This window comes from Porites lutea, chromosome 8 (assembly GCF_958299795.1).
Source record: "Porites lutea chromosome 8, jaPorLute2.1, whole genome shotgun sequence".
NCBI lineage: Eukaryota > Metazoa > Cnidaria > Anthozoa > Scleractinia > Poritidae > Porites > Porites lutea.
Window position 1 is genome coordinate 15599270 of NC_133208.1, and position 144179 is coordinate 15743448.

Here is a 144179-nt window from a genome sequence, read left to right on the forward strand (position 1 = left end):
TGACTTAATGCATGTTATCATTTGTTAAAATGCCGATGAAATTGTTTCAGTGTTACACAATAATGGATGTTTTGTTGATGCACCTAGTATTTGAGCATTAAATCTTTTTGTCAAAATGCTGATTAAATTGTTTTAGTATTATACAATATAGGACTTTGTGTAAAACTGAATCAAAATCAGGTCCTTTAATACTCAAGCATCATGCTGCTCAGTAGGGATGCTACTTAAGAGAAACTTGAAGACCCCCCAAGGTCATCTTTTGGCATTTTAAGGCTCCTTATATTCCATCCAAAAAAAATTGAAGGCCCCCCAATTTCTCCTCCACCCCCCCCCCCCCCCCCTCCAACTTAAATTATGACTGGTCCCTTATATCGGTGAGGGGGAGGCGGAGGGTAGCTAGATATATACTCTTGAAACCTAGATGGCCGCGATCTGAAATTGGGCTACAAAAGTGGGACGAAGAATCACCACGTCATATATATGGTTTCGTCATATCAGAGTTTCACTGATGACTTGCTGACGAGCCGGTTTGTCCCGTTCCTCTTTCGAAATGCCCGGGGGGGGGTACTCCCTTATATAAGCCATATAGGTGTGTGCCGCCCCATCGGGTAGGGTTTTTGCGCCGATTTTGGACTGAAAACGAGTACACACTTTGCCCATTTTGGTCTGGAATCGGGTATGGTTTTTAAGGAACTTTGGGAGTGTATGAACGTATTCGTCGTTTCAATTCCAAATGAGTTAAAGAAGGAAAGAGAAATATGCGAATTCAAAATGGATTAGATTAATTTTTTTTGTTTGCGCTCTAATCTAAGTAATGATAACATAATTTCTGCGTAAAGGCAAGGTCTGAAGACGGGTATGGATTTTAGAGGTTTGGTCTGAAACGGGTGTGGAAAATTACATTTCTTGGTCTGAAATAAGGTCAGGATTTGGGGAGTCAGGCAGCACTCCCCCACCAAGAATTCCCAGGAGTACCCCCCCCCCCCCCAGGGGTTTATAGTGATGGCAAGGTAATGGCAATCGGCATCGGGGGATTTTTTCAAAACCTAGTGAAATCAGTATTTCACTCTAGTCGAGAAGATCCAAATCATTAAGATCCTTGAGCAAACTATGGGAAATGCTTTCGTGCAGCCGTTTGTTCGTCTGCGCCATTTTTCCGCCAAAAAGAAAATTTCGTGTGTAGTGCCGAGTCTCCAACTCGGTTAGGTACGCCTGGAAGATAATTTTTTTTAAATTGGCGCCAACGAAGATCGAGTTTGTGGAATCTACGATGCTTTCCTGACTTGTATCTTCCCATACCTGGTCTCCTTTCGTTCTTAGAAGACTTCAAGATTCGGGGAAAATGGAGTTTGATAAACAAACATGGATTCTGTGGCATGTACGGGAAATCTTGAAGAAAAACAGGGGATGTTCATGTAGCGTCACCTAATTTGCAGGTAATTAGCAGTGCTTAGTTTTTAGCATTAGCTAGGGGGAAACTTCTTCTTGTTCTGTCTCTCTGACTCTTAAAAGGAGTCGACGTTTAGGCGTTTTTGAAATCTCGAAAAAGCCAAACGATTACGGAAATATTGAACACAAGTTAATATGAAGAATTTGAAGAACTTTACAATGTGTTAAGTGTTCTGTAATGGAACGGCACCTTTAATAGAGCGTTTAATATTTTAAGTGTCACGTGTGAATTTGGCGTTGCAGGTCCAAAAAATTATTGATGACTCTGTCAACTTGCGACCAGCACTAGCTGAGTGTCCGTCTTTTATTCAGAGAGTCAAAGAAAATGGCTGCCGGAACAGTAGCGTCCAACTTTAGTTGTCCGTTTTAGGAAGGTCAGTTCCCTCAGCTGAGCCGAGTACATGTATGAAAGAATATGAAAGCTAACACAAGTCCTGTTATCTGTTGTGTCATCTCTTTTCCTTTCCTGGGAACCTTTTATTTTTCTTAAACTGAATGAGTTGGGGCCGGAAAAATGGTGGATGGCTTCAAATGAGGCCAAGGGGCCAGACGAAAATCTATGGCATGCATAGGGTCGTTTTAGTGATGGAATTTGTTTTGCAGACATTCTGATAGAGTAACAAAAAGATTAATGATAATGATAATCAATAGCACTTCTGAGTTTCTGCAAATTCAAAATTTTGGGGGGGAAGCAGACTTCGAAGTGTCCTACTTGGTACAATACTCAACAGCAACTCTTCCAGCGACTGTTTTTGCTAGAAAATACAGCCAAAACTTCAATCCAAGACAAATGCCAGCTTTTTTGTCCTAATCTGGCATTTTCTGTCAATGTATTTCACAATGTGCATTAAATTAAAAAAAAAAAAGGACAATTTGGAAAATTTTAAATGAAAATTATTTTAATTAATGCATTGCCATTTTCTCTTAGAAATATGCAGTGGGGTGTCAGCAGCTACCCATTATACCCCCAACCCCATCACCCCTAAAACCACCATCACCATGTAAAAAAATGATTGGCCCTTTTGAAAGGATTGATAAGCCCTTGCCAGAGACGACAATGGCTTAGTCAATTTGACAAGAAAACTTGACATGACTTAAAGGCAACATGAAGAACCACACTGCATACGCGTCTGTTTTAGCTACGTACACAGCTGCTTCAACTTAAAACCGAAGACTGGATACTTCTATCAGGCAAGGCGGATTACTTGTCAAAATATTAATTTTTCTAAAGCTTTATTTGTCTTTTTGTTTTTTGATGCTGTGAGTTTTATATTTTCTTGTTGCATTCTTTGTTGAATTTCTTGGAGAATCCTTTTTTCATGATAGTTTTTATAGGAGACTACAAAAGGCCAATCTGGAAACTAAAACTTTTCCACTGGGAGGGTGGCTTTAGGTAAGAAGTTTCTACAGGCTTACTACCTCCCTAGTAATTTTTTGGATGGGACTAATAACAAGGCTTGTTTTCGCTCTAAGGCTGTTTGCCAGATTTTTTTATCGCAAAATGACCCACCCCCTCGACTCCAAAAAGTCAATGATTAGCCCCATGGTAGCGCGGGAAGGGGACACGCGTACACGCTTTGCTTCCTTGCCATTTTGACTTTTTCAACGGAGACGACATGGAACTTAAAACTTGACTACGCTGCGTCATAGGCAAGTCGAGAAGATTAATCTTCTTTGCAAACAAACAAATATACCTGGATCACGCTATTTGCATGTAATGCTATGCGATTTTTTTACCCTTACTGGTCGTGACGTGCGTGATAGCTTTAGTTAATAACATGCTTCTGACTCTATGTTATGTGTGTTAGATGCTGAATTTTGTGTCTTGTTCTTTGGCGAAGATGGTTGTAACTTAAGGTGCCTTTCAAACCCTGCGGCCTAAAGTGAAGGTGAAGTGACGATGCATACGAATCGTGAAGAAAGTCTCCGTCATACTGTGTATAATTTAATACTTCGTGAGAATCCAGCAGAGTAGATGGTTTCTTTTACTAAGAACGGACAGGTGGGAACTGGGCCAAAACTCGATTAAGTCAGGTTGTAGCTTTCAAGTACGGTTTCTTTATGTAAACCATTCATTGCCGGAATCTCTTCTCTCTCATTCGCAGCCTTGGAAAACGAATTGTCTTACTCTCTTTGCTTAGGTACCATCTTAGTGCATTAGCAAAGGAAGCTTTATGATCTCATGGTAGTTTACACAAAAGCTTGGGAAAGTTATCATTACTGTAAATACTGCCCTATTTTGTCAGTCTTTGTGGACTTTTCTGTAGAGCTAAAGGCGATCATTCTGCTGGGTATAACTTTAAAGTGCGTGTGGAAGTTTTTATTTTTTCCGTGGTTCAGTACCTGTTGAGATTGTTTTATGTTGTACAACGAAAATTTATTTACGTTTTGGCCAGCCTCTTCAATTTTGGCAAAAACATTTATAACTAAATTTGGCATAAGCACCTGCGCCCCTTATAAACGCCACTTATACCATACGATGTCTGAATTCTTGGAGGTAAAAATATGCTCACACATATATTTTTCGCGCCTCCTTTTATAATCGTGGTTATGAAGCCATTGACCTCTGTTCGTCGACTTGTAAGTTGAGAAATTTCACCTTCGCTGATTTCAGAAGAGTGGCGGAATGAGTCTGGAATCAGCTCATAACAAAATGTTTAAAATTCCTGCCTGCCTTGCCAGTTGCCCTTGACATGACATTGGACGCGTAATACAACGTTTGCAATTAAAGTAACTCCATTTACGAGGTCTTAGATGAAAGACTATAAAAGACAAAATAATGCTTTAAACTAGTATACAAGGACGGGCGGGGGTCACTATAGGGCGGATCCTATATCATGAAATTATTTCCTTACAATAAAGTATTTCATGTTCTCAAACAACTTCTGGGATCTAAGAATTTAAAACAATGAATCTTATGCGGTTTAGCACAGAGAATACGCTAGCTATATTGTTTCAGATGGTTTGAGAGCTAGAGAGAGTTTAGTAAACGTCACACAAAATTTTCGCTGAGATGTTGATTAAACGGATATCAGGTCAATTGGCATCGAGTTTCGCTTTAGTACGCATCCTCAGACAATATGCGAAAAGGTCAACAGCAGAAAGGATGTTGTAGCCTTTGTCTAGTCAGCGGTGAAGACGTCCTGGTGTTTCATATGAGTTAAAAACTGTGGGGTTACTGTGGATCTTTGTCAACGAGAACGCAATTCATCTAATATCTAGCAGAAGAGAGAATACCGATTGCTCACGTCCTCCGAGACGAGCGGTTGTAGATGAGCGTACCTGACGCAGTTCCGCCTTCGAGCGGCGTTCATCAGCATGGCTTAAAGCAAGGGAGTCTGCTGCTAAGCATCTATGGCTACGCTCCTTATCCTGGTAAGATGCTTAATAATAACGAAGGGGTCCATAATGGCCTTATTTTGCTGGCTGCGGAGTGTTTATCTTTAGCGTGCTTCTTGAAGACAATAGGCCACGAGGTTTTGAAAACGTGTACATTATTGTGAGTGATCCGATTTTTCCCACCAAGATGAAAATAGTTGAATTGTATGTTTAACCGTCTTTGTCTACGGTAAATGCACTTTGTTTATTTAACATTGTAAGTTTGCGTTGCCTGTGTGAAAATTCGACTTGTTTACATCTCGGCCGTTCCATTACAAACCGTTTACATATTTTCTTGAAATTTTATAAAAGATGATTATTATCACTCAGGCCGTGCTGAATAGTCAATACAACTTTCGCTTAAAAATGGATCGATCATGTCTCTATTAGAACCCGTGCTAAACTTTACTTAATGTACAGTTTTGCAATAGTCATTGAAGCACATTTCACCACTCTACGGTAGATTCTGTGAAGACAGTAAAATGTTGCGTCCACGTGAGTTTAAACATGATGAAAAACCGTATTACATAAACAACGACTGGCGAGTTCAATATTACATCTACAGTATCTCGCGTGTTAATTACACACCTAGACAAGAATAAATTTGTATTGTCTTTCGATAAAAGGATCTTATAAAAAGTAGCTAGTCACGGGTATGATTTTCCTTTTGCTGGTATTTTCAGTCTCGTGGTTTTCTTTCTTTTTCTCTCTTATTTTTTTGTAAATATTCAACGGATTTCTGTTTTCGTGACTTGCAAAGCACAACAGACTGTTAATCTGTCACCTCGTATGGTTACATCGTGTCAAGCAGGACGTCTTTTGCTAGGCGATCGCGCGAGCTACTTCAATCGGAGGTGATGAGCGACTATTCAACTTGTTTTGAGAGCCCTCAGGACTCACAGCGCTGTCAAAGAGGTTCTTTCATCCTGCCTTTAGCTATTTCATGATTGGATTCTTGCAAATGCTTGGAGATTATTTTCTACTGATAAGAAAAGGTCACTCGCACCTCGTTAGCCCTTTCTCTCCGCTCAGTCGAGTTGCAATTTTTTAGCATTTTCAAGCTTCTTTTTTTTTTCATTCCTTAAATGATTGATAACCCTTTCTAAAAATAACATAGCCTGAAGCTATTTGATAGAATTAGTTTTTTGGAAAAGAAAATTTTAAGGGAAGATGGTTTGCGTTGTGTTTTGCCGCCTCAATTTGTGGACAACAAATACTGCCAACTACACAACCGGAAATCGATAGTGAAGAGTGAATACCTTTTATTGTCCAATAATCTTTCAAGCTGTCCTTTGAGATTCCTTACAAAGGGAAATGATTTAACGGTGGTTATGCTTTTCATAAATAGCTGGTAAAAGAGTGCTAAATTGTCTCTTTTGTCAGGATATCGGAATCAATCCGCGAAAGGAAAGAACTATTTTTCGCAAGTTTCAGTTGTTGATGGTAGTATCAGGGATTTCTCGCGCTGTCGGTGTAATAAACAGTACCACGGGAGAGTTTTGCTTGACAGCGCCCATTCAAATGGTCAGAATGGTGGTATCCGTAGAATTTAGATTGGTCTAAGACTGCACAATCGTCAAGCAGCTGCTTTGAAAGCTGATTTGAATACCGGCTCTTCAGACTTTTGAACCCACTGGCATAAATGTAGACCTTCTTAGTAATAGTACAGTTCAGCCAGTGTTCAATAACTACTACTGTGAAAGATAAAGATATTTAGGGAGGGCATCATCTCAGGCTAAAATAACACCACGGGAAAGATCCATTTAATAGGTTTGGGGAGGATTTATCGAGTGACTCGTGTGAGAAACGCAAGACACTGATCGCAATCAAATTGGACCTATATTTTGATATGAAATTTTGTAACATGCCCGTTATCACGGTGTAGGTAAAACGTTGCTTAATGCGTCTTAATAAGAGCTCTTATCTCGCCCGCTTGGAATGTCCGTTATGATTTTACACGTCAAAATATTTGTTCGTGCTCAAGTGCATACTTAACTTATGTTGGAGGTTGCAGTACTGAGAGGGAAAAAATGGCGCTCAGCTGGCGACACAGAGAGAAAGAAACAGACCACTAATATTTCAGTTTGATAGTCCTAGTTAGAGCGTATCGCAACAGAACATTAGATAGAGATAGTTTATCGAAATAACATACAGCCTTTGGGCTGAATTACGTAACTCTTTACTTTACTTCCCGTGGTTTGTCTTTGCGTAAAGAAACTTGAGAAGTACTGAAAAAGAATTCCAAAGTTTGGAATTCTTTTCCAGTACATCTCAAGTTTGTTTCTTTACGCAACGACTCGAGGATTATCCTATTGAAAACCACGAGAAGTAAAACGAGTTGCCTGTCAAGATTTTTTAAAATTATTTTCACTGGAGGCAGAGAAAGTTGAATAATTACAGTGAGGTCTTGAAATTTTGTTAAATGACGAAAAACTCGACGCGAGAGTTAGGAGTGGGATTTTTTTAAGGGGCAAACGGAAAATACCTTGAAGTCATAAATGTTCACATTATTCCTGTGTAACCATTGATTTAAGGCGTGGCAACGTTACAGGCTACAGGTACAAGTTACTAAATTTGGTACTGTTCGACACTCAATTGACAATTCAGACATGCGCACTACAATTCGCGAGTTCTTTTTTGTCAAATCAATATTATTATTTTATCCAGGGGCATCCAATTTAGCAGAGCTAGTTTAAATGGAGCCCTGGCACTACAAAATTAATTAAGTTACAAAGGCAACATGTAACGCAGGCGTTACTGGTTAAAATGGCGCTTTAGCTTGATTCTAGATTTGCTGTGCGTCTCTACTTGTCTAATGATTCTCGGTATGGTGTTGTAGGTCCGAGCACCGTTTATTCTGAAGCTACCTTGGCTCGTGAGTTCGCGAGCTTACAGCCGCAATGTTTAAGCCAGTGGTTTTCGTCGTGGGGACCCGATGTCTATCGCGTTCAGTGAATATCGCGTTCAGTGAACTTTAGGGATGAATCTCTTTGGTTTTTACCCTACATAGTCCTCGTTTTTGTCGCTTGATAAGAAGCTTTTCTCATCATCTCTGTCTCTTTCCACCCTGGTGGTCAAAACTGTTGCTGGCGACCTACAGCTGGAAAGCTAACTTTAGTGTTTTTAATATCAAAGAGTACTGTCTTGAAAATAGTAATCATCTAAACGAGAGTAAAATACCGTTTAATCATTAAAAAACCACAGAGGCGGTTTCATTCCTTCTTGATTTTCAGTTATCTTCCAGATAACAAGATGCATTAGATTACAGCAGCGCAAGCGACTTTTAGTCCGCGAAAGTTAATCCTAACATAACATAGGCGTTGTTGTACCGGAAGGCGAAGTAAGTTAAGTATTAGACATGTTTTGTCTAATTTACGTTGTCCTCTATCAGTAAAATGCCATTGCTGATAAGAGAAACAAGGTTTGCCTGGGAGTGGCGCGCTGCATTAAGTCTAAGGAACTCGAGCCGTGAAATTGCAGAGAATGTTTGGTTTCTCTCTTTAGTCAGTTGTGTCCAAAGAGGAGCCCTAGTATCGTCAGCATAACCTACCAAAGCCGGAATTCCGAACGGATTATATTCTTTGTCTGGAGATGACTTAATTCTTATTCAATCTCTCTTCGTGTGCAGCTTATTCTTCACCTCGGTCTTAAGGAGTTCTGGGGAACAAATTGAACTTCTAAAATCGTATTAAAATATTACTTCGAAAAATTTTTAGCAGAGTTGAATTGATGACCGCGATAGTGAAGTTAATAAACTATCACTGATTTGTCTTCCTCAGTATTAGGTGTTATCTTTTACCGCACATTTGTTGTTTGACCAGGTGAAAAATAACTGTAATAAAAATAAGCTACTGAGCTAGGGACAAACTATTTCTCTAACTTACTTGTGTGCTTTTTTGTTGTTTAAAATGTAAAGCCGTATTAAGCGTGCACTATACAGATCATTTTTGTTTGGCGTTCAATTTTTGTCATCTCTTAGACTTCTGACACTTTTTGCTCGATTTCACCCAATGACTCTTCGTTTAGTTCTGCCCTGCCTCACTGGCCGCAATGATTAAAGCTTATCGCCCATAATCAAGCGAGCAGATTTATCTGGGACTTAATCGCTACACTGGTGAGGAATTGGAAAGATAATCGTAATAAGCGAAAAAAAAAAGAACACAACGAAAACTGTAAAAACCCCTTTGTTCTGCATGAACACAAGTTTTAACCGAAACTTCCTAAAGAGTTGATTTCATTTTATGCATACGGCTCAGGTAGGATTTGTTGTTTTTCTGTCCAATGGTCGCCATTTTGTGTGGGAAATTGCCGTTGAGGATGGATATCTGTAAAAATTCTTCTTAAGTGATTAGCATTATCGCAAACCCCCGCATTCTGTTTGTTGGACTTATTAGCTTTTTTATCAACCCGGGTAGCAATTACATATAAACCAAACACTTAACAATTCACCTAAAAATACCTGTTAAAACTATGAGAATGTGCTCTTTGCATTAAGAAGCAGACTCACACTTTATATCTATCCGGCTTAATCAATAGTTAATGAGAAGCAATGGAAATCTCAAATTCCCCTTCTAAGTTTTAAAAGGCGAAGTGCGGCCGCGACCATTTCCCTACTCAGGTTCTCCTGTTCGGTTCGCCTCTTGCTTCACACTCTCCCCGCGGTTTGCCCATTTTTCACCAGTAATGAGCCTGAGTCTCGTGGAACCATTAGTGACGTAACCAATTATCTGATCGTGACTACCCCTAGACGCTATTTCCGTCCCAGCAAGCCCAGTTCTGTTGTGTAGGCCTTGCACCTCAGTGTGGAGCTTAATCTAAGAAACTCCAGGGATATTACTACTTAACACCATTCCGGATAGCTTTTGCGCCGGCACGAAGACCATATCGGACAAAGCTTCTGTTAACATCTAGGAACGGCTACTTTGGAGCGGTTTTTGTAACGGAACGAAGCTGCCCAGCGCCGATCTTCACATATCCTGGTTTTCGGTGCCACTTTTTGGTGCACCCGGGGTACTCCTGAGAATTCTTGGTGGGAGTGTCAGGGTGCAGAGAAAGTCAGTTTTACAGCCTGCCATTCGGGCAAGCTGTAGCTAGCATGTACTAGCCCAAAAGTCACTTCAACCAGCCTCAAAACTCTTTTTGATTAACAGGATTGATTTCAATCCTTCTGTAATTTGAATTTCCCCAAAAAACAGCACTTGCCCGTCAGGCAAGTTAAGAACGGTAGCAAGATCCACTAGCTCCAGGCTATCGAACACGACTTTTTTCGCACGCTGGGGTGTGCCGCCTGGTTCTCCAATTCCTGACCCAATTTCAGAGCAAAACAATGTCATTTTACACACCCGTTTCCAGACCTGGCCTCTAAAATCCATACCCGTTTTCAGACTTTGCGTTTAAGAAATTACGTCATCACGTTTACGTCAAACGGCAAACGCGAATTTGTACCACGTGACCAAGTTTTCCCTAAACTTGTCGTTTACTGTTCATTATTTCTACACATAAATTGGTAGTTTCACGCAATTTTTTATCTTAAAGAATTGTTTTGAGCTGTTTTTATCTGCTCATTTCCTACCTTTTGAGAAACTATCAACTTTAATCTGACTTTTGCCGTATGCGCGAAGCTTAAGCTCTCCATTATTGCTTAGATTAGGACGCCAATAAAAAGATTTCTTAATTTCCTTCTCGAACTGTCCCACTATTGCTCTTGTTCTCGAATTTGCATATTACTCTTTCTGTCCTCTTCATTTGGAATTAAAATGGCAGACAGACCAATATGGGCAAAGTCTATACCCATTTTCAGGCCAAAACGGCGAAAAAAAACCACACCCTTTGGGGCGGCACATGCCTATATGGCTTATTTCAGGAAGTACCCCCCCCCCCCCACCGGGTGGCCTACTTGAAGCCGTGCCCTCCCCCCGACAGAGAAAAAAAGGGGGAAGGGTCTGGCTACAAGTAGGCTACCCCCCGGGTTGGCTCAGTGTAAACAGGTATTCGTATACTATACCTTAGTTATCTGGCATAGTGTAGACATGCCTTTGCCGACTCATAAAACTCACGGCTGCTTAGTAGACCTCTTTACCGATATGGCGGCCATATTGAATCAATTGGATTTAAGGAGTATTATTGGATGCCCAGGGGGCATGAGCACGATCCGATACACTCGCTCAGTATTTACGCGCGCTTTTCGGGCCAATTTTTCTTTCAGTTTTCCTAGAAAAAGATTGTAATGGGAAAAAAGATCGTTGTGCCGTGTTTCGATGTAATAATGATCGCCTTTTTCCTGAGAAATATACTCTGAAGTTCCCTTTTTGCCCAAAGAGCGTGCGTAAATTCTGAGCGAATGCCCCCTGGGCGTCCCATAATACTCCTTAAATCTAATAAATTTAATATGGCCGCCGTATCGGTAAAAAGGTCTATGGTGGTCAGTTTCTCGGTATCTACTTTAAAAAAGAAACGATTTTCGTGACGGTAAGAGTCCCCATGATACAGAGTGACCGTGTTAATCTCGAAAATCATTTCTGTTTCGTAATTGTTGTAGCTTGATCTATATTCATTTGAAGGCAAGAAATAAGTTGTATAATTATTTCTGCAATAGTACGTGTTCTCCTTCGTCGAAGACATTAAAAGTTACTTTTGTTTTTCTGCAGGCTCAAACTCGACATCGAAGTTGGAAGAACAAATTATTGAAAGGTCTAACAGCCTTGGAAATATCGAGGAGATTAGGGAAGAAACATGCCAGCCTTTGCCTGTAGTCGGCAAAACTGATCAAGGTAAGAAATTGCAGTATAACGACTTTTTTTATTCATTTTACTACATTATTCATTTACGAAATAAAGATGCAAGAATACAGTCGCTTCATCCTGCATGACCCAGGCTGGAGACCAACCGCTGGTTCCCAACTTTTATGGAAAACTGTATTCTTTTTTTCACATATGAGGGAATTAAAGCACTCTCAAGAGTTAAAGTATGGGCGACCTCTTCCACCATTTGCGTCTCTGACTACTTTAGGAAAAGTGTTGTAGCATTTTGAACTTAAACTGAACAACGATTAATGTCGCGTTGCTGCATAATATCTGTCAGCAGGCATAATATCCTGCATAATATATGACAGCCGACAGCATAGTGTATCTGATATCTGACAGCATAATGTCTGAGGGCTGGCAAAGGCCTGAGATTCACCTGCCAGTAATGCTCCAAATACCCACATCCCTCATAAAGGAAAAGAAAAATCTAGTACATCTAGGAGCTGAGTCATGAATTGAGCAGCAATACAAATAGCTCAACAAATATGCGTTAATTTGAAACCTATGAAATATTGAACCATTTTTTACAAGGGGTTAACATTTGCATCCGTATTTAGGAGATTTTTTACGGACAGTCCTTACGGGCGTTATGCCACTATTGTCGATTATCCGTGGCATCACCTATGGGATATTTCAGAAGGAATTTAGGGATAAACGCTTCACTTCCTTTTGAAAGACTCTTAGAGTGATTCTTAAGCTGTCCTTGAAAATAATAGAAAAGTAAACACCAGTTTCTGTAGTAAATAAGCGTGCAATTATGATATATTAAAGATCACTCTTGCATTTCATCGATAGAAAAAACTAAATTAACACAAAAAAATATAATTTTAAAAACGAAACCCAAAACTATACTTTGCCCGCTTTCATCTAATGCCCTTAGACAATCCAGAGCTATATATATAATATGATAACTGAACTGTCAGTAATGGGTGAAATTTTAGTTGTCGAAATGAAAGTGCTTATTATAAGTCTCTACCTTTCATATGAATGATACTAACCATTACGCAGAATTCAAACTCGAGAGGGGTACGTACGTGTCACCACAGCATTATAGACATACAGTACTCCTGCTCAGTATAAAATAGCTAAACTTACACGTCCATAGTGAGCCACTATAGACTTCGTGGTCAATTCCATCATCGCGATATTACATAACAGTCGAGTCGTGTTCATATTTTCGCAACAACTCGTTTATATGGCTAAAGAACCTATAATTCATTTTTCCCTGATTCTCACAGTGCTATCTTCCTATCAAACGCAAAGGCAAGTGGCCCCAACGTGTTTTCACCTGACAGAAGTTTTGATCAATGGAATTCCATGCAAGTTAGCACAGGCACACCAAGCACGTGAACGTCCTGTTCTTGAAGCGTTTAAAAAAAGGCAACTGATGATATCTACGATGTAGATATGCTAATTCTTATCGTATTAGCGTACTGTAAGCTGTAAATTAAAATGCTTAGGTGAAAAATTCTCGGAAACGGTAACCTGTTTGACTAGCCAGTTAAGGCAGTGAGTAGTCATAAAGATCATGAAAATATTTTCTCGTTAAAAATGGTCGGCATGATGTATTTGTGTTGCATGTATTGTGTTAGTAGCTCACCAAGGATTAGGTAACCGCAGCACTAACTTCAACGCGTACGATTACAAAGCTGTTCTTATTTTGGCATCGGTACTGGTTTTGCTAATCACAAGCGGATAAATAGAATCCGATCTGTCTTTCGGTTTTTTGACCGGCTTTTTTTAGTGTCTTAATACTCTGGTACGTGCTTCACGTTCGTATCCCATCTAAACTGATTAGCTAAAACCCAATTCGAGTAGCCGTTGAAGGGGAATCCATTTTTAGTGACCAGTGCAAACATACCTCAACCCGGTGGGGGGGGGGGGGGGGGTACTGCCATATATGGGCTGTATAGGGTAGTATAGGGTAGCAAAATTCAGCTGAACTAGCTCTGGTGTAGGCTAAGGGTTCTAGGGTCCCAGCAGCACATCCCAACCCAACGTTCCTAAAGTACCCCCCCCCGGACTTTTAATCTGGTGGGCTAATCTGGTCAGATAAATATCGGCGAAAATGCTTGTTTGTCAATTTGTAATGAATTGTTTTACACCTTGTTTATTTACTGCGAGGATTTGCCCGTGTGCCTTGCCGGTGATCTACTACGTTTCATGTCATAAATTCCATCTTGATTTTTGGGCCAGGAGGCCAGAGAACAGAACTGTTATTAGGAGACAAGTAAACAGCGAACAAACGTCGGGAAGAGAAACATTTTCTACAAGATATCCCTGCTTCCTGCCACAATTTTTTCAAGTTTTTATGTTTCTTCTTGATCAAAAAATGCCTGAGGGCTAATCTGTGGAGGGTGCAGGTAACACGCGTATTTGTTTTCGGATTGCAACTCAAAATCACGTACCACCCGCTCGGCGTCGCTGCGCCGCTTCATCGCCTGGTCAATCAAGGTAGAGATACCGGTGGGTGATATAAGTTTGCAAGCAAATTTGTATATAGAAAAAATCATTTACAGCGGTTAATTCTTGAAAGTACTCTGAAAGAAGAATTTGAATTTGTAGAATGTTAGAAAAGGTTAAAACAAGTAGCTTAGTCTAAACTGAAAAACATAAGACTGTAAAATTTAATAGAGTTACTGTTAGGATAAAAACTGAATCGCCATGGCTAACAATTCTTGTTGTTCTGCTTAACACCGGCAAAATGCTTAGTATCATTTGGAGCAAATTGTCGGTGGGGCATTCAAGATTCAGTTGGTGGCACACTTGTTCAGTTGCTAACTGAGTTGATCACACGTGCAGCTGATGTTTACAAATGTCCATTTGAACATAATAGTTTACCGCTCAAAAAAATGAAGGTCCTTGAAGGTTATTACAATTTCTAGTAAAATGTGTTATAATAAAAACTGAGCAACAAAAAAGAAAAGGATTTTTTCAGGCTATTGAAAGTAAGGAAACAATTTCAGCCGCTTTGTGTTCATGTATGGGTTAGTTCAAATCAATTAATAAGAAATCGAAAGAAACCAAAACCAGCAATGTGAAGGTCTATGGTTTCTAACAATGAAGGCCACTCAAAACGACAGTCAATACATTTCCAAATGTACTTAAGGTCGACTTCATTAGCATATGACATTGTACTTCATAAATATTCATTACGATATTTACTGTGGAACAAATCTGCATCTTCATTGTTCGCCGGTATAAAAGAAATAATATTCTCTTGCACTTCGTTGACAAGTGGATAGTGGATGCTGAAGAGGGCTTTTTATAGAAGACAACTTTTTTGGCGAAAGCATAGAGGGTGTCAGTGGGAGAATCCAGCGAAATCCAGCGAGCAATCGGTGTGATGGGAATCATTCTCTCGTAATCGTTTAAGTGAAGTATTCTGGTGAGTTCAAATATCATGATCACATGTACTTGGGCAAGGAATGCGGCTGAAGCTATTTTGTTTAACTGATTTGTCGACCAGCGATGTGCTTTTAACTGTTATTGGCATTCTTATCTTGCCAATACAGTACGTCACTGCTGCTACTTTTAGGTGTCCGCATTTCGTAACGAGCTTACCTCTCGCGATCGGGCCAGAATTAATTTAAATGTATTGATTACCCACACATGAAAGTTTCCGATGCTTCTCTCCGGTAAAAACATGGTTAAAATTGTATTCTTTTGCCGATTATATTGGACAGACGGGCGGCCATTGTCAAATCATTTTATCTTTGTTCATGGTTTCTCTATTTCATGTAACATGTGTTATGAAGAGACACTGGTCTAGCAGTCATCTGGCGTGTGTGGTAAACCTAATGTTTTCGGTTTTGGTGTGATAAATTGAACCAGAAATGTTTAACTTAGCGAGGCTGGAATCTTTTAAGTCAGGTGTGTAAGTTCGCTGTTTTTGCTCCCATTATCAGTTTGATTTTTACCCGAACTAACCATTTCAAGGGTAACAACTGACACTATTTTTGGTATTTCTTGCGCTCTGTCATGATCTGTCGCGCTGAAGCAACAATTCGTTTATTTCTAGATCTGTTCGAGCTTTTGACATTAAAAAAAATTGTGCATAGTGTTGGAATAGTTGCTACTAACTATCGATTCATAACATAGGCACTGGTGTTATTGAAGGGAACCAGTGCAAACAGTAGTTTTGTTGACCTTACTTCCACCGGTCCCTTTCATTATCAGCATTCGTTATGCTAATGTTACCTTTCATTTTGATTAGGATGCGAAAGTTTCGGTTTCTACAAAAGGTAGCGTTGTTTCCTGAATATTGTCTAGTGAAATCAAAATTACAGAAAGCGGCGAAATTAACTTCGCTTTCTTTGTTAAGGAAACTACTTTTAACATCAACATGCACGCTTATCAAATTAGTATTTACATTTGCAACCCAGAATGTGTTCCTCTTGTTCTTAATTGATTCTCGGTTGGTTGTTATTCACAAGCAGGTAAAGCTTAGAAAATAAAAACGGAAGGCGCAGAATTCGTTGCAGCTGAGCCCTGTATGCTTGACCGAAGCCGTGTGAATATGCAAAGCACGCGTAGGCGAATTGGAAATTAACAGTCGCCCCCATACTCTAACGAAGAGGGGCATTTAGCTCGCTTGACAGCTATTTTGTGTCTGACTCGAAGGTCACTGGAGGATTAATGAATTATGTCCACTATTAATGGTTTTCGCGTTTTACTGTTTGACAGAGCTTAATATCAAGCCTTCTTAATACACTGGTAAGACGTTATAGATTATACGTATTGCTCAGGTGATGAATTGAAAACGGAGTTTACATCTCGGATATATCAATAGGTTAGATCCTTCAACACAGTGCTTGACCATGCTTCATGGAACGTAGTTATCAGACAAAAAAATAAGCCGTCTGTTTATTCGTGGCTCTCTTTGTCATTCTCACGTTTGTTGTGGCTTTTTTAAAGATGTGTTTGTTTGCGAGACGGGTGTGTTTTTCAGTGCACTTGAGCAAAAAAAAAAAAAAATGGAAAGAAACGCAAAAAAGACAGAGAGATCGAGTACCTTAGCATGTCGTTTACACATATACCAGAACTAATGATCGACAGACCTTTATTTGAAGTTTTTATTCCGAGAGCATAAAGAATGGAGACCTTATATGGAGTGCTGAAAACTGCAGAAGTGGCTTCGAGCTTGGACGGAATCCTGTGGTTTAATCGTTTTTATAAACCAGTTCAGCAATTATGTCAAATGACAGTATTTTTACCATTTCGTTTTCAGTACTTTTTAAAAGGAAAGTTTAGATTTTTCTGGAAAAAAAAAAAGAACTGAATCATTCAACTTGATAATGAAATAACCAAGCTTGCTAATAAATTCGGTGTCTGAGTTTGTATCTTCCGAAATTCAGATGATAGAGCTTCCGCACACTTTGCTTCAAGCTCTGCTTTTTACAATGGAATGGCTGCTCGTTTAAGTATTTCCAGAATAAAAATTTGGACAATTTGACAGATTGATTAAATTAATATGTTTTTTTTATACACAAGGCGCAATTTATTTCATATATTTTCGATTTATTTATAGTCATCACCATGGTGTCAGAAATCTAACTACATTTTATTTCCTTCAGCTTTAGCTCTAGTTCATTTCCTATCATATTTTCAATATCACAACAACAATTACAGCTCCAAGAATTACGCACTCGGATAGGTGGTTTTCCGCTTGAAAACGTGAATATCGGTGATGTCATATTGTCACCGGTGTGTGTTTTGTTAGGACCAAAGGGTCACTTGGTCAAGTGTGGATTCTTGCATAGCTGCATTTTGAAACGTGTTTTCTTTTTCTTCTAGGTGGCGTTAAGCGTAACAGTTGCATCGAGATAAGGAATTACGACATGCCGAAGAGAACGTCAAGCGATCGTGAGAGGAAAACGTCGTCGCGTTTGTTTCGTTCGATGTCACTGAGCGGACGCAATAAACAGACGCAAAAAGAACCGAGTACGACGGGCGATGGAGACGAGCAGAGGAATTCAACAATTTCCATGTCAGATACTGAAAAGGTTACGGTGTTAATGGATCACAATGCACAGCTTTTGGACGAGAAAAATAAAGCTGAAGACGAGTGCACTAAAATAAATAAGGACCTACAAGATGCGAACGATAAGCTTCAAGATGCCGAACGCGAAATTGAAAATTTGAAAGAGTTGTTGGGCTCCCGCATAAAGCAGGAATTCGATAAGTGCGAAAGAGAAACCAATGGGACCAAAAGAACTAGAATTTCTGTCAGCGACTTCGAGTTAGAATCAGAAGAGTCAAAAAACAGCATTAGTGACGTGGTGTTTCCTTCCAAAGTCGAACACCTTGAAACGACCATCGAAGCAAATGCTGTTCCGCTTCAAAAAGCTACTGCTACTACTCCATGTAAGGATTGCGAAAGATTAAATAAATCGAGAATAAAGGCTGTCGTGGAAGCCATTGCTCTCAGGAAATACGTCAAGAATTTGAACGAAGTGCTCTCTGGTGGCGACCAGGGTAAAAACAATTTTTTGAATGATGTACAAAAGAATCTTATCTCCGCCCAAACTGATAAAGAAATCGCTTTGGAAGAACTAGCGACTGTGATTGATCAGAGAGATCGCGCGTGTAGAGAAAAGGACCACGCGCTTGAGGAGTGGGGAAAAGCTACAAGTAAATGGGAAAATACTTTGGACCAGTTGGATTCTCTTGTAAAAGAGCTTAACAAGGTGAGTATCACTAACAAATGCGCTTGTGAACGAACAGGCTCTCGAACGCATGGCACGTGGAAGGCGAACAGCATGCGTTACACGCAGAACTTGTCACGCATAACCACTTTCATATTTTAAAAGATGCTATCAGTGAGGTATGAAGCGAGTAGATATATTATCTAGCAATATTCCTCCAGGTCTTGCTGATGGAGCTGCTAACTCCGGAATATGGCAAAAACTCCTCTTTTTAAGCGGTCGTACGTGTAAAAATGTCACGTGTTAGTTCCCTTTAACCTCTTTATTTCATTCGTTTCCTGAAAAAGGTCATTCCACCCTTCATCCCACCCCTCTTTTTCAATCGTTTTGTTACTGATGAAAGTGATTAGCAACTGAATTCAACTAATTTAATGCAGCTTTGGACACTGAAGTGTAGTCCTTCGTCTGGACGACTTGTGTTAAGTCTAACTAAAGTGGAAAAACTGACTTGTGTGATGTCCAGTTAATCAAGCTTAACAGTGAAGACTCCCCGCCAAGATATGTAGTTCTGCGGCTCTCTCTCTCACTATTTTTACAAAGCGCGCTAGGGAATTACACTGTCTTCTGTGTATTGGGTTGGCGGCAGGTGGGTAAGATATGCACATATTAGGAAGAATACTTTGTCCGCTTCAAAATAGTCTCAAGACTTTGCACGGCATAATATATCCCAAAAATATGTATTTCATTCTAATATAGAAATTAGACTTGTTCATGCAACTTCGAATACAAAAACATTTAGTTTTTTGAAATAACTACAGTAGCGCTAATCTTAAACTGTGTATTCTTTGGGTGACCATTCAAATGAAACCGTGAACACTAGTTTCACACGGTACCATTTGATTTTGTTATTTTGAAAAACAATATTTGTACGAATTTTCTTTGAAAATTTTTAATAGTGAACATTCTTCACGTCCTTCTCACGGCAAAATCATACAATGATAACGTGTTATTTCTTATGTGATTTAACTCAACGCTTTTCCTTAAAAATAATCGTATTCAGACCTGTTTAGCCTTCTTTAAACCAAACCGTTTGACGCTGGTCTCCTGTTATACTCTGATATCTGTTAATTAACGGTGACACTAAGACAGACTAGATAACTCTAATATTAGTCTCCCTTCATGGTGCCGCTCGGCCAATTATCCACGGACTCCCAGGACACGTATAACAATAGCTTTCATTTGCTGTTTAATCTTTAGAGAAAGGAGAGACGTTAGAGTCTAGTTGGAGTCATTTTCCACAGGCTTGAAACCGCGGCAGGTGTAGCTCAGTCGTTAGAGCTCTGGACTGCATAGCGGGATGTCGCGTGTTCGGTCCCCGGGAACGGATTAATACTCAAGGTCTTAAAATAACTGAGAAATAAAGGTACTGCGGCCTTTGCCCTGTAAAACGGCTTGTCCTTCGCGCGGCTTGGACTGACTAAGTAGAAATAGCCGTCCACTCTCTAAAAGGGGAGGAAAAACAGTGTCCTCAATTTGTACTTTTGTGCTAAAGGTATTGACTTTAGAATAATCATACAGAAAAGTTGAAAAAAAAAAGAAAGGAAGGAAAAAGAAAACAAAAAGAACATCTTTTGGTTAAACTCGCTGAATATATTTAATATTTGTGACCGCCTTAAACCGTTCTCTCTTACCACACCCACTTTCGGAGGTCGGCCATTAATTGCAGAAAAATATTGGTAGCCTTTTTACAACAGGTGCAAATTATAGCTCTTAACTTCTTCTCTCCCAGAGGGAATGATGGACTGTAATGATGGAGTGTTGAAAGGTGGCACTAACCTTTGAGTCTGTGGATAAAATGCAATAGTGTGACCAGTCAAATGACACTTCTGTAGTGGTACTTTCACATGGTACTATTTATTTAGCACGTAGTTCTAACTTTTAAGTTTGTGGAAGAAATCCTATGGTGTGACCATTCATATGAAACCTCTTCAGTAGTACGTTCACATGGTGCTTTTTGTTTAGTATGTAGTTCTATCTTTTGAGTCTGGACAAAATGCTGTAGTAAGACCATTCAAATGAAACCTCTGTTGCAGTACTTTCACATAGTGCTATTCGTAATTCTAACTTTTGAGTCTGTACAAAAAATGCGTTAGTGTGTCGAATATTCAAAGGAAACCCCTGTCGCCGTACTTTCACATGGTTCTATTTGTTCTTTGGCACTGTAAAAAACAAAATTTGGATTTTTCATCTAATTTTGACTTGAACCATTTCTGGGAGTACGATTTTATCCCTCTGACTCCCGAGTGTATCTAAGCATCCTTTTAGGTTTTTTTTAGATACTTGTTGCTGTTTCTTAACGAACTGCTCTCTTTGTGCTTTTTCATGTATCGAACTCAAGCAGCATAGTATCACTGTTATTTTGAAGTTGATGTCGTGGTCGTCGACCGTGACTCAACTGAACTTGTTTTCTTTGTGATTCAAATGTATTCTTTATCAAAACATTTATCAGAACGTGAGTCAAAACATTTATCTTCGGTACAGTTGTTTGCTCTGAGTAATTACCTTCTTATGACCTGAGGGAAACCACAGCAATTTAAAACATGTTAATAATTCTGTTTTTATGAGAGTTATGCCTTGCCGTCGCTTGCTTTTTGAAAGCCATAAAGTTCGACTCTAGCATACTTTCTGGTAGAAGATATGATCCACTGGAATTATTTTAGCCCTTTCTCGAATAATTAATTTTAGCCCATTACTCTTCCAACCATATGGAAATCCGAAACGCTGAATCCAAAATGGCAGATTTTTTTCACTTTCACGTCACGTCACATGAAAAGCCTTGTTCTTAGCACAAACCCTAGTAATTGACAATAACAATATTGAAAGGAATAAGCTCCTTCACCCGACCAAAAAGAAATGGTCAGGTCGGAATACTGGATTACTGAATCCAAGATGGCAGCTTTTTCACGTTTCACGTCACGTCACGTGCGTAGCGTTATCATATGCGTTATATAACGTAACACAAACCCTAGTAAATGAAGTTACTTACTTGAAGTTGACACTAGCAATATTTAAAGGAGTTTGCCCCTTCAACCCACCAACAAGAAATGGTGAGGTCAGACCACTGGGTTACTTGATTAAACACTACATTAATTTTCGTGCTCGCCTTTGTAGCTTTTTTTATCCTAATTGTTTTATTGCCTTTCAACAGGTAAAATCAGAACGCGATGATTTAACGAGGAAACTGAAACGAAGAGAAGAAGCTATTGAAGCAAGACAAGAGTCGTCGTTATTAAGCGAACAAGTCGAAATAACGAGACACGAACGAAGTGAGTCAATGTTTGAGCAAAGTGCTCTTATGCGGGACAAATTGGAAAAAGAGGTCTCGGTAAGGAAAATAAGCGCTGAACTCACAAAGTCTCAACAAAGAAATATTGAAATGGACGCGAAGGTGACTTCCTTGGAAGAAAAATCAGAGACCTATAAAAGAGAACGAGATCACGCTAAAGAGCAATGGAGGCAGTCGGTCAAGGAAAGGAAAAGATTGCATCGTGAAATTGCTGCTATTGTGCAAGCCAGGGACGAAGCGATACAGAAGTGCTTTTCAACGGCAGAACAGTTAGAGAAGTTGAAGGAGGAGTACAATCACTTGCTAAACCGCTTAGCGAAAACTGGTTTGAGTGCGAATAATTCGAGCGAACTTTCAATTCCGTGCTCGCTAAAGGAGTGCAGGTTTTGTGCTGGAGATACACCGGAAGGCGTTGAGGTAAGACGTGTTGATGTACCACCTTTTCTTTGCTGTCAACTCGTAGGCTCGTTTCACGCCGTCTCATCTCCGGGGTCCGGTCTTTGACCCTCCTTGAATAGAGATTCTTTCAGAGCTGCGGAGAGGAAGGGGGCGGGGGGGGGGGGGGGGGGTGTTGGGATGAGGTCCAGGGGGAGACTCCTACAAGGGGAGACTCCTCCTATATAAGTGACGGAGATGCTCGTCGTCTTGCTTAGGGTGTAAATTGCAGGTTTTGGTCTCTTTAAGGGTGTTTGGGACGGAAAGTCGCTATAGTTGCCCATTCAGGTATCGCTTAGGGCTGTGCATGAAGAATGCCGTGATACTAATCATAACTTCTGAAAAACAACACGACATCCCTGACACGAGACAAAACACTCTTACTAGTTTTTATGTAAATGTCTGTTTTTGTATGACCTCCTTCAGGTGTAAGTTAAAGATTGAGCAACACCCACATTGGTCTCCCTTAGGGGTTTAAATTTAATTCTCCGAAGACCATCCCCGTCACTTTTTTATGGGAGTGTCAACCCCGCCCTCCACCCCTGGGGATGAGTGAGGGCTCATTTTCCCAAACAGCGGCTGGTAATCGAGCCCATCAGCCTGTAGGTGCATAAACCCGTCATAAAGTAAGAAAATTAATTTCGAACAATCGTATTTTATTTTATTGAATTCTGTAAAGGCCCTTAATACCACCGTGCAAAAGTAATACCAAAGAGGTAATTGAAGAGGATTCATTTGTAAGGTTGCGCCAAAGAATTTCATACATAGATTCAAAAGTTACACTTTTTATTTCAAGTTTCCATAACTGCCGTCTTGGCGTGATAGAAAGCTTAGCAACGACGGAAGCGAAGGCTGCGAAATCGTTACGTAAAAACTGAATAATGGCGCTGTATTAAAGTTATCGCTCTTATCCCGTTTGATCCAATTTGTTGGCTGTTAGTGAGTTTTTGCGCTGTTGTATTCTAAAAGACTGTATCTGAGTTCAGAAAACGGAAAAAGAAAATGGTTGTCCTGTGTTCAAGTTCTCCATAAAACTGACGTGAAGGTAGTTTCCGTTCAGTCGTGCATCGACAGCAAAGTAATCAACAAAAGCATAACCTGTGCTCGTGCAAAGTTGGAAGTTTTGCTTTTTTTGCCGTTTTCGTTGCCGTTGCCTTTGTCGTCGCTTAAGCTCCTTATTTACCGTTTGCATCGACGGGTCGCTACTGATTAAGGTTATGTTCTCACCATACCGGATAGCCATTCGTGCCAACCCGAAAAGCTGGCCGATTTAGTATGATCAGCAACGGCACAGAACTGGAGAACTAGAACAAGTCGTTCACCTATATTGAACATCGTACAGGAACGGTTGGCCGAGAGTTTTTGGTTCTCTTAACCCAATCCTCACTCCTGGGCCCTGTTCCTGTAAGGCCGATTAGCGCTAATCCAGGATTAAAATTTTGTTCCGTTTTTGTATTTTACCTTCCGGTGTATTGCCTAGAGTAGCATTTTGTGTTATCATTACTGTATGTCGGAGTAGATGCTCAACAGTATTTTGTATGCTCCAGTTGCATGTTACTTCCGCCTCATTGGATTCCAGTCCTATTTTCTACTTATTCACCTCCGCCACGGTCCCGGAATACCTGTTCACACTGCACCAAAGAGTGGCACAGTACCTATCCCATACTAACGCGCCACTTTCGAGATCGGCGCCGCGCTGCCTGCGCAGCTTCGCTCCGTTACAGAAATCGCGCCGAAATCACCAGTTCTCATGTGTGAACAGAAGCCCTATCCAGTACGATTTTCGTTCCGGCGCATTGGATAGCTATCCGGTATAGTGTGAAAACAGCCTAAGAGGCCTAAGTATTCGGGACTTTATACTACTAGATGAGAAATTTCTGCTATTTGATTGGTTTAGAGCAGTGGTATTTCAGCTTAATTTGAAATACCTACATGTGAAAATTACAGACCTTTTGCGGGTAGTAGTATAAACAAATAATAGCATGATTTGTACGTGATATTTGGCATAAATACCACTCGTGATATTTCAAAATTGTCTCAAATTTCACTCGCCTAACGGCTCGTGAAATTACGTATAACAATTTTGAAATATCACTCGTGGTATTTATGCCAAATATCACTACAAATCATGCTATTACCTATACAAAAAAATAGTGGAAATTGTAATTTGTTCACCCACGGATCACTAAGGAGTTCATAAGAACTCGTTGAAACGTGTTCGTGCGTTCCAGATCGAATGGGAATTTGAAAGTGTTGGTTTTTAAGAAGAGGGGAAAACCGGAGTACCCGGAGAAAAACCTCTCGGAGCAAGGAAGAGAACCAACAACAAACTCAACCCACATATGGCGTCGAAGTTTGAAGTTTGTCCCATTACATGAGCATAGTTAGTCGCTTAATCCGTAAACGGTTTTGTCTTTTTGCCCGCTTTTGGTTCTAATCGCAATGTATAGATTTAGCCGAGGCTAAAGGCGAAGCTCCAGTTAATGAAAAACATTGCAATAAAGAAATCCAATTAGAGTTGAGCCTGCGATCAGTTGAAAACTAGAAACTTGTCTGCAGTAAACTTAAAAAAACTCGTACTCTCGATGGGTCGACACCGAAATACGGTCATGCGATAATGGTCAGTGGATACCCTGTTTTGTTAGCTGTCAACTGCCTACAACATAGATGTGCAATATCAGGTTGCAGGCTCCCACATTAGCCAGAAAGTGTAACATTTCGCATTGGTTTCCCTGTGGTGCGGACGGGCGGGCGGGTGGACGAACGGTCACGTGACTACCAAAATTTCTTGGATGGATAGGTAACCAAATTTTCTTAGCTGTGGGGATCCTCTCGCGCGCGCTATTGTTCTAATTCTAGCGATAAAAATTAGGTTAACTTGTTGACAATTTTTATATCTTCAGTCTCCAGACACGTCTTTTACTGAAAGTGAGGAAGTACGAGTATCAGTAGAAAAGGTGTGTTAATATTTTCCAGTTTGCACAATAATTATAATTGAACTGCATCTTTGCCACTAGGGTAGATATTTGATCCTGGGTTTACATTGTATTTTTCTTTGTTTCAAATTGACTGTCATACATTACTATACCCAAAAACAATAATATGAACACGTGTTTTAAGAAACAGTAACACTATACAGTCAACTCTCTCCAAGACGGACACCTTTGAGACCGGCACTAAGTGTCCGTCTTAGAGAGATGTCCGTCTTATAGAGAGTCAAATAAAGGGAATAAGCAAAGGCAGGGACCAACTCTAGGTGTCCGTTTTACAGAGGTGTCCGTTAAGAGAGAGTCGACTGTATTTTACTCGATAGCTGTCATCGGTATCGTAAAACATGCAATTAATTCACACATTAAACTCGCACGGTTTAGTACCAGCTAGTGCAATGTTGAGTGCACTTTTTTGCGCAAAGCTCAGGTACACTGCTCTCACTTCAAAGCATCAGCTTCTGCTAACTGGTTATTTATTAAACCTTAACTAACAGTTACGCCTCCCTAATACGGACACCAAAGGGACAGGGCCAAGTGTTTGCATTACAAAGGTGTTCATGTTACAGAGGTGGAAACCAATAGTACTGACTGTAATAAAGGGAGGTAATGTTATACACGGGTCGGTAAGAAAAGGCTCGACTGTATAAGTTATCTTTTTGTATGCTTACTCACTTATAGGATGATCCCCTCGATTCCATCAAATTGGCGCGAGTTTCGATTAGTGGCAGGCCATGTACAGCCATCACTGATATCGACAAGGCTTTTGGAAGCGCCAGGAACATCAGGTAATAATTTGCGTCACTTTCCTTCGTTAAGTCACTTTGCTAAGTACCGCTGTTTTTTCAATGTACAAGCATCCGTAAAGTTTCTGATCTGCATTTGCGTTACTTTGCTCTATTATGTTTTCAGAAAATATGACGAGGTTGTATCCATCAACGATATCCCGGTAAGCGAATCGGATCAAAATCTTGTTAAATCTTTGCTGGATGGAGCTGTAACGACGCTTAATATGGTAAGACTTGAACTGTTGGTTATTTCTTTTGCTACCAACCCTTTTTTTCTCATTCTCATCTACATGTCAATTAAAGGGGATAGGCGTAGAGGTCACCAGAAAGCTTGAGTCCAATATGCCGTCAACTCAACGTCTATTCCTGATTTTATTCTCGCCATAATTTGTTTGTATTCGTTGTTTCTTTTTATAGGTTCTCAGGCGACCTGTTGGCAGTTGTCAGGTTAACCTGGACTTGGATCTTAAAATTCCAAAGAAACATAAAACCGGTAAGGAAGTGATAAACATTGATGGCAAAGGCTGTACTCATTTAAGTAAATTGTCGTCCGTGGACAAACGACATTGCCCCTATTGTAGTGCTTAGGTCTAGGAACCTTCCATCAGTTGGTCATTGGAAAAATGATATTGTCCCTTATGTAGTTCTTAGGTCTAGAGATCTTTCATCAGTTGGACATTGGACAAATGAAATTGCCCCTTATGTAGTGCTTAAGTCTAGGAATCTTCCATCAGCTGGTCATTGGACAAACGACATTGTCCCTATTGTAGTGCTTAGGTCTAGGGATCTTCCATCAGTTGGACATTGGACAAATGAAATTGCCCCTTATGTAGTGCTTAAGTCTAGGAATCTTCCATCAGCTGGTCATTGGACAAACGACATTGTACCTATTGTAGTGCTTAGGTCTAGGGATCTTCCATCAGTTGGACATTGGACAAATGAAATTGCCCCTTATGTAGTGCTTAGGTCTAGGGATCTTCCATCAGTTGGTCATTGCATAAATGAAATTGCCCCTTACGTAGTGCTTAGGGCTAGGGATCTTCAATCAGTTGGTCATTGGACAAATGAAATTGCCCCTTATGTAGTGCTTAGGTCTAGGGATCTTCCATCAGCTGGTCATTGGACAAATGAAATTGCCCCTTATGTAGTGCTTAGGTCTAGGGATCTTCCATCAGTTGGACGTTGCACAAATGAAATTGCCCCTTATGTAGTGCTTTGGTCTAGGGATCTTCCATCAGTTGTCATTAGACAAACGACATTTTATGTTGCAGTGCCCGTAGACACCTGTATTGTAGCGCTGCTTTTTCAGTCTTTTTCAACTTTAAAATCATTTACAGGTCTCGGATTTGAGTGTGGGTTGTACGTAAAAGCACTAAAGGATAGCTGTATCTCAGAAGATCAAAACAAACTCGAAATAGGAGATTATGTTATGAAGGTAAGATAAAATCAGTTTTGTAATCCGGTGATTGAGCAATGTTCAGTGGTTATTTCCGACCTATTGCGCCACCTATTCGATAGCTGGGCACGCTGCGCTTTGGAGGTTTTATCATTTTCCGGTAGGCCTTAGGTTTCGTTATTTTGGCCAATAGTATTCATTAGATTAAGAGATGCATTTAACATTTTCTTTCATCATTACATCTTATCACTATTTCTTCAAAACTTGTTAATAAATTTATTATTTGTAAGTTAAGCTTACCTCGGCGTTTCACGTTGTTGTAGATCAACGGCAAACATCTGGATAAAATCATTGCTTCATCTGTGGAGAAGGTTTCTAAGAAAAACGGTGACAAATTGAAGCTTCACGTGTCCAGAACGATCCAAGCCAAGCCAGGAATTTGCGAATTCAAGGTAGGTTGCTTTCTCACCTACGTAGATATATGAGAAGTAAAGCCCAGTTGATTCTTTAAGCTCTTATAGTGACCAGTAATAGAAACCCGGTCACCAGCCCTTGCAATTTCTTCTTTCCCTTTTGATATAAGCACAGAGGTTTGAAAAAACAAAAACAAAGATGAAGTGGATTATTTGGTTCAATGGAACGAAAAAAGACAGTTCCTTGCTCTTTTTAAACTGGAGTCAAACCTCCACGTGCAACCACCTCTCGTTACGATCCAATCCTATTTAGCGACCAAATTACAGTCAAAATGGCGCAGCCATTGCTGGTCGTTTACGAGGGCTTGCTGTCGTAAGCGATCATGAAAGAAAAGTATTGTGGGTGTTCGCTTACCAGAGTTTTTTTGACAAAAAAGAAAAGTGGCGTAATTATTTTGTTGATTGCAAATCGTTAATCCATTCAGCTAACATATTATTAGATAGCTTCTCTTTTAACGAATGAAATACAAAATCAGCTTTTATGTTATGGTATTACTCTAATTCGGTCAGTATGTTACTGTTTTCATTCAAGTGTTGACTAAGTGGTTCACGACAACATTAAAACCAATGAAAAGATCAGCCCGTGATTCAGGAAAAGTGGCGCCTTCGCTTACCAGAGCTCTTCTTTGAAGAGTTAAATTACAGTTTAAACGGGTTTCACCAACCTGGTCATAACTAGTGCAGGTCGCTTACGAGAGTGGTCGCAAGGCCGAGAGCGTCGACTGCACTGAATACTTTTTCCTTTACAAAACATTCAGTTAGAACCCTCTGATAATAGTTCTGAATAAGACTGTTGTTGATAGTTACTGGCTATTTTTTTGTGAATCTGATGGACGATCCTCTTTTGTACATCTTTCTCCTGGTATTTCTCAAGTTTTTTGCCACCCTCTTGTCTATATCAAGGTAACTGAAGAGGGGTGAATGAACTTACTAACCCCCCTCTGTACTTTTGTACATTTTCCAATCCTACTTGCCTTTTTCTCCAGACTTGTAACGCTACTGATTCCGAGTCCGAGAGCGTTGTATTAAGGCGTCTTCCTCGTGGTAATGGAGACAACCGTCTTTCACTCATATCGAATGACAGCTCTTTATCACGTGACTCCAAATTTTCTATGAACTCAAGCGCTGGTTCCATGAGCTCGAACAACGAATCGTCACTGGCGGACTCGACCTCAGACCTTTACGGAAATAGATACCCGGTTTATGGACTTTTCCTGTCCGACAGACATAAAACTGGAAGTGGTATTTATACACCTGCATCAGATTCTCAACTGGAAACAATAGTGGCAGACGATTGGCCTGACGCGAGGACAGTAACTAGCGCGGATGATTCCCAGGATGCCTCGGATGCTAAAGAGAGCGATGCTTGTGACTATGGGACTTTGAAACGGAACAGTCGCGCGCCAGTAAACCGGAAGTTCGTTAGTACGTCGCAACTGCAGTCGGGAACGTTTTTGACGCCGACTTTGGACGGTACGTTGCATCGTGCCCAGTCCACCATCACTGCTGTTCGAGTCGACGATGATGGATTGAGTTCGAGCATAATAAGGTCGAGCACTTGTGGAACAATTGTCCCTGTAGGAGAAAGGTTCGTAAATTTTGAATGTTTGTGTTTCAGTCCCCTCAGTTAACTCGTCTTATACGGACCTCTAGTAGGAAAAATGTGTTGCTGTTGTTTCCCCATGTTGCCCTTTTGTTTGAAACGCTTGTGTTGGAAGGAAAATTTGCCACTTATACGCACATCTGCTTAAAAAATAGTTCTATTTCTAAGCTTGCCCATTTTCAAAATCCTTTAAAAATTTGCTTACATTTGAATGGTTCAAATTCGACATGTCACTTAATAGGCGTCGCGTTGCATATTTCACAGAGATAACTTATGCTTTACTTGATATGCGGTACATTCTTTTTTTATATAAGAACTTTTTTTACAAGAACGTAAGATTAAGAACATGCCAAGAACATACCCGAGGCTCAGAGAAGAACAATTAATGTATTTTCACCGCCTTAAATTTCCTAAATCCAAAAAATCTGAATTACTAATAAGGTCCTACATGGAATCAGAGGGCATGTAAAGCGAAGCCACGTTAAAGACTTAGTGTAAGGCGATTCACTGACTGCTACAACGAGCCCCGTGTCATCTGATCTATGATAATATGTAACTTAAAAGTTATCAGATTTCAGTTATTGAATTTTTTTCCGTAAGAACATTTCCCAGAGGAAACTGCCCAGAAAATAAGAACGGTCCAGGCTCAACTGGAAAAATGGACGTTCTTATTAAAAAAGAGTGTATTTGAGATTCTGTTACAAAGCAAACTCAGTCATTAATGTTGGTTAGAGTAGTGTACAATTTACAAGAGTTATAATTTGTTATCACTAAACAATAACGCAGTTAATTAACCATCTATCTGCTCCGTCTCTCTCCTCAGCCCCCGTGTTATTCGCCTGGAAAAAAAGCCGTTGGATGGCCTGGGATTGGAGGTATCGGGTGGTTATCGCGTTGGAATTTACGTTATCGAGCTTCTGGAAAACTCTGTTTGTAAGGCTGCTGGCCTGCAAGTTGGAGATAGACTTTTCAAGGTAAGAAATCTCACGTTAAGTTTCTACTTTAGTCTTGCTTTCTGAAATTTTTACCTTTTTTCTCCTTAGTTGAATAGCTACGATCTAACAAGAGCTACCTTGGATCATGCCACACGGATTGTGCGCCTTCTCAGCACGTGCACTTATCTCAGGATCGAGGCTCAACTGGTATCAAGTAAGTCTTCTTCGTCCATAAAAAAAAAATGTTGCTTATGCCTTCATGGTAGCAATTTTGTTCATATGACGTAACAGCTCCTTAGTTGTGCCATAGCCTGACTATGTTATTAACCTGATCTTGTAAAACAAGTCTCAAACTATCCATTAAATGTACTTCAAAAGATGTTTTCGATGTCATGTAGCAAGGAAATCCAAAGGGGCAACATCTACCCCGAGAGGGGGCTTATTAGCTTTCGTCCCCTGAAAACAGGGGGGCTTATTTGAGTGGGGGGGGGGGGGGGGGTGCTAAATAGAGAATTTACGGTACTTAGCGTGATGACTCGTGTTTTTGTAGATTACAAGGACATTCTGGAAGACAAACCTTACGATTCACTTTATGTCAGGTAAGTATGACTTAACGTAGCGGTGCCGTAATTCGTGCAATATCTCAGGGTTTTTCTCCAACAACGAGCTGACGTTCGGGATCATTTTTTCCCTTTTCGCTTATACGTTGTTGAAAATGGACGGTTGAGCATGTGTCGAAAACGAGGACGAATTTGCTGTGCAAAGTCGTCGTACTACGACCATGGAAAACGGGATTGACACTGCACGCAGGCATGCGCCTTGGCATTTGTTCCTAACCATAGCACTTGTGATCATCGTTGAATCTTAAACTCTTCGTCTCCTCTGATTTATTCATACTTTCGAGTGCAGATTGCTTCCCTTATTGAACTCATCGTCGGTTTAATAACTGAATCTATTTATTACTATAATGGCTGTGGTCGCACAAGGGTTTGCCTATAAAGTAACAGCGGTGTAAACGTATCTGTTAACGTTTGACTGTTAACACTAAATCTTCTGTTTAAGGGTCGCATTTCGTTTGCTTAAGAATTGATTTTTGACTTGATGACAGGTGGGTGATGAACCTGGGATTTCAAGTTTTATTCAAAATAAAACATCATGCAGTTTCAACTCGCTCTCTTGGCAAGTAAACTCGAGATTTAAATTTAACTTTTATAGCTTGTTTATTAAGAAAACACCATTGTAAACACTGGTTTTTAACCCTAGTGCGGTCACAGCCAATGTTCGCATCCCCCCCCCCCCATCTGTTTCACAAAGATGATTTTGATTGACTGATTGATTGATTGATTGATTGATTGATTGATTGATTGATTTTGTTCCTCAGAACTATTCACCCATACAAAGCTATGTCTCCAGACGAGCTCAGCTTCACGGTGGGGGAAACGCTACATGTAATCAACACGCGTGCAAACTATGATCAAGCGAGGCAAAGTTGGAAATGGGTGGCTCAACGCATGAGGAAAGACACCAAGGTTCTTGAAGAAGGTCTAGTTCCTTGCATGGGAAGGTAGGCTTTAGAGAATTCGTTCCCAGAACTTGTAGTAGCAAGTAGCAGGGGACGGGAGGGACTGCACCTGATCGCACCTGACCATCATGGCACAAATGGTATTCTGTAACCACTCGACCACAAGTCATAGTAATGAACTTACGCAACAGAGGAAAGACGGCAAACCCTTTGTGACAAGCGTGACATTAAAAATTCGTTTGAAAAAAAACGTTTCGTCAAACTTTGCCCTCCTTTAAACAGATCTTTTAGTAAATGACCAGAAAACATTAATGTGAAGTGAAGATCACGACAAAACACACAGTCAAGTAATTACCTTGTCACGTTTGTCACATACAAGCGTCAGCGCGTTTTGCCGTCCTCTCCTTTCTGCCGTCTTGCTGCGTAAACTCAATAGTATGAGAACCACTGACAATAAGCAGTCGAGATGTCGCGATTTACAACTTAAGTGACGTGAGAGACTGCGAATCGCGAGACAAGCAATATTCTCCTGTTTATTGTTCTTACCGCTCGAATAGGCCATTTTCAAAATTGTGTGCGGACAGCCCTAGCCTTTGAATAGGAGCATGGCTTAGGGTGGCCTTGTTTTGTTTCAGTCCTTACTGCTTTTCGTGAGCAAATCGTGTTCTTCTCTTGCTACCAGGTCCGTTATCATGTGAAAAACAAGTAGGTAGAAACAAAACAAGGCGCTCAGCCTCGCTTCTATTCAGAGGCAAGGGAGCTGAGCACACTACCTTAAAATGGCCTACGTTTAGACATGAGAATAAGAAACCTGATAATTTGTAGGAGTAACACAAAACAGAACCCTAGTTCCTTTGGTTATAATTATTTCCCTTTCCTTTAACAGTATTCCAGAACATGTTGAGTCATCAGTCTTGTCTCAAACTCTTCAGCGGTTTGATTCTGAGTCTGAGGAACGTATGAGTGATGATGCACCATCAACATTAAAGAGAGCTTCAACTGATCGGCGCAGCATAATTCAGAGATACCGCAAACTTATGAAACGAGAGAGCAGGGAATTCGCCCATAATACAGACGAAAATGGTGAGAACTTTCACATAAAAGATAACTAACCTTTTTCATGGCAAGCCGCCTGCCTTAAGTCAGCTTAACCGTCTTTTAATACTTCCCGATTTCTGAAACCGTTTCAAAGGTCAGAACCCGCTTGTACGGCGTCAGACGGAACCATAGTCCCATGTTACTAAGTACAATTCATTTAAATGTTTATACAGTGACTTATCCTCTACAGACTCCAAACGAGAAAACAGACACCCAAGAAAAAGAATGGAGAGCTAGATAGCTAGATAATTTTCCAGTGATTGCTCAATTCACCCTTGCAGTTTCTTATAATTTTTGTAACACTTAACATGCAGTGAATACCCATGTGACGTTTTTTCTTTCTTCTGCAGGTAACACGAACAAGGTGATGTTTTACGAAATCCTAAGCAAGATTTCGGACTGATCTTATGACCTCCCGTATTATCTGGGATATAATTATTGTATTTAAAACAGGTCTCTGTATATCATAAATTACATATATTGCATGTTTCTTGGTAATCACTTATTCCCAGTTATGACAAATGATATCATTAACTTTCTCCTTGTTATATCAGTGCATAATTAACCAGAGAATTCAGGAGAATTGTGACCATCCAATACGAATTATCTCTTCCGATCAACAACTTTTGTGTACTTATTCTGCAACGAATGTGTCGGGCAGAGGGGATTGGAAACGCCTTCATCGTCCTGTAAAGATAAAATATGAACTGATTTCACACAGGTATTACTGAATAAGGAGTCGTTACTTACACTTTTATGCAGTTTATTATGTGATGATATTACAAGGAGAGATTTGGTACGGTTTAATAGTCGTTTCCGTTGTTTCTATTTAAGCACCACAACTTCCTAGTCTTACCTTGTTTAGTTTATTTTAACGTCAGCGATCTAAGGCGAAGTTGAATGTGACTGACGACCTTTTGGCTTCTTTACTTCGATTGTTCTTATGTATTCTTTAATTAACATTACAAGAATAAAAACGACCAAAAGTTAGTTATTTTTTAAATGCCATTTCTTGCGCTTTTTAATTTTTATATGCCTCTTCCCGTTGGTCCCCTTTCCCAGTTATAATCAGTTCATTCATCTGCATGCTAATATAGCAAAGTAAGTGTTCCTCACCCCCTCTAGTCTCCCCCCCCCCCCCCCCCGCCCTGGTTATATCCCAATCCTGACCACAACTTCGTACCCCCTATGTCTATATCCGTTTAATCTCCTTGATGGGGAAGAGGTATCCCTTTAACTTTATCAGCACTATAGTAATTCGTTAGAGGAATGAACAGTTCAATCTTTGGACTAAAAGGAAAAGTAATTGCATTAATATTCCTTCAAGGTGTTGTCTTTTCCTTGTTTTTCCAAATACTTTGAAAGTTACCTGGATGTTAGAACCTATAGTATCGTATTTCCTAGAAAAATAGTCGTGCCTTGAGTAATCTCTTTTCCTCGAGTTATTGCTTTCCCTTCTATCCTGGTGAAAAAAAAAATTGGTACCATCTACTCCTTCCTCTTACACCCATTCACACTCGCACACAGTACACCTGGTTCAGTCTGTCAAAAAAAAAAAAAGACTCATAGCTGTCATTGCCGACTCAGACACCTGAAGTGGAATCCGATCCAGATTGATTGATTTATGAGGACTTTGAATCAAGTCAAAGAAACCGAATTGAGCGGGAGCAGTCGTCCAATGTACATTTTCAGTTCATTTGATGTCACTTTCTCATGAGGGTCACTTTCTCATGAGGAACGACTTCGTTGAACAAACGACCACCTTAATATTAGAACGAAAAAGAGAAAACATTAGTTGTCTTCGACTATTTCAGTGTGAGGAGATACGATGCGTAATGTACAATCCTATAGTTTTATGTAACATATATTTTAGTTGTTGCGTTCGTTATGTTTTATATAAAATGAAAAATATCATACCCTATATTTAGAGTCTTAAGCATGCAGACAGGGCAACCTCCAAGGTTTGTAACTGCATCGATTATTGTTGTACATTTTTGTCCTTATATTTTATCAAATGACGTGGGAATGAGATTGTTCATAGTGGTAGATAATTTTCCTCAAAGATGTAATTTATGCGTGTTGTTAATAAGTTGTATCCTAATGACGAATTAAAAAGAGGAATATTTTTATAAGTAGAGGTTGAAGTTCAGTCTTTACAGTGTTTTAATTTCCAAAATTGTAACTCTACCATGCTAGTTCCCCAGGAGGTACTGCGGATTTCAAGTGACGGAGATGATCGAATGTGGGCAAAATTCAAAACCCAAAAAACTGCCTGGACCAAAAATTAACCCCCAAAAATCCCATGCCCAATTTCCTAGCCTTAACAAGTTTGGTCGTACTTTATTCGCAAAACTTCGCAACCCACTAAAAAATCCCGGGATCGAAAATTTCAAACCCAAAATAGTTCTTCGATCATCCCCTTCACTTGAAATCCGGAGTGAAGCCTCCTGGGCATAGTTTCCCCGGCCTCCGTTCTATGCCATTCTAAGCCACATTTTTATGGGCCTGCCTACATTTATGGCTCCAATTGGATGGGTTGATATAGTCTGTTCCTCTTTTGATAGGAAGTAACTTTTCGTTAACTGGAAACATTGCAAAAACATATGCTTTTCTATTTTCCTATCGTTGATTCACTTGCAGTTTTCGTCTTAATGTTGCAGGTACCACTCGTAAAAGCCGGAAAAAGTAATCGCCCGTTTATTCAACACACTTACAACAAATTATTGCTACAGTGTCCCATTAACCTTCTCGACAGCTTTCGCACCGATGAGTAAAGTTGATCAATACCCAATCATGTCCAGTACTGCCGCACTGTTACGGACCGTTAAGAGCAGTTGACGGATTGTACGGTCCGTCAAACCGTCGGCATTGCTAACAGGGGCGCATGAAAAGTTTCTGGCACCCACGGTAGTTTGAAAACTTACATATCTTTGTTGAAATAATAATAATAATAATAATAATAATAATAATAATAATAATAATAATAATAATAATAATAATAATAATAATAATAATAATAGTAATAATAAATTGGAAGGGACGACTTTGTCGGCTTGAACTGGATAGATTTATTTAGTCAATTAGGTCGCGCGTCGATGAAAGTGGGGTCAAAACAGATCAGTGATAAACCCACTTCAGAAAACTGAAACAACATAACGAGAAAGAACGAAAATGAAATGCAAACAAATTTCACGCAAAAATAAAATGACGTACTGAATAAATAAGGCTTAGATTAATGGCCACACTGAAAATAGCAGAAACGAATGCAAACGGTTTACTTGAAAAAACTTGCAATTAACTTAAATGTATAACCAAACTACAATGTAGATCTCGTCAGGTTATTTATTTTACGACAATAAGGCTTCTCGTGGACAGCGCTCTAACATCTTATCCTTTGTTCAAGCTATTCGAAAATAGGTGTGGTGATGAATCGCTATTTCCATTATAAAGAGAATACTTCGGTTGTTAAATCATGTCATCTACAAAGTTGACACTGGTGCATGGCTATGTCCACAACGGGCTTATGATTTTGAATGTATGCATAAACTATGTCTGCATTTTAAATAGTTTCTTCAAGGTGGCCATTTTTCTGGATATAAGTACATCATATATCGCCCTCAAAACCTGTCCTGAAACTAAACAGTGGCTGAAAGTAAACGAAGGAGTGCCAATTAGCGACTGTTACAAGAGTAATTGCAGTTATATGGGAAAACATGTTTAAACAATAAGTGTAGCACACATCGGGCAGAGAATTGTCAGGAAGTTTTCGATGGCAATTGAACAACCGGACTTAAGGAGAATCTTTAAACTAACATGTCCAACTCGGGTGTTTACGATGCTGCAGCTTGGGAACTCAAATTGTCAAATATTAGAGGTTAAAAGAATCAGTCTCATTATTGCTGAAGTCTGAGAACTTGAGAACAGAAACAAAAATGGGTGAGTAAGGCACTTTTAAGGTTGTTGTCCCATATAGGTGACTGATATGATGTAATAATTTGTGTCACTTGAGTTAATTAAGTGTCATCAGCGTTACTTGTTTTACTGACTTTTGAACAAGTTACAAAAGTGGGACAAGCTTCCAAGCAGTGCGCATGCATAATAGCGTGCGGTGCTGGGGAGTAAAAAGTGGACTTTATCTTTTCTCTAATGCTCCTGCATATTATAAAATTAGCACAGCAAATTAGGTAATAATAAATGTAATTACAAAGCATATTTTTTTGGCTAGCCAGTACTTTCACGAGAATTTCATAATGATATAATTCCCAAAAAGAAATAATAACTCCTTTCGAAAACTTGCGCAATGCGCGTTTATATTGACTTCAACAGACGGAACTTCCCATGGTGTTCTTATCTTGAATGTATTCAGTTATACACACAGCTTTTTGTTGACAAACTCGACGCATTATATTACATGTAAATGCTCGTGGTTTCATGATTAAGGTTTTCAGTATTCCTAAGAGGTTTCGTCAGTTTCCTTGTTGTGGTGATTCAATGGACTGTAGGCGGTGTACCAATTTTGCCGGTCGCTTTTGCGTCGACGCAAGCGAGCAACATTCCACGAAGTTAATTACCCTCGACCACCGGTTGCTTTGTTTGCATGTAGGTCCAAATATCGGCTTTCTATTCGGTGTGTCATAGCATTCAAGATTTTGTGCTAATCTAGAGAACAAAAACAACCCTATTCAATTAGCTGCTGAAATCACTCCAAACGCCGTTGCATTCAGACTATTCGTGATGAGCAGCTCCGCTGAGGTAAGTTGAGTCGGAAAAGATATGATTAGTGAGCAATTACCTGCCGGCAAAGTAGGCTGTTAAAAGGGTCAACGATTTGTATTAGCAGAATTTATGCGTTTATACTTTTAGTGGTGTCGATAATTTGCTCAAGGTCCGTCGTTTTTCAGAGTTGGCGATTTAAGTATAATCGAAAACACCAAGGTCCTTTCTTTATCGTCTAGAATTTATGTTTATCGAGCTGAGTTTATATGCTTTTCAGAAATGTTCGCTTTATTTCCGAATGTCAGAGTAACTGTTCGTGTATGTTCCGGTTTGCGAACAGAAATATAAAAACATGCGCTTCAAGTGTTCAGTATTTGTCGGTGTTGTAACAGGGTTTTTTGCTTCTTTTACTTCAATTTAAAACCATCCTTTTTACCTCACACTTCATTACAATACTTCGACCATAACTTGTCTAAGTCAAACCACTGTCGAAGAAATTTAAAAACTCTCCAGTATGCCAAAAACCGACAAATGAATACGTCCACCTGCGGAAATTCCTTGACGTTTGGCTGAAGTACTCTTTACGAAATTTAAACAAATAAGCATGTCTCTCTCAAGAGTCTTGGTTATACCCCATTCGCTTGTAAATTGACGGGCAGATAGAAGATATAACGGAGGTTCTCATTGGCTGGTTCAACTGGAGCAAAATTTCTTCTTACGGCCTTCGTGTATATTTTGATAGCTACATTCATCAGTAAACAGGCGTAAGTTATCCGGTTTTAGGCGATTAGCGTTCGACAATTATTTTTATTCGTAAATCGCTTGGTAATTTTGCATCGAAAACCATTTCTTGATTCAGTGTTATTACTCGATATTGCGATGTATATTCAACCACCGCAACACTTTCGTCATTGTCTAATGGTGAAGAAAACTGACATGCAGTGATCTACTCAGGTATTTGGTTTAATTAGTATAATTGAGTTGTTCAAACTTCTCAGTTCTTTCTGACGCCAATTCAGAAAATGCACTTTTCGCTGATCTCTTTTCTATATTCTACAAGACAGCTTTTTTGTGCGCCTAGTTTATGAGCTTTTCCATCCAATAAAAGGAAATAAACCAAAAAAAAGAGAAAACAAAACAAGAATTAAAAACAATCTCCAATTAAATGCGAGTTCATTGCCTTTGTGATTTCTACACAGGTGGCTTTTGTTGGTTTCATTTGTAGTAATAACCATTTGACACTCCCTTAAGGAGAGGAGTTAAATGACAACTCCAGAGTATAATTCTAATATTGTATGGCAAACGTATACTAAACCGCACCACTCGGACTTGCGCGCGGGAAAAATTGTTACGAGAGCAAAAGCCGTAGTTATGTCAGGAATTTTGTGTTTACGAGTTTAAAATCTTTTAAGCGTGACAGCCGGAAGCTATTATGTCGTACAATGTGGTTCAAAAAAGATCCTTGAGTTGTGATAGCTGATGTCTTGTACTTTCCTGTGGTGTGGTTTAATTTCTGTACAAGGTGGTCATAACTTTGGGTCTGTGGATCAAAACGTTAAGTGTGGCCACTCAAAATGAAAGCTACGGAATGTTACCTTTCCTTAGTTCCGTTTATTATCATGTACAAGGAAGTTTTTTTCTTTTGATTGTGTGGATGAAATTGTAATTGCGAGCTTTGAAATCGTATAAGGTCTTCCTTATACTGCTATTTACATGCTATAGAAAACGATTCTAACTATTTAGTCGGTTAAGTGTGCGGATTTTTCATACAAAACTTATTGATAGCATTCAACATTTAGACACTATTCGTCTCTCTCCTCTATATCCATACAATCGTTGGTCAACAAAATTGTCTCGCCAAGTACTGTTACATGTAAGATATGATCTAACTCAGAAACGTCTTGTTCTTGGACCACTGCTGTTGTTGATGCTGCGATTTGCGAGACCGGCGGTTAAAGAGACTCAGAGGCCGCTCTGATTAGGTCTCGTTCTGAAACTATCTAGTATCAAGCTTCCACTTTTAAACTTACGATATGCTTGTCGATTCTTGAAGAAGGCTAAGTGGAAGTTAAAGTCATTCTTCCTGATTCAGCGCAAGCCGTCAGATCCAATGACGTCGTCGTTTTCAAATATCTGTTTTCTTCCGTCCACACGACCAAAGGAAACTGACGTTTTTCAAAATGTCACCTGTTGAGGATGTAACTCAAAACTTGCGTTTTCGGTTACCGCGTCGGATATGTTTGGATGGAAGGTTGATCCGAAAAAGAAAATGCCGTTTTTTAAAAAAATTAACTTGAATACAACAAATACGCGTGAACGCTAAGGAAGATCTTCCGCTGGCGATGTCGCTAGTGTAGTTTCATTTCACATCACCCTTGCCCATAATGTTTAAAATTATTTCATTTATCTTATTTAAAATTGTCCTGGATACTGAGAAGAGTTACAGTTTTAAGCCGAATCAGCCTTAGCGAGAGTTTTTTTAGAGAAAAAAGTTAACCCCTCTTTCCGAGCCAACAGCTCAAGCGCATGCTCTAAATTTCTCACCTTGACCGAGTTGACTCGGCTGGGCGAGCCAAAGTCTTTATAGGGAGAAAAGTTGGCCCGGCAGGAGGGTGACCTTACCATCTCTAGCCGAGCCAACTTTTTGTTTCTCATGTAAACGGTTTGCCACGTTCTGTAAGGAAATGTATGAAATGTAGGCTTGCCCAGGGTAGCTCGGGTAGGCGGGTGACGTCGAGGTCTACCCGGTGTAGCTCTTCTCTGTATTAATGGGGCCTACTTTTGTACAGTCAAATTATACACTGTAAATCAGAAAGATCTGTTTTAGCCCTAAAAATGAGGCATTTTCGGTGAGTAAAATACAGTCCTATTTTTGAGTCTAATTTGGCTCCCTTAAATCAGGGCCAATACAGTCCAATTACCTAGGGCTGATTTGGACCGAAGGGCTGAATGGGCTGGAATAGCCTTTTGATGGGTCTTTTGTGGCTTAAATTGTGCCCAAATGGTTCCAGAAGGGGTTGAATCAGACTTTGGCCTACAGGGCTGAATTGACACTTTAGAGCTGAAACAGATCGTTTTAATTTTCAGTTTATACACCCTGGAAACATACCGAGAAATAGTCAGTATTGTAGATAGAACTGGAAATAGTTCTCACTATATCCGCCCCTGACTTTTGAAGATCATAATCTTTGTATTTTGTGATGAAGCTTATAATCACAACTACAGATGAATTTTATTTGTACCTTACATTCACCAAAGATGGTAATGAATTGAACTCAACGGTATAATTAAAAGTGTAATCAGTAATAGACTGTGTGCACGTGCGTGCAGCAACAAAATAGTTCTACACAGCTGGTGTTGGGTAATTTTGGCATTGTTTGACTACAGAAAATTTGCGATTCAGGGGTGAGTATCTCTCATTGCAGTCAGACTTCTTTAAATACAATAGGCCACTCATTCAACAGTTCCTGGGTAAAACTTTTTAGAACAGGGAAGCCGAACAGCAGAGATAAAGAAGCGATTCAAAAATCTGCTACAAACCAACAGATCAGAAACTCAGGTCAAAAAGAGAAAATAAAAGAAAGTCAAAAGGATCTGATAAGCCTGAAAAGGTTAACGCAAATAAGTTATTAGCCGCTACTTCCTTAATGTATTGTTTGTTTTAGGAATTTTTTTTGTTGTATTTTGTTTGGTTTTTCTTTAAGGGCTCAGTGAGTTAGAAGACTTACAAGAACGCTACAGTCGTCTAGAGCATCTTTACAGCGAGGCAGTGAAAGAAAGAGACGAAGCGATCGAAGAAAGAAACAAAGCCACTGTCCTTATTGCACTTCAGTTACAAACTGAAACACAAGAACTTAACGAACAGATTAATTCTTTGCAGAACGAGAAGCAGAAAGTAATCGAGGAGAACGAAGATTTGAAAATTCGACTGGGTTATGCGAAAGATGATTTAAACAAGTTGCAACAAAAACATATCAAGCTACAGATTGAACAAGAACAGTGCTTACAAGAAAAAGAAGATGCCTTAGCTTTGCTGAAGGAGTTGGAAACCCAGAAAGAAACTTTGAAGCGCGAAAGCAACCAAGAAGAGAGCAAACAAGACGAAGAGAAAATGGCGAACCAAGAAATGGTAAGTGAACAATACAATAGGCGAATTTACAGCATTCGGGCACCGCATGAGATGGTCGAAAATTATGAAAGGGTGACTTCTTTCTTTCTTTCTTTCTCTCTTTCTTTCTTTCTCTTTCCTTCTTTCTTTCTTTCTTTCTCCCTTCCTTTTTATTTTTTTGAATAACCAATTTGAAAAAAATTTTCCTCACTAAACCTGCCTCGTGGTAATATAGGTTTTTTTTCCTCTGATATTACTGTACACAAAATGGAATTTGGTGTTTTCTTCTTTCTACTCGTTTCTAAAACATGCTTTCAGCTTAAACGGGACATTTTGATTCATTCATCATTCTCATAACATCATGAACAATGTTTATACGCAAATGTAACCACCTTCCTCTCTCCAGGGCTTCCAGCCTGGTTGGGGGGGGGGAGGGGGGGGGACTCCCATATAACAGTGACGGGGATGCTCGTCGTCTCGCTTTGGGGTGTAAATTGCAGATTTTGGCGTCATTTATGGTGTTTGGTATGGAAAGGCGCTACAAAGGCCCATTCAGCTATCGCTTAGTACTGTGCACAATGAATTTACAAAAATGCCCTGACACAGACCACACAGAAATCTCCCTTAGGGGCCTGAGTTAGGGGCTATTTTAAGCTTGAGCCACACCCAAATTAGTCTCTCTTAGGGGTTTAATTTGAATTTCCCGACGAGCACCCCTGTCACTTTTATATGGGAGTCCCCTTCCCCTGAGGTTTCCCGTCCCTGGTATTTTCTAAGGGAAAAGCCCTGCGGATGAGGCTGACGCAGTTGAACGAGACAAATTTCAATAATTTAATATATTTACAGTTAAGCTAAATGAATCGCACTACAAGAGATGTGTTCAGGTTGACCCCCTACTTGGATGATAAATAGACACTGTCAAGGCACGTATTAAACATCGTTGCCATTTCTGATAATGCGAAAAAAAATTGAAGTGAAATAGAAAGAGAGACAGAAAAAGGAAAAAGAATGGGCAAACACATCGCTCTATAATGGTCTCATAGTGAAACTACATGGAAATAATAATGTTGCAAACCAGAAAATTATGTTTTTGTTTTCCCTGAAAAACTCAACAGTTTCCCTCAGTGCTCCCTAAAAAATATTTCAAGATATCCCTTGTTTTCTATAGCTAAAAGGTCATTTTCCCTTCATTCTCAAAAGCTCTGAGACTCGTTTCAGTGACTATGTATACGCGACAGATGTATTAATTGAGCTTTGGACTCTAGTATTGTTGTCAGGGGCACCCAACGAGAATATAGTTCAAAACCACTTAAACATAGCATTGTTAAACGTATTTTAGTATTTAAACGGTAGATATAGGCATATTTTTATCCCCTAAAAATTTTTCATCTGTTCGGATTTCCTAGCTGAAAGTCTAGTGATCCGAAAATAATAGGGATCAAAACTTACTTTTTAGAAAATTTCAGCCAGAAAAAAGGCTCCCGAAAATTCTAGGTGACCTTTTTAGGGTGAAAAATCCGTTAAAAATGGGCAATTATACCATTTTTTACATGTTCGAAAATCCTAGGAGAGGCAGGCAAGCAAGAAATTTTACAACAAATGTTTCGAAAATTCTAGATCTCAAATCGTCTTCCGAACGGATATTCTTCCGAAAATTGTCGTTGGGTGCCGCTATTGTTGTTTTATACAGACAAAGTAACTCGCACATTAGAGCCTACAGACCTTATGCCTTTAGTATTTAAGATGCGTCCAACTAAGTTTAAACTAAATATTGGTACTGGTTAACAGTATTGTTACTACACAACCCATACCTATTGGGGAAAAGACGGGTCGTTAAAAACTGCTTAGTAGCAGCAAGAAGCTCGGCTGTACCGCTCTGTTTCTTTTGGTTGTGCGAGTTAATGATTGCCTAAATGCACCTCGAGGTTATACGACTTTTTTTAAAAAACCTAAACGTAGTGTCTAGAACTGAAACAGGAAGTTCATTCCAGCCTATTGTTGTTTTCAATGACATTTTTGAGGTTTCTGTGGGAAAAAGGCTGCATGGGCAACAGAAGTTACACCACGCAGCACGGAATTCGAATGCCCTTGCTTATGCGTAGACATTTAGTACTTGTTTTTTGAGCTTTTTTTGCCAGCTTATTACTTTTATTGATAGCCAGTCTGAAATTTAATTTTGGTTAATTAAGTTTTAATAGCATAATCCAAAAAAACAAAAAAACATATCAATTCACAGCTTTGAAGGTGTAATAAACATTATTCACCCTGACATGAATAATTCTGTTTCGGGTTGGTGCGTGCTTTTGTTTTTCACGACAATCTTACATTCCGCTCTGATTCCTTATTGTGTAAATTATCCACTGGGGCATACAGTCTTTAAGTGTTATATAAAGCCATTCAACCGACTCTTTATGAATTAATCAGATCGATTTCGCTTCATGAGAAAAACATGCGGTCCAACATAGTTAAGTTGAATCGCCAGAAAGCTTCTTAAATTGCTTTATTTTCCATGATGTTGTGCGCTTCAGAAAGTGTATCTGTCAGCACCATGTTCGCGAAGATTTTGTTCTTAGCACTGGTGAATTGAAGATGGATAGGCTAATAGAACATTTCAATACGATCTTCGAGGTTAGTGTCTGTCTTACACAGAGTTTACTCATAAAATTGGCCAGCAACAGGTTCGTTATTAATTTGCCCAGTCGCTATGAGCAAAGTAAGCTAACATTGCCAAGTGACTATAAGCCGTAAAACTCACATTCTGGCGAAAGTTTCACAACTTCGGAAGGTTAAATGACTCACGAAATTTGTTCAAAAAGATATCTTCAATTTACGCCTTTTTAGGAGGTGAGATCGCAAAAATTGTAAAGCTTGTAATTAGGATCAGGATGTGCCAAGGCCACTTTTGAAAACGGTTATCTCTGCTCTTCAATATTGATTTGCGGCCTACAGTAAGGCGTAATTGTTATTTAGGATTTTCAAATTTAATAACGAGGGTCACCAAGCTTATTGTTTCAGCACTAGAATCGTGATGTAATTCATAAAATGCGAGTGTCCTCGAGTTATTGAGCACGGAAGAAAATTTGACTACTCGCAAAAGTTTGCTTAAGAATTTCTGTAGACCGGTTTTTTCTCTCGACGTTCTAGTCAGATATGAAAATTTCAATCAAAAGAACGTATAAGGTTTATTAAAGTATGTTAGCTGACTATTTAACCTTGCCGAACTTAATCATACCATATTTACAATCAACTTAGCTTTGTTTTCATTCACTATTGTTCTAATAAAAGTCGTGAGAAAGTTTAGAAACTTATCTGTTTTCAGAATTGCTGACAAATAGTATATGAATTACACTAAAATGGTGGCTAACGAATTCGCTTTTATCCCCCATGAAGACGGCAGACTAAAGTAAAAATACAGCGGCTACAATTTTAGTCATATTTATTTAATATAATCTTCTTTATTTACTGATGACCTTTTTTTTAATGGGAGGCATATTTAATTCTCGCAAGGAGTGCGTAGTTTTGTGCTGGTAGCCGTTGAACTTGAATTGACTGTTATTTGTAAGTTAAACGTTATCTCGTGACCAATAAAATGATAACAACTGACTAGTGTAGCTAATCTTTATCCCACTGTTAACAACTTCTACTTTGAAAAGTGTTTCAAAATTTGCATTGCCAAAGAAAGACTTGTAAACGGTTTTAACATTATTAACCTGTGTCTTGCGGTTCTTTATTTTTTAGGATCCTGCATATAACAATGTTAGGGACGAGATTTTCGCGTCAGGTGAGCAGTGATTTTATTGATTGAGTCACCAAAGACACTGTGAGCGGTCTAATGTACTACTGAGCAGAACTAGATTTTTATATTACACGCCTCATTTGACATGTGTAGAAGACAAAGATGATTTTTTTATGTGGACACAGTTAATGAATGAAGGTCTAATATGTCTATTTTAAAGATCATATCTTATTTATATTGTCACTGACAAACATTTCCGGCATCCTTCAAACTAACAATATATCACCCGCGTTTCCTTCGCGTAATCCTTGTTCCTCTCGCGCCCACGCGCGCATGCCTCGCGCAATAGAGTCCTAGTCCCCGGGGAAGAGGGGGAGGGGGGTACTCCAAAAAGTTTTATACAGAGAGGCTCTGCCCCCAGATCCGGCCCCTTGCGCTTTCACAGTATACTTCAACAAGTGGAAACCTAACCTCTCATATATCTGAAGCCTAAAAAAGCTACCCCTTTCAGGCGGAGCCTCCCCCTATAGGCCTTTATAGAGAGTATCCCCCCCCGTCCTGGTCTTTTTTTAAGTACTTTCTACGCAAGCACGATGCAGGCTATTCATCGAATTGTTTTGCCTTTCCTGAGAACAAAAAGAATCTTTTATCTTTTATCTTTTCACCGGTGAAGATATCACGTTTTCACTCGAAGGCTTACCTGGTATTTCATTCGTGTGCTTTTATGATTAAAGTGTGTTCGTCAGAGTAATTTAGGCATTCTTGAAAAATGACATATTCTTTTGGTTTAAAAAGAATACTTTCGTCCTTCTATCCTCAGTCAGAAAATGCTCATTGTCTTTTGTTTTTACGTTTTATTTTCAGCATCAGAAAAGGACTTGGAACTGGAGCCCAGGCCACCTGTTACAATGAAATCTTCTCGTTTAGAGGACGCTTTTGAGATTCATGAGGAAGTCGGAAGGTAAGATGCTGTGACATCTTTCAGAAGCCACATTTTATTGGGAACAGAGGAATCAAAACCTCCCGCCTCCCGTGGCTTGAATTCCCGGCTCCCCCTTTTTTTCTTCGTGGCTTCCTCTCTTTCGCCCATTTTCGATTTCGAGATATTAAGTTTTTTTCTTTAGTAATTTCCCCCATCCCTTTTTTTCCCGCTTTCCTCCTTTTTTAGACTATCACCGACTGTTCTTTCTTCCGCCTCCCGTACCACTCCGATCCCCCCTGTCCTCCCGGGGCCCCGCTCCACGATTAGTCGAGATCAATAACTTTACGCAGCCCTTTAAGAAATTAAGGAAGTTTTTACGAAGAAATTTCCGGAGGATTATAGTAAAAGAGAATGTTTGTTTCTTCTTTAAACGCTTAATTCTGTTTTATTGCCCTTAAGGGGAAAGTTTGGAGTGGTAAAGAGAGTGACAGAACGGTCTTCCAAGAAAATGTACGCTGCCAAGTACATTCGGCTGGGTTCCAGTGGCAGTGGTTCATCACGTGAGGACATTATGAGAGAAATACACATCATGAATGAGCTACACCACAAGAGGCTTGTGGGATTGGTGGATGCATTTGACATGTCCAGACAAATTGTCATGATAATGGAGTTGTAAGTATTGTGATATGATGTTTAACAAGTGAGTTGAAGTTTCCTGGTATGGATCTGTTATAACCGGACTGTCTTACTGGTGATCGGTGACCCACGAGGAACCTGAACCCGCAGCTATTCAAGAGATGGATAACGCTATCCACTGGATGAATCTATATACAGTGAATTAGGCTATTGGTTTCCATAATTCATCCACTGGATATAGAGAATATTACACGGAGGCGAGAAGATATGAATTTTATGTTCGAGTGGCAAGAACAATATCCGCGAACGAGTGAGATATTGCTCTTGCCACGAGAACATAAAATTCATATCTTTGAGCTAACGTGTAATATTCTTTTTATTATATAAACATACTGATGACGGCGTTTTTGATGATTTTCCGAAGATTTCCGACCACCTTCCGAAGATTTCCGAAGATTTTTCAAATTGTCGCGAAGACCAGACGAACGTTCCCGAACATTTTCCGAGAATTTCCGAAAATTTCCGAAGATGTCCGAAGATTTCCGAAGATTGCCGAGCACTTTCGAGGAAGACCCGAAGATGTTTCGATGATACACCAACGAATTTAAGTACAATTTAGGAGACAAACCTGATGTCAGTGAAATCATCGATATCTTCACATGTAAAAATATCGTATTTTTACGTGTGTTCAGATACCACATTTCTCGGTGGAAGAAATCCTTGTAAAACACTGCAGTTTATATAATAAAGTGATTTATCCGGTGGACAACGCTAGACAATGTTTCAACAACTGGGGTCTACAAATGGGGGCTGTTAAGAAATCACTTAACATGCGTTTTCCTAGATCAAATTTAAATTTGGAAGTGTTAATTTCTGAATAGTCTGCGTCGTAGACGTAATCTCGCCCTGGTTAGTAACGTCTGTGAAGCAGCGGCTACACCCTTGCTCATGGCCTTTAACAGACTTAACGAATTACCGGAAATGCGTTTCGCATTTCCCTTCGACCTGATTGGCAAATCTACAATGGTATTTTTAATAGGCCAATCATGGCGCGTACTAAAATCCTGGTACACTGGCGGGAGCCCAGAACTTGGAACTTCTTCGCAGACGTACTTAACCCAGAGCCGCTACATGTAGGAGCTGTTATAAGAGCTTGTGAAGCAAGTGGAGTGCTTTAGATCGAATTAAAACTTGGTAGGGTTGGGTTTTGTGGAAATCCCAGGGGGAAACCGGAACCCTCAGAGACCCCCTCCCCCCCTCCTCCGGGGGTAAGTAAGAGAACCAACAACAAACTCAAGCCACCCAAAACGTTGAATCCAAGATACGAAACCAACCCGGGGCACATTGGCGATTGGCCTTCCTTGTCCCCCTACCCCTCCCCCTTACGTTATTTTCTTTAAGTTTCCTAGTAGGGTTCTTGAATGAAACCAGTAGACGTCAGGGCTATATCGATATTTTTTCAATTGTGTTGGCTTTTTTTTTTCAGCGTCTCGGGAGGAGAATTGTTTCAACGCGTAGCCGATGCAGATTGTCTGACCGAGAAGGAAGCCTCATTTTACATGTACCAGTTACTGCAGGGACTACAATACATGCACAGCAAAAATATCGTTCATTTAGATCTTAAGGTAAAACTAAAATAGACCGTGCTCTTCAAATATTTCAGATCAGTAAAAATATTTTTTTTGCTGAAACTACAAGTATAACTCCCTCTTAGAGTACGTTAGAATCGCAGTTTTCTCGCCAACAAGACGTGTTGTTTTTATCTTTTGGTTTCACTTTTTCACTTTCGGTGAATCACGTCTTGTTTCCTCATCCAGCCTGAAAACATCGTGTGCGTCAGCAAGGATTCATGGGATATCAAAGTGATTGACTTTGGCTTAGCACAGGAGCTTGTTCCTGGAGTCCGAATGACAGCTCTCAAGGGAACACCTGAATTTATGGGTAAGTTAAGTCACACCAATGTCTTAAAACAAGCCGAAATAAATCTGTTTTACTATCGGCGGTGATTTTGTTTAAACACTTTTCTTTGCCTTTTTCTTTTCATCAGCACCTGAAGCTGTAAATTTTGAGCCTATATCATTGGCGACTGACATGTGGTGAGTGCAACTTGCTGGATAGGCATTTTACGTAACTTTGTACAAATGATGTACAGCTTTATGACGCCCCAAAGGCCAACAATCACCTCATATCGAAAACTCCTCGGTTCGAAGCTCCTTTGCCGCTTACAATAGAAGTGCCCCATGTCTCTATATGGGCCAAACCAAAAACAATTCCTTGGCGAGTCGTTCATGTTCCACGGTTTGCAACAACGATTTTAACGATTGTTGTAACAATCCGAAACAATTTCGCAACAAAGCTGAAACTCTGTGATGTGCTGAAAATCGTAGTTGGGAGTCTTCCCGTATAACATTGCCTTTAAGCCCAGTGGCCAGTTTCTCGAAAGTAACGAATATAACGGGCCCAGGATGCTGTTATTATTTACATTCAGGAAAAATATTTAGATGCTTCTGTAGAGAACGTGATACAATTTTCAGTTAAGAAGTACAAAATGGATTGGTTTGTAATCTACAATGGAGGACAAAAGAACTTGTTACTCAAGTAATTGCTCTTAACGACAATTGTTTGATCGGTTTTAAGCAAGAGACTATAAAGGGGACAGAGAGGGCATCCCCCATATACACCCTATTCCATAGGTAATTCGTCTCGAGTTATTTTTAGAATCGGGATAAAGTTACCTCGCGCGAGGCGTGGATGTTTCGTGGAGGTTTCGCATGACCAAACGCCGTGCAAAACATGTCGGGCGAGAGGCAATGAAAGCGTAAAAAGATCGAGAGAATTCCTGAACATTGAAGCGAAATGAGTCGGCGCTCACCTGGGAAAAAGGAATCGCTATACTCTTTGACAACCCGTGAAATCAGTTTAACTCGAAGTTGTCGTAACCTCAGTGCTTTAATAAAATGAGAAATTTCTCCGGTCTATTGAAACCGGTCGTTTGTACAATTTAGGGAGTTTAAGATCTAACGACGTGGACGACAACTAGAACGTCAAAAAAACAATAGGTTTAATTAGCAAAACAACAATATCGCACGTGCAACATACTTTTTTGTTCATTTCTTTCCCGTTTTTGCACGACTACGACGTGAAAATGCCTAATTTCGCGTTTTATGGAGGACGTAAATAAGCAACGACGAAATTTTATTTCTCTTTCTGAGCTTGAATATGGTCCCTTGAAATTCAGCTTTAGGAGGGTTCGCCTACAATTGACAAAGTAAGTGGGTAGGAATAATCGCTACAAAGACTGAAAAAAATAAACATCAAACCAGAAATTGCTCTCTTCAAACTGTAAATTATAAATGATCCTGAGAGAATATTCAGTGTGTTAAGGATTTCCCTGCTCTACTCTTAGCTCTATACAAGAGGGGAAGGGCGATTCTTTTTTAATTTCGGTTTCGCCGACACAGCTTTCGCAGAAATCTCGCTGTAGTCGTTTTCGTCGACAAAAGGAATAGCAAAATCGCTCTCCGCGTCATCCCCCATTTTGTTCTGCGTCATTTCGTGAAGGACGCGTGGCTCTCAGCGTGGGTCATCCACACGAAACACATTCGCGCTATGTGATTGGCTGTTGTCTAATCCCCCTTGAGATCTGTGGTGTTAAAAATAACTCGAGATGAATTACCTATGGAATAGGGTGTATATGGGGGATGCCTTCTCTGTCCCCTTTATAGTCTCTTGGTTTTAAGTTCATCCATACGCCCCCTCCCCCCCCCCCCCCTCGATCCCCTCAACAATATTGCCGTGGCCAAAAAAAGCACTCATTTCTACCCATTTTGCTCAACATTTTAATTTTGTTTAGGGTGGGACGGGAGGGGTCACTAGTTTTACTAATAGCCCGATTTAGCAACAGAGCGAGAACGTTACTTGACGACGGCGTGCGCAAATCCAACAACTGGCTTGACCAATGGCAGAGCGGCAAATTGGGCAGTGGAAGTCGAGTTTAGTCTTTTCCGCGCGCTTTCCCGTCGTCAAATGACGTTCCTGTTCTGTTGCTAAATCAGCCTATTATCACTGGAAAGGTCCCAACACTTTTGACCTCAAAATTCTTTAGATTCTGATTTGAATGTTTGATTTCGGGTCCGATAAGTTAAGAGGACTTTCAAGAAACGGGCCCAACTATGACTTGTGATTGGCATCAGAAGGACGGTACGCGTGGGGGTAGTTAAAGGGGTTAATATCGAAGACAACATTTAGCATCGTACATGTTCAAAAAATTGAATGCCTTTTACATGCTTCTTTTTCAGGAGCGTTGGTGTAATTGCATACATCTTGTAAGTACCCCATATTGTACCCATCCTTTAACAGAGCTAAAAATTAAATGTTCAATTCGAAGGGAATTCAAAATAATTCTAACGTGCAAAACGGGAAAGTGTGGATTACAGAATCACTGTCGACTTTTCTTCTGCAGTCATCGACCTTGTTTATTGCATATTGTAATAAACTGGGGTAGAACTTCTTAGTAAAAATTTTTAAAACTGCTTGTTAATTGCTTGACTTAAGCATCCATCTTAAATTAAAAACGACAATGACTGAAATATGAAGTTTGTTTCTTTGTTATTGTACACAAAGCCCTTCTGACACTAACTGTCGGCATGCAGTACAGTCAACTCTCTCTAAGACGGACACCTTTGGGACCGGCACTAAGTGTCCGTCTTATAGAGAGTCACATAGAGGGAGTAAAGAAAGCAGGGACCAACTCTAAGTGTCCGTTTTACAGAGGTGTCCGTCTTATAGAGGTGTCCGTTAAGAGAGAGTCGACTGTAGTACTGAATTTTTTTTTCCCCGCCAGACTCAGTGGTCTATCCCCACTTCTTGGAGATGACGACAACGAGACTCTTGCAAACGTCACAGCTGTAGAATGGGACTTTGATGACGAAAGCTTTGACGTCATCACAGACGAAGCCAAGGAATTCATCTCCAAGTTGTTGGTCAAAAATTCCAAGTAAGTACAGATTTGCAGACTTCATACCTTGAGGAAACGGTTGCTACCCTCTGTCACTGCACTTATCATATTACACTACTAACAGTGGTAAAACAAAATCAAAAACTTAGTTTACCCCTTTCAGTCAGGTAAACCTTTCTGCATACGCAAATCTCAATCACTTCCTAGATTTCTGTCGCTTCTGTAGGGTTACAGTACAGGTTACACATTCGTTAGGATCTAGTAAAAATCAAACCGACGGAATCGTAACACGTCAGTTGTCTGTTCTTTTTGAAACAAAAAAAAAATTACAATGCTTTAATAACAACGCAATAAGCTGAAAAGGAAACATTCTGATTCTTATGTTTCCGGTTCCGTTTATCTTTCTATTCGTCCCATGACTCGCATTGGTTCGTAAGCGCTCCTAATGCTACTTGTATTACAAATCCCACCCTATCGATAGTGGTCCTATTTCCGTACTTTCCTAAGCCTCTCTGTATCAAAGCGTGGTAGCAGCGCAATCTTTCACATAAAAACGAGACAGTTTAATTTGCCTGTGGATGAAAAGTTCTTTTCATATCAATGTATGACAGCCAGGACTCCTCTTGAAAATAGGCTAAAGGTATGACGGAAATGGCCTATCTATGGGATCAACACATATACAAAATGCGTGAATCCCACCCAATCGGAAAACTTCACCTTGAAATTTTGTGACAACCTACCAACAAATAGTTTGATTGTCCGCAAACGTTATTTTTTTTCCCTGTTACATAAATGTGAAATGGCTATACGTTGTTTTATGTGAATCATTTTTCTCATAATTCAGAAAACGAAACACAGTCAAGGAAAGTCTGGAACATGAGTGGATGAAGGTAGGTGGAACTATCCACAATCCTCTTCTATCTAGCAAAGTTAATATCACAAATTTGGTGGCATGTTTGGTTTTATAACTGTGGATATCTAAAAACGGTACTCATTGGAAAGAACGTTTCATAAGTATCTCGAAAGTGAAAAGAAAATTAAAATACGTGCGCACGCTCCAGAGATGAAACATTCTAAAATATAAATTTCAGCCAGTTTGTTTCTAAAAATAAATTGAGAGGAATTATCCTGTATGGAATATGGCCTTTATGAGGGGAGTGCGTTTCTTACCCTTCATACTCTCTTGGTTGTATTATTTTCTATATAAATGTCAGAGAAATAAACGACCAGTTCAAAAGATACGATAATGAACAATTTTGTAACCCGGTCTCCATTGTTAGATAATTTGGCTACGCAGTGCAACATTTGAAGATAGCATTTTGTTAGAATTAACTATATATCTCAGGTTTTAATATTACATTAAATTAAAAAATTTACAGAAAAGTGCCTCAGCAAACGCTGTCAAAATAGACACCAAGAAACTAAAGCAGTTTTTGGTCAAACGAAGATGGCAGGTAAGAACTGAACTCATTTTCAAACTCGAAATTAAGATCAGTATCAGTGTACGTATAGACAGTTTAAAAGGTTAGTTCTCAAGGGAGTCGAGTGGAAAAAGTTACAATGAAAAAATACAACAGAACTTTTAAAAGGAACCTAGCTTATTGTAAGCTAGTAGTAACCAACTGTTACCCTGATCAGTATCACATAAATTTACGTTTTCAAAGCGGTTTTTACATTGTACAAACTTAACAAGATCAGTATGTTCCCGATTATGTTCCCCGTCAATGCACACCTGAAGAGATTTGACTTTTCAAACACTTATATCGCAAAAAGGTCATTTATCGTGTTGGTATCAATTACTTCATTTTTCTTTCTTATGTTTTGAGTTGGTATCTCTTTTCAAGGCTTAAAAATGTCTTTAAACTGTATGAACATATTCTAAAGATCGTTTTCACATGACGTCACAGTGGCCATAATCCTGTGGGATCATTGAAGAACTTCTTTTGTTCCGAAAAATTTACATGGCTAGCGATCACGTGAGGGAACTCGTTCTATATACTGGCAAAGGAAAATGACCTAATTGGCCCCCTACTTAGCCAAACGTTTTTCTTATTCCCTGATGAATGATGATTATTAATCTATGAATGATGATTATTAATCAATGAATGATTCAATGATTACTAACAATGATGATTTGACGTGATTTGTTAACAACTAATAAATAACATGAAATCAAATCACTAACATTATTGATATATAGTTGATTATTATAATTCCAAAATATAAAATGATTAATTAACTCACCAAACCCTCAGCTTGATTTTACACAAATCCATGTTTGTACGTGTGAATTTCATTTGAATGTTTGTTTCTTTGTTTTTTTGTTGGTATTTTTTTCTTATTTATCCCAATTACTACGGTACTATGAGATCGACAGCTTTCAGCCATTTTATTTATTTTATTTTAATTGTATAACTAGAATGATCGATCTTGACTTGCACGTATTGTAAAACGGGTCCCAAGCACACGACATTTGCTTTCATACTTATCCAAACTAATTTCATAGCTAACATTGCACATTAAGCCCATTAAACAAGCACGATATTTCCGGCAAATAAACTTTTCACTCGCAACTTACAACCCAGATCACGTCAAACAAAGCTTGTACGTTACATGTGCTGATAGATTCCCAGCTTTAACGCATACGGCAATAATTCAGGGCTGCTGACCAACGATGAGCTCCTTGAGGTTAGTCGTGTGTGAACAGAGGTAGTCCTAATCGGTTCTAGTGGTGTGGACACTTTGCAGTGCGGCTGTCTTGAATAGTCGCAACACTGAATGGGGGTGGGGGGGGGGGGGTGTTGAGTCGCACATTTTTATTGTTTCCGCATTCTAGTACAACGCAATGCAAATCTGTTAAAGCTTCACGCACACAAACCTGTTTCAAGACACCTAATTTTCGTATGTCATACTGTATGCCATGTTTCTAAGCAAACGAAAACTTATTGCCGTAAGGTAAGTCCGACGTACTGTATTTAATGACGACATTACTCCAGCTATATACTGACTAAAATAGCCATGTACTTTAATTAGGGGGGGGGGGGTAGGAGGGGGGGTGCAGAGTTAAATTCTTATGTGTAGTTCGGTTTTTCCTTTGTTATATATAAATTTGGAGCAGTGTTTGAAGGTAAATCTAGCGTTGCAACCACAGTAAAATAGATTTGCAAAGTCACAAGTACTTAATAGTCCTCTTAATCTCACATTTTAGAGGAAAACATCTGTTCTAAACTCCAACGCAGCTTTGTTCGTCTCGTCACGCAAAGCTCCTCCCAAGAAGATTGGGATTGTACGTGGAGAAGCGTTGCGTGACTGAGACTAAAAAGGTTGCGTAGGAGACTAGTACTGTTCATGCGTCTGACGCAGTCGAGTAATTAGTAACAATTGAGCCTCTTGCCAGTGATAAGCCAACGACCTTCCATCACAAGTATTCAACTGTAATTTCATTCACAGAAATCCGTCAACGCCCTCGTGGCCGTTCGGAGATTATCCAGCATATCATCCCTCATGAACATGAAAACCAGGCCCTCTGTCGTACCTGCCTTAGCGACCGTTCCTTCCTGTGAGGAGGAAGGGGAGAGTGAAGACAACAAAACTGAAGACAATGATCCTAAAGAGCAAGAGAAGGTTGATAAACAAGCAGAAGAAGTAAAGAGTAAGTGCTAGACTATTAAAGAAATTTGAAATAGATAGCCAAGATAACAAATAAAGGAGTTTAGTTTAAGGTTAAAAATCTTAAGGAAAAGTGCAATTCGTTGGGTGGTATCTATCTGTAGGCTCGTTGTCTTCTTCGTCATGATTGTCTGAACATTTGATCGGATTCAGAGAAAAATTATTGGACGGTCACTACGGTCTGACTGATTGATCTATCGATCGACTGAACGAAACTAATCTATCTTTGTATCAACTTAACCATGAGTCAATTAAGCGGTTTAGTGTTAAGTTGGCGATCTGTGTTCCAATGAGTGTACTCCCCCAATCGCTCAACCTCTTCATTCTATCGTAAGCTTTAATCTTGAATCGGTTTATTGCCCAGCGCGCGCATAGGCTAATCGTGGCAATGGGTGGTCAGCTAGCTACAATGTAGGCAGTAGGTGATGATAGATAGGTTTTGACGACGAAAAGGTAACAGCAGCAGATCGAAGACTGTTCCACATACGTAAGGTATACATCGGCCAAAAAATGAGTCGGTGCTTGTAGGTATCAACAAAAGCGGATAAAAGGTTGTTTGTCATACTATGGGACTTCCTGGCACAGGTGGAGTTAAGAGGTAACTCACCAGGAAAGCGCAAAGCGACTAAATTATACTTGATCTTAGAAAAAAGTGAAAAATTAATTAACGGTTCTCCGCTTTTGCTTTGATGACCAGTTAAGTTTGTTAATTAAGGAAGACACACTTGTGCATTTCCAGTAGCCGTTACACACAATCTGGCTGCTCTCCTTTAAACCGATTCAACGTTCGCAACTCCCTTTGTGGTGATCACTTACTCAGTTATAACACCTTGACGTTTTCATAGTTATTCAGTTTATTCGTCTGTTCATTTGAATGTTTACTCTTGGTTTAGATGTTTGTTCGCTCGTTCATTCGTTTTGACAGTCATTCATTTGTCTTTACTAGAAATTCCAGTCTTCCTTAAAGGCGTAAGTGACACGTCTGCTATGGAAGGAGAAACTGTTTCCTTAGAAGTCCTTATCGACAGTGATTCCGACTGTCAACTGCAGTGGTTTAAGAACAGCAACAAACTTTCCGAGGGTGGAAGAATATCTTTTGTTAATGACGGTCATGGGAAGTTCTCACTAATTCTTCGAGACGCCGAAGATGAGGATTCTGGGGAATACTGGTGCGTGGCTCAAAACGAGGCTGGAAAGGTCTCAAGTGCTGGAAAACTGTCCGTAGAAAGTAAGTATAATGTGGAGTTACGATGAAGAATGGCGTGGGTATTGTACGAATTCAAGCTACAAATATTCGACTCACTGGCTGACCTTAAACTATAATCATTTGGTGTCACTTTGTGAATTCCTTATTCCGAAATACTTCAGCGAATAAAAAGAGACTTTCTGTGAAAGCACCCTTTATTTCAGGATGAAGGCACGCTTGCCTTCCACTGTCTTCGTGAAAATAAACAAAAGATATTGGCTGTATATAAAAAATTAAATCTTCTGAGACTCGGTCGGGTATGAAAAGCAAAGCCCCCTTAAATGTAATTCCCTCATCTATTCTCACTGCAAAAAAAAAGATTAGCCAGTAAAGCGGGAAATCAAGACCTCCCTTAAATATTGTCGTTGCGAGCGTGCGCGCTAATGGCATGATGCATCGTAACCTTTGCCTAAAATTGCACGGTTTTCCCCGCCCCAACGGAGTCCAGGGGAGGTGACCTAGAAGTCTCGTCCCTTCTCTCATCTCCTCTGGTGGCGGTTAACGTTACATAGTATACCACCCGCAATAATTGGCAAGTATTCGCAGTTTTCCTCATAATTTCGCTTCCCATGATGTGGTAGCTGTGCAGTGCGAATGTTTTTCATATTTGAATGCCTCCATAATTTCCATCACTTCATGTTTCACGTAAATAACGCAAAACGGAAACTGTCTTTGGTCTTCTTGGCTAAATAACTAGTAAAATATTCGCACTGCATACATATTACTTTGTCGGAAGGATCTAAGTTAGGGAAGGAAAAGCGCTTCTGCCCCAGCCATCATTATGCTGCCTTTTCCTCTAATACGACTGGGGGGAGGGGGGTGGGCATAAGAAGAAAAAACTGAGAAGGTGGTGTACAAAATACAAAGTCGTTCCCTGTGTTGCGGGTGCTTACCCACTTAATCACAATCGCACTAGCAAAGTGCGCCTATTAGGTCTATAAACAACAAAAGGCCGCAAGAGGACCTCCTTCTTTCCTTCCGTTAATATCATTTAGTGGTATAAAAAACCGAATGGCAGCTAATCAACGTAAGGAAATTCTCTGCTCTCACCATTATACCACAGTCGTAACGTAGCTCTCTGGCTCGCACATAATTCCTCAGCAACGTTTTCGTTTTTTTCTCAAATCTAAACCAAGAAAAGCCTACCCGTTATTTGCCAGAGTCATTTGGCTCACAACTCCCAACTCCTCGTATGTTGTGAGTCTGCGCATGTCAACTTCGGACCTAAGGTATATCGTGGACTAAAACCTTACACAAGATCAACTTGTTCCCAGGGTTCTCCGTTTTTGGAAACGAGGTTGACAAAAGATACAATCTTGGGAAAACTGGCTCCTCGTAGCGAATGAGGAGAACTTCCCGAAATACTAAGGTCCGCAATTTGTACACTGAAAAGGAACGGCCCCTGAGGTAAACGGCGAGAAGGGATAAGCCAATTATCCCTCGAACGCGTCAGATCTTAATTACCCTTGCGTAATCAGATGGATCCCACACTGTAAGGCTCTACGAAACAGTAGCGTATACGATCTATACCAGAGAATGGGATGCTGATCTAAAACGGTTCCGATACCAAAGGCTCCGCAGCCATAGAAACGGAAATGGATACCACATGAAATATAATGCAATTGCTCCAGTGGTTCTCTGGGCCATACCTGTAGCTAGTTGGTTTCCCGGGCCATATAAGCATAACACAACTGTTTCCACTGCTTTCAGGGCTTTATTTGCATCAACAAGATGCAACTGTCTACACGGCACCCCATATAGCTGGCTGTCCGGGCCACATAATCGTAATGCAGTATAACACAATGGTCCACGGCTGTCGGGTTGCAGGGTTTCCCTCTGATTTAATTATCAGTCAACGTCATACAATTGTCTTCACGGCTCTCTAAGCTGCTGGCTCTCCAGGCCATTCATGATCAATCATTGTTCAGCGTTGTTCAATTGGTAAATGCAATTGTCTCTCTTGCTCTAGCTCTCCGGGCCGTAATTTAACATAACACAACAGTATTCACTGCTCTTCGGTCGCTGCTCTCCGGGCCATTTAATTATAATTCAACATAACACAATTGTTTCCACGGATCTATCGGTATCTTGGGCTCCGGGTCATTTGAGCGTAAATCCGTAATTGAAGGAAGAAGTAGTTTGCAAATGAACAACGCCGGAAAGAAAGAAAGAAACTCGGCGGGAAGGAAACAATGGTAGACTGCAGGGCGCAATAAAGTGGGAAACAAGCAACAAACACGACACAAAAAACGAAACGTTACTGCTCATGCATACTACAGGCGATTAAACGCTTAATAACCGATACTAACAAAGCTAGCTTGCGATCTACATGCTAAAAAGGGCAATGCAGAATGCGACCAAACGGCTAGAAACGGGCGAAACTCATGGGTAGAAGAACTGAAATAACGAAATGGCCGATAACAAACAATAATAAAACGTTGAAACTAAATCGACCCAGCTAAAACCTACGCTGGACACAAAACTATAGCCATATTTAAGACATTACCTCTGGATTGACGGTGCAGGTCGGAGCAGGCAGAAAAGTCAAAGCTGCAAGGTTTTATAAATACGATCCTGAAAACGTCTGATGACTGTAAAGGTTGCAGTGAAAGTTCGGCGTCACTTATACACAACTCTATTGAACTGGCCAAAAGGCGGGCAAAACCGTGCAATTCTGAGTAAGGGCCGCTATGCATCATGCCACAAGCGCGCAGGCGTGTTACGGGTATGCAGTGAGAATAGCTTAAGGCAATTCTCGGTGCCTTACCTTTGACAGCTGTCTTAATGCCAAACAATAGTTTATCTGTCAATAAGAAGTGTGTCACTTTGATTTTCAGTTTCATCCAAAAGTGCGGATACTGGTGATGAGGAAGAAGTAGACAGTTCAATAGGTGAGGGTTAGAAGAAGAAGCTCGGCTCGTTGAGCTAGGATAATTAACTTCCAATAAAAACAGCTACAGTCTTGACTCCTCAAAAGCCATATGAACGGTAACTGGTAAAATCCACCATTTTCTTGCCGAAAAAGTTAAAGTTTCAGGTAACGGTGACTGTTTTTTCGGCCAATGCAAGGGAATCCTTATTCGAGAATCTGGAAAATGTTTGCTTGTGGAATCCGAAATTTTGCTCGTTGAATCCGGAATCCTAGGCTTGGGAATCCGGAATAGAGCTCAAGGGATCCGGAATCCCACAGAGAGTGGAATCCAGAATCCAAGTTCTACTTACAAAGATTGTAATCCAGTAGCTGGAATCCGGAATCCACGGCGTGGGTTGCAGAATCCAAGACTATCTTGGATTCCCTGATTAGGTAGAGTTTTTGGCGAACTTTCTTTGTAACTCTATGTACTTTTGTTGATGAGCTTTTAAATATAGCGCTTGAAAGTGCGTAAAAATTCTCGACGGGATGTGTCGCGACATTCTAAACGATATGCCCAAATGATTTGACCGCTGTATCTCAAAAATTTTGTCGTCGATTGAAGTTGTCTTTTCTCCGAAATTGAGTTAGTCAAGCACTTACACTGGAATGTAATTCTAATATAACATCTGGCACGATTATCATGATCAACAGAAGTTCCAGTCTTTACGAAAGAGCTCCAAGACGTGACAGTCAGTGAACGAGACACTGTAACACTTGAAGTTGTTGTCAGTGGCTCATCGCCTTACGAACTGGAATGGTTTAAAAACGCCGTTGACATTACAGAAAGCGAACGTATCTCACTGACAAAGCACGAGGAGGGGCGATTCACACTTGTCATCCGGGAATGCGAGGATGATGACACTGGAGAATACTGTTGTGTAGCTCAAAACGAGGCTGGGAGAGTGACGTGCGCTGGTTGGCTCACAATAGAAGGTACAGCAAACTTCTCAATATATAATTTAAGGGGAACACCCCTGTTAGGCAATTACCTCATTAAGGCGGACTTCATGCCCTCCGATGCGAACTACCTTAAAGTTTGTGACTATTGAAACCCCAAAACCCTTGCCTCTGTACAGTCTATTAATTTTTGAGTCTCGTTTGACAGCGTTTTATATGTTGAATTGCTTATATTTTACTAACTTTCAGTCTGATAATATGCACACAGGTTAACCGGTCTACACGTTCATCAAGATCACAAAATCTAAGGGCGATATGCAGTCTTTAATAATATACTTCAGGAGAACAACAACCACATTGTTGTGATCGTTTGCCTTAGATGTTATGTTCTTGATTTAAAACAAGTGAGATACTGAAATGATTAACTATTTCACAATTATTCCTCGAGCCCGAATGGGAACTGAGTCAATAGCGGCCGAATGGGCTATTAACTCAGAGGCCATGAGGGCGAGACGAATATTTGTTTTAGTAAAATCCAACTAGTTGGTCATAAATATCGAGAATAAAAAATTTTAGCTAGTTAAAGCTAGACTTTAATCCTTTTTTGCCGCCAAAAAGCCCGCGCTTTTCGCTACTACGGGGCTATAACATATAGCCTGGTAGTAGCTCAACCAATGAGAACGCAGCATTAATAATAGACCACTAGTTGGATTTTACTAAAATATAATAACTCTCACTGACATAAAAATAACATCATTGTACCTTCTTCAGTATCCGAGGAAGATGACGAAAGCGAGGAGTCTGAGGATGACGATGTATTTGTACCCAAAGATTTTGCAGACGTCAGACAAGATGACGTTCAGAAGTTCTATTGCATCGAGGAAGAAGTTGGACGGTAAACTTTTACTCGATAAAAGTCTTGCTCCTAAGCTTATAACTGTCTGTATCGCTTTCAAATTTAAAATTGAGCCTTATCTGTGTATGGCAGTCAAAAGTTCTGAAAAAGCGGTGTTTTTCTGTTCTATCCTGTTGATTTTAATGTTAATGTATAGGTTATTTCCCGTTGCATTTGTAGCTCTATGTGCTGGTTCTCTGAAGTAGTAAAGGGCCCAAGATTACACCTGTCAAAAATTATTGTACGGTTAACTCTTTGCCTCAAACATCAAACAAACAACAAACGGTATACAATCAATCAAGTAACCAGTGCCTCAAAAGATTTCGAAATCTTCACTGATTTCCTATTTCTTTATCCTCAATTCCTAGAGGTCGATTTGGCATTGTAAAAAAGTGCGTGGAGCTTAATACTGCTACAAGATTCTGCGCGAAATTTATCAAATCTAGGCCCAGCCAAAAAGAAGAATTTAAACGAGAGGTGGACGTCATGAATGTACTGCATCATCCGCGACTCATCAGACTCTATGATGCGTTTGAAGAATCCAGGCAGATTGTCTTGATTATGGAATAGTAAGTATGGACATTTAGGTGGCGTTATTCGATAGATCTGACCTTGGATTTTTACAGAGCTAGGAAAAATCGTAATAAGTTAAGAACTAAACAAGACCCAAGATACTGCTTTATAAAGATACTTTAAAAAACTGGTCGGGCCACCAATAAGAAGCAATTGCTCCATGGATTGTGTTTGATGACTATTGCTGTTCACGGTCCTGCTTGCACTTAATTAAATCATAGAGACCAGAAAGTAGAGACAACTGTATTCGTTTACCCCTTTTTTTCTTAATTCCTTTCTTCAAAGTTGGGAGCAGGAGGAGGGCGGGAGGTGGGGGGAGGGGAACAAAGTACTCAGTTTATGCGGTTCAAGGAAATCTCCTTCGAGACCATTCTTCTATCGTTTTAAAGTGGAGAGATTAAATTCTGTTTGTGCTTCTCTTTAGAAGCAATTGATAATGAAAGTGGAACATAATGCCGGGCTTGTAGTTCTGGAAATTTCCTTTTCATCGACAATATTCATGATAAGTTGCAGCAAGATGTCAAAGTCATATTACAACCTGCGTACTCCGTTGCTGGGCAAAAAAGTAGCATAAAAATGTTCTTTGAAATATTTTATTGCCAGGAAAGTGAAAAAAGCATAAATAGATTAGACAGATGCATAAACTTTTTATTGATGATCACCAAATATCATACCGGCATGGAGGTGGATCGTTTTCAAGTATGCCTATCCTAATCCTTCTTGGGGGACGTCAGAATTAGCTAGTTGTAATTTGTTCTTTTTTTGCTAATTGTAATTTTTCTTGCGTGATCTTAGTGCAAGAGGTGGTGACTTAAACGGCCGTATAGATGGAGATTCTCTACCGGAATTTGAAGCCGTAAAAATTCTCAAGCAGGTACTGGAAGGCCTAAAGTTCATGCACGACAAAGGATACATGCATTTGGACCTCAAGGTAAAGCCTCTTTGTCAAACCGCGACCACATAAGCTGCAGGCTCAAGCGACCAAGACTGCTCGATAAAGTACTATTTGCTAAAGTCGCGTGTAACAAAAACGCCTGTGCTTAAGTCTAGTTGATTGGGATAATATTGCCAATAACGCGTCCGTATTCCAGTAATGTAGGAGCTACTCGTATGGTGTTCCTTACTGCTCGCAGAAACAATAAGACATCATTGTTTGTCATCATTTCGCATTTTTTCACCGTTAGGGTATCGAACCAATTATTATCAAATGTAACAAAAAAGAACTTTGATTAACTCTTAGGCTAACAAGTTTTCGAAAACAGCAAAAGAAATCCGTTTCAATCTTCTTCAAGTTTGTCCATGCGTGCCTTTTTTGTATTTGCTGTGTTATTTACAAATGTACATCTTCCCTTAATGTTTGAGTGTTTATTTTCACGTTTCACTCAATTTAGTGGCAGCTCTGTCTGTTTGAGTTTTGATAAATTTCGTGACACAGCTCCTTTTAGTCACACCCATTTGCTCTTATTTCTTCCCTGAAGGGTGGCACACTTGGTTAATTCGCGGCCTTCGGTGATCGAGGTCCCGAGTTCGATCCCCGGTGACATAACATCCTTGTTTCAACTTCTCTCCTTTCTGTGTAGCTTTGATTAGCTTGAAATACCCTTAAAACGGAGCATTGACGGAGAGAGGGGGGCGGGGGCATAATGAGTGCATCGTCAACCTCAAGTTTATCAATTATAACTGTCACGAGCTATCGACGTAAAATATGGTTGCTTTACCTTTACCTGAAGCCAATGGTTCAACTATCTACAAATCGACGTAAAGAGAGATGGTGGTAGTAGTGTCACCGTCAACCAGCGGAGCTGTTTGGAAAACTTGATCTCTTACTGTGACCATGCTCATTAATGCTGATTAAATACCCAGATGAGTTCTGAGTGATTAAGTCTTTCTTTCTCAACAGCCGCAGAATGTGATGTTTAAAAACGAAGGAGGTTCCAAAGTAAAGCTTATTGATTTCAGTCTGACGAGAAAATTTGATCCCCAACAAGAAACGAAAATCTCGTTTGGAACTGCCGAGTATGTTGGTAAGTATTTTGTTTACCCTCTACCTAATCGTCCACTGGCTTGCCCGAACTATCGTTCATGCAGTGATGGAATCTCTGGCTCATCCGTGCCATAAATAGGCTAGACTACAACACAGTCCGTATTTTTGGAAATTACTTTGTGCTGAATGACAAAATTACAGCTTCGTGTTAAACAAATATGTCTCCCAATCATTATTTTAAGGCCACGTATCCGCTTTGTTTGAAAATGGAGTTTTTTTTTCTTTGTCTCCACTTTTGAGTGCTCTTCGACTCGTCAAGTTTTCAGTCTCAGTGAGCGCGTTGGGACCAAAATGCTTTCAGACAAAAGGGACTGGGGCTTCTGCCTTCGTTCCTCGCGCGTGCTACCCATGATAACTTTGAAAAAATATAAGAAACAGCACGCAGTGTAACTTCTAGGAAGTATTACGAACACTGATTGTCATCTTCTGACAATACTAAACCCTTTAATGGACGTCACCAAATTGTTTGAAGTTGGCCATCTTCCATATAAAATTGTAGAATTTACCAAATTCAGCATGAAGCAGGTTTGTAAACCGAAGAAAAAAGAAATTCTCATGTTGACATTAAATACCAATATATCTACCTACAAATTCTTCAGACCGATCTCCACACATTTCCTTAAAGAATTAGTCGAGAAAATGTGATAAAAGATCAAAGCATTTTCCCTCAGGTGATCATTTTGTAAATTCTCCTGAAAATGAGTAGACTTCCTGAAAATGAGTAGACTGTCCAGATTATGTATTGATATTGTTGGGAGGGATGTTATCTCCCTGAATTTCCTCTTATGATGAACTCTAATTTTCGGTCTGTCAGCATTATTTTGCATTAGCCGCGGATGTTGTTCAGCAATAACACTTTTTGACACTCTTTTTTTCTTACAAACAGCTCCAGAAATTGTGAACTACGAACCGGTGACGCTTTCTGCTGATATGTGGTAAGAAAAACATGACTTTGTTCTCCGTGAATAACTGTTTTCTGTAAGTATACGATGTCGACAATAGCGAGTCATATATATGGATTATATCCCTATTTCATAGCTACAATGAGGTCGTAAAGCTATTTTAGCGCGACCATTTGATGGAAAATGACTAGAAATAGTGGTTAACGCGCAGCCATCCATCTACATGTGACTGTGTTTTATGCAACACAAACACGACTAAGAGTGTTAGATCATGATATCGAAGCCAGCACAGTTAGTACTGTCTGGTAGCTATAAGCACGCTGTTAACCACATAAAGGCGTTTTGTTTTAAGATCATTGAAGTAATAAACAATTGGTTTCTTTTTTTTCCTTTTTGTTGTTTTCAGGGCGATTGGAATCATAGCTTATATCATGTAAGTGCTCATTTTAAAATATTAGGAGGGCCATATAGAGTTCCAAAGAATCCAATGAAAATCCATCAGAGCTGAGTTGTTGGGAAACTTGGTCTTCTAGCAATGTCGTCGCTTATGTTTGGATTTGAAACAAAATTCATGTGTGATCGTTGCTTTCATGAAAGTAGACTATTATGGAGAGGTGAATTAGCTTTTAAGCCTTTGGCAAAAAATCCCGCACTTGAATAAAAGACATTCATATCCTGAACTTAACCTCCATGGCAAATCTTTTCCTCTCGCTAATTTCAATTTTTGTCAATAATTACAAATTCATTCTTTTCTACAGGCTGAGTGGTGAATCTCCATTCCTGGGTGAAAGTGAAGCAGATACATTTAATCGCATCACAAAGGCACGATGGGAGTTTTCTGACGTATTTGATTACGTCAGCAAAGAGGCAAAGGACTTCATAAAAAGACTCCTCCTTAAAGAACCCAAGTACGTCTTGAAATGGTTTTTCTGTTTAAAACTTTTGTAAACATGTTTACGCTTTGAAAATGGAGGACTTTGTTTTCACTTTTGTAATGACCTACATTTATTGCTCAAAAACGCGAGTTGTTAGTAACAGCCTTTTTACATAGCTGCTCTGAATTCGCCAAGTTCTAAACGAGTGAGGAACTGGGTACAAAATGCGACCAAAAATCTTCTTGGGGTCGTTTGGGGGAGACATCATGAAGGTCAACAAACATGGCGCAATACAGGACGGTGGTGCGATCCAAACTGCAATGGAAGTTTACGAAATTAATGCAAACCATTTTCACTTTTACAGAATTCCTAAAGACCTTAATGCACCTACGGGCATGTCTTTCTCAGTCACAATAACCCTAAGTGCGTCTTAAACAGGTGGCTTGCTGCTGTCGTCCATGTCTTTACTGTCCCTGCAAGCGATCCCTAAAGTCTTTGCGATCGTATACTTTAAGTCGCACCAGTTCTCCGCTCGTTTAGAACACGTCCAAATAAAATCAAAGTAACCGCACATTTACATTTTTTTTAAAAAAAAAACTTTAAAGTTTCCATCAGCTTAAACGGATGAACTTCTATTCCATTTCCCTTTAATAGGAAAAGGATGACTGTCAACGAATGTCTGGAACATGAGTGGATCAAGGTAAGGCAATATTCACACGTGTCTATTTGCATCAATCTGCTGTATTTTTCACCGCATGTCTAATATCACGACCACGTGAGCAATATGCAGTTTGATGATGGTCATAACAGGCCAAGACACTCAGCTATCAATAGAGTGGATTGCTATATTGATAAGACATCGCACTGCACGAAAAATTTGATTTATACCAAATTTACTCAGTTCAAATATAATGCCAAAAAACTAAATGGTGAATGATGCAAAATAAGGTTAAATCAAGGGCAAATATGGTAAATACCGCATTTGCCCATGAATTTACAACCCCATGTAAACCAGTACGCAAATGCGGTATTTACCATCTTTGCCTTTGATTTCTTCATCGTTTTCTCGTCTTTGTACCAACTTTGCCCCGAGCAAATTTGTGTAAATCTAATTTTTCGTGCAGTGTCGTATCTAAACTTGTAAACGGAATATGGCTCTAACTGTACGTGAAGATATAAGAAAGCTTGCTCTTATTACTGCATCGAAACCGGGTCAAATCCTAGAGGATGGCAAGGTACAGTCTAATTTTGGAAAATATGCGAAGTTTGCTCCCTCGATAGAATAAACATTAAATGCATGAATGTAACCATTTACCAATAAACGATGAAATGGCGCAAGTCAAGCACTGAACTGAATCATTTCATTAGTGACGGTATAACATTTGCTTAAACCTTGAAGAGTAGTCAATCAAATGACCCGGGGGGGAGTGTTTCTCCCTATAATAGCCAATAATATTCTAATCTATGCTATTCCATTCCATTCCATTCCATTCCATTCCATTCCATTCTATTCTATTCTATTCTATTCTATTCTATTCTATTCTATTCTATTCTATTCTATTCTATCAAATGACCCGGGGGGTACTCCCTATAATTGCAAATAAGGGAAGGCTCCGTCCGAAAGTTATCTTTTTCAGGCTTTAGTTATAATAATGAAAGGGTAGGGATTTAATCGCGAGCTGAAGTATATAAAAGGGTACGGAAATGTGTCATTTCGTTATTTTAAAAGGGCTTTTATCAAAGTACTTCAAACGTACCCATCTTATGGCAGTAAAGATGATGGGTATACTTACTGTATTAAAATACTTAAGAAGACAGGGCAATTTTTCGTTTTTTTTTTTTTTGGGGGGGGGGGGGGTTCCTTTTTTACGAAGAAGTAAGAAGTTGAACCTCTGTATAAGACGTTGCTGAGTACCCCCCCCCCCCCCCCCTTCTCTCGCCTGGGTCAAAGGGAAGTTAAAGCCCTACGTTTCTGTTGTCATTGTTTATGCAGCCGGAAGTGCGGTCGAGTAAGGCCAAGGAAACCACTGACGCGACCAAGCATTGTGATGTATATCAAAGCGTATGAACGATTTATCCTTTGTTTTGCTTGAACAAAGGTGGATACTTTTGGTTGCAAGAAAATGCTTCACATCAGAAGGAGAAAAATCAAATTCAAGCCGAATGCTGAAAACACGTAATACACTTTAACAAACAGCCATTGAGGCCTAAATTCTTGCGCTCTACCCCTGTACGTTACAATGAAAGAGAAGGGAAATATCTGCATTGTTTTCCGTGTTTTCTACTGCACATGCAGGCATTCATGACAGATTCAGCGCCACAATTCCGAAATTCAAGGAAATCCGGCTTCGGACTTCAAAACCACTTTTATGCGTAATATTTTATGGTGCTGACGTCGAATACGTATCTTCAACTCGCTTTCATGGTTCAATTTATGATTCATTAAGACACTTAAATGGACAATACAGAACGCATCTTTGGGTATCGAGAAGTCGAGACAACATAGTTTAATATCATCCGTTGGTTTATGTGTGCATCGATTTGTTGTAATCTATGTCCCTTCATTATCTAGTCCCCAGGCTTTACCGGCAAGCAGAAAAGCCAACACTTTTCAGAGGTGAGTTTAGAATTTCACTTTATTAAAGTAGAACTTAACGCACTTTGGCAGGGGAAAGCTGATTGTAAAGAATGTGTTTCTGACTTAAAGTAGAGTCACCAGTTCATTTAGAATTGTGCATTGTGAAGTCAATCAGCAACGATTGAGTCCGGCCTATATGAGAAATAGAAATCTTTGGGCATTTTTAATGATATTCTCATAACCTTCGAGAATTTTCCGATTTTCCGGAAAACATTCGATCAGGACTAATTGGCAAGTATGTTCGCTTCTATATTTTTTTTTTCTCTGTAAATGTCCTGAAATCTAAAACATACAGAAGATTTCCACCTATATAAGGAATGATTTTTCTGGCCAAGATAGCTACATTTTTGTCGTTTATTTATTGGGAAAGTTCAAACTCTATTATCACCTATAATGATTTAAATTAAGCATAAATTGCCAGATGATTATCACTGACTATGGTGCATTTGATCGATACGATGTAAGTATTTGTTAAGCTGTATTGACTGCGCTTAGTCGCACTTTAGAGGAAGTTTTAACTATTTGCTGTAAATTATTTGAAGAAGGTTCACAATTTTTCTTTCGGAAAGCCAAGTAAGGTGGGGTATAAGTTTGAATCTTTGGCAGTGATTGAGACATAGATCTTGAACTTTACGGTTGCTCGCTCAACCATCATTAATTTTGATATTAGAACGGCGTCGAGGTAAAGGAAAACAACTTTGACTTTATTTTTAATGATCCTTTATTAAAGAAATAATCGCGTGCGGAAGCTTACGGCGATGGATTTTGCTTAAATGAATGAAAAAAGCGTCTCTTCGTTCCAGTGGTAATTTTTCTATTAAGGTACTTACAAATCCTACTTTTTCGTAGCGCCTACAGGCGGCTGAACGGCTAAGTCAACTAAGAAAGATATTAGAAACAGAGAAGAGGCTTCTCAGTATTGCGGCGATTTCAGCCAAGTTCAAGTGCGAGCTTCTCTGTTACGATCCGATGAGTAACCAATTTTATTGCAACTATGAAAAAGTACTGCTGTTCTAACATATTTCAGTAATTAGGAACATTGGACTGCTTCAAATCGCCAGGTCAAATTATTGCAATGTCAAAAATTGTAATTTTCTTTGTATGTGTGTGTCTTTACAACGTAGCCACTGATTTACGGGCACACACTCAGTAAACTTTTCTCTCGATACGGGTTTCTTTTCTTTCTTTTTAGAGATGTTTATAAAATTATTTTTATGTGGTTTTCAATCTATTTTCCAATGACTGCCTTTTCTAACACTCTAATGTAATTATTTAATTTTCGGTAAACAGACCACGGGGTGATGTCTCCACAACGACCAGAATCCTTCAGTATTTTGCTTTATTCTTTGGCTGAATCGGCGAGCGGCAAAGCAAAACGACTCCTCTGTTCTGATTGGCTACCTGCTCGGGATTTCCCTCCTTTGCCCCGCAAGAAAATAGTTTTGTTTTTTGCCATATAATAAAATCGTTATGCACCAAGTTTTTTCGGTCAAAATGGCTGGATATTGGTCTCGTTCTTGTTTGCGTTGTTATTTACCTCGACTTCGTCTGGGTTTATAAAGACGTGCGAGAGAGCTTCGCCAATATCCACCCATCTTGACCTCACGCAATAACCCATATTTCTTGGGAAAACTGTTAAAGTAGTTTTCACATGACGTCACGCGCGGCGGCCATATTGGTACACGAAACAATGAAACTGCAGCCGTTCTGGTGTACCGAAAGAATTCCTGTGGGGATCAATGTGGGGGATCTCTTTTCTCGTAAAACCTTTCTTTCATTGCAAGATATTTGCATAGCCTCTGACCATGCTAGTGAAAACGATCTATTGGCTCATATCCCAAAAAACAGTCTAAACTCTGAAGAATAAAAAAGGTAATAACGTTAAAGACACTTTGTAGTGGCCGTACTTCGGAGTGCGAAAAATGTTATAAGCTATAAACAACTAGTATGGGCCGACCTGCACCTATTCCAGACATGGTTTGTGATTGGCTGGAAAAACAATAGGGATGGTGACATAACTATGCCAGTATCCCTGAAAACAATAGGTAGTGCAGGTTATAGGGACCAAGGAAATAAGTGGTTTGGATGGATGCAGGTCAATCGACCAGTATACAAGTTATTCTTTCTTATCCTTAGTTCTAACTTGTACACGAGTCGATCAGGCTAGAGATTTTGTTAAACGTCTGAAGGGAGGGAACTTGGCTTTCTGTGTATTCGTATTACACTAAATTGTAGTATATAATCAATCTGCCGCATCCTTGATTGATGCATTTTATTCGTTTCAGGGTGAGCTTGGTCTAGACGAAAATTTCAACATTGCATCTCCGACAGAGAGAAAGCGGCTAGGTAATCAATCGATAATATAATAATAAGATGCTGATTACGAATAGATCAAAATACTTATTATTCCAAGTTTTAATTACAAGACAGTAACACGAACGTTTCTCTCGTGCTCTTTTGTGGTTGTGGCGGTACTTTGAAAAACTAATACCTTCTTCCTTTTTTATAGATAGTTAGAGTTTGCTAAGTACATGTTTTATATCTATACCTGATGTTTTTTTCAATTCACCCGTGTGACCGATTGAAGTAACATTCAAGTTTCAAATGCACCATCACAATAATCGTTGAGGAGATGCAACAGTCCACATTTCAGCACTATGATGCTTGTCACATGATCCTAGCTAGTTTAATGGCCTTAGCTTCCACGAGTCTCCTATGGCTCAGTGGTAGAGCATATGGACAAGTAACCAGGGCCCAGTTGTTCGAAGCTGATTAGCGTTAACCCAGGGTTAAATTTTAACCCAGGTTTGTATTTCTTTTGTTCAAAAGCATTTTTCAGGATAATTTTCTCGATTCTTAGTATCAAATCATCAAATTGTGGACAAAAAGAATAAAACTGAATTTGCTTCTTAAGCTTTCATATCTGGATTGAAATTTTGCACTAACCCTGGGTTATCTTAACCCTGCTTTGAACAACCCAGCCCAGGGGGTTAAAGGTTTGATTTCTGTTCCAAAACCTAGTTGTTGTTCTCTTTCTTGTTATTGGTTTTATTTGTGTCGGATGAATCACTGGAGGCCCAGTTCAAATATCGATATTTTCATGTACCAAACTAAATACCTATTTAGGTCGACCGAAATCACACAAGTTCAAGTTCTCTTTATGTACTTAATTTAAGGGATTGGGTTTAGTACATGAAAAATTCGACGTTTGAACAGGGCCTTCCTCACATTTGCCTTACAATCCTGCATGTCTCTGCCGGTTATTTTTGGTGGCAGGATGAAAAATATAATTAGTCACCAAGTAGTTTTTAACTATATAAACCGCCGCTTTTAAAGGCGTTTTTGCGAATGAGAATTGTTTGTAAGAAAATGTTACTGTTCGTTTCATCGTAGTTGCTCTGAACGACTTATTTTTGATCGAAGAACCTTTTCATTGTCTATAGAAAGCAGTAAATCGGAAGAAGAGGGTATGCCACCAGACGCAAAGAAAATGGAAGCAAAATTAAAGGAACTGGTCTCCAAATTACAAAACGCTGAGAAAGAAAGTCAGGAACTAGAGGACAAACTTCGAGACGAAGAAGAAAGAGCGGATGCTTTGGAAGACGAACTACATATAAGTGAAACTTCAAGGAAAGAGCTGGAGGAAAAGATCTCAAAATTAGAGACTGAAAATGTTAGTTTATCAAAAAAAGCGAAAACAAACAGCGACGTGTTAAAAAGGGCGGCTGAAAGTGAAGGAGAGAGGCGGGCTTTAGAGGACCAACTCTTTGAGAAAACCAAGGCTCTCGAAACGTTATCTGAAAAATATAATTCGCTAAAAGAAAGAATTGATAACTACGACGTGCTTGAGGAAAAAGTCTATCTTTTGGAACGAGAACGGAAAGAATTTCGCGATACAAAGCAGAATTTGGAGGACGAAGTTGGGAGCCTGCGTAAAGTAAGTGAAGACTTACAACAAACGAACGAGAACAATGCTTTGGTTCATAAAGCTCTAGAAGACGAGATCGTTACTCTTCGAGAAGAAAAAGACAAATATGAACTTAAACTTATTACTCTCAGAGATGAAAAAGAATCTTTGGTCGAGGAGCTTACGAAACGATTTGGCGTTTTAGATGACCAGAAAAAGACATTGTCAAAAGAGAAAAATGAGTTAGAGGCAAAATTAAAATCAGTGGAAAAAGTTAACAGCGAACTAAAGGTGACGTTGGAGAAAGTTGCTTCGGAGATGGAGGGCTTAAAAGAAAAAGCTAGGGAAGGCGAAGAAGAGAAAGACACAGATGAAATGGAAAAAGAATTATCCAAACTCAGGAAACAGAAGGAAGAATCACAGAAAACGTGTGAGGATTTGGCTTCAAAACTGAGCAAAGCGTATGCAGAATTAGAACAGTCTAAGACAGTGGGATACGGTGATGAAATACCAGGTTTGTGGTTTGATATGGGGGCTTTTTTTCAGTCATTCTGTAAACAATCTCCCGATGGATCTCACGACCTCGTGAGATCACTGTAGAATTTTGTTAAGAAAAAGTTGGAAAGAGCGCCCATAACACGGAGCAAGCAATCCCCATGTGCTCGTGTAACGGCGTTTTCACTGACCTGTTTATTTTTAGAACGATTGTGGCGCAAATTAAGAATATTTTTCAGGTTCCACAAGCCAGTCATCAAAACTAAAACTCCTAAAAATGGCATTTTTGACCTTTTAATAACGTTTAGTTTTCCTTTGTCGCTTTTTATATTCATAATGCGCTCATGGACAGAGCGGAGCTTCCATTTTTGCGCTAGAAAGTGCTCCAAAATGCATCTAAAAATAAACCGGTCCGTGAAAACGCAGTGACATAGGACTAGTATGAAAGTTGCACTCTCCGGGCTATAGGCGCCAGTTAGTGTGCACTGTCTCGATTCTCGATTTCATGCCACGAGACAACATAAACATTACCTGTTACCATTTCCTTTCGGGCATATTCCCACACCCAAGTCCCCTTTTTTAGTATAATCGCCCAGGGTTAGATTCCCAGTTGCGACTCAGGCTACAACATCCCGAGACCTGACTGGTGAGTATCCAACGTAGGCGTCAATGGATTTGACAAATCGACCATAATTTTCCATGGTCTACACACTAAAAGACCATAGAAATGACGTCATAAAATGTTCAAAACTCAAGTGAGGCTCGTGAGTGGTTTCTCTGCAAAGTTTTGAATATTTTATGGCGTCATTTCTATTGTTTATAAGAGTGTAGACCATGGAAAATTGTGGTCGATTTGTTTTTTTACAATTACGTTTATTTTTAGTTTCCTGTAGACTGCGAGCAGTCTCTCTTTTTCTTCAGATTTAGTGAGAGCAATGCACGCGCGCGGGAGCGGCGAAACCGTGAGACGCGCGAAACGAGGGCGGCAGCCCGAGAAGAAAAAGAGCCTCTCCCGTTTCGCGCCATCAGTCACGCGCGTGGCCATTTGCGAAGTTTCTCGGAAAATGTTACGTCATTCCATGGTCTATACTCTTACAGACCATAGATCTCGACCAATCAGCGCACGAGGATTTGCTCAGTTATTGTAAAAAAAGGCATAGTTCTCGGTAGTTCTCTTAGCCAAAAAAATTTGATTGATAACCTTACATTTTCACTTTTTCATGCCACCCATGGTGATAACGGGACTCCGTTCGGTAGCCGGTAATATCGACAGATTGTTTCCCCCAAAAAATTCTAAAGCAAGTTTCATGAGTAAGAAAACTCGCATTGGACTATCAGGTGCTTTCCTGACTACTCTATCGTAATGCCTGCCCCCTTTGGAGCTTTTTCAAAGCAGACCTATATTGTTGACAGACGACACCAGTCATCTCCCCTGAAGTGACTTTTAGTCGATGTTGATGCATCTGTTGTTGTTGTTGTTGTTTATTTGCCATTAATTTTTGTTTAGACAATGAGGAAAACGAACTTTCCGCTTTGCAAAGAAAGGTGACCTCACTAGAAAAAGATCGAGACCAGTTAGAGGATGACTTGGAAGACAAAGAAGCAGAAATTAACGAACTGAAGAAGACGATCGAACAACTGAAAACAGACAGCAAAGAAAAAGAAACCTGTCTTGAGAACTACAAAAGCAAATTGGATGCCGCTAACGAGGAAATCCAGTCGCTAAAGACTAAACTGAGCGGCATCGAGAAGGAAGAAGCAAAGCGAGAAAAAGATTTAGAGAATAGTGATTATGAAAAGCGTGTGAAAGATTATGAATATATGATTGACAGACTGACAAAAGAAGTATCTTCTCTACAAGGACGACTTTCTTCTGCAAATCAGAAAAACAAAGAGTTGGAGGAAACGGTGAAGTTATCAAAGCAGGTAAGACATAGACGTAAAGCATGGGGTGGACTTAGTCATAAAAACATGATTCTGGTGCTTCTCTGGATCTATAACTTCCAAGGCATGTTTTCGTTCATTCTTTTGTGGGTACACCGTGAAATAGAAAAACGAAAAGCAATGGTATAACCTGATTACTTCATCATGTCACCGAAATTCTTAGAACCCGCTTATATCGTGATGAATTGTCCCTCTTTAGGTGCTTCAGAAAATCTAATTTAAATCATTCTATGTCATTGTCATTTTTATCATTTTCTGGGAAAGCTTGGTGTATTTTGAATTCTCTTTGACGTTTGACTTGTAAAGTTTGCAATAACTAAACATGTTATCATTTATTGTTGTTGTTGTTGTTGAAAAGGAGAAAGTTATGCATGGTAAAAAGAATCATTTTGTGAAAAATCTCAACAAATAGGCCTTTTCTGAGTTGCCATAAACCTTTGTTTCAAAGTGAGGCTGAGTGCGAAGCTATTGATATGAAAATAGCCTCGTTTTGAAAGTAAGAGCTTTTGAAACTCGGCAATGGCCTATTACATCGCCGCAGGTTTTTCTCAACACAGACCGAGTGGATTACGTGATTCGTATTGGGAGGGACTTTCTGATATCATCTGTTGGTTTCTTTGTTAATGGATTCCATATTTCAGGGCAGCCATTCCTTTCTGGAAAGAGAAATCGTAGTAGAAAGGGAAAGTCAGCTGGAAAGTACTTCCTTAGACTTAAGTAAACAGATCAGCAACGTAACAGAGGAAGAAAATGAAACTGGGAAGAAGACGAAAGGAAACAGTGAAAATCGGCTTGTGACTAGAGGAGAAACAGAGGGTGCAATGGAAAGCGAGAGAAATATCGAGCTTAAAAAAGACTTTGAGCAACTGAGGCTCCACACGGAGGAACTTGAAGCAAAATTGTCCAGGGAAAGAGAAAAGAAACGAGCATTAGAAGAGAAGCTGGAAAATGTCGAAATTGACAAGCGAAGAAGTTTGAAAATGTATAGAGACATAGAAGAAGAATGTAATCGACTGAAAGAGGAGTTACATAGCAGCGACCCGGCCCATGACGAGGTTGAAGTAAGAATGCGAGAGAAACTAAGAGCACGACTGAGAAGCAAAGAAGAAGAAATCGAAGTTCTTAACAAGCAAGTAGACTCTCTCAAGAAGGACATGCAGCTCATCAAGGAGGAAAGAGCGAAGGGCGACACCCTTTACGTCAACCTCGCGGAAAAGTACAAAAACCTGCTGAAGGAGAACAAAATTCTGGAGCAAGAAAAGCATGATCGGCACCAGCGCAAGAGTAAATCGGAAGAGCTGGAGGAGTCATTGCAGACCCGACTTGATGAAGTTGCGCATATGAAGGACGAAATCGAATCCATGAGAGATAACTTGCGCGCCCTTGTTGAGCAAAAACAAACAGAAAAAATGGAGTACGCATCTTTGCAGAACGATCTTGTTAAGGTAACAAACGATCGTCAAATACTAGAAAAACGAGTGCAAGATGAAATGCAGCGAGCTGACAAGCTTGGCAGGGAGCGCACCTCGCTACAAGAAAGGGTCAATGAGATGCAGAAGGATTTGCATAAACGTGATCTTGTTACTGCGGCTGATAAACAAGCTATAAGTAGCTACGCTGATGAATTAAAAATTCTTAAAGATGAGAAAGCTAACGCAGATCAAGAAGCCGAAAGACTGAGGAAACAAAGTAATAACCTGCTTCATGATCTAGAAAAACTGAACCGTGAAAGAAAAGATTTCAGCACCCTTAAGACTGAAAGAGAAAATATGCTTAAGGAACTTGAGATTTTGAAAAATGAAAACCAAAGACTTGATAATAAACTCATCGAATTTAAGCAAGTCAAAAGTGAACGTGATTGTCTCCGCGATGATTTAGAAAAAAAGAACAGAGAGATGAAAAGCTTCACTGAACTACAGCTCGAAAAAGACAACGCTGTTAAGCAGGCTGAAATACTGAGAGATGAAAATGAAAAGCTTGTTGAACAAATCAAGGAGATGGATAACATAAAAGAAGAACATGAAAGGCTAACACAAGAGAAGGTCATTGGCCTGAATATGGTAAGTTTGTTGAGAGAAGAACACGAACAAAACATAAACGACATGTGCAAGGAAAAAGATGATTTGTTAAAACAGAATAACGCTTTAGTAAATGAAAACAAGAAACTTCTACAACAAGCTGACGAATACATGAGGATAAAAGAAGAGTCTGATAGACTAAAAAAGATTAACGACAAACAAAGTAATAGTGAAAAAGAAAACTCTGCTAACGAAATTGCGACTTTTAGAAATGAGAAAAAGCAACTATTACTGAAGGTTAAAGATTTTGATCAGATCAAGGAAGAGCTCGAAAAATTAAAGCAAGAGAAAGTGGTTGGTTTGGAAAAGATGGCCCTTCTTATAGAGGACAATGACGCTTTGCTGGACGAAATAAAGGAGGCAGAAGAGGAGATTGATGTTCTTAGAAACGAGAAGCAAAAAGTAATAAAAGAAGTTGAAAGTTTGAACGAAACTCTACTCAAAAAACAAGAGGAAATCGATAAAGTGAATGGCGTTCTCGGGACTCTTACAGCAGAAAGAGACCGGACATTGAAAGATAATGAAACATTAAGGCGCGACAACGAATCTGTAATGAATGAAATCCAAAAGTTGAAGGAAAAAATTGAAGATTTCAATGCTCTGAGAGAAGAAAAAATGACAGAAGAAGTTGAAAACGTGAAAGAAATGAACGAAACTCTTATTAAAAAGCAAAATGAAATCGACAAGGTGTATTCCGATTTCGGTGCTCTTACTGCAGAAAGAGACCGGACATTGAAGGATAATGAAACATTAAGAAGCCGTAACGAATCTCTAATGAGTGAAATCCAAAGGTTGAAATTGAACCTTGGAGATTTTAATGTCCTTAGAGATGAAAAAGACACCATTCTTCAAGAACTGAATACAGTTAATGAAGATAAGAAATCTCTTCGTCAAGAGCTTGAGAAAGTAAATAGAAGAAACATAGACTTGGAAAAAGAAAACGAAACTTTTGCAAATGATATCCAGCAATTCCAAAGAAAACATGATCAAATGCGGATTTTGGAAGGGGAAAACAAACAAACTTTAATTCAGATCGAAAATTTAGAAAAAGAAAACAAATCGCTAATGATGGAGCTTGAGAAATTTGGAGAAACTAAGGAAACTTTGAGGACGTCGTTGGAAGACAGAGAACGACTTCAGAAGAATAATGAAAACCTTGAAGTCCAATTGGAAAATCAAGCATTAGAGGGAATGAGGTTAAAGAAAGAAACCACGTCTTTAAAGAGAAAGGTAGAAACTCTTTCAAACGATCTTCATCGGCTTCAAAATGAGAAATCTATGCAACAGGAACAAGCTTCGGCTGTGAAAAAGGCGGATGAAGAGAAGATTGAAGAACTCTCAAGTCAGCTGAGAAAACTTCAAGAAGAGAAGGCCTGTCGTCTAGATGAAAAGTCTTATGAGAAAGTGGAAAATAAGTCTGGCCATAATAAACACGAGGTCAAAATTTTGAAAGAGGAAATTGGGTTTCTTGAGAAAGAAGTCGAAGACTTGAGTGAAGAACTTAGGGAGCTTTTGCAGAAGTACAAAACAGTGCAAAAAGAATATGAGTGCTTTAAGGAGGAATTCAACACCATAAAGGAGCGCTTAGACATTAAAATAAGTGATCTTGAAAACGTTTCCAACGAAAGGGATGCTTTGGAAAGGCGGAGGGGTGAGCTAGAACAAGAACTTGAAGCGAGTTCAAATGAGCTGCAAAAATTGAAACCTGATTATGATTCTAAAAAACTTAGGTTGGAAAACGCAGAAAAAGAAATTCAAGACCTCATTAAAGATAATGAGGAGCTGCACCAAAACTACGTTGATTTAGAGGAGAGATATGGGCGCATTCGCAAGCTTAACAGAGAGCTAGAAGAGGACATAGACATTGAAAGCAACAATCTCGCAGACGCAAAAACGCAGATTGATGATCTTAACAGAAGCAACACGAACCTTCGGCAGCGGATTGCTAAGATGCAACAAGAAATTGCTAAGTTGCGTGGCATTTCCGAACCGGTGAGTCAGAATCAAGAGAACGTAGATGTAGCTAGAAGAGGCCACAACTTGGAGCAAAACAAAACCATTGTACAATCCAGGAGAGAGGAATTAGAAGCCAAGCTCATTGAAGAGGAGCTGAAGTCAAGCAAGTTTGGAGAAGACAACCGGCAGCATTGGAGACGAGCGGAGAGCTTGGATGAGGGTCACAGGACAAAACTATATGAACATAAAAAAACAATTGAATGCCTTGAAAGAGAGAAAAAGAATCTTCGGTCCTCTAAAGAGCGAGTGAACGCGCTAGAAAAAGAACTGCAAGAGCTGAAAGAAAAGCTTGAAATTGAAACCAACAATGCAAACAGCAAGATAGAGGAAATTAAACTCAAAAAGAAAGAAAATGATTCTTTGATTTATGAACTTGAAACTACCAGACACAGGATCGTTGCCAACGTTCTTAATCCTTTGGAAGAAGCGAAATTGCCCGGGAACTTTCAAGTTTCGGCTGCTGACATTTCCGCGGGAAAAAGTAAAGCCTGGTCTTGTATAAAGGAAAGTATAACGGCGCTCATCCGGGAACTTGGGACGCTAAGCAGTGCGAACGCAACCTTGCAAGAGGAGTATTCCCGGATGAAACAGACAAACCAGGAATCCAAAAAGGAATCCGTGACTTTGGTTGATGAAACCAAGAAAAATACGCAGGTAAGAATTTATGCCAGGTATCTTTAATTTACAAAATAAACTTCTTTAATGTTGTGCTTAAGCTCCATGGACGAAAGAACTAAGTGAAAAAAATTATCAAGCTTTAAACTAATTGCCAATAGATGAGCTTGGGAACTGGTGCCTAAAAAGTTAGTGGAGTAGGGTCTAAAGTAACCAAGACATAGCAGGGATGAAAAAGCAAAGTTAAAGGAATTTGAAAAAATTCGAAGAAAATGACGTAGAATGGATCCGTTAACTAACTTATAACTATTATATACTTATAACTATATATGACACCTTAACTTCCAGTCTTTGATTTTTTAACTTGCACTTTCTGTTTCTTGTTCTATAGAATCCTAATGTCGCTGATAGCCCAACCCTTTCCCGTAAAACACCCACAATTCAAGATATCGTTGGCAAACAAAAAGAACTGCAAGCCCTTCAGAGCAAAATCGCTCAAGACCAAGAAAATCTTGCACTGTACCAAAACAAAAACCAGGAATTGCTTCGTCGAATCGAATTCATGAAACGCATGCAGAGAACTGGTAATCTAGATCACGAAAGGCCTCCGACGCAGAAGGCTCAGTCAGTTGATGAGCGACCCCCGCCGACTGATCATGCCAAGGATAAACTGCAAAGGTTACACACAATTGAGAGTATTGCAATCGTCAAAAGCGAAGAAGATATTAAAGAACATCGCATAGATCCCAACCATGAAACGCTGCGGCCGGGTGGCGAGATTGTACCAAGCCATGTCAGTGGCCTGGAGACTAGTGCAACGCAGTTGAACTGGAACGAAGATGATAAAGGGAGCCAAGAGGAGCAGATGTTGGTTGCGCGAGAGCTGGTAAAGAAAAACAGGCAAATATTTGAACTCGAACAGGTTGGTGGCCATAGAATAACCGGTATAACCGGATTAGCAAGAATGAATGGCGTGCTCAAGGAAATCGGCAGCACTTGCACCTACCTCAAGACTTTCGAGGACTCTTATTGAGCCACGAATAAACAGCACCTCTGCACCTCTACACCTCTACACAAGTATCGAGTAATTTGTAGTTGCAAATGCATAAATGTTGCATTTTATCACCAGCATGGCTGTAAGCTTAAAAGCATAGAAACGATAGTATTAAAATAGTGGCACTTCTGCACGAAGGAGTAAATTAAGCACGTGATAACTGCATAATAAATAGAAATAAAGTAACATTTGTAGTTGCAAGGCTAAAACTATATGTACGCCTTTGAAGTTTGCAACACTGGCTGCCTTTTGTATATAGCAGGCCTATAAAAATAAAAGCACATTAAAAAAGTGATAATCTTGTACTTCAAGAAAGACAAATATTTGAGATCACTTATTTGCAATGTCACTAGTCAGATAGAGTCCGACATAGGTCCCACAGAGTACCTAATAATATGAACCACTGTGACAGTCGTCCGATTGGTCGTATTCTGGAACTGGAACAAATATCTTAACCCAAGAAAATTAGTTAAATTTCATTACCGTCATGCTTTCTTGGAACCAGTACAATGTTTCATTCCAAAGGACGACCAATCGAACATATTAAAACATGGTTCGTTTATGTATTCACACTAAGTAAACACTCGTCAGACAAAATGTTACAGCACTGAAGGGTTACATTAAGGGTTTAGAACGTTAAGGCAACATCCAGTTAAGTTGCACAGCTGTAGCTAATCTCGGCCATGATTTGTGCATGGTATTCTCAGTCTCTAAAACAAATTGTTTGCCAAAGTAAACGCTTTTGCGTAGTTTGCTTTATGCAATGATTGGCACCTGTTAATTCTGGTTGCACGTTGTATTTTCTTTGTTGTTGTTTTGTCATCGACGTCGTCATCGTCATCGTAATCATCACCTCATCATCATCTAACTATCGTCGCCATCGCCATTGCCATTGCCATTGCCATTGTCGTCTTCTAAATCGCCATCACCACCATCCTTGATAAAGAAGGATCATTTATTGAACAGGGTACGGTGAGTTTAGAGGTGGCAACAAATGCGCCAGTCACAATCACTGCTTAACTGTTTCCTCTTGTAATTAGGTGGAATATGATGGTACGGGTGTGTATAGTCCTGAACTGGACTGTTGTTGGCAGTGAATAGGGACCTTTAGATTCAAGGACGAGGACGACTACGAGTACAAGATTTGACTTTAAGTTTTTTCGCGTATTCTGCAAATATAGACTCGCTGGAAAGCTTCATTTTACCATTTTTCACCAGAAAATTCAGCACTGTTACCTTAAGTGAAGGAGGTTACACCCTCTCCCGATCGCAAAATGATAAAACTTCTAACATTTGATAACTTGTTTCCGCCACTTCGACATGCTCGCTAAAACTCGTAGTAGAGTGACGACGGCTACCACGTTTTCCCGCTAAAATAACGCTGGTTCACACGCGTGCACTACTTAGTAATGAGTAAATCACGTATTCGTTGTCGTACTCGTCTTAGAATCTAAAGGTCGCTATTGTCACCAGCAGTCCGATTCAGGACTACACTCACCCGGACCATCATATTCCACATGCTTATGCAATGACGGTTACCGGGAGGCCGATTACGTAGCGCTAATCCAGGATTAAAATTTTGTTCCGTTTTTGTTTTTTACCTTCCTATGTATTGCTTAGAGTAGCATTTTGTGTTATCATCACTGTATCTTGGAGTAAAGGCTCGACAGTATTTTGTAAGCTCCAGTTCCATGTTCTTAAAGGAGAAAACCTTGCTTAAAATTTGGCTTAATCCTGGGATAAACTTTCGAGGAACCGGGCCCTGGGCTTTCACTGTTTCCTTTTCATCATTTAAAGTAATTCTTGCAATTCAATTGTTTCGGTTATGAACCATAGTGTGCTTTTGCGATTGTGTGTTTTCCATTATGGCAACCCGAGAGACTAACCAAAGAAACCGGTATAATTATTTTCCGGTGAAATAAGGCTGAAAACGAGAATTCTTGAAATTTATATTTGGTCGAACGGGAGAGACCGGCCATCCGGAAATGTCTCTTACCTCGTGAGAGGCGTTCTATGGATGGCTCGACCGTACCTTCCGGGAATTTTGGCACGATGGAAAGGAAAAATCAGCAGTGGTTCAAAACTCACCCCTCATCTAAGCTTATTAGAAGAGAAACCGAATCCGAATCGTGACTCTATCATCATTTTGCGATTTCCGGGGCCTGGTGCGGATCTATGCGCTATCTCCCGCTTGTGATTGGCTCGTTCAGTTGTTGCTCTCTGGTTACTTGGCAACTTGTTCATTTCTTCACCCAGATGACATTTAATCACTACGACCATCAGCGTTCCATGCACAATCATTCTCACTTCTGTTACTACTATGATATTGGTTACGCACACACACACACTTTTCACTTGCACCATCTGGTGATCGTGTCACAAATACATTACTAAAAATACAGTGTAAAAGAAAAAGATAATGATGATCCGGATCAGGATCAGTGATCCGAGATCACTCGTATCATGGCAGATCAATTGAACTGATGAATCCACTCTGGACAAGGTTTCATCGGTTCATTTGATCTACCATGATCCGAGGGATCTTGGATCACCGATCCTGATCCGGATCATCCCAAAGAAACACACCCAATTTAAGTGCTCACCAAGGCATCAAAAAGGCAATGACTTATTGATGTTTATCTTATGGCTCTGATGATGCTGTGCGCTGCACTGTAAAGAATTTATTAAGAACTTTACTATCTTTCAACCTCAGTTCATTTGCTTATTTTTTTCCTTTATTTCTAGGAAGTTGATACTCTTCTTGGGAAGATTGAAGAATCGTCAACGAATCCATCCTCGGATGATAAACTCTCTTCCGAAATTGAAAATTTTAGACAGGAAGTAATACGCCTTGAGGTGGAAAACAAAAGTCTAAAAGAACTTACCAACGACACGGCTCTGGCGGCTTCAAAGAAAAAAATAGAGTCTCTAGAAGTTATGAATAATTTTCTACAAAGCGAAAAGGAAGAACTGATTCTGCAAATCTCAGCTAAAAATAAGAAAATTGAGTTATTGGAGAGGCGAGTCCACGAACTGACAGAGATGAGAACAAATGCGGTCAATGGTTCCAACAACGGGGTATGCGGCTACTCTGATGCGCACATAAACGAACTGGATGAAGAACTTAGAAAGTGCAAGCACAGAGTAGCGGAACTTGAGGTAAGTGGACTCTGTTGTTTAAAACGAGTGCATAGTCAAGATCTCCGCTTATGGACAGTCCCACTAGCAGCGGACGCGGATACCCTATTTAATATGGTCCACGAAAGCTAATTTAGAAAAAAAAAGATAAAAATGAAACTTACCCTAAGCGGACAGTAGAGCAAATCAAGGCTGAAATCCCCTAGAAAGGTGAATGCCAGTTTAACGACTATGAGTGTAGTTCTTCCTCTCAATACTTTAACAGAACAAACCAAAATTTTCTTCCTGATTTGCTTTGAGCCAGACAGTGTTACTTACTATGGGCGGACACCTATCTATGCCTGGTCCCGCGGGTTCACTTACGGTCCCGAGGGTTCACATACGGAAGGTCACAGATTACACTATTTTTTGGGAATTAATGAGTGGTTTGGGTAAAACCATGGAGGGTGCTTAAAACTCACTCACACCCAATACTTAATGAGACAGTGTGATGTAATCAAGGCCATCAAGTTGTTGTTATTAGGATACATCCAGCCTTAGTTGCCATAGCGACTCTTATACCCATTTTACACTGAACTTAACCCTTAAAGCTACCCGAGCAAACACAAGATTAACACAATTAATCATCTTCATTAGCACTTCTTAAGTCCCTTTACATTTAGTATATAGTTTTACGAGTCTGGTAACAGAAAATGACTGTCTTCCAGGATCCCCAGTCACAAATCATGAAATAAAATGAGAGGCTGGACATGAAATTATTTAACTGTTTTCGTTTGGTTTAGGCTGAGCTGGAGCACCTAAACAACAGCCACAATTCCAAACTGAAGAGAGAATTGGATGAAATAGAAGCCAAATGGACAAAAAGACTCAGGTATTTTTCCCTAGCCGAGATTCACATCACAGCCCTTGTGAAAAAAAAAACCGTTAAATATTAGCCCTAAAATCTGGAATTGAAACCGAAGTCGATAAAATGCTAAGATATTGTAGTGACTAAACGTTCTGATCATCTTGGCTTTTCCTCCCCACTTTCCATGGAAGGCCACTTGCCCTAGCCATTAGTTCCCGAAAGGTTAATTAGCGCTATTTCATTATTAGACTTTATTCCGTCAATGATTAAAACCTTATTCCTGTTAGTGTAGATAGATTGCTTACGATACATACTGTGTTATCATGATTAAACTGGGTCGCGAAAGAAAAAGGCTCATCAATATCGTATACCATCCAATTACCTGTTCCCGGGGGTGGGGTACTCCTGGGAATTCCGATTCCAGACCAAAACGGGCAAAGTATACGCCCCCTCCCCCGCCCCCCAGCCCCGTTATCGGATCAAAAGGGCTAAACAACCCTACCCTTTGGAAAGGCACATACCTATATGGCCTATATAAGGGAGTACCCTCCCCCCTGCCTCTTCCCAGATCTATGCCACGCGACTATCGCATTATTCATAATGCATCTTGTTTACCACCAACATTTTTATTACCATTGTTTAAATTTCTTCTCAGCAATGCAGACGTCCTAAGAGAAATTGCAAAAAAAAAAAAAACTTTTGCAAAATTTGGGAGGGGTAGCAGAGGGGCTAACAAGGTGTCTTATGAGAAATTCGAAAGTGGCGAATAAGGACAAATCTAGCTCAGGTCTAGGTTGTCTATAATCGCCATTATTTATCTGACTTGCTTTCAAGTTGCCAGTTCCCTTCAAGAATCTTTGTGGCTAATTTTATTTTAGGCAAGAGTGTATGGAACTTCAATCAGAGCTATCAGAAAAACACATCAAGGAGAAACAACTCTGGCAGAAAAAAGAAGTGGAACTACAAAATATAGTGAGTCCTTACCCATAGCAGTTGACTGCCCGCATAATTTTTCTTGGCCTAATTCAACTTCCATTGTATATAACTCTTAAGAATCTCCAGCCCTTAAACGGGCATCTCTTAGAGGCCAAGTTGCATAAGCCGGCTAGCTCTCTTTTTTGCCGAGAGTTCGGTATCGCCATGTTATCATTTCTGACCGAGTGGAAGGTACAAAAGGCCGAAATCTCGGCGCACCTCTTGAAAACAAAGTTTATTTTTTCAAACATAAACTTTGCGAGAACATGACAACAAAGTTTGCCCAAGAGGCCGAATCACGAATTCGCTTAACGAATTCGCGCCGCCGGGGCACCGGCTTACAGGAAAAAAATCGCGTTTAACCGGCTGACCAGCCCGGCAAAGCGCGGGAGTTTGTACTCGTTTCCAAGCAAACTGATTCAAACGTAAATTCAAATTTTTCCATCAAAGTGTATAAAAAGTATACGAGTCCATAAAACTGCATAGATAAAGGCATAATGCAGCCAAAGGCGGAAAATGTTGAGGCCCTGAATCGTCCGTGGAGCATTCTTCATTCAGGCGCTAAAAAAGGTCGAAACTGACCTTCGCAAGGGTAATAAGTGAACCATGTAATAAATCTAGAATCTCTGTAATTCTAATGCCAACGTTTTAAAATTCCAAGATTCGCCAAATGAAAATAGTGATGGATAAAAAACTGGGACAAGCTGAAAGTGAAAGAAAGAAACTGGCTCAACAGCTTGAGACTTTAAGAAATAGCGCTCAACATGGCAGCACGCAAAGCCTTGACTCCATTTCGGATGAATCAGTAGAAAGCTCATCTCCACATTCAGGGCCGTCAAGTAGCGCCGAAGTTCCTCAGACTGGTAAGAAATTGTTTGATAAGTAGTCTTAATGGCCCAAGTTGGGTTTATGAAAGGTCTTATTATAAAAAAAACTTACGAAAGACTGTTATTTATAGACTACCACATACTACGTTCTTATGTGCAGTGGTAAGGAAGGTAGCCTATTCCAGGTTCCAAGGGAGACGGAGACGGCGACGAAAACGTCACTTCGCTGCTACAAACTTTATCGCGCTTTTTTCATCTTGTTCAATTCGTTAAATGTTAGCCAACGTTTTTGGACCTGAATTCTAAAGGACTGTATCGAAGTTGAGGAAAGGAAAAAGAGAGTCGTTGTCTTGTGTTCACTAAACGGGAAAATTATTAGGCACTCTCACGTCGTAGTTGTTCAACGACGGCAAAGAAGTGTATCCCAAAAAGCGTGATGCTGTGCAAAGTTGTTCTTTTGCTAATCTAAAGCTGTTGCATTTTTGACGCTCTCGTTGCCGTTGCCATCGCCGTCGCCGTCGCCGTCGCCGTTGCTTTAGCTCCCTAGTAATGTGCAGAGATCGTGCGCACTGCTGGGAAAAACACACGGGGGCTAGGGAGAGAGAAGGCTCCTTTTACTGCCGCCGCCCTATTTCCCGGATCACGTGCGTCCTAATTTTCCATGATCTTGTTTTCGCGACGTCCCTGCTATCTGAGATCCTGGTGCAGGCTGTAAGAAAGACGACATAGTATCCAAGAGGATCAAGTTCGAATTAGTGCTCCGTATTTCTTTAAAAAATCAACAACGTCCATTTACGAAATGGAAAACGTGCTCTGCAATCTTTTCACGCAACACGCGCGTATTTCATTTCTCTGTAAAAGGAAATATACATTTTCTTTTTCGACATTTTAGCTAACTGTGATACTTTTATTTTTGAAAAGTTATGAACCCTTGTAAAAGCTAACATTATAAATCATCTTTATCGCTATATTATTTTTCATTTATTATTGTCTTTTGTCTTGCAGATTGCCTCAGTGATCGCGAGCTTCGGCGAGTCGCATACAAACTGAATGGGGAGGAGTGGTCGCAGCTTGGATCTTTCCTGGGGGTGGGGGACAGGGATCTTTTGCAGCTAGGCGGACTCACCATGGGTCCCCAGGAAAAGGCGTTTAGATTACTATGTGTTTGGAGGACACGCTGTCGACTTAGTCGATCACAAATGGTTTCGCAGCTGGCTGTGTCACTGGAGGAAGTGAACCGCAAAGACGTGGCACAGTTTGTCCTTGAGCAGTTCATGTCTGGAAAACCTAGGAAGAAGTTGTTTGGATGGTGAAAAAACACACGTGAAGACGACTCGTGAGCAAACTTACTTCCCTGTACTATACTTTATGATTGGCTTTTAATACATTAATCACCCAAATTGGACTTTCACTATAAACCAAATATATATTCAAAAGAAAAATATTAAAGTACGATTTGATTCAAATGAGTACAATAGCAAGAGGCTCAGTCTACAATGACATGCTATCGGGCATTGTACTGCGTAGTACGTACTATCTATGTTCAAGAAGGTTACGTTTTATCTGCGTTACTTAATTCCAAGTGACCTGGCACGTGAGAAACATAAGTTTAAACGTGCCGTCATCTCCACTGACAAGGCCACTCAAGGTGAACTTATCTAAGGCTGATGACCCTTAATGAGAGCTTTAAGTACGTCCTTAAGAAATGCCCTGGGAAGCGGAACAGAATCGGCAGTTTACGTTAGCTGAAGCTGATGATCATAACATTGAATATTAATTTTAAAAAAGTAAATATAATGAATACTTTTCACTTTTCACTGACTGTCCAAAGTAACTTCAAGATTGCTTTGGCTCTCAGATATAATTGGCTGAAAAAAACAGGCGCCACCTTTTCGAACAATCATAAGTAAAACCCAATTCTTGACTTGCTCAGACATGTCCCAGCTTGTTTACTGTTTACACTGAGTTTCCGGAAAATCCTCTAGGAAAGTAAATGGAACACGACTTTTTGGGTCGTTCTCTGTAAAAATTTCCGGGAGCAACGGAACATTTGAAAAGATAGTCCTATTTTTCCGAACAGAACATTGCAAACGGAAATTCGTCCTCCATTTCTTCAAAGCCATCTTTGATACCAGTTTCAGCAAGAGAGAATGAGCAGATTATTCTTTCTTGGTTTCAAGCCTCGGCGGTTGTTTTTCGGTAAATGGAACTGATTTGTAGAAATGGTAAACGCGATTTCGGAACGAAATTGACCAGTACTGAATTTTGATTTGCGTAGCATTTGCCCAAACCGTGGACCGACCGGTTTGTCCATGTAAATGGTAAGCAACCGCTGCCTTGGTGCCCATCAGATATACTTTCCATGACCGTCTGAAGTCAGTTGATTCCCTATTCAATGATTTGGTTTGGTTTTACGACAGACAGTGTCAAAGAACTCTTTGCAGTAAAAGTTGAAATGTTTTAATGAAATAGGTACGAAATGATGATTAGATGATTTCATCTTGCCATTTAAATATACTATATTTTACTTTTTACAATGTACAAATGTTTCTACTAATATTAGCGCGTGGCGTACATATAAATGAATGCATATTTAACCGGACAAATCATGTAATAGTCGATTGTCTCGTGAAAAATTTGCGCTTGAATTGTTGAATGAACAGATTTGTAAAATAAAGAATGAGAAATTGGATTGCGAAACGATCTTCTCTTCTGTAAGTGTAGCTTGAGCAACTGTCAAAGACAGTAGAATGCGTTAAGGCGCGAATGTAACGATTAAACTCTGACTTCCTTGTTTGTAGTTACGTAACTGTCGCTGTGACACCCATAAGGGCGTTGGTGGGGGCGTTCGAATCTCTGTTATCAATTCCAATTTTGGGTGACCTCTCAGACTCTCAGCCATCAATCTGAATTTCAGCCCATTTCTATGTGGCCTGTTTATTCTTTAGAACCCAGAACTCAGGTGTCTGTCTGACAAGAATGTTGAAAGTTATAGATATATTAATAGATGCCAGCTAGAGGGAAAAAAAATTGTGCGTACGTGCTGAGCAACTATCACGCGCTGATGACGCAACCGGCGTTTGATCACAAGAAAATTTTATTTCGTTAGAATTTTAATAAAATTGAGATGATTGCTTGGATGAAACTTCTCACTATTAAAAAGGGAAAAGCACGAGCCATATTATTTTGTTAAGAGTTGTTTTACTAAGAACAATTTCTCAACAATTAATGTGCAAGTCCTAGCAGAGCGAAAAAAGACGTTGGACTTTTAGTAAAGTCCAAACGCCCCCATCACTAGAGAGAGGGACATGTGTCCAGGATTGAACACAGTCGCAAAAATTTGCTAGCCAATTTTTTTTCGCAATTTTAGAAAAAAATGAATCACAAGAAAGTGTGTGAGACACTTACTTCCAAATATCGCAAAAATAGCGAGAATAACAAATTTAACAAAATTCTAGGCTTATAAAGGGAAAAGGCAAAGAAGGGCCTCGAGAAGTTGGCAAGTACTTTGTTATTTTTGCGATATTTATCAGAGTAGCTTTTTGTTGCAATGAAATTCCTTGTTACTTTTGCGATTTTTGATTTTAGATTTCTGTAAGCAGTTTCTATTTAGTTTTTGCTAAAATAGCGACAAAAATCAGTTGCTGCTAGCAGGCCCCGGTTGTTAAACTGGTGCGGGATAGCGCTATCCAATGGACAATTCCTTATCCAGATAATAACGCAATTGGTTTTCCTAATACTTATTCACTGGATGGGGATTATCTACTCTATAGAAGTATCCACCTTTTTGACAAGTGGGCCAGGTGGATTGCCGTAAAAGGCGGGAGATATTTTTGCCTTTAAAGTCACTTTTGACACGTGCTCTCCAATGAATCCGTCTCTCTTCTTCTGTAAAAATGAATAGTCTTCCACGTTTGTATCTTTATACTATTAGCCTAGCTCATCTACTTCAAAAACGAGTTGTTTGACCACAATTCTGAAGGCTGATTGTAAACCACTTTGTGCCTCTTAAACTTAACATCTGCTAGATACATTCAGTATCAATCCTTTTCAGCGCTGGATACTTTATGTTTAACTATCATAACCGTCATGTTGCCACCGTCATTTCAAAACATCTTCCTTAACCGGCGATCAACCCATCATAATCACCATACAAGATCTGCTGAGCCTATAGTCCATAGGCCTGTTTCGTAGTATAATATATAGTAACGCCATATGCCTTGCATTCATGTGTAAGAAACTGTCTACGTGATAGCATGTAGGAAAGTATTAACTCGTGATATTTTCTTTGCTGTCATGAGCTCAGAATTCTGCTTCTTGTATCATTACAAAGATCAATGCTTATTGTCGTCAAAACCGTCCAGAATCATGAAACTATGATCATTACAAAAGCTTATGGCCTCAAAGTCGATTTCTCTCCTTAATCCTGTATACGCTATACCCTGAAAATATTGTAGTTACATTTTCCCACTGCAATTAAACTAAGCATGCTGGTTACTCGTAATGTATTTCTGCTCTATTATTTCCCCGGCTTTCATTTGCGTAATACATGCTATGAGCAGCCTTTTATCGAAACATTTTAATACGTATGCCATGAGCTGAAGCTAGCTGAAAATCTTCTGCATAAATTTCGGAGGCTTATTATAACTGAATTTATAACTGTTCGATCTTTCGTTTAGTGTAACTATTTTGTAATATTGTAATTTGATTTTTATCTATATTTTAAATCTTTTTTATTTTTATTTTTATATATTTTTTTAATTTTTTACAGGACCTGCATTGATAGCAGTTTTTTTCCTAAAACTGAAGCAGCAATCCTGCATAAATATGTTTAAATTATTATTATTATTATTATTATTATTATCCACACTAAACTGAAAGGGACAAAAAGAGACTTAACAACACTTTACGAACACCGATGAGAAGCCGACAGGCCCATCGCTCCTAAAGTTAGATCCACTGCATTTTTAGACCATTTTCTATCTCGCGATCATTCATCTACCGACATAAAGCGTATTCCGTTGGAACTCATACTCTCAGCTGAACGCAGAGCCCGATGCGAAAATTGGAACACGTCTTTTGGAGAGGGGTCAAACCTTTGAACCGGGTTATCAATAGACGCGGAGAATTGTAAACTTTGTTTACATATGTTTGGCCATTTCTCTTTTATTGTAATTCATCCATATTATTTTGCCTTATGCATTGGCATCTTGAATTGCATGCAAAGGTTTATTCGTTATCGACGTCTATTTATCCTGTTATTTTCTGGCTCTTTAATTGTTATTAGCATAACCAGTCACTTACCCAGGGGATCTTCGAGACATCTTGGTGATGTTTTCATTAGCCGCCTTCCATTTCTTAAGCTTCTTTTCCCTTGCAAGTTTGAGTTGGATAGGGTGTGTGGAGGGGGGGGGGGGGGGGAGGTCTTTATGTGGAGTGGGAGTATCATGAAGTAGAGGTGAGACTTATTCAAGATTAAGTGAAACACTATTGTTAGAAAAGACAAATGGAGAACCATAATGCCAAGTTATGATATTCTAATTTCTGTTCTGGATGAGGGGAAGGGCTGTCTTTTAAGGACATTTTAGTGATATCAGGATACTTACAAAAACTATAACTTACTTTTGATTGAATGGAAAACCGCAAAAACGTTATATGCAGGGAACCACATCAACCATAACAAAAGTCAGTCAGTAGTCTAATTGCCTGGTTTCTTTCTGTTTTACAGACGTCACTGTAATTGAGTGACCTTCTGTAGGTGAGCACCTAAAATCCTAAGGTTTTCTTGGTGTTACGGCAGGTGGTCGCCGCGTACGAGAATCGAACCACAGCAGGTTGTCTCACAGACGGCCCAAGCTCAAAATATGACCATCGACATGGTTGCGTAACCTTCACAATATAAGGATTTGTATGCGGAACAAAACAATGTTTCTAAAGGATTTAAATAAAAATCGGCTAACCTCACTTAAGTCGTGTGTTTTTTCTTTAAAAAAATTCCTGTGTTATCCCCAAGCCGATTTAGTGTAGTTTTACAATCGGTTTTTTCCCCATACATTATATTTGCAAGGTTACGCAACAGAGCCGTTAGTCATGTACAAGTATTTCGAGTTTGGGCCGGCAGCTGTAGTTGTCTCTTCCAAGAATAGTCCCCAGCACATCTACCTTTTGGAAAAGCATTTTCTGCATGCAATGTCTAAGTTACCGCGATATGTAGACGTTTCCCATAATGTCGTGACTGAAAGTACTTCGTATACTCTGAGTGGCTTAGTACATACAGCTAACTAAGAGACTACTTTTACTTATTTATTACACCAGGTGCGTGAAGTGGTCGCTTACAAGAGCTTAAAAAACAATGGAAAATCATATAAAACCGTGAGCCCAAAAAGTGGCCTCGGTCGCTCTCTAACGATGGGCAGGGGCACTCAACGACGGCAGTTCCTTAGTAATACATTGATGACACTTTTTAGGCTACCCAGAGTACTTTCAATTTTAGATGTCTAGAAATGCATTTTAAGCAGCGCTATAAAATTTGTATCTGTTCGGTCATCCTGGGGGAACTTGAGTCCGTTCGAAATTACAAGGGCTTTAGTATTATTTTCCCGAAAATTTTTCGATGCAATTTGACGTATATAACGAAAGTGAGACAGTTTCTGATTTCTCTTCATTGTATTTTTGAGTCCGAAAATTTTAGGTTTCCTTTTCTCTACGGTCCTCCACGAAAAATAGCCTAACTTGGGAGTGAAATGTGAAAATTAAACTTCAGAAAATCGTGGGGAATTTATTAGATACGCTTGGAAAATTGTCCTACCACCTATCGAGAAGCGACTACCGGTCCAGAACACCAAAAGTTTCCCAGTCAAATCTGTATTCAGATGCACCCACGACTGTTTTCCGTGAAAAATCTGTTCGGCGAAGCAAATATTGCCTGCCCAAAAATTTCTAGAGTGGAACGGTCATCTAGAAATTTTCAGCCGTCCTCAAGTAATAGAAAATCCCAGGCAATATTTGCTTCGCCGAACAGATATTTTACAGAAAACGGTCGTACGGTGCCCCTGAACAAGCAGGGTTTTGACTGAAAAACTTCTTGTGTTCTGGACCTGTGGTCTCTTCTCGATAGGTGGCAGGAGGGTCGGCAGGAGGTGGTCGCTTTCAAGGGGTGGTCCCGAGAGATCTGAATGTAGTTCAGCTTGGTGAAATAATGCGTGTCTTTAAAAGTGCCCTTTAATTACCGTAAGAGCTGGCCTTGCAGTCATCATAGTTTATTTGTTTCTCTCTCGCAGTCGTGCAGGAGGTATTTTATTTTTCGCCATTTCGAGATACGCATTTATAATCCCTGAAGTTGCAGCTTTCGACAAGAACGGTAGCGGAAACGTCAATTTTAAAATGAATTCCCCGTTTTTCAGTCTTTGTCGCGTTTATTTCAATTTGTTCTAAATGGCAAATGTAGGCGAATTTCCCTGGAGTTGATTTCTTCAGGACTGCACTCAGGTTTAGAGAGGGAAAAAGAGATTCGTCGTCGCTTGTTTACGTCCTCCATAAACTTACAATTAGGCATTTTCACGTTGTGGTCGTGCAAGGACTGTAAAGAAATGTACAAAAAACGTGATGCACGTGCAAAGCCAAGTTGTTGTTTTGCGTAATAAACCTATTGCTTTTTTGACGTCCTTGTTGCCGTCGCCGTTGTCGTTCCTATTAGAGCTCCATAGTGACTCCCCCAAGGGAGAGCTCTATTGTCCAAGCTTAAGTAATTATTCAAATTTAGGTCGGTTTTTATTCAGGCCTGCAAGAAATTCAAATCAAGTGAAGGAGAGAAGAGAGTTTACAAGAATGAGCGAGCCGGTAAGCCCGGTAAGTATGATAGAAATGTTGACTTTGTGACCACCTTAATTAATTTTTACATTAAACTTGGTGTGAAGCTTCTTTAATTAAATAGCCATCACAAATGAGCACACCGTCGGTCTCAGCTCAGGTTTGTTGATCAAATGCCTATTTCGAGCTGCATGCCGACGTAAAATAAGGCACATTTCCCTTCATACCTTTTTGAAAGCCGTTTTTCATTTCTACAGTAGCGGACCGGTTACAATCACACAAATGAGCACAACGTCGGACTCAGGTTTGTTAGTGATGAGATGTCTTTTTCGAGTTACCGAGGTAAAATAAGAACACTTTACCCTTCACCTTTTTGTAGGTATCTCGGCCTAACAGACCGTCTGATGGATACACATGAATAACACGTGCTCTGGGCCGTGACAGAAGTTTTAAAAGTTTTTGCCTTTTGTTTTCCAAATTACAGTCAGACCTTCTTAACACTGCTGAACAAAGGGAGAAAGCTAATATGAGATCGCTTTCCAAGGGTGGTGATTTGTTAGTTATTTATTACAGCGTCTTTGGGACAAAGGGAATGGCTCTCCGTGTCAAAAGAGGATCTTGTTTTATGAGGGTGTCTTTATGCAAAAGTTTATCCAGTCTACCCTTGATTAAATCATTTGTTTTCTTTTTCTTTTCTTTTTTAACTGTAAAAGTGAATCAAATGTTATTGACACAAAGGAAAATTAAAAGGGAAAGAAAATATTGAACACAACTCTTGCCTGGGAAGGGATCGTTTCCATTGAGGCAGCGACCTGTACTGGTTTAAACACTTGGAAGCCGTTATGAACGATCAAGCTTGTCAGCCTTGGATGGAAAACATGATGTGATTACTTTACCTCTTCATGCACGCGTTTTTCAATCCATCCATAATGCAACTGGCTTTTTAGGAGGGGAGGGAGGGGTGAAATCAAGATTTATTCCTCTGTCACGTTGTGTCTCACACTACAGGAAATCAAGTGAATATCGAACCTGTAGAACGGTCTACATTCCCTGAGAAAATCACGAGAAAGGAAGGTTTTCCGGAGTAAAAAACGAATGAATGAATGTTTTGGGCATTTAGCGTACTGTCACGCGCCGTCACGCGCCGCCTTCTTTGTGTCCACCTAGTCGATCATCACACGAGGCATCGATGCTGTACCACACTCATCTAGCGCAAAGGATCACGTGCAAGCTGTAATAAATACCCATACTGATCTCCCGTGTCAAACAAATGCATACAGTGACGCTGTAAGGATAGACAGGAAATACGCTGAAAAAAAATATCCATCGTTGGAAGTTAAAACATGAAGGACGAAGACGTTTATTTCGATTACAACTTTGGGTCTGATAATCCCAAGAAAAACAACGAACGAATATGGGCTGTTTTAATTGCTTGCTTAGTGGCAGCGTTTGGCCCATTCAGCTTTGGATATGGCATGGGGTACTCGTCTGCCGCAGTGGTACAACTATCGGACGTCAATACGACTGATCTGTATCTGAATGAGGCCGAGATCACTTGGTTTGGGGTGAGTTTAACTCGCGTATTTTTCTTATGTATTACATTAGATATGAGTGCTCTTTTCTGTGAGATAAATAAGATAGCGTGTTTTGTAAATGCCATATCGAGTGCGGAAATGCGGGTAATCAGTAAGCTTAACTCCTGGCGGGCTTTTCTCTCGCGGACCTTTGCTTCTGATATCTTTACACCAACTTGCACCTCTCCAGAGTTCCACAGCAAGGAAAAAGTTAATATAAAGTACCTCTAATATTAATATATGTTGATTCAGAAGTTTTTAAATCAAAACTAGTAAAACACAAATCTATCGGACCAACCGGATATGTTGACTTAAGGTAGAAGATTAAAGACGTCATAATGTAAAAGACGAAAATATGAAAGAAATCATATGAAATAGATGGTAAAAGCCATTTCACTACTCACAACGTTTCTGAGCAACACATAATAACGATACCACTTGCGATATGCTTCAATTTCCTTAGTCTTTTTCGCATTCAGCTCTGCGATGTACCAGCTCGCTTACTCTTTTAAGAGCCACTTAAATATGATTTCAGGGTTGACAAACCACTGGCGTTGCTGTGTGAAAACAAAAGAGAATAACTCTCTCGTGGTGCAACTGGATATGATAAAAAATGCGTCATTTTATGGCGTTGATAGTTAGTCTCTAGGATGAGACCATTATCTTTATTTAAGGGATCTAAGCAGAGAGAAAAAAAGTGCATGCGTCACCGAATGCTCTGTTAATGGGTCAGTTAAATCCGGTGTGTTATTCGTAATCACATGGAGATAAGCCAGACATAGAGATATGCTTTTTGCTAAACGTCAGTGAAATTTCTGCCTTACAAATGTTAGTATTTAACTCTTTGGAAAAACATATTAGCATTTATACCATCACTGCAAATCATATCGTAAATTCGTCAGTGGCTTTTAGCGAAATATTTTTCGCGATCATTGCTACATATATTACCTAATCTTGTCGTCGATACAACACTCGTGATGTCGTGACTCTTTGACCTGCCTTTTCCCGGTGATGACAGTTTGTATTCTGACCGACCTACCATGCTGAATACGATATCACGCGCCTATTTATCACGTGGAAGCTCCTTTTCAGAAAGTTCCCGTAAAGTTTACCCCAAAAATTATAACGTTGCACAAATGGCTTTACCGGAAAACAAAAAGAAAGATCCTCTATGAGGTTCCAAGAGAAAACCCCAGTAGAAAAAAAACAAACAAACAAAACAACAACAACAATAATAACAACAACAAAAGGACTTTAAGCGATTTTCCCAATCAAACTTTAAAACGTAAGGCCAACTTTTGCAAGTTTCTGTGTATTTCCTTTTTACACGTCATTAAACAAAGACACGTACAGTTTCAACGATAAATTTTACCAGGACTCAGGGAACTATATATTTTCATTTGACTATTTAAACCGACACTAACGCTGTTGAATTTTCCAATTAGCTCATGCAAAAACTTGGAGTAATCCTGGTCATCAACATTTGTGAAATCGCAAACTGTAAAACGAGTTTTATTCAAAACAGCCTTTTTCGTTTAAAATATCCCTGAAAATATTAAAAAGAAGAAGAAAAACTGACCGTGAAAGGAGGGATATTCCATAAAAGGTTTCTTATCTCCCATAGGAGAAAAAAAAACCGCACACAGTTTGTTAACTTTGGTCAGTATTTCACAATGAATGACGTTGATTTATCACGCGAGTGTAATTTCCGTATTCAACTTTACAGCTGGGTCTTACATAAGGCAAATTCATTCGCATAGGCTATAGTCACGTTTGCGAGATTATTTTTGTAAGGTACAAGCAAGCTCTTACCCCACCCCTGGTTTTGTTTCCTGTGTTCCTGTACGTCAGTGCAGTGAAATCTGCACGAGCGGATACCCGCACGAGGGACCGTCTCTCCCATTAAGAATGTTTTGCTGTATACAAAATATGGGAGAATAAAGGACTTTTGTTTCCGGGACATCGTAGCTTAATCAAAGGTGAAACACAAACAGCGGCGATGAACATTGTAGGTGCGCTTACCCATTTTTATATCACCTTGACGTTTTGTATGCTCGTCAACGTGCAATTTTCAAAACTTTTTGTCATTAACCATAACGGTCACTTTTGAAAATGTATATTGATTAGCATTTTTATATCAAGTTGATATAAATATGTTTAATTTTACAGCGTTCATCACCGCGCGGTTTGTGATTTACGTTTTTCTGAGGAAAATATATTAAGTTTGGGAGTCGCATACGTTCGTGTTCGCGTAGTAGTCTGAATGTTGGCCATCTTCAGTTATTGCAATTTGAATATCGAAATTGTGTTTGAAAAAATAAAGTAAGTTTTCAAAGCTATTCTTCTGAAACTTTGATGTAATTAAGCTTTTATAATGTCACGATTTTCACTTATTTACAAACGCCAAGGAAAAAGAATGTTCGTAACCATGGAAACCACTGTCAACAAACCATGTGTCATAGCTACCTTACTAAGCCAAAAAGGTCTGAAACCGTCCGTTTTCACTCTCGAACTTTCTATTGAATTTGCGTCTTTTTATCCTTTGGTTTACTAACTTCTTTATGAAACGCGACTGAATATTATATACTCAATACTTCTCGCGCTTTGAGAATGTAAGAAGCAATTCACGCACATTATTTTATGCAATCTTGTTTAACCTTTATTCAAAAGTCAAACGTTCTCCAACGGGGATGCCATCACGCACGACGTAAATGAAGAAAAATTGAATTAAATTGATAATAAAAAGAAAAAAGTATCCCAAAATAGATAAAACTGATAAAAAGAATATGCAGCAGCGTCTTTCCATTATATGCGCTGTCAGCCCATTACATCCGAGATTACATAATCGACAGTCTGAGATTGTGAAAGAAAAAAGTTGCCTCGTGTTTGCTTACTGTTTTTAAAATCACAAGTTTGTCACTGTCTTTTTTTTTTTTTAGCTTTTGTTCTGATGAACAATAGTTAATTAAATTTCGCCAGCGGGGCTCCTTGTTTCTCGTTTTGCGATACTACTGTTCGTCTTCGACCTTTTGAAGTTCGGAACGTGTATGGACTAACTACCAAACTACCAGGCTCCAAGACAAATCTAACACGTCGCTAGTAGGGAAAAAATGCAAATTGTGCGTTATTTATTTTTTATATATTTTTGTTTTAACACAAGGTTCCCTCTCTCCCTCATTATTTGTAATCTCAAAACGGTAAAAAAATTCGCCAGATTTCGGGAAGTTTCAAGATTTTCTTGCCTAAGCTATTAGTTCATTTTCCAGTTCCGCGAGTTCGCTTTCCGCTTCCTGTTTCCCGTTTTACTATGTTTTTACCTTTACCCTCCCTAATTTGTTAGAAAAACACGACTTTTAATGATTCTGAAATTTTGGCAAATGGACCCATAACACGAAAGTATTTGGACAAAACGTGTTTTTAATGTGACCCCGCTTGAACTTGCTTACCCCTCCATAAACTTCCCTTATTTATAATTGGTCAGTTCAGTTTGATTCTAAATCATGTGAGTGCTAACTCGTTTTGCGACTTACCGTGTTTCATTTACGGCTCAGATTCTTAGGCAAAGGACTGCGTTCTAATGAAACAATATAAATGCAAGTTAAGGAGGAACTAACAAATTTATTTACCTTCACTTCATAAGTTTCAAACTTTTGTTATTTGTTTCCGTACCTTACAGAAGTTCAAAGGTCGATAAAACTAAATTTAGTTTTAACGACTGAAACGATTTCAAGCGCTCTGTTATGGCAGGTTTCAGAGTTTGAGAACAGTAAAGCCATCTGCACATATAAGTTTATCATAATCGTCTTACACGGAAGTAAATTAAATCCGTCTTTACAGTAAAGATAACAATCCAGCTGGAACGAGCCCAACACTAGCACTGAAATTAGAGAGATTAATTAAAATATAAAAAATGTATAAATGCAAGCACATCATCGACGTGACACGGTAGCCATAAACATAACAACAGTGTTCAGTGATCAAAACAAATTATATGCTAAAACCAATGAGAAAGCTTTTAGGGTTTTATTTAGTCTGCTGTGTTCAGATACGGGATCTACGGGATCTAAGATAGCCATAACCCTAACTTCTCTACTATGTTTAAAACGATGAGTTAAAATGGAGCAAATTGCATGATAGGTTACTAGGTTCAATCTCCACTACTTTCTCGGGGGAGATCTTGAACCCGTCCCCGAGAAGAGCCTTACAACCGTGGGGAGGAGCGCAGGCTCATTTCTCCAACAGAGGCTGGCGTTGAGTCTAATGATTAGAGGGAAATACTCTATTGCAATAATATTGTCTTGGAAAATTTCCAAGAGGAAAAATGACAAAAAAAAAGGAAAAGGAGAAAGCCAAATATATATCAATTAGGCTTTAATAATAATAAACCTAGATTAGACTCGAATACCAGCCGCTGTTCGAGAAATGACCCCGCACTCCTCCTCCCCCCCCCACTTGCGAACAGTCGCCGTCTTTGCTCGGGGAAGACCAAGAGAGCGGCGAAAATCGAGCCTGTGGCTTCATAGGATAAATTTACGTTTCTGGGAAACTGTCCACCGACCCCTCCCCTAACCCAACCTCTTGCCCTAAGTGAGAAGTAAGTGTTAATGTTGACTTAGGGGAGGGGCTGGTGGGCAGTTTCCTAGAAACCTAAATTGATCTTCTTCATTATGCATAGCCTATGCCAATAGGGTTTTTAGGGTGTAAAAACAAATGCAAATGCGATGGCTGCTCGCGAATTAGTATGGTGCAAATAAATATAAAAAGTAATAAAAACGCATCCTATAGTGGACTATTGCGGAGGAGTATTAAGTCTTATTAATTCCTATTTGGCTTATAGCATTTTTTATCATGCCTTTAAGCATTCTTCAATGACAACTTTATTGCAGTTAGATGTATGTGACGTGTAGTAACACTAATCAATTTTGGAAACTTTCTTTCAACAACAGTCACTTCTCAACATTGGCGCAATGATAGGTGGCCCAGTCGGAGGCTGGGCGATTGACTTCGTCGGTCGCAAGATCGCTCTTATGATTACTGCTATTCCATTCACTGGCGGCTGGCTCTTAATTGGCTTTGGAACGAACGCGGCGCTTTTGAACTCCGGAAGGTTCTTCTCTGGCCTAGGTGTTGGGATGGCATCGCTTATTGTTCCGGTAAGTTTAACTCTTAAGCTGAGTTGTCGGAAGGGAATTGTCCCAAATCGTAGGTTGCTTTGACTGTAAAACAGCTGATTTTTGTCAAAATCGCTTCCGCAAGGCGCTAAGCGCCGGCGTGAGATTTGTGCATGAAGCGGGCCGCTAGCCTTCTTCTAACTCCTCGTTTTCACACTCACTCCAGACCTTTCGTGTGATCACTTGTGCGCGTCCTAAAACTCTGCAAAAATAGGAGCTGTTTTGTAGTTTATAGGTCACACATCTTACTTGCTTGATTTGCCGTTAACCCAGGATTGAGTAAACTTGCTTATGTAACCGGGGCCAGATTGGGCCATCAAATTTCAGTCGCCGCTTTCCCTTTATTCATGACCATATCACTGAGGATCACCGAGCGAGCGTTTCTTAATGAAAGCTGTTACTCAGATTAGATTGTTCTTAAAATAAAGGTTTCTTGTTAGATAGTATCAGTGTTAGTGCTAATGAAATCTGACATTTCCTTGTAGGTCTACATCTCCGAAACTGCCCCGAGTCGCCTTCGAGGAGTATTCGGAGCCTTTAACCAAATTGGAATCGTTACTGGTATTCTAATGTCGTACGTAATTGGTTATGTTGTGGACTGGCGTTGGTCTGCCATAGCAGGAGTGGGACCTCCAGCGTGTCTGGTTATATTCATGTCTTTCATGCCAGAAACCGCACGATGGTTGCTGGCCCACAACAAGGAGGAACGCGCCGAACGAACTTTGACGTGGCTCCGAGGACCGAATGTTAAAATTGAAGGCGAGATAAAAGAGATTAAGGAGAGTTTCGGTAAGCATCTACTTATGTGTAACACATGACGCTACTGTCAGATTAAAGAGACGTTTTTAGGTAATTCATCGTAGCTTAAGTATTTCTTCTTAACAACAGGTTGTTCTTGTCAGGTAAGCCTGAAGAATAGGCGTTATCTTTTACGCGTTTTTCAACGCCCGCCCACTCCCGCTAAATAGAAAATAGTTAATTTAAAATTTAAATTATGGTCTATCTTATACGCCATCATTTATGTTGCTTTTATCAGACCACCAAGAGAAGATGTCATTCAGAGAGTTTCTAAATCCAAGTATCCTTCGGCCCTTCTGTATCAGTATGGCGTTGCATTTTTTCCAGCAAACAACAGGGATCAACGCCGTTATGTTCTACTGCGCTACAATCTTTCAAACAGCTGGATTTCAGAACGAAAGCACCATGGTATCAATTCTGATAGGTTTGATCCAGTTCCTCGCTTCAGCGGTATCTCTGCTCATGATCGATCGCGGCGGGCGCCGTTTTCTACTTATTGTCGGTGGAACAGGCATGTTCGTCAGCTGCTTCGCAATGGGCGCGTACTTTTTCATGACGATCAACGATGCCGCGTCGTACCCTGGTATCGAGATTTCATGGTTAGCGGTCACAAGCATTGCCGTATACATCGTTGGTTTTGTAATGGCGTGGGGTCCTTGTACCTGGCTGATCATGAGTGAGATCTTTCCCGTGAGGGCCCGGGGCAGGGCTAGTGGAATCTGCACCCTTTTTAACTGGTTCTGTTCATTTGTGATCACAAAGACATTTAGCGGTCTTCTCAAAGCGTTCACGGCAGCCGGAACCTTCTGGTTTTTTGGAAGTCTAGCTTTTGTAGCAGTCCTGTTTGTCTTCTTTTTTGTACCAGAAACGAAAGGCAAGTCATTGGAAGAGATTCAACAGTATTTTGAAAGCAAGGGAAAAAACAATTCTAATAACCCCACCCCGGATCGAGAGACTGACGTGTGATTATGACAACATGCTGGCCTTACACTTACCATTTGCCTAAGAAACATAAATTAAATGAAGCAACCAACTTTTAAGAAATGGACTCCATCAACTAAACGACCGCACTTGGTGACTAGTGATCTGAAATGCTGTACAAACTCCTTTCATAAGACACAAAAAGACTTTTTCATTAAGAGACACTAGAGGAGACACTAGGTATTATTTTGACCTTCCCATCCCGTTGTTACGCAGTGTTATCATCCAGCCTATCCAGACCGCCTTATATCAAAATCAACTGTCTCTTCCGTTCAAGCTGATGTGCGTTAATTTCGGGTGAAAACGAAAAAAAAAAAATAATAATGCAGCACCTGCAGTGTATCACTGTTGTAGCAATCCTTTTGCTCTCAAGGATTTGACGAAATGTCTCTCCACAAGCTGCGGCCGAACTGCTGGGGGTTGGGGAGGGAGTACCTACAGATTTCAAATGACGGGGATGATCGAGGGAGGGGGCGTTGTTGAAAGCCCTAGGGATGTTTAGGGTTTTCCTTTTTCCCTGTTCATCTCCGTCATTTGAAATCCTTCTCGGCTGAATGGTGCCTTTCTCGTTATCCCCCGAAGTTCAAGATTGAATCTAGTATTACTGCTTTAAGGTTGCGTTAATTAAGACATCCTTGGAGATTTAGAGAACCGGTATTAAATAGGAGCAATAGGAAATAAAGACTGTCAACAAGAATCCGCACGACCACAAGGGAATCCCTGGAGAACGTGGTCATTGTAAACCCATAACAGAGTGTTTCCAGTGTCACTTTCGTTCCTGCTCCTACTAAGTGCGGGCTTGGATTTTCAAGGAAGTTAGTTAAGACGTTAAGTTATTGCATTATTTTGCTGGAATAATAAGTGTGCTTCGCAGCAGCAGAAGAGAGAATGGATAAATTAGAGTAAACAACTGAAAGGGTGCGTTCGATTGATCGTATTCCGGAATAAGAACACGCAAACGTTTTGTAGCAAATCTCTATCACCGTGCTCTCTGGGCCACTTAAACGCTTCAGTCATCGGGATATCTTATTCAAGCAGATGTCTAGTTATTGCAAAGCAATGACCGCTAAAATGAGTGATTTCAAGAGTTCATTCCACCTATTCTTATATTCCGTAATACGGTAAGTCGAACACGCCCAGAAACAAACGCTAATCAAAAGTACGGCACAGGTAGTAATGGTCAAAACATGCCCAGTTCGACTGTTATAGTTGTATGGTAAAGATTTTGATTGATTAAGTCTACTGATTGAGTAAATTGGCTAGCGTTCTATTACTACTTTTATGGGGCATGGCTTTCAGGTAAACCTGTTTCCATTGCTATGGGGTCGACCATTTACAAAAGGATTTTTTCTCAATTGTTGTTGTACGCATAAGACTGTTAACTCGGTGTAAGATTTTTTGTATATAAATATTTAATTGTTTTTTTCTGAGACTAATGGTCGCACTCTAAGTGCTTTTCGATTTCAAGATATTTTTTTCCTTTATCGACAAAATGGAAACTTATCTAAATGACAGAACGATAGAATGCTGGCACAGGTTGACCTAACAGTCATGCCACGTAAAATGTCTTTGAATATGATTGGTTTGCCAGATTGTCCGCGCATGCGCCTGCTGTCATTTAACCCTTTTTACTTCTTTAAAGTAAAATAGGTCAATGTTTCTAGAAAGCGATTTATCCAATGGATAGTTTAAGTTTTTTTTTTTTGCATTATATGATATGATACATTCATGACTGAACGTTATTGGTTTTTGAAGCTAAATTTGTTAGTTGCTAGCTTTATGTTGGTTTTGACCGTGATGTTAAAAGCACTATATAAAGAGACGAACAAAAATTGTAATAAGGAATTATTTAAAGCGCGCTTTTGTAATTTAGTTCTCTTTTCACGTCCACGAATGGCTTACATAATTTCATTTGAGTGGCTTAGGGTGATCGAGAGGTTATGGATTCTATTTTACCCTTATTTCATTAAAAGTTATAATAACTAAAAGTGACGGTTGGCTTTGTGAAGTAGATTTTGCTTTCAATTCAATACGGTGGATAGCCCCAAAGCATCACTAGCGATGCTCATAGGTATTGAAGGAAACCCAATATGGGCGAGTAGGCGTGGCTTGGGCTTTATTTCATCCCTAAAAGTCACAATACGTTTGTTAACAGTTGTCTAATTTCCAGAAACTTCAATTTAGACTAAAGAGCTATGGGTAATTTAAATTGCATAAAAGATGTCTAGATTGTTCGCTGTCTTCAAAACAGCATTGGAGGGGGCTTGTTTTCTTTGTATGTATTTCGCTAAACATTACCCTAAGCGATATCTGTATGGGCAAAAATAACTGCTTTCCGCCCTGTACGCCCTTTATGAGACCAAAAACTGCAATTAACACTCCTGTTAGAGTAAGGCGACGAGTAACCACGTGATTTTCTTATGGGTAGACCTCTAGGATTCTCCGGCTTGTCGCGCGGGTGAGCGAGCGAGCGCAGCGAGGCAAACGCGCGAGGGAGAAGATGAAAAAAGAAGTCTTCTTTCTTTTCGTTTTCTCTCTTCAGTCCTCAGAGGTTCAATGACACGTTATTGGATTTCTCCACCTTTGAGCCTCTGCGGAGAAGAGAGGTTTTCGTCTTCTCCCTCGCGCGTTTGCTTGGCTTGCTCGCCCTCGCGAAAATCCTGAGGGTCTACTAGCAATCTACCATCGCATTGTAGTCCTACCGTGATACGCCCCACACCCGATCCTCTTTCTTGGCCGTTATTTCAAATAAGCACCCGACGTTTCTCCCTGCAGGGGAAGAAAACAAACTCAGCGTCCATGGCCAGTACCCTACGAATGCGCGCAACCATATATCCGGTAGTGGTATGAAGGAGATGGACAGCATATTCACAAGTTCACTTTATCAAGCCAGACACTTAAGGTGCGTTTGATTGGTGGTATTCCGGAATACGAATACGAATAAAATTGTGACAAATCGGTTCAACCCCAACTTTTTGGACCATTGGAATACTACATTCATAGTCGAGTTCTCACGCGCGAAGGGCGCGCAGCGGAGCACCATGGGTAAGAAAATGTGGTAAACTACTTGTTCGAGAAAATTTGGTGATCACGTGACCGTACACCGAACGATCGCCTGACCGTCCGTCAGCACCACAGGTATACCAATGTAAAATAACTCAATCAATAGGCATGGCAACCCAAATGCAACTCGAGGTTATTTCGACGGCAAATCGCGTAGCCACCCGCCTTTGCCGTTCAGCATTACACGATTTTATATTTTGTTTGAACAAACTATAAATAATATCGAGAGCTTTGCTTTTAGCCCTGGCTAAAGCTATATATTATTTTCAAATTGTGAAAGGAAAACACCAAGGAAAACACCCTTCCCTTAGTTTTTAATATTTTCATACTGATTTGAATAATTAAGCCTTGGACTTAGTTTTCACTTCATAACCGTCAACCGCCAACAGCTCATTTTGCACAGATACCACTTTAAATTTTGCAAAGTGACTATGCCTGATTTAACCAGGTAAAGGGGTATTATCAGGCTTTAATGCCTTTTTCTTCCGATAGTCCAGCAGACAGAATCTTAAAGATTTAAAGAGGATAGAACAGGGGCACCCAACGACCGTTTTCTGGGAAATATCTGTTCGGAGCCCTCTAGAATGGCTAAAATTTTCGAGAGCCCAAGAACAGCCAAAAATTTCGAAAATGTTTCTTGGTGACTGTTTGTTGGGCTCAGAGTTTCGGGATTTGTGTGGTTTGTTCACCTAAGAATTTCGGATTTTGTAGTAATCTCTAGATTCTGGTTTCGGCACCTAGAAATTTCGTAGCTTTCGTAAACTAAGAATAGCAAAAAAACCGGCTAATCAGTCAGTGCCATGCCGTATTTCAGATTTTTCAGTAAGTGCCGTGCGAATTTAGTTCGGCAGGGTACAAGACGTTTGAAACTGGCTTTAAAATCACTTAAATGCCTTTTCTTTGTTCTTATTTTTGTTCTTCTTATTTTTTTATTATAATTATTCTTATTATTACACCTAGAATTTTCTATACATTCTACGTCGCCCTAGAAAATTCGAAGACATTCCCACAAGAGGTAGAGTTTTCGGAAAAAATTTGAAAGGACCCCTAAAAATTTCGGCTAAGGGAAAAGCTCCTCAGGTAATCTTACGTTTTCGGAAAGCTTTCACTGTAGGCTGTTATTTTCGGGAAAGGCGAAAAACAGCCCTAAAAAATTCGAGAGGTTCAAACCACTCCTAGGACGACCGAACAGATCAAATTATTTTAGCGATGCGAATTATTGATTTATATTGCTTTTAAAGCACTCCAGGATGCATAACGAGCCATTTCAGATCATTTCCCAGAAAACGGTCGTTGGGTGCCCCTGATAGAAACCGAGTACAGTTCGAGGAAGAAGTGATATAATCACTGACCAAATAGGCTGTCACTAAACCAGCGTGGTCCTGAGTCCCTTTTATTTCGCCGAGCCCCGGTACAAAAACAACAACAAAAATACCCTTCAATGCAGAGGCCCACTCAACGCGCCTAAACAAAACCAACTGGTTCTTTCCTTCTGGATCTGTAACAAAACTGAATGAAAGGCTGGCAATACGGCAAAGGGCTGATTTATTTGTATCTGAAGCCGTTGTAGTATTCTTTTTCAGCGTAACTCTGGCCCTGAGGAAGGCTAATTTTGTTAGCCGAAATATTGGCCTCCAAAAAAATCAGCCCTTTGGCGTATTGCCAGCGTTGCATTCAGTTTGTAACAACAACAAATCTACCTTACTCTGACTGTTCAAAAATCTTGGATGGTGCTAATATTCCGGCTGATAAGTCACTATTCAATGGGGTAGTGCGTAATTCATTGGATGACTTTTATGACAGGAAACGAGAAGTCAAAAAACTACTGCAGAAGATGAAACAAGTGTTCTTTTTCAAACGATTCTTCGGCTGGCCAGAACAACCCTCTTCAGGTTACAGATGATGTCACATCTTTCGGTAGCAAAACTAGAGATTCCAGGAGTAAATTATTTTGCGCGCGTCAACACGTGGACAGGCCCCCGAAACGAGTAAGACTGGAACTAATATCCAAAATGGCGGCCATTGCTGAACTTGGACTTCACATCTACAGCCACAAAAGACGAGAAAAGGTTAGGTTTTGTCTGTCTGTTTGTTTGTTTACTTCTGAACACAGAAAGCAGGGAGAAAGGCTGTCTTTTTAAGGGTTTTAGTGAAGCTGATCTGTAATTTACGTTATATAGCGTCTCATCCTCGTATACTAGTTTTCAGTTTGGATGAACAACTCAATTTGAAGTAGAAACTAGGCATGGCTGTACAGTTGATCTATCGATAACTTGTAAGAAAACGAAACAGTACATTATTGTAAGTCCTTTTTTCTCATTGTTGGAAAAGATTGACTCCTAAATCCTACTGTATTTTGCTTGGTATAATTATAGAACCTTTGTCATAGTAGTGACATAGAGAATGCAAATGCATAGCCTGTGTGTGTGTCATCGGTTTGCCCCTGGGGTAGGACCCCGGGCCAACCAGGAAAATAATTAAGCAAGTGGAGGAAAGTTAAAAATTTTTACGCAGGGTAGTGAGAGTTTTCCAGTTAAGGCAAATCCCCCTGGGTCAAGTGTGGGCTTCTTTAATAACGAAAATCCCTTGGGATATCCAGTCAGTACAAAATGCAGACTGCAGACTGCAGACTGCAGAGTTGGTACAAAATGCACACTAGGTACCAAATGCAGAATGCAGACTGCAGACTGCAGACTAAGTACAAAATGCAGACTGAGAAGAAAAACAGTTTTCTTTTTTTTTCTCACCAATATGATAACTTACGTATTGTCACGCAATCACTGTTCCAAGGCCATCTTTCATGGAAATTCTGGAAACCTATGTTTGTTCTTGAAATAGGCCAAGAATATTATATATATTCAGGTTGAAATCCCGACGCCTTTGCAAGTAATGCAATTAAGATAAAGAAGGATAATTGACAAAACTATAAAATATAGTTTAAATCGCAATCTCTTGAAAATTTCCATCATTTGATAGGCAGCCCAAGCTCAATTTAGTATCCAGTAGGCAATAAAAAACAACAGGTGTTGTCTGTGGTGTTGTGTTATGATGGTTGGTTCAAAGATCACAAAAGTTCGTATGGGATTGTGACGGATTTAATTTTTTTTAAAAAATAAATAAAAAGTTAACCAAAAGTATAAAGGCACCCGCAGAATGAATTTGGCTTAAAAACCATGAGTAGTTTGGCAAAAAATGGCAAAAAAGCAATTGACAGCTTCACAGTCTACTGACTCTATGATAGTTTGGGGTCAAATTTTACTAGTTCATTTTAGACTTGGAATGAGCAATAATTATAATATCTTCACTGGAAAATATGTACAGTATGGTAGTGTTCATTTATCCTTTGGGAGGGGGAAGGATGTGTTAAATCATGCGGGGGAGGATGGGGAGCAGAAAAGTTTAAGATGCTTCCTTGGTCAATCAAATCCTAGATATCACATTGATAATAATTAATGATAATGATGATGATGATGATGACGATGACGACAACAACATGCCCTAGACCATGGACCACCTTAATGGCTCACAGAGGGATGCACTGTCCTCATTCAAAAGAGCAAGGCAAAGGGTCTGGGGCTCGTTTCTCGAAAGTCCCGATAATTAACGAGCCCGTAAAGCTGTTTGGGTTTACATGAAAGATAGAGGTTTCAACAGTTTTGCATTTAACACGATAAAACTATCAGTTAATGACACAAAATGGAGTAGTTTGCCAGCCAGGACCCGCGCTCTTATTCTTTATATTTCGATTTGAATATTTGATTTCGGGCCCGAAAAGTTACCGGGACTTTCGAGAAACGGGCCCCTGACCCCTTTAAACTACAGACCAATAACATGCCTATGCACAGTGTGGAAGATATTAAATGGCATAAGCGCAGATGAAGTATATACTCATTTTGAGAGCCAAAATGTAATTCTGGTCGAACTAAAGGGATGTAGAAAGAACACCAGTGGAACAAAAGATCAGCTGCTGATTGATAAGCTCTTGCTACTTGACAGTAGGGCAAAACATAAGAACCAGGAACTTTTGTAGATAGACTACAAGAAGGCTTATGATTCTGTTCTGCACAGCTGGATCTGGAACTGCCTGCAGATGTTTAAAATCAGCAACAATGTAGTCTTTTTCTTGCATCAGGGCATGAAGACCTGGCGGACATACTTGTGGTGTGGTAATGAGCACCTTGGGAGTGTTGCCATGTAACATCAAGCATTGTATATTCCAGGGCAATTCGTTCTCGCCTCTCCTGTTTATCATTGCACTAACCCCTTAAGCATGACCCTTAGTGACATGATTGATTTCAGATTACTTACATGTACTTTCTGGAGGAACTAAGATAAACCATCTACTTTATATGGACAACCTTAAACTGACAGGGAAAAACAAATCAGAAATTGAAAGCCTTACCCACTCTGTTAGAGTTTCTCTTCAGACATAAGGATGGTTTTCGGGATTTAGAAATGTGCGACTTTATTAATCAAACGGGATCTGAGAGTGGAATCCTCAGGTATTGACTTGCCATTGGGTGAAACCATCAAGTCACTAGAGGAAGATTGTGCATACAAATACCTTTGAGTTTTAGAGGTAGATAACATCAAACAGAAAGAGATAAAGAAGGAGATCATAAAGGAATACATAGTCTGCTGCCGCCAGATACTCAGGTCCCTTCTATATGCCTGTAACAAAATTGAAACTATCAATATGTAGGCAGTTGCAGTGATCACGTACTCAGCAGGTATTGTGAACTGGACAAAAGAGGATCTTGACAATTTGGGTCGAAGGATCTGGAAACTTATGACAATTACTGCACATGCAGCGCCCACCACCTAAAGGCTTGTGTTGAGAGGCTGTTTCTTCCGTGTGCAAAAGGTTGAAGAGGCCTTATTAGTGTCCTCGATGCAGTAGAAAAGGAAGTTAGTGGGCTGAGATCCTATAATTATTGATAAGGCAGAGAAACCACTCCTGCAAAATGTTCTTGAAGCTAACCTTTTGCAAAATCCTAAGGATGATGAAACCACCCATTCTCGTAATGAATTGTTGAGTCTTAATTCAAGGAGAGATTAGTCACTCCATGGAAAATTTCTTTTCATTACTGAAGGCAAACCCCAAGAACAGAAAGAAATTGTGAATGGCTCATAAGTGGCGAACTTAAGATCACCACTGAAGCCCTCATTGTGGCAGCCAAAGACCAAGCATTAGCTGCGATAAACATCCAGGCCAAACTCTACCACTCCACTGATTCCCCTAAATGCAGACAACATGGAAAGAAGGATGAGACTGTAGCCCGCATTGTAAACGGATGTGAAATGCTTGCAAACAACAACTACATTGTACAACAACTGCCATAATCAAATTGCTAGTCAGATCCACCCTGCTTTTGTGGAAAATGATTATGATTTGAGAGGTCAGAACAATGGTGGCAACACTAGGTGTAAACAGTTTTGGAAAATGAAACATCCAAAATTCTACGGGACTTCAACATGTACACTGACCAGGCCATTCACCACTATAGCCCCGACATTGTACTAATTGACAAAGTGGGTAGCAGGATAAAAATCATAGATATAGCTGTCCTGTGGGACACCATTAATTATTGAGAGAGAGCAAGTACAGGGAGAAGGTTGACCATTATAAAGACCTGGCCATGGAGCTATCCCAGTTATGGTAGAAGCAAGGTAACTATTATTCCAATGATTGTTGGATTGCTGCGATTAATTTGTAAAGAGCAACCTCGTTAAGGCACTGAAAGAGCTGTCTATTATAGCCGAGTACCGTAGCAGTCAGCAAAAGACAGCTGTCCTGGTATCCACATACATTTCTGTATATCTTCCGAAATTCTTTTTTTAAAACTGCTAAGCTTAGGGCACAGGCAGTACTCTGCCTACTGTAGTGGATTTCCCTATCCAGTACAGCAAACACGTACACATGTACTGTGTAACTTGAACATCGTCATGATAATGATAATGATGATGATAATAATAATAATAGCATGTGTGTGGCATACTTGTACTAAAGAGTGGTATAATTGTTAAAATGGAAGGAATTGTAACTACCAGATGGGCAAGTTGTGAAGGAGATTGATGAAAGCAGGTATAAGTATTTAGGCATTCTGGAAACAGATCATTATTAAAGGAGTAGGAAAGGAAGGACCTTTTCTCAAAGGAATATAAATGTAGACTAAAGTTAGTGCTAAAGACAAAGTTGAGTGAGAAGAACAAAATTACCTGTATGGCTGTCAACATATGGGCAGTTGCAATAATTCTAAGGCAAAGTGCTTGTGTGGAAGAATGGAGGAGTGATGAGCGAAAGGAATTGGATAGAAAGACTAGGAAAGAGATGACAATGCATGGTGCATTACACCCTAAAAGTGATGGGGACCGGGTATAATCTGCAAAAACACTAGAAAGAAGGAAAAAAATTGATCAGCTGTGAAATGTGTGTGGAGACTGAAGAAAATAATCTGGCATAGTACTGGTATGTTAGGAATTTGAAGGAGAGATTGATGAAAGTAGTGACAAAGACAGAAATTCTGAATGGTGAGGGAGCTAAGGAGAAGAATGAATTCAAACGGGACAGACAAAATGCCGCCTTGAATAGATGGGCAGAGAGAAAAATGTGTGGTCAGTTTCCAATTATTGTGGATATTGCTTCACCATGGGATCACAGAGTTTATAAAAAGGAGAGTGAAAAGGTTGAGAAATACCAAGATCTGAAGAGGGAGATTAGAAAATTAAGGGGTATTAGACATGTGGAAGTGTTACTGATAGTGGCTGGTGCACTCGGTGCAGTAAGCAAAGGTTGAATACATGGCTTGACAAGCTGGGGATTACCATACGGATTTGCTGCAGAAAACAGCTTTGTTGGGAACAGCAAGGATCTTATAAAGGAAGGTATTGGAAAGTTGAAGGAGGAGCGAGCTAACCCACGGGACCTTTGGCCATTGGCTATGGCTGGCTCCCTTGGTGTAATGTCGGTACAACATCCACCAGAGCTAAAGCATTTCGTTGACAACAATAATAACAGTTTTAATAACAATAATGTATTTTACAACACTTGAGTATTTGAAGGCTGGAATCAAAGGTGAAGAACTACTCTGCCCAGACACATTGTTGTAATGGATTTGCCTATGAGCTGGAAGAGCACTAGCTTGACTGTCTCAAAAGTTTGAGCTTCATACATGTTGTAGATGTTTTCATTTTCCTTGAGGGTTGAAGCCTGCTGAACAATAGCCGAGTATAATCTGGAAACTTGTATACTCAATACTAGCAAACTCCTTCTTTCAAAATAGTGCTGCCTGGCTGGTATGCTCAACTCCGAGGTTTAATCATGTTATACCCGTCTTATTTTCTTTTCATATTGGCTACCCATTGCCTACCGTATTGAGTTTAAAATCTCAGTTTTAACGTTTAAAGCAATAGATCAACTTGCGTCATCCTATATCTGCAATCTAGTTTGATTAAAGGATAAATGTAAATACCAGCTTCGTTCTTCTGAAGAACTACTATTGCAGTTGCCCATGGGAAAAACAAAGAAAACTCTGGGTGACAGATCATTCCAAATAGCTGCCTCTGCACTGTGGAACAGTCCGCCTGCAAGTGTCAGAGACATCGCTAACTTTTTGGTTTTTAAACGAACAATAAAGACTTACTTATTTAGGAAGGCTTTTGCCTGTTATAGTTAGATTGATAAATTTTAGATTATAAATTTTAGGTATTCTTTTAAGTATACTTTATTGTAATTATTACAGGTAGTGATACTTGTAAGGTGCATTTGATCATAATATTCAGATGTTAATTTCCACCTAATAAGAAATATATTATTATTATTATTATTATTATTATTATTAATTATTATTATTATGTAGTGAACAAACTAACCAGCTTTGTAAACAAATATACAAACAAAAAAGTAAAAAAAATTGTACATAAGTGTGACTAAAGGAACAATTTATTTATAACTAGAGCAGTGAATTGCTACTAAGTATTTGTTCAAAGCATAGTTCTATCAAAGTGACCTTCTTTAATATCATTGGCAAACCAAATATTATGTTGGTTTATGTGGAGATAAATTTTTTTTCACAATTCCAATTTCTTTGACAGTGTGACTACTGTAACCGGGGCCACCTAGACAAAGTTGACTTATTGGATTACAGGAAAAATACCAATACATTCCAGAAAAGCTGGTTGTGGACCAATCAGCAGCTCATAAGAGAACAAGAAGTTACTCAAAGCATGAAATTTAAATATGATAGTGAATGTTTTTCAAGAAAGCAAAATGTTTTACCAGACAATGTTTTTCTGTTTTGAAACTTTACAGAACACCCAGGAGACAAATTTGTTTGACATTGCTGCATTTTGCAATAGTAAGCAACCTGAAGTCAAAAATATGACTAATGTTTACATTTGTCGCCTCCATCGACGCTCTAGTGGACCTCTCAGGAAACACGGGCTTTCATCAGAGGGTTTGAAAGCTCATGTCTGTAGGTTGTAGGTTGATTTCGATCAATGTTGATTTTGTTTCATGGTTATGAATGCCACTAACTTTCTTGGAATGTATTGTTATTTTCCTGTCATCCAATTGGTCAAATTTGTCCAGGTGGCCCTGGTTATAGTTATGGTCACACTGTAATCATTATGTCACCTGATGAGAAAGTCAAACTCCGAAAACATATTTGGTTTGACCTTGAGAAGGTGTTCCTTTAGCTCATAGGCAAACTCATATGACACTGTGTCTTTCAATGAGTCTAAATAGGCCTTTTTAAAGTTGTTTGTGATTTGCAAAATCAACGTTTTATATTGGTGTCTGTTAGTAAAATTTCAGGTAGGAAGGTTGTTCACCAGATGTGAGTGCCTGTACTATGTTTTCTGCAAACACATCAGATCTTGAATGCGTTGTTTCAATTACTTGCACTTATGTAAAGGATGGGGGGGGGGGGGGGGTGGGGGGACTGAGATGCAAGGTCTCCGACCTTTTCCTGTCCCTTCACTAGAGTGCCCCCTTCCCCCCATTTCGCCTTGTATTCCCCAACATATTCCCCTTCTTGGCCTGGGGACCTACCCAGGGGGCAAGCTGATGACAGGTGCATAAGACTTTGACTCATTGTTGCTGTCCAGGAGTTTGAGTTGTCAAATTTTTGTTGTTATCTGCTGAAAAGTTTGAAAATCTCTTTCTTATTTTACTTTGAATCTCATTTTTAGGTTTGTGTGAATCAAAAATGATTTATCCCAAATCCACAGAAATGAAAATGAGACAATTGGATAAAAGAGGTGAGTGAATTATAAGTCAGCATTAATATTTCTAGCATGCGTTGCAGGCATTTTCTTTGGGTATGCAAATGTGTTAAACTTGCTCTCACAACTTCCGTGAATTCCAAAGAAGTCTAGGATTTGCAGCAAGTCAGAGGAGAGTGGAGAAGAGGGAAGGAAGAGAGAAGTGAAAGTGCCTCCCTGAAAATACTGTGAAAATGAGAAACACCTGCAAAGACGTGGCAGTTGACTGCTCTAAAAATCAAATTTGGACTTTCAAAATGACGCCAACAATATCACAACATTTTGTGATATTTTCGGCATCATTTTGAACTTTTAATGTTCACTGCTGACAGAGATTGAAGAATCAATTCTATAGCTACTCAGGATTCTCAAAAAGCCAATAAAATTTTAAGAAGAGGAAGCTGATTGCTCTATTTATAAAGGGGCTAAGCATAAGGCCCTAATGGTTGTGCTTCTAGGTGGATCTGGGGGCAGGCTCATCTGGAAAATTTTAGAATTTTAGGAATTTTTGTGAGATGCAATCGATCTCCTGCATTTTGGCTCCATAACCAGGGATCTAGGTAAGGAAAACTTTAATATAAAGCAGCTTTTTTATGCCATGCTGGCCTTTTTATATGCAACTGCAATTACTCGGCCATGTCTTTGTTTTCCAGAGCAATTTGAGCTTGTGGTTAGATCTCTGTCAGCTGATGAAATTGGCCAACAACTAACTCTTAGCAACGTCCCTGAGAACCCTTTAAGTACCAAGAGTGATAAGCATCAATTTTCTCAACAATATGCGTACATCATCAGGAAAAATTGTTATGAGAATTTATAACATGATCATGAGGGTGGAAATGCTTTGATCTTTTATTTAAAGCCTCTCATCAACTGACATTATTTTTAAGAGAATGTATGGAGATCAGTCTGGAGAATTTGTGTTTGAATATTGGGGCTGAACCCGTTAGGTCCCACATCATCAGCAGATTATCAAGAGTAAAGGTTATAAGAATTACTAAATTGGTTACCAAAGGGAGATCGCTTTGATCTTAAACCAAATTCTCTCAACTATTCTTAAAAGAAATGTATGGAGATCAGTCTCGATAATTTGTATGTGGATCTTGGGGCTTAAAGGGTTAAAACTGTTACTTGCTGAAACCATTTACTTGACAAGGGTTGCTAGTTCTGCTCTTCTCTCACAGCTTTACGAACATAAAGAAGTATAAAATAATGTAGCTCTTACTAGGCCAAAAAATACTCCCAACGCTGCAGGCTACGGCGTTTTGTTTTCAAGTGTGTTATATATCAGTAAATTCAAGTTGCACCATGGCTCTCTCCTCCTTACCCACTTGGGCTAATGTTATGGGCATTAATTTACTGTAAATCCTCTACTAAACCACTGGAGGGCTTATTTATTTCAAACACATTTGAACATTTGAGGGGTGGGGGTGCTTACTAGAGACAGGGGGTTATTTGGAGGTTGAGTTGGGGGGGGGGGGGGGCTAACTTAATCTAGTGAAGACGGTGGTATCAGTTCTCTATAAAGAACTAGAATGCAATTGGAAAAGCTCAATTACAACATGTACAAGAAGCTGAAGGTCATGCAGCCAAGGATCAAAAACAAATCCAAACTTGAATGAACCATCCCTGATTGCAGTCCAAATGAAGTTTTACATTTGTGATTGATTGATACAGTGTGTCATTTATTAGTGAAGAAAAAGAAGTGGGGGGGGGGGGGAAGAGACATGGGGCTTATTGACTTTTTTCCTTGAAAATAATAGATGGATCGTAAATTCCAAGGGGTGGGGACAAAGGGAAGAGGGCAGATGCCTCATACCTAGGATTGTTCCTGTTGCTTGCTTGTGGGAGGTCTGCTGAGAACTGGAGGGACTATCACTTTGAATAGAAGGAGCAATGCGATTTAAAAAGCTCCACATGTTTTTCCAGTCCTTTATGAAGTATCCAATCTGTAGAGATCTGAGTGCTAGTTCCATGTTGCCCGACTCCCAGAATGTGGTGTCAAATTTACCAAAACGCCACCCCTGACAAGGTGCACAAATGCCTCACCATTGCTTGGGGTTCGCGGTGGGGGGATGGCAAAGTTGAAATGATTCAATAACATGCCATTAATTTTTCTTAAGCCAGTTTTATATGGGCTCATGTTTTTCTGATTTTGACAAGGAAATCTTTTATTATTAATTATTTTCAGAATTTTTGTTGTTGTTGTGTACAGATGAAATTTAAGAGGGTCAATAATTATTTGGTTGGAGTGAAAAGTGTCACCAAGAACAGACAGAAATGTTGCAAAAGGTGACAGTAAGAAAATGATTACCTAAACTTATAAGCACAAAAAATAGTCAAACCCTGCTCTGGGGACACCCCCATGGACAGTTTACTTTCTCCCTGGGAAAAGAAAGCCCTTACATTTTCTCCAAGTTCAATCCACTTAAAATGCACACAAAATTTAAATTTTTAGCACATAATTTTGCATGTTGAGTCATCAGTTGTCCTGTATCTTTCCATAATTCAACCAAAAACCAAAAATTTTGGTTTTAAAAATAATTCTTAGAACCCTTCTGTATTTATACATTTAAGCATATACTAATTCAGAGTTATTGATAATTCTCCAGCAGGCCATATCCCATCATATTTTGAGTACAGTGATAGGGAATTCATTGTCAAACAATTCCAAAAAGGTAAGAGCTGGTACACCTGTTTCATTGCATGTTCAGAAAACCCCATGTTTCTTCCTAGTTTGGTTATTACACTCTTAAAATGGGTTATATGCCATATGCCATTGTTGCTCCATTCTTATCTGTTCAAAAGGTGGATAATGTTATTTCCTGGATAATTGCCATTATTATATGGCTGAGTCTGTTTTCACCATGCGATTGGTCAATTTGCGGTCCGTAACTTGCTATACGGACCAAAATTTTTAAAGAAATTTATGCTCATTTCAGAGCTCTAAATCTCTTTACCTCGTAAAAAAGATTTAAATAAAGTTATAAGACGCCTGTTAACCTTGAAGACTTGGATGTTGACTTTGGCCTTCAACATTTTAAACTGTGTTTATTTGTGAATGAAGGCGATGAAGAAACTAACTCGTAATCTTATCGATGAGGATTCTGGTCAGTGGTTGAAAATTTTATCGTAGTACACAGTTAAGAAGACTAAAATCAACTGGCAGAGATTCGAGATGTTGTGCCTAAGAGAAAATGAGTAAATTCCTTCAACAAATATGATAACAAACATACCTGCACCCGATCATCTTGACAAGCTTCTTTGCCATTTGCAGTGTTTTTTGAAAGACCAACGAAAGAAAGATAGAAGCGAGTTAATGCCAGACACAATAATGTCCAGTTTTCAAAAGACTCCAGCGTCACATTTACGAGTGAATACTTACAGTGCTCTTAGTTTCCACCGGATAAACTTTGAAATATGTATGTAAACCCTGAGGACTGGGATGTTGACTTTGCCTTTCCAAATTTTAACCTAGCTTTGTTTTAATGAGAACGAAGCTGTTGCAGAAACTGAATAGAACCTTACCGAGGAAGAGAGTTCTAGTCAGTGTTTGAAAGTTTTAACGCAGATCTCAATTGAAGATGAGAATGAACTGGCAGAAAGAGAGGTTTTCCCAAAAACAATTAAGGAGCGAATCCTTCGACAATGACAACAAACTTACCTAGGAAAGCCTCTTTGCCTTTTGCAGTGTTTTTTTGCGCAAAGACAAACGGAAGAAAGATGGAAACGACTTCTAGACAGACACAGTGTCCGGTTTCCAAAATACTCCAGTGTTACATTAAAGAGCTAAAACTTACAGTGCTCTTAGTTTTAACCGAATAAACTTTTTCAACATGGCCAATTTGTTTTTACCTTCTCGGAAAGCCTTTGTTATGTGCAAAATTGTTTTCGTGCTCCAATAAAAATTTTCCTTTTTGACGCCTGTCAAATAACTGTCAAATCGTGCATCCTGCACTTGTTTCCGGCCCCCCAAACAGGAAGAAGCCATATATATAAATTACGGATCCTCGTTTTTTCCATCGATTTATGGCCCGCGCTTTTCACACTTGGGCCATAAATCGATGGAAAAAAACTTGGTCCGTAATTTACAGCACGGACCGAAAACTCGGCTAATAAGAGGTATTTCTGTGGATATTGCAGTACTGGTTTTTCTAATATTTATCCACTGGATAGCGTTCTATCCTATGGATAGTGCTAATAATCACAAGCAGACCTTCATGTTGGTGAACAAATTTGACGGGGAAGGTTGTTTCATCCAAAGTGATAGGAATGATAAAAAGATTTTTATTGGGCTGCCTGTAGTGTCCCAATAATTGTGAAATGAGCTTTCTTTGTTGTAAAAGGTCAAAATGGCGGATGGATCATCCAGAAGGCATTGCATGTCCTTTCTCCCCTAAGAGACTTTTCATTTGTCTTTTGACAAGAGGGGCAGGCCATTGTCATGAGGGGGTGGAAGGCAAAAAAAGATAGGGAAGGATAAAAGAGAATCTCTTAATATACAGATTAAGCCAGGGGGAAAACCGAAGCTCTCTTTAATATTTATACTCAGTTACTCAAACAAACTATAAAATTGTGTAATGCTAAAGAAATGGTGAAGACAACGAGAGTTAAGTAATAAACAACAACAACAACATCAACTTTGCATGTGCAGCACACTTTTTTGTACATTTCTTTGTTGTTGTTTTGTACAACTACAACGTGAAACTTCCAGAAACTTCCTTGTTAAAAATTAATTTTTTATGGAGGAAATTTTGTGTGTATTCCTGATCACTTATTTTTCACTACTGCTTGTTTTTCACCATGTGGCCACTAGCATTTCTCATTTTCTCATGGCCACTGTAAAATTTAAATGTTTTTCTTCAAATGACATTGGTCTCCGTTGTTTTTTAATTCTTGCTCTAGCTCTTTCTCTGTTTTCCATGTTAATGTGGGTGTTGTGGTTCAATTTTATCCTTGGTTTAAATTGTTATTTTCCTTTGTTTTGGGTAAAGGTAATGTATGATAATGAGTTTAAAAGAAAGGGAAAAAAATTTAGTCAAAAGAAAGACTCGGGTTTGTTGTGTTCTTTTTTCTGTTTAATTTCACCAGTATGAAGTATGTATGAAGTGTATGAAGGGGTGGACATACATACCTAGGAACGATTTTGTCAGAACCAAAATTTCTTGGGTGCATTGATAACCAGATTTTCTTACCCATGGTGCCCCACTAATAATTACTTACTACTCTTAATTTCCTTTTCTCCCTCTTGCCACTTCTTTCAATAGAGACCTTATAAAGGATTCTTTAGAACTAATGAGAATGACTTCAAAGACGAGATTTTCCCAATACTATGTTGTGCGCGTGCATAAACCAGCATCATTTTGGGAGGAAAAATGTGATAACTGTCTTCATTGAACTCAGGTATTAGCCTAAATGTCGTAGTAGCAGAAACAAGTTACCAAATATTAGAAGTTTTTTCATTTTGCGATCAGGAGAGGGTTTAGCTCCTTCAATAAAAATAACTGCGCCAACCTATCGCGTGAGAAAAAATGGTGTAATGAAGCTTTCCACAGTGTCTACCTTTTGAGAATACCCCCCAAAATCTCGTCCTCAAAGTCATCCTTGTCCTTGAATGTAAAGGTTTCCAATACCTACCACTATAATTCCATAAAGTAGCCATAAATTTCACTGTTTTATCCCTTTACTCAGCATTTGCTACGTGTACCACAGAGATTTGTTTTCTATTTGAGATTGAAAAGGTTGTGGTCAACCAAACATGTAAAATGACTTAATTAGAAGTGATGATGATGATCACAATGATCATGAATGGAGAAGTGAATTCTCTTTCTTTGTTGTTTCTTTTTTTAAGTTGAGTCTGAGTCTACCATTGCTGACTACTTCATCCTCAGTGACCTCACCGAGATCTGCTTAATTCAGCAGTGTGGCTATTAACATGATCAGCAGTGTGACAAGTGCCAAGCCCTGGATGTAGTCCAAAAAACAATATTATCAAGCGGTACAGGAGACTCGCTTCCATTATGGTGCAGAAAGAGACAAGGTGTTATGCCTGTACAAGTCTACAATGCAAGCCGTCTATATGTGGAAAAGCCACCAGTTGTGATCAGTAAGGCAAGATTAGTCACGACTAGATGTTTTGAAATAAATGCAGAAACAGTTCTTGTCTTGAAGGCTGGGCCATGATATTCCCCCATTAGTAACACTGCGAGCCCCAGCAAGATTGGTTTGGAAGGATAGGAATTTCATGGCACAAGTCTATGGTTTTTTGGTGAGTGAATGGAAAGCTACAGTCACAAGCATTTGCACACATTATCCAGTCGTGCAGCCGCTTCTGTTGTTTTGACCATGTAACATGTGCTGAAAACCATAAAAATGTGGCACCCAGAGGTGATGACAGCATTCTTCTGATAGGATAATGCAGGTTGTTATCATTGTGCCAACACTACTCAGTGAGTGATCCACTGGCAATAAAGTAGCACTTTTGGACTTCAGTGATCCTCATGGTGGCAAGAGCCCTGTGGGATAGGTTAGCAACCATGTACAAGTCCCATATCCACATCAATATTAACAAAGGACGTGAATTGCCACCAAGGTAGAAGAGATGCAGATAGCATTACTCTGCCATGGGGGAGTCAGTGGTGTTTGTGTGTTTGTGGCTGTATTGCAGACAGTGCCCGAAATAACTCAGCAACAGAAGACCCTGGGAATGAGCAAGCTTAAATATAACAATTTCGACTGTTTGGTGATGGGGAACTTATGGCCTGGTGGGTGTATATGACTTTGGTTCAGGAAAGCATTTAGTGGTGGACAACAATACAGGTCAGTTGCTTGGGCTGTTATTTTATTGTGATTTTAGAAAGGTGGCATGCTGGTAACAAAGGGGTTCTATAACTGTTTTTCTTCTGACAAAACCAATTTTTGGAGAAGACAATCAATTTCATAATTTTATAATAAATTGTGTAGTTCCAAATACATGTAGTTAGGCTTCAGAGTACAGTTGAACTGCTCCAAGTGGCCACCTCTAATACTTCCTCCCCCCCTTATCTGTTTAAAAAACCTAAATGATATGTCCCCTAGAGTTGCAATACAACTAATGCACACAGATGATAACTTTTAAAAGTGTCATCATCGTGATGTAGCCATTTATGTATCATTCATTATATTGATCTTCTCTAGGTGTAGAATCACATTCTCTCCTTCCCTCACCAGTCATCCCATTATTCACAAAGGGACGACAACAATAAAAGCTATTTGAGTTTAAAACAGGCCTTTTTATAACAGACATGCACCTGACTTCAAGTTCATTACTTGACGTAGGTGACTAGATGCTTACCACCAAACAAATTTGTATTTTTAAAAATTTGAAATGGTCTTGAATGGATACAATTATTCAGTAACTGTAGTCTCATTGTTTTATAGATATCTCAGGAAAAACCTCCCAATTAGCAGGATCTACCAGTTGTATCTACAGAAACATGAACCTGAACCTAACGTCTGGCAGAGGCAACAGCGACACCTTTGGTAAGTCACTGTCATTACCACCAGAGATTGTAGTGGGTTTCAATTTTCTTGGGTGTGAGGCAACCTCCCCCCCCCCCTCCCAACTCCCCTTTAATCCTTGAATTGTATTTAAAACTGAGCAACTTGCAAAAGGGACTACCAGAAACTTATAATGAACTTGATCATGAAAGATTCTGATGGTACAATGGATATGATTCTCTGTTTTCACTGTCATACCATCAAAAATAGAAAATGGAAACAATTCAATACATATCCCTAGTGATATCTACCAGGGAAACACATTTTCCTAGTAGTATGTGTTCCCCTTCCCGGAAAACACACATCCCTAGTGATATGTGTTCCTCCACCAGCTGGGAAACACATATTCCTCGTGATATGTGTTCCCCTCCCTGGGAAACACAAATTTTTTAGTCATTTGTGTTCCCCTACCCAAGAAACACATATCACTAGTGATATGTGTTCCAAGACACATTTTCCTAGTGATCTGTGTTCCCCTTCCCGGAAAACACATATCCCTAGTGATATGTGTTCCTCTACCGGCAGGGAAACACATATCCCTATCGGAAATGTGTTCCCCTACCTGGGAAACACATCACTACTTTAATATATGTGTATCCCTACCAGGGAAACACTTATCCCTATTGATATGTATTCCCCTACCGGAGAAACGAATATCCCTAGAGATATGTATTCCACTACCCCTGAAACACATATCCTTAGAGATATGTGTTCCCCTAGCAGGGAAACTTATATCCCTAGTGATATGTATTCCTTTACCTGAGAAACAGATATACCCTAGACATATGTGTTCCCTACCAAGGAAACTCATATCCCTAGTAATATGTGTTGCTCTACCAGCAGTGAAACACGTATCCCTAGTTCCCCTTCCCTAGTTCCCTGGGAAACACAAATTTCTAGTGATATGCGTTCTCCTACCCGAGAAACACATATCACTAGTGATATGCCTTCCCCTCCCAGGGAAACACATATCCTAAGAGATATGTGTTGGTAGGGGAACACGGAAACACATATCCCTAGTGATAATGTGTTCCACTACCACGGAAACACGTATCACTAGAGACATGTGTTCCCCTACCGGGAAAACACATATCCCTAGGTAGTGATATGTGTTGCCCTTCTTGGGAACACATATCCCTAGTTATATGTGTTCCCCTACCAGGGAGGCACACATCCCTAGTGATATGTGTTGCCCTACCTGGGAAACACATATCCCCAGTGATGTGTGTTCCCCTACCAGCAAGGAATTACATATCCCTACCAGGGAAACACGTATCACTAGACACATGTGTTCCCCTACCAGGGAAACACATATCCCTAGTGACATGTGTTCCCCTTCCTGCGAAACACATATCCCTAGTGACATGTGTTCCCCTACCAGGAAAACACATGTCCCTTGTGATATGTATTCCCCTACCTGAGAACTGCATATCCCTAGAGATACAGTGCTCGACTTTCAGAAAAAAATCTTGGGGCCAACTGGCCCCCAAGTTTTCATTTTTGGTCGCCAGAACAAGTATTCTAGTCACCAAAAATTGTATTTAAGAACTAATGGGATAAAATAAACTTAACATCTTTAACTTAGCCTTAACAGAAAATGAATGGTTTAGACTTCCTTTGAACTTTCTTTCGAATGGTTTTCGCTGACGCTCGATTACCAGCCGGTGTTCTGTAAAATGAATCCGCACTCAAGCGTAAATCTCCTCAAACAGGTGTTCAAGCTTAAGGTTCAGGAAATGGAATACACATTAAAAAAACAAAATTCAGGAATCACAAAAAAACTTATTTGGGTTATGAAAGAACAAAATCCGCAAAATTTGATTTGCGTCCCATGTATTTGCATGTTCAGAACTGAACATCGGTGAAACTTCATCTATTGCGCAGTTGCCTAACACGTGATCGAAAGTCTCCAGAAAGACCAGAAAGAGGAAACGTTGCTAATGTTTTCGGGCAAAGAAGTTGATTTCGCGAGAAGTCTGTTAGACAAACAGCATGACTTCAACTTTACTTAATTAGAAGTCAATAAAATACGGCAGAGCTTTTATTTGCGTCGTCACGCTCAACAGAAATTTGCGTAAAGTTGTTTACAAGAATTGCGAAGCTCGAGAAGTAAGCGCCGTTCGTTCTCGATTAGCTTCGATTAGCTTGACCTTTTATCAGACTAATCTGTTATCGAGTCCGCAATCGAGATACATGTTCGACTTAAAGAAATTGTTTTAAATATCGATGCGCTTAAAGTCATTCCCGGAGAAACACGGGACGATCTGTTGAGAATTGCGATCGATTTGTCCGAAAGTCGATTAAAGTCTTCCGTCGAATTCATTCATTTCACAAACCTCTTTCAAGTAAACGTAGATTAGAGTTGGAAGAAATCGTTAAAGCCTTTAGACAAATCGTTAAAACGTTTAGACAAACCATTAGAGCGTTTGGGCAAAACGTTAGAGCGTTAGAAAAACCGTTAGCTATCCGTTAGTTGTGTAAAGGATAACAAATTATCATTAGTGTACGTTTACCCAAAGAAGAAAGTCACCTAACTTGGGGGCCAGGTTGGCGACCAGGCGTGAAAATTTAGTCGCCACTGAGTAAAAGCTGGTCGCATTGGCGACCCCACGGGTCGCAACGTCGAGCCCTGAGATATGTATTCCCGGGCTGCCCAGGAAACACACATCCCTAGAGATACGTTTCCCCTACCCGTGTAACAAATATCGCTAGTGATATGTGTTCCCCTCCTTGGGAAACACAATCTAGAGATATGTATTCCGCTACTGGGAAAACACTTATCCCTAATGATATGTGTTCCCCTACAAGGGAAACGTACATCCCTGGTTGTAATGTGTTGCCCTACCCAGGAAACACATATCACTCGTGATATGTGTTTCCCTTCCAGGAAAACACATATCCCTAGTGATATGTTTTCCCCTCCATGGCAAACATATATCTCTAGAGATATGTGTTCCTCGACGAGGGAAATGCATATCCCTAGTGATATGTGTTTCCCTATCCGGGAAACACATTTTCCTAGGGATATGTGTTTTACTACCCGGGAAACACATATCACTAGAGACATAATTATGTTCCTCTACTAGGGATACACATATCCCTATTGATAATAATAATAATTATAATAATCATGGTCTTTATTTCACACAAGATAAAGATACATGTGCTATGTTACAACTGTTTATGAATACTGTAAAATATAATAAAATAAATAAACTAATCATAGAATCCTAACTATCCTGTTCTAAGGTTGTGTTTAAATGTTAATATATTTAAAAAGGCAGACATGTAATGCTCAGAAGTAATCTTAGGATGGGCACATTGTTTTTTTACGGAGATTATAAGAACAGACTTTCTTTGAAGGAATGGAGCTAGCGGGTGATTATTTGTAGAAGTTACTTTCTTAAAAAATTGTACAGTCTTATTCTTAAGCAGATCCTTCATTGAAACGGGGTAAGAAATGAACGGCGTTTGTGACATCCATCTAAAAAGTTCTCTATAATGTTAAGATCAGATTCAGAATTAAGCTCCATATACGGGTAAACCATAGATAAATTAGGCAAAACTAAGGAAGTGAATTAGTGATCTATTTCAGCTTGTAAATATTGCTCTTTCCTAAGGGTCTGCTTTTGAGGGTTGCTCTTTTCTAGGGGATATGTGTTCCCCTACCTGGGAAACGCATATCCCTTGTGAATTGTGTTGCCCTATCCGGCAAACACATATCCTTAGTGACATGGGTTCCTCTACTGACCGGCAAGGAAACACATATCCCTAGTGATATGTGTTCCCCTCCCTGGGAAACACATATTTCTAGTGATATGTGTTCCCCTCCCCGGCAAACATATATCCCTAGTGATACGTGTTCCCCTACCAGAAAACACATATCTCTAGTGATATAAGTTCTCCTACCTGGGAAACAGATATCACTAGGGATATGTGTTTCCCTCGATTATGTGTTCCCCTAACCGGGAATACATATCACTGGTGACAAATGTTCTCTTCCCTGGGGAACACATATCTCAAGAGATATGTGTTCCCCTATCAGCGAAACACATATCCCTAGTGATACTTGTTCCCTACCCGTCAACACATATCGGTAGTGATATGTGTTTTCCTACCTGGGAACACACATCACTGGTGACATGTTTCCTCTCTGGGAAACACATATCCCTAGAGATATGTCTTTCTCTTTTTTTGTTGATTTTCTCAGTCTGTCTTTTTGCCTTTTTCCTCAAAAAAACATTATGCAATTTTCGAAATATTCATCCCTTTATGTTTCTTTGTGTTGAACTATTAAACAAAGTATGTGTAACAGAGTATTCTGTTCACCCATGGCCAGTAGGACCAAGTTATACAAGTAACTATGAACTTCTGTTGTCTTACAAACATGTATTTTTGTTCATCAGAGGCCAATCTCAGGAGGGAGTCTGCAGAGATGGATTGGAGTAGACAATATGGTAAGTTACAGTACATTTGCTCCAAGATTGTTGTTTTAGGGGTTTTGGAATTTGAAGAAAATTTATGATTCCAAGTGCCTGAGAGTAAAGTGGTTTTTACTGCCCCTCGTTGCTTTTAAGATAAACAGCCTCTAGCTAGGGGTTGCCACTTGGAAAGATTTAGTGTGGAATGATGCCAGTTGTGGACACAAAATTGACTTTATTTCCATGAATGCGATGCAATGCAAAATTACGATGTAGCGCATAGTCTGAAGGGAGTCAGTGATAAGAGGATAGGTAACGTGTTCACTAACAAAAATTAATTTATGTCACTCTCAATATTTAAAACTATGAAGAGCAATTTTCACTTGGCTGACGTAAACGCAACAAAACAACTTAATTTATAAATCTAAGTTCCAAGGGCAACATCTACGCGAACAGATTCTTCCCGAAGTCGATCAAAGATTGGAACGCTCTACCGTTATATATTAGGAAGATGGAGACTTTGGACATTTTCAAACGCACTGTTCGGGAACAGATTTTATTTATTTAATTACCTGATTCTTTTTATTTGATTATTTTTTGTTTACCTTAGCGCGATGGGCAACCTTTGCCAGGTATAAATATAGAAACAGAAATAGAAACAATGCAATGACAAGGCATAAACTGAAAATCTTTCTAGGAAACATAAAGGATACCAAATTAATGTCCAATACTGCTGCACTGTTACAGACCGTTACAGTGCGGGTATCTGGGACAACCCTCAAAAAAGTACCTGTCATCACTTGACAAAGTAAAAAATCATACCGAACAGAAAAAAACTCAAAGAATGTCCATCAACCTAACCATTCATAAAGATTGGACAATAACTGATTAGAGTATGACGTAACTTCCATGAGGAAGTGTGAGTATCAATCTCTGATTAACAGAATAATCTGAAAGACTCTTTTTTTCATACAAATGAAGATGACCAATAACGGTATAATATAATATAAGAAATCTTCAAATAACAGAATAACCGGATAGAACAGAATAATTGGATAGTTAAAGTCTTCATAATCTTCAGAACAACCCAACACGCAAAGCGATCATAGTGAATTTAGGATGCCTGTACTCGAACTAATTTAATTTTGTGCGTTTGTGATTTCCCTAAAAGCGTTTTGTAATCAAAGAAGACCTTTTTGTTTTTCATCAGAATACTAGTCAGAGGACTGAAATGGTTCCTATATAGCTGGAGGGATTTATAAAGCACTGGACACAGCTGGCTGCATATCTCTCTTACCTGGTGAGTATTACAGCTAATACTTCATTTTGAAATCTTTTTCTCTGATTTTTTACAAATATTACTAGTAATAGCCAAAGGTTACGGCGTGCGGACCTCTCAGGGAACACTGGCTTTCTTTAGCGTGTTTTAAAGGTCACGTCTGTAGGTTTTTATTGGTTGATTTCGATCCATGATGTTTATTTTGTTGTGTGGTAATTATTATTGACAACTAACTTTCCCGGAATGTGTTGATATTTACCTGTAATCCGATTGGTCAACTTTATCTAGGTTATAGTAGTCACACTGTAATAGCAACGTGGAGATTAATTCAGATTGTGGGCTCCTGTTGCAGTCGCCCGCAATCACAATCTTAGGCCATGTTCACACGGCTCCCTAAAGTTTCCGTGTTGGAACTTGTCAGCTTCTGCCACGGTTGTTCGCAGTGCACCGTGGTCCTTGAAAACAGGAACTGAAAGATGACTTTAATAGCAGACAGAATTACGCGGCTTTATGAAGTAAACCGGCGGACTACCGACTGCTCACATAGCGTTAACTAATGCACCTAGAACAAACATTGAAAACTTTGCCAAACTGGACCATTATTCTTAGCCTCCCACGCAGGCGTTTTTAGGGGAGCTTGTAGGGATGAAAAACGAGCTCCCCTAAAAACGCCTGCGTGGGAGGCTACATTATTCTTGGATTGAAGAGAAAACTTGGTTACTTAGCACAAATTCACGTTTGCCGCCATTTGCCGTAAACGTGACTCTAATATCACAAATAATGTGACATCACCGTCCATTAAAATCTGAGCAAAGCTACGCTTAAATTTCTACTTTTAACTAATGTTTTTGGTATTTTTTTTCAGACAGAACGACGCAGCTGTTGCCCTTCGATGCTTCCCATCGCTGTTGTGCAACATGGAATTAAGAAATTATGGAATTATCATTGAATGCAGCAAGAAAAAAGATCAGGGATCAAGTGGTGGCAAGAAAACATCACAAACAGTCTTTAACATGGACATGAGGTAGCTAAAATAGATCTAAATAGGACTTTGATTGACAGTAGAACTGAGGCACGCCTTCAAATTTGAAAAAAATTGTAGTATGTTATCTAGTACCTACAATGAACTACCGTTACAACATAAAATAAATAACTACATATCACGCCAAGTTCCATTCATTATACGTCCACTCCTTCTCAACCCTTTAAACCCTAAGATCGAAATTCTCATTTGTTGCCGTTATTCATTTCCTACAGAAGTAAAGGGGAGAAGTTGATAAAATATTAAGCAAATTCATATTATGTGATCATGTCCATAATTCTCATGACCAAGTGCTCTGTTTTACAAAGCATTGATATTACAAGGAGAAATTTGATGCTGATCACTCTTAGGGTTTAAAGGGTTAAGCACTAACCTCAACCAACTATGCTAACCAACATTATTTACATCCACTCACTCTTAAGTTCATCAAACTAAACTAGACTGGCTATAACAAATAAGACTCAGTTATACCACCCGACGGCGCAAATTACACCAGGCTACATTCACTTTCATCCAGTTACAATACTCTTACGTACACCCAACTAAACTGATCTACAATAAACTACCCTCAATTATTCCAACTAAGAGCTAACTACGCCAAGCTACATAATTGTGTATTGGCATCCAATCACTTTTAAAGAGTATATGACAGAAAATTCTTTTAACCTAATCAGCCTGTTGGTCCTACGAGAAGATTAATTAACCATTCTGAACTTGAAAAAAAAATGTCTCCTAAAACATTTCTTTAATTTTTTGCTGTCCAAAAACTGCTTTTCTCACCTCATAAATGTCCCAGAGACTGGGAATTTCTATAGCGCCAAAATTCCTATGGTTCTAAGGTGCTCTACAAAGTATAGAAAAATTTTAACGTTCACAATGTAAAGTATCCAGTTAACAAGTATAAAAACATCAAATATGAAAACAATGGCGATGAAAGTGTACATAAAAATGCAAAAGAAAAAAACCAGGTATTAACGAAATGTCCGGTTAAAAAGAAAAGTTTTAAATTTATTCTTAAATACATTGACCATAGAAGAGTTTGTTTTTTAATTCAAGAGGCAAAGAGTTCCATAGCTTTGAAGTGTAGACACCATATGCACAGTCACCATATGTCTTTAAGGTGGAAAAAGGTGAAGCAAGTAGATTTAATGAGGACGATCTAAGGTTGTGTCATTATCATCATCATCACCGTCATCATTTCTCATCGCGCCAGTAGGCGCATAAGGCCTCCACGCTGTTTACCTGCACTTTCTGTCTTGTGCAACCGCTTTGGTTTCTTCTCAGCTCTTCCACCCAGCTTTGTTTCGCTCTTTCTCGACTGTCCTTCCCCAAGCAGGTTTTGGTCTTCGTCTCGCCCTCCGACCTTCAGGAGTCTATCCTAATCCTGTACAGCAATGGTTCTCACCCTCTCTCCTTAGTATGTGACCTAGCCAGATCCACCTTCCTCGTCGCACCTCAAAGCTTATGTCATTGATCTCAGCCAACTCAACCACTGTCTTGTTTGTCATTCTCTGCTGCCATCTAATCCGTAGTATCCGTCTGAGGCACTGGCACTGGAAGCTATTTAGCTTCCATTCATTGTTCTTAGTGATCTTCCAAGTTTCACAGCCATATAGTAGGACCGGTCGAACTAAAGTCTTGAATAGGCGTATCTTGGTTCTCCTTCCTATTCCTCTGGCTTCCCAGACCCTTAGGTCTCATTATCGACAATCGGCTTTCCTGGTCTAATCATGTTAACGAATTGTGTAAGAAGGTAACTTCGGCTATAGGTGCCCTTAGACGTATTAAGCCCCTTATCTCCCAATCTACTGCGGTACTAGTCTATAACTCCTTAATTCAACCTAACTTTGATTACTGTAGCCTCGTTTGGGATGGCTTAAGTGATCAACTGAGTGACAAATTACAAAAGTTACAGAACCGTGCAGCTAGAGTAATTTTAAAGGCCAACTATGGGACTAGCTCGAGCCTGCTTCTTGATATACTCAAATGGGACAAATTAGTTATAAGGAGAAAGAAGCACAAAGCAATAATGATGTTTAAATCTCTAAATGAACAAGCTCCAGTCTACTTGCAGAACCTATTTCACGAACGAAGCACAGACTATGATTTGCGCAATTCCTTTCATAAATTGACCTTGCCCAGGCCGCGTACTAACTACTTGAAACGAAGTTTCAGTTACAGCGGTGCTTTGTTGTGGAACTCTTTACCCGAAAATGTGTGAGAAATGAAATCAGTCAGGAAATTTAAAGAGCAAATCAAACATGTATTTGAGTCGTTGGACTCTCACTCGGCAGTCTTGTAAAACAGTATGTCGATAGTTTTTAGTCTAATTAATTGTAATTAGATTTTTAATCTATTATTACTGAAGATTTTACCGAGTTTTAAATAAAGAATCTACCTACCTACCCTCCTTAGTCTATGGAATGCGCCACGTGCTTTCTGGAGATGGTGCATAATGTCTTTGCTACCTCCACCCTCCTTGTCTACAAGTGTGTAAACTCCTCAACGTCACCTACTTCTTCGCTATCCACCACAATGTTCTCTCCACTACTAGCACACTCAGTCCTTTGTGTCTTACACTTTCTCGCATTAAGTTTGAGTCATACTCTGGCTGCTTCCTCCGACAATCTCCCAGTCGTTTCGTACAAGTCATTGAAATTAGATGGCAGTAGTGCAATGTCATCTGCGAAATCAAGGTCCTCCAGCACTGTTGAGAAATTTCTTGCCTGCTGTTGCCTTCCTCATGACCCAATCCAAGCACTGCGCACTCGAAGCCCCCGTGTATGCCCGCTATCATTCTCACCATCTTGTCTGGTAATAACTTCTCATGATATTCCATAGGCTTTCTTTGTGTACAGAGTCAAAGGCTTTTTCAAAGTCTAAAAAGTGCGCATACAGACCCTCTCTCCACTCATTTGCCTGCTCTAAGATGTTTCTAAGTATAAAGATCTGTTCAGTTGTACTTCTCTTGGGTCGAAACGCAGCCTGTTCCTGCTGAAATCGAGGATACATCTAAAGTTGGCAAGGGCTGAGGGGAGGAAGAACGTAAGGGAAAGGTTTGACGTAAGTTCTGTTAACTGCACAGTGAAGAGATCAGGAGGAGGTTAAAGCTTTAGGAGACATAGATGATCTGGAGGGAGAACGGCAACATACAGAGATACAGCAAAGAAAGTCTTGGGGATGTCAAAGAAACTTAGAAAGCCATGGATAGGAAACAAAACATGGGAAAAGATCAAAGGAGAGGAAAGAGGCAAAATTGACATTGCAAGATCGGAACGACTAAAACAGAGATGGAGAGAGGAGTATAATGCGAAGAACAACGACGTGAAACGGAGTACTAGGGAGGACAAGAGAAATTGGTTAGAGAAGAGGGCTGCAGCAGCGGAAACTTCACTGAAAGTGGTAGGAAGAAGGAGCTATACAGCATTACTAAGTCGATAACTGGAGAAAGGCGGAAACAAGAAAAAAGTGTTAAGGACAAACAAGGGGTGCTTAGGACTGAAACACGAGAAAGACTGCAGAGATGGTGGAGCACTTTAGTGAAATATTAAACAGAGATGACCCAAAGAATCCTGTGGAAGAGGATAAGATAGCAGAATCGGAAGAGATTGAGGAAATAAAGCTAGGAAGTTGGCGATTACAAGAGTTCAAGGATGCGTTGAAGAGGACAAAGCCAGGGAAAGCGGCTGGAGTAGAGGGGGAGTGTCCGAAATTATTGACAGCCAACATGGAAGACACTGCAAGTAGGCTGACTAGTTGTTACAACAGGCTTTGGGAAACTAAGAGGTGGTTGTAAGTGTGTAAGAAGAAGCTTGTTGTCAAGGTATTCAACAAAAGTGATGTGCGCGAATGTAACAATTGGAGAGGAGTGACTTAACTACCTTTCATTAGTAAGATATTTCGTAGGATGCTGTTGTAGCGCATCTAAAGTTGTGTGTCGGCGGGTAAATAGTTGGTAGGTCCTATATGAAAAAAAAGGTGCTAAGTGATGAAGAGCCGTAAAGGTAAAAAGCAGGATATTAAAGACAATAGTTGGTCAACCGGCAGCCAATGAATTTCTCCTAGTATCAGGGTGATAATGGTCTTTTTTTCTCCCTTTCACGATAAGTCGTGTAGCACAGTTCTGTACTCTTCAAAGTTTAGGATCTTTGGTGGTCCATATGATAGTTACTTATAATTATCAATTGCACACGTGACAAACGCATGCACAAGACGTGTTTTGACACTTTCATCAGATACAAATCTTTAAATACGGGCAATCTGTTCAATGTGAAAAAATGACGTTTTGAAAATAGCTGCTGTTTGCTTTTTAAACTTAAGGGCCTTTCTTCAAAAATAACAGCTGCATTCGAACTATAGCCATCCTCAAGACCTAGTGCTAAGACTGTTTTAGGTCGACGTTGAGATCCTGTAACAATAAATTCGGTGTTACTTTTGTTCAGCTTCAAGTTGTTAATAGTCATCCATTCGTCTGATTGATCGAGGGAAGATGATTCAAAAAACATTTACAATTGAGTGTCATCTGCATATAGACAGAGACAACGGAAATCCTTCTATTTACCATCATCTTGTTACTGAATTTTTGACTGGTACATTCTTTCAAATCATTCTACATTTTGACCATACCTGTCAATTTGGCCGCGCAAATTTGGCGGCAAATTCGCGTGTTTTGAAGACGAAAATAGGCTTTTAAAGATTTTTGATGAGCGAACATTTTAAATACATATTTTGCGCATTATTTAAGAATTTAAAACGCCAAAATTAAGATTTGTCGTACATTTTTAGATCACCAAACTAAACTGAACTACAAAGAAATACACTCAACTACATGTCACCCTTAAACTATGCCAAGAAAAGCTAGAGTCATTCACATCCAGTTACTCTTAACTACATCCAACTAAACTTAACATCCAACTTAACTGAACTACAACAAACAACACTCAGTAGACCTATTCGGCTAACTCAATGTTGTACCCAATTCAAATCTCCCGGGGATAAGATTCTTTGTGTATTGTATTTACATTATAATGTGGCATTCACATTATTTTAAATGATATGGAAATTCCTGAAACAAAACGTTTTATTCCCAGAGGGTTAAAATTGGGTACAACATTGAGTTAGCCGAATAGGTCTATTATCCGAACCCACCCTCAACCTCACAAGCTACATTCATTTACATCCTCTCACTCTTAAGTACACCGAAATTAACTGAAATACAACAGACTGCACTGAACTACATGAATACCTTCCCACAGAAAACTATGCAAAGCTTGTCTGAGTCATTTACAACCACTCATTTATGTTATACCCACCTACAGCTAAATATGCCAATCTAGTCATTTACATCCACTCTCTCTAACTGTGTCGCAATAAACTGCACTCATTATACTAACTTAGCCCACCCTAGACTGAGTTCCTAACATCCACTCACTCTTAAGTACGCCCAACTTAACTGAACTTAAACAAATTGCACTCAAGTGTAATTATACTAAACCACAGTCAACAAAGCCAGCTAGAGTCATTTGCAAACACTTGCTCTTATGCACATCCACCTAAAATAGCACTCAATTATACAGTCAAACCCTGCTTTACGGACACCCGCCTAATATGAACACCTCATTATTATGGACAGTTTCTTTGTCCCTGTGGAAAGAAAGCCGCCTAATACAGACACCCTGTTAATACGGACTCTTTCTATAGCCCCCACAGTGTCTGTATTATTGGGGTTCGACTGTACTTTCTTACACCCAGCTATGTCAAGCTAGGATCATTCACATCCAGTCACTCTTACTTACATCCAACTAAACTAAAATACAGCAAACAACACTCAATTGCAGTTGAACTTCTATTGCACAGCCACCCACGAGATACCGGTAAGTGGCTGCTTAATGGAGGTTGGCCACTCAATAGAGTTTCATCTTAAATTAGCATAACATGAGCATAATCTTTAAAGAAAAAAACACTCCATTTTGAAACAAACACGTAAAAGAAGCAGTGTTTCTGGTCCACAATTGGTTGTCATCTACTATCTCGAACTGTATTTCCCTTCATCATATTCTTGAAATAAAGCCAAACTAAGTGTATCAAGCGCTTGATGGCCGCTTAATAGAGGTGACACTACAATGGTAGAACTCTTGTTGGGATGGCCAAAAGCTTGCCGCGGCCACTTGTCAGAGGTGGCCGCTTAATAGAGGTGACACTACAATGGTAGAACTCTTTTTGGGATGGCCAAAAGCTGGCTGCCGCCTCTTGTCAGAGGTGGCCGCTTAATAGAGGTGACACTACAATGGTAGAACTCTTGTTGGGATGGCCAAAAGCTTGCCGCGGCCACTTGTCAGAGGTGGCCGCTTAATAGAGGTGACACTACAATGGTAGAACTCTTTTTGGGATGGCCAAAAGCTGGCCGCGGCCACCTGTCAGAGGTGGCCGCTTAATAGAGGTGACACTACAATGATAGAACTCTTGTTGGGATGGCCAAAAGCTTGCCGGGGCCACTTGACAGAGGTGGCTGCTTAATAGAGGTGACACTACAATGGTAGAACTCTTGTTGGGATGGCCAAAAGCTTGCCGTGGCCACCTGTCAGAGGTGGCCGCTTAATAGAGGTGACACTACAATGGTAGAACTCTTGTTGGGATGGCCAAAAGCTTGCCGCGGCCACTTGTCAGAGGTGGCCGCTTAATAGAGGTGACACTACAATGGTAGAACTCTTGTTGGGATGGGGAAAAGCTTGCCGCGGCCACTTATCAGAGGTGGCCGCTTAATAGAGGTGACAATACAATGGTAGAACTTTTTTTGGGATTGCCAAAAGCTTGCCGCGGCCACTTGTCAGAGGTGGCCGCTTAATAGAGGTGACACTACAATGGTAGAACTCTTTTTGGGATGGCCAAAAGCTTGCCGCAGCCACTTGTCAGAGGTAGCCGCTTAATAGAGGTGACACTACAATGGTAGAACTCTCTTTGGGATGGCCAAAAGCTGGCGGCAGCCACTTGTCAGAGGTGGCCGCTTAATAGAGGTGACACTACAATGGTAGAACTCTTTTTGGGATGGCCAAAAGCTTGCCGCGGCCACTTGTCAGAGGTGGCCGCTTAATAGAGGTGACACTACAATGGTAGAACTCTTGTTGGGATGGCCAAAAGCTGGCCGCGGCCACTTGTCAGAGGTGGCCGCTTAATAGAGGTGACACTACAATGGTAGAACTCTTGTTGGGATGGCCAAAAGCTTGCCGCGGCCACTTGTCAGAGGTGGCTGCTTAACAGAGGTGACACTAGAATGGTAGAACTCTTGTTGGGATGGCCAAAGCTGGCCGAGGCCACTTGTCAGAGGTGGCCGCTTAATAGAGGTGACACTACAATGGTAGAACTCTTGTTGGGATGGCCAAAAGCTGGTCGCGGCCTCTTGTCAGAGGTGGCCTCTTAATAGAGGTAACACTACAATGGTAGAACTCTTGTTGGGTTGGCCAAAAGCTGGGCGCAGCCTCTTGTCAGAGGTGGCCGCTTAATAGAGGTGACACTACAATGGTAGAACTCTTGTTGGGATGGCCAAAAGCTTGCCGCGGCCACTTGTCAGAGGTGGCTGCTTAACAAAGGTGACACTAGAATGGTAGAACTCTTGTTGGGATGGCCAAAGCTGGCCGAGGCCACTTGTCAGAGGTGGCTGCTTAACAGAGGTGACACTAGAATGGTAGAACTCTTGTTGGGATGGGGAAAAGCTTGCCGCGGCCACTTATCAGAGGTGGCCGCTTAATAGAGGTGACAATACAATGGTAGAACTTTTTTTGGGATTGCCAAAAGCTTGCCGCGGCCACTTGTCAGAGGTGGCCGCTTAATAGAGGTGACACTACAATGGTAGAACTCTTTTTGGGATGGCCAAAAGCTTGCCGCAGCCACTTGTCAGAGGTAGCCGCTTAATAGAGGTGACACTACAATGGTAGAACTCTCTTTGGGATGGCCAAAAGCTGGCGGCAGCCACTTGTCAGAGGTGGCCGCTTAATAGAGGTGACACTACAATGGTAGAACTCTTTTTGGGATGGCCAAAAGCTTGCCGCGGCCACTTGTCAGAGGTGGCCGCTTAATAGAGGTGACACTACAATGGTAGAACTCTTGTTGGGATGGCCAAAAGCTGGCCGCGGCCACTTGTCAGAGGTGGCCGCTTAATAGAGGTGACACTACAATGGTAGAACTCTTGTTGGGATGGCCAAAAGCTGGTCGCGGCCTTTTGTCAGAGGTGGCCTCTTAATAGAGGTGACACTACAATGGTAGAACTCTTGTGGGTTGGCCAAAAGCTGGGCGCAGCCTCTTGTCAGAGGTGGCCGCTTAATAGAGGTGACACTACAATGGTAGAACTCTTGTTGGGATGGCCAAAAGCTTGCCGCGGCCACTTGTCAGAGGTGGCTGCTTAACAGAGGTGACACTAGAATGGTAGAACTCTTGTTGGGATGGCCAAAGCTGGCCGAGGCCACTTGTCAGAGGTGGCCGCTTAATAGAGGTGACACTACAATGGTAGAACTCTTGTTGGGATGGCCAAAAGCTGGTCGCGGCCTCTTGTCAGAGGTGGCCGCTTAATAGAGGTGACACTACAATGGTAGAACTCTTGTTGGGATGGCCAAAAGCTTGCCGCGGCCACTTGTCAGAGGTGGCTGCTTAACAAAGGTGACACTAGAATGGTAGAACTCTTGTTGGGATGGCCAAAGCTGGCCGAGGCCACTTGTCAGAGGTGGCTGCTTAACAGAGGTGACACTAGAATGGTAGAACTCTTGTTGGGATGGCCAAAGCTGGCCGAGGCCACTTGTCAGAGGTGTAGCTTAATAGAGGTGACACTACAATGGGAGAACTCTGATTGGGAGAGCCAAAAGGTGGCTGCTTAATTCCCTTCTACTTAATGTTTCAGGACTTTGATTATTGGCCGCTTAAGAGAAGGTGGCCACTTAATAGGTAGCAACTTAATGGAGGCTTAACTGTATACCAACGACCAGCTTACTGCGCCAAGCAAGCGCCATTCACACCCACTTACTCTTAAGTACAGTTGTACACCCATTTAAAGTGAATTGTTCAACTATGCCAATCTACTCTCAATTACACCCATCAACTCTTAACAATACTGGCACAACACTGGAACAATATTGCGGAATACTGAACAATACTGACCAACACTGGACATCCTTCTTCAAACTGCACTCAACCTTTCTAACACACACCCAACTACACTAAAAAAGGCGCAATCAATTATTTACTACTTGTAGTAATAGACCTTTTTAGCTTGTATGTTTTGCTCTCCCATTTTAGACCACGTGATGTTAACCGAGAGAACTGTTTCTTTCTTCCTATGCACGTGTATCTAAGTCCTACATATGTATGCATAATTTATGAAAAGACAAAAGGCAAATTCTCTTGGTCTGAATAGTCCATTTTCGAAATCGCTATGACCGCTGAATTAAAGAAGTGAAGACGCATTTTTTTTAAAGCCTTAGCCTCAATCTGAAGTAATATATTCACAAATGCCAACGAAAAAAGACCTGTTTATTACTCTGTCTATTGTGTATATTCAAATTTCAACACTTACTTACCAGAATTCCTGAATATTTTACTTTACGTCGAGGCTAACCCTGTATGAATGTGTGGTTAATGTTTATATTCAGCGGTAATTTTTAATTCGAAACTGGACTATTGGGAAAACAAAACATTAAAAATTAAAAGGTCTATTTGTTTCATAGTTCACACAATCCTAATTTTTCTTTCATTGTCATTGGTTCATTTTGATGTGGGATGCACTTATTTCTTGTTAATTTACTATTAATTAACTCTTTTCATTTACTTATTGTTTTACTTATTGTCTTTCTTATAGAAGAGCACGTGCACCCTGGCAGTAAAGCTGCAGAAAGGACAAGGATGATAGAGGATAATGGCATTATTGTGTGGCAACAACAGTCACATCAAGGTAATGGATGGCGACAAACACTTGTTGGAATGGTGTGGTAACCTGACCATGGGGAGGCAATGGAGGCCAATGGTTCCAAGCTCTCAGTATGGTTTGTATATAACATGGTAATAGTTATTATACCAGTAACTGGATGATAGTTAAGTTACATAGTTTAATTTACATTGGATATCAGGATCTCGGTAATGCTGTTTTTATGTAGGAGGCTACAGCATTATTATGGTTTGATTTTGGCATGGTTTGAGAAAATTCATCTAAGAATTTTTAGGTCTTGTTTTTTTTTGTCTTTTTGTTTTGAGTTTATTTTGAAAACTACATCAGTAAGGTTAAAGGGGATAAACGTCTCGCCAATCAAGTCAAGCCACAACTGACTATTAAAATAATACTAATAATATAAGCTAAGTATTACCACTCCAGTATTCACAGCTAAGGGAAGTACACACCAAATATTTCCAAGTAAATTTGCAAGGAAAAATTTCAGTTTGAAATTAACAAATAATCTCAAAATCACTGACCCAGCCCGGGAGGTCTGAATGCGGGGTACAGCTGGCCCGGGGTTTTCCTCCTAGGAGCAAGTGGACGTACGGGGAGGTTTTTCACCCAGCTGTTGCTCCACAACCCCCATTCAATCTAAATTGTGACTTTTTCAATAGCAATTTGAGCAAAAAGTATTTCGAGATAAACGCATAATTTTTTTTCAAAGTAGCAGTGCAGTAATTTACAGTGTATCATATGACTAAAACATTTTATCCTTGATTGGTGCATGTGAAAGTTTTGCTAGTCTTTGAAATAAAATGGAAGAATGTTTTTAGTCATATGATACTAGTAAATATTGAACTGATCGACAAAGTTATTTTAAAGATGTGTTCTTGTGTGTGTGCCACCATTGAACAAAGAAAGATTACGGCAAGAAATGGCAAATATAGCAAATATCGATATAAGTGTTTTTTGTTTTTGTTTTTTTTTTTCAGGATTGCTAAATTAGCCTGGGAAAACAGCGAACATTTCGCGACCCACCCACTGGTTTCCACTCGAAATGGTGTCTGAGGAACGAACGCAGAAATTCTATACTGATAATTCGCCACTACCCGGATCTGGATAGGGCTTCTGATTGGATGAAGCAAATTTTCAACCAATCAAAAGTACTAACCCAGATCTGGGAAGTGGCGCGTCATCAGTATGGAATTTCTGCGCTCGTTTCTCAGACGTCATTTCACGGGTAAACCATCGCTGGTGCCGCAAAATGGTGGCTGTTTTCTCCGGCTGTTGCTAAATTTGATCTTCCTGATTTAAAGTTATTTCATTCGGTGAATTTGTCACCGTGTAGGTTTCTTCAGTAGATTTTCTTGCCACTATTATCTTGTTTGTACAACATGTTGAGGATTGAGGCTTTAAGTATAAATTTCATTTTAGCGCCGGTGGGTGTTTTTGTTTCATCAAAATTATAGTAGATATGTCCTGTTGACTAAGCGTGAACTCAAGGTGGCTGGATTTTGCATAACGAGGCCAATATTCAACCATTTTGACGAACAGGCTTGATCGTTAAAGGATTTATTATATGGCCAAAAAGAAAACTTTTATCGCGCGGGACTCAGTCCCGGGCAAGAAAACCTGCAAAAAAAACCAGAGCGGGCAAGATGGGCTTATTGGCCCGTAACAGCTATATTTCGAATTATACGAATACAGCGTCACACTTGCCAATTTAATGATCATCTGATTTATTTGATTTATTTTTTTTTAGCGTGGTTTTGGTAAACAATATTAAGGCCAAATACCAAAAATGCACAATGACTAAGGGTGTTGCAAAACCAATGTTGATTGACACGTTAACATTAAGTTCCAACTATTTCAAAAAAACATGTCTTTATTTTTGGTAGAATTTGAGATTAGGAATTTCTCTGGTGTGCCTGCTTACCAATCAGGATTGCTGGCAGCAAAAAAGTTCTCTTAATCGTTGATGGGCAAGACAAAAAAGTAGCTAAAATTTTTTTGCATACCTTTTCTGATAGGTTAACATTTTTAGCAGCTGATTTGATGTAGTATTACCACTTTTTCAACACAAACAGCACTATTTTGATTCAGCGTTCAACTCTTATTTAATTGGTCAAGAACAAACGCAAAATTTTTTTAACAAACAATTTATTATTATTATTATTTTTTTAACAGAATGCTGCTAAAACTGGTAACCTTACTGCTCATTAGAAAGCTTGAAAAACGATAACCGTTATGCTTGGTTAACCATTAGTATATTAGGATAGATTATTTGTTTTACAAAATTTAAAAATAGTCACCAAAGGTGTCTGCCGTCAACATCATGCTACCGGGGCTGTTGTAGCTCCAAATTTCTAAGTTTGGGAAAGAATCCAAAAGACAACCATTATCGATAAGTAAGATAGCCATGTGATAGCCATTGTTAGCTTCGCCTTGCAGTGAACCTGACCGGAATTAGCAGATTGGGGAGATTAGAGGGGCTGGGTGTGGCAGAGCTCTTGCACTCAGGGCAATCAAAATCTGGTTAGAAAAACGCTAAATTTTATTTGGTACAAATTGATTATTTGCAAGAAATAATGCTGTTAATTTTTAGAATTTCCAAGTACATTAGCCAGAAGCACTGGTGGGTAGCATGGTGTTGGTCTGTATTGGTTTACATTGTCTATAACCAAAGGAAATTTCAGTTAAATAATTTCAAACAGCATGCGCTTAAAAGCTTTTTCGCAGGTTTAGTTTTTAGAATACGGATTTCCCGGAAATTTTTTTTTTTCTAAATGCTTCGTTTGTTTATTTATGATTGTATGATTATGTAAAGCAAGCTTGTTTGCACATTAGTCAAGTTTAATTTTTCATCAGAATCAACTCGCAATCATAATCTTGTGGCCAAAAAAGTACAATGAACTATTCAGCGAAAAATGTTTTTTTATTATTATTATTATTATTATTATTATTATTATTATTATTATTATTATTGGCAAATTCTATTTCATGTAAAAAATGAAACCTTGAGATCCACTTTTCAATTAATTGTTTCTCCAAGGTAATTGGAAACAACTTACTTATTGAAAAGTCGTACAATAGTAACAAATCGTGCAAAATGTTAGAAGAGACAAAAACATAACAAAAACAAAAAGCCATTAGGTTTTTTTTAAGGCTGCATGCATAACCAAATCTACGTTCGATCCTGACCATCTTACGAAAGGTTATATATGCAATCATAAGTAATAAGCATAATTAAGCATTATTATTAATTAGCATAATTTTACTGGTAAGGCTATCAACAGTCTGCTTTTGCTTCACTGTTTGATCATCAATTCAAATTAAGAAAAACTAAATTAATTTTTTTTTTTTGTTTAGCCCTATTACATACTGCCAAAACTCGGGAAACCTAGAATCTAAAGCTTTATATAAGCAGACTGTTGAATAGAATTGTTCTGTGTTTAGATGCTTTAATGTATATCTTGGTGTATGAAAATCATAAGAGCATTTAATTGTTTTCAACTATTCAAGCTTTCAACCAGCTTAACCTTTTTTTTTTTTTATATTAGCTTTTCAGTGAATAGTGTCATTTTCTTCTTGCACACAATAACAGCGTCTTAGGACGTAGGACATCGGGCTTGAATTTTTTTCTCCTTATTGGTCTTCTAACACCAAGAAATACAGGTATTTGTGTTAGGCCATTTATAGTGCTAACAAGCTTGCAGTAGTTTTTAAATGTTAGGTTCTTATTTAATTTCAGACCTCAGGTGGCACACTCACAAGATTAGGAGCCCATCACTTGGGCAAGGTCATGTTTAAATCTAGCCAACCTCGTCCCTGCTGGGCTGTGGAAGCTCTGCCTCTGAGAAGGTGTGTTTCTGATGTCCTCTGAGATATTCCATCTGAGAAATCCCGGTCTGTTTTATCTGATCCTGTAGTTCATGCTGGGGGCAGTTGGGCATTTGGAAGATTTGGCCGTTTGTTCCCAAGTGGGGAGGCCAGCGTGGAGGAAGGTGAGAGTTTGCTCCTTATGTGCTTAGGGTTTCATTCATTTTGTTATACTGTAATACCACACCTTTTTCCAAAAAAGAACCAATTAAAACAATTAATTCGGCCCAGTAAGATGCTTGTCTACAACAATATATCTAGGAATGTTCCACTGATCAGGATGAAAAACAGGGGTGCTAACATTGTGGCTCACGGAGTAGGTGCATCGAAGGAGGAGGCGAGGGCAAAGGATTGACACTTAATTCTGCCAGTCTGGGTAAGCTGGATTTTCACAAATGACATCAAATGAGCTATAGTCTTTAGGAATCTTTCTAATGCGGGGCAACTGGTTATGGATTTCTCTTCTAAACCTAATCCTCGCGCCGGCTTTTCAAAACATCGCATAAGCAAAAATCTATTATTTTTGTCTTAATTATAATTTTCCATTTTTCGTTCCCATAATTGAAGAATTTCCTATTAATAAAAATTTAGATTTTTTCTTTGCCTAAACCATAATTATAAACAAAACATCGCTCATAAATAGGTTTGATTTCGGCTTTAATGTGCCTAATTTCCAATCCAAATTATTTCAAAATTAGGAAACTAAGTTAAAGTTAAGAATTTTTTCCTTTGATAACAGCGATAATAGAAATTAGACCATTCATGTAGGATAAGACTGTCAAGTTAGCTTGATCAATCAGACAGCGGTGGAAGTCTGTTTTACGTCCTTATTTGTAAGAGGCGTGGAACACATTTCTCTGGGCTGTGTGATAAATCAGGTTTATTTGACCTAAATACTTCACTTTCGGATAATCTCAAATAAACACCTAGCATCAAAAACATTGATTTCCCTTAGTCATAACTTA

At 39.7% G+C, this 144179-nt stretch overlaps 3 protein-coding genes across 7 annotated transcripts; all 3 read left to right on the plus strand.

The window, feature by feature from the left end:
• The first annotated feature begins 4455 nt into the window (after positions 1 to 4455).
• Positions 4456 to 34992, plus strand: LOC140945789 (uncharacterized). Of its 5 annotated transcripts, XM_073394835.1 has the most exons (17): positions 4467 to 4824; positions 11475 to 11597; positions 17427 to 18319; positions 21486 to 22040; positions 24962 to 25015; positions 25727 to 25833; positions 25958 to 26060; positions 26251 to 26326; positions 27171 to 27268; positions 27553 to 27681; positions 28689 to 29290; positions 30129 to 30279; positions 30349 to 30454; positions 30791 to 30839; positions 31622 to 31804; positions 32649 to 32845; positions 33211 to 34992. In XM_073394835.1, exons 1-17 carry the CDS (start codon positions 4722 to 4724, stop codon positions 33261 to 33263), a joined length of 3582 nt encoding a protein of 1193 aa, XP_073250936.1. In that variant the 5' UTR covers positions 4467 to 4721; the 3' UTR covers positions 33264 to 34992. The 5 variants fall into 5 exon arrangements, 4 of the variants coding, with proteins under 4 accessions (XP_073250936.1, XP_073250937.1, XP_073250938.1 ...); XM_073394836.1 differs by lacking the exons at positions 4467 to 4824; positions 11475 to 11597 and adding an exon at positions 14849 to 15018; XM_073394837.1 differs by lacking the exons at positions 4467 to 4824; positions 11475 to 11597 and adding an exon at positions 16330 to 16346.
• Positions 34993 to 36673: 1681 nt separating this feature from the next.
• LOC140945249 (uncharacterized) lies at positions 36674 to 87950 on the plus strand. The gene is made up of 39 exons (XM_073394300.1): positions 36674 to 36734; positions 37524 to 37612; positions 39362 to 39449; positions 41281 to 41705; positions 45423 to 45465; positions 46285 to 46381; positions 46802 to 47014; positions 48465 to 48603; positions 48796 to 48919; positions 49026 to 49074; positions 51277 to 51303; positions 51822 to 51974; positions 52780 to 52825; positions 53315 to 53389; positions 55386 to 55580; positions 55658 to 55677; positions 56133 to 56155; positions 56551 to 56832; positions 59688 to 59741; positions 60416 to 60697; positions 61433 to 61556; positions 61925 to 62125; positions 62925 to 63060; positions 64030 to 64153; positions 65060 to 65108; positions 65482 to 65508; positions 65834 to 65983; positions 66605 to 66650; positions 68523 to 68567; positions 70874 to 70934; positions 72032 to 73009; positions 74498 to 74916; positions 75576 to 79682; positions 80035 to 80565; positions 83443 to 83856; positions 84618 to 84706; positions 85561 to 85654; positions 86319 to 86520; positions 87490 to 87950. The coding sequence occupies exons 1-39, from the start codon at positions 36674 to 36676 to the stop codon at positions 87795 to 87797; spliced, it is 10590 nt and encodes a 3529-aa protein (XP_073250401.1). The 3' UTR covers positions 87798 to 87950.
• A 7599-nt stretch (positions 87951 to 95549) lies between these two features.
• LOC140945951 (solute carrier family 2, facilitated glucose transporter member 8-like) lies at positions 95550 to 104804 on the plus strand. The gene is made up of 4 exons (XM_073395013.1): positions 95550 to 95858; positions 100814 to 101020; positions 101524 to 101827; positions 102075 to 104804. The coding sequence occupies exons 1-4, from the start codon at positions 95637 to 95639 to the stop codon at positions 102800 to 102802; spliced, it is 1461 nt and encodes a 486-aa protein (XP_073251114.1). The 5' UTR covers positions 95550 to 95636; the 3' UTR covers positions 102803 to 104804.
• Positions 104805 to 144179: the final 39375 nt, after the last annotated feature.

Bases quoted from the DNA above. Each gene is read 5' to 3' on its own strand.
- LOC140945789 (XM_073394835.1), top strand. From the start codon at position 4,722: ATGAGCGTACCTGACGCAGTTCCGCCTTCGAGCGGCGTTCATCAGCAT. The intron at 27,269-27,552 runs GTAAGATAAAAT...ACGTTGTTGTAG, and splicing joins TAGGAGATTATGTTATGAAG to ATCAACGGCAAACATCTGGA. The intron at 30,455-30,790 runs GTAAGTCTTCTT...GTGTTTTTGTAG, and splicing joins CGAGGCTCAACTGGTATCAA to ATTACAAGGACATTCTGGAA.
- LOC140945249 (XM_073394300.1), top strand. From the start codon at position 36,674: ATGTCCAACTCGGGTGTTTACGATGCTGCAGCTTGGGAACTCAAATTG. The intron at 70,935-72,031 runs GTAATCAATCGA...CATTGTCTATAG, and splicing joins GACAGAGAGAAAGCGGCTAG to AAAGCAGTAAATCGGAAGAA. The intron at 73,010-74,497 runs GTTTGTGGTTTG...ATTTTTGTTTAG, and splicing joins ATACGGTGATGAAATACCAG to ACAATGAGGAAAACGAACTT.
- LOC140945951 (XM_073395013.1), top strand. From the start codon at position 95,637: ATGAAGGACGAAGACGTTTATTTCGATTACAACTTTGGGTCTGATAAT. The intron at 95,859-100,813 runs GTGAGTTTAACT...TTTCAACAACAG, and splicing joins CCGAGATCACTTGGTTTGGG to TCACTTCTCAACATTGGCGC. The intron at 101,828-102,074 runs GTAAGCATCTAC...TGCTTTTATCAG, and splicing joins AGAGATTAAGGAGAGTTTCG to ACCACCAAGAGAAGATGTCA.